Below are 144,179 nucleotides of genomic sequence, written 5' to 3' on the forward strand. Positions count from 1 at the left end.
CTCCCTGGCATCTCCCCTCACCCGCCTCCCCATTGCCCATCTCCCAGAGAGGAGGTTACACATAGATCTCCGAGATCGGTTCTCCCTTTCTATACCCAAGCCTTCCCTCCTGGTGTCGCCACTCCCACCACTGGTGTTGAGGGGTTCATCTGTCCTAGATTCCCTGTGCCTCAAGATCCCCACTGCACCGCTGTACATCCTCTGGTATAACCATGTCCGCAAGGCAAGGTAGAATTGGGGTCATGATGATTGGGAGGGGAGGAAGCGTTCAGGAACTAGAGGAAAGTTTTTAGTTTCATTGTTGCTACACTGAACCCTGAGAGGCCCAACTCCTCCACACTACCCCTCTGGAAGGGGTGTCCAGCTGTCTATAGATGGGCATTGGGTCCCCATCACGCACTCCCCCTCTTTTACGGTGATGTGATTCTCACCACCACCCCACCTTTGTTGTTGGAGACCTGGTCTCCTCTGTCCTTCATGGTCACCTATGTTGGTGTGCTGCTTCCCTGTGGGCTTGGTTGCTTCTGGGCTAGATGGCTGCTTGTTTGCTTTCAAGCCTTTAAGTCCCCAGACGCTATATCTCTCAGTAGCCGGGCACCATCAGTCTTCTTCACCACACTTGCTTATGCACACTTTCGTCTTCAGCAATTATGTGAGGAAGGTGATCACACAATGATTGTTTTTGTTCCTTGGTGTCTGCTACATGGTCCATTCAACACCTTGTATTCGCTTAGGCCGTGTGTTCTTCTCTGTGGGCTTTGTTGCTTCTGAGCTAGATGGCCGCTTATTTGCCTTCAAGCCTTTAAGACCCCAGACGCTATATCTTTTTGATAGCCGGGCACCATCAGCTTTCTTCACCACGTTTGCTTACACACACGTCTGTCTTCAGTGATCATGTCGGGAAGGTGGGTATCCTGAAATGACTGTTTAGCAGGATGAGGTGCTATTGTATTGGGGGAGTATCCATGAGGAGGCCCAATGTCCATCTTCTACCCTACTACTGAACCTATAAATATATGCATATGTCTATTGCCCCCATAACCATAAATATATTTACATATGTACATGTCTGTATTTAGGCTTCTCTGTATGCACTTTGCCTCCTACTCCTTTCCTCTATTTCCTTTCGCTTTCCTCCCGTCCCATTACCATGTTTAGCCTTCATTCTGGTTTCAGTAATTCCTCTGTTACCTTGCTCTTGGTCACTCCCTACCAGTCTTCCCCTTCCCTCCCTCCTCTGATTTTGAACCACTCGCTGTTCCCTTGTCCCTGTGTTGGGCCCTACTACTCTATATTCACTAGTCCTTCTATCTTTCCCACCGCAGTCAGTCTCAACGAGCTTAGGTTTGTGTTGGGTTACTTTTCTCTCTCTTTCTTTTTTCCCACTTTTTTTTCCTTTTTCCCTCTTTCTCCTCTTCTCTCCTACTCTCTCCTAACATACACCACTACTGACTTCCAGGTCACTACCCTCCGCTTAGGGCAAATCAGGTCAACTAGCAGGAGGAACTCCAGCCTGCCCTCCGTGGGAGTGCTGTACACCACACAAGACAGCTGGGACAAGCATTTACACCGCACTGGCTGCTGAGGAAGCCTCCGTCAGACCTCTAAGGCGATCTCATCAACTAGGGCAATTCTGGGAGCATCACTGGGTCCTTGCATTAAAAGGGCACACCAACCTTTCATTGTGGGGCAGGGTCTAAACCCCTCTGCCCCCACATACAAGCAATCTGGGATCAGCCATCTCTTCATTCTTTATTTCCTCCTTCTTTCCTCACTCTTTACCATCACAGCCAATCTTAGTGAACTCAATTGGGTTTTCTTTCTCTTTCTTCTCTTTTTCTTTGTTTCCTCCTTTCTTTGTTCTCTTTGCTTCTCTCTCTGCTTGTATGATTCTCTCTTCTCCCTCTTCTTCTGTTCACATGCCACTGCTGGTTCCCAGACCCCTAACGCTGCCTAGGGCAACCCTGTCCTCCCAGTGGGCAGCCTGATCCCTAAGACAGTGCTGCACACAGGACGAGTCAGTGCTACACACAGCACAGCATGGGGTCAGCTATTTCTTTATCTAGTTTTTAAATTCTCTCTCCTTCTCCTTTTTTCCTTCTTTTTCTGTGCGTTCTTCTTTAACCTTTTCTTCTTTTCTCCTCTTCTAGGTCTTCTCTCTTTACGACGAGATTCAGTTCTCCATTTTTGTTGTTTTCTTTCTTTTTAAAATTGTTTTCATTTTTGTTTACACTGTGCATTTTAGTTGTGTGTGTGTGAGTGGAGGGTCAGTTTCTTGGCATTGTTGCTCCAGTCTGTGTCTTCTTATTTCTTTTTCCACTCCTTTCACTCTCTTTCCTGTCACAAGCCACTAGCAGTCCCCAGGCCACAGCTCTCTGCCTAGGGCAACTCTGAAGGCCCAACTGGGGGAGCTCCCACCCTCATTTATTGGCTTGGAAAGCAGCTGGGGAATTCACACCGGTCCTCTTCCACACACCAAGCATCCCCAGTCTAAATCCTGATGCCCTACAAGTGACTAGGGGAATGGTCTGACCACCACTGGTGTGGCTCCATGCTACTGCAGGAACATCAACCCAATCTCCAAGGTGATCTCTCTGTCTACGGTAATTTCCCTGCCAGCTACAGAGCTCTACACCAAGGAGGGTATATCCACACACCCTCCTCAGCACTCCAGCTGCAGAGGAAAACACCACAGGCCAGCCGAGGTGCTCCAAGAACCGCGAAGCCTACTTAGAAATCGGCCAGGGAAACAACGCCCTTGTGGGTCCACAACCTGACCTGGGTCACATGAGAGGAACATCCAACACACATTCCAAATAATGGAATACTGGACGGCTAGGATAAGAGTGAAACCACAGGAAGATATAGTAATAGCCTGACCCCTCCGTATAGCTAACGGCGGGTAGTTCATAGAAGTACTCATACGAATCCCCCAAGAGAGCCCAGGGCTCTTTGAGTCAGGAAGATGTCTCCAGGCTCCTCTAAAAAACACATAAAGAGCAACTAGTTCTAACAGCTTCAACGAAAAAGCAGGAGAAACAGAAGACAATGCCAGAAGAAGTCATGAACCTAACGATGGACATAGAAGAAGCAGATATTGACCTGCCACAAAAAGAAATTTTCAAAATGCTGCTTGAAGTCATAAAGGATATGAGGGAAGCAATGCAGAAAAAAGATGAAATGATAGAGGAGGTAAAGGCAACGCACCAAAGGAAAATACAATAGTTAAGGGACGAAATAACGAAATCCAGTGACAAATTGACAGACCTTGCCAGTAGGCTTACGGAGGCAGATAATCGCACCAGTGACCTAGAGGCTAATCAAGCAGACTTCAACAAACTGGAAAAGCAGTCAAACACAACAATCAAATTAGCTGAAGAAAAGTTGAGAGCCATGTCTGATGCTATGAAAAGAAACAATATTAGAATAATTGGACTACTGGAACAAGACACAACAAAGAACTCAATGGCAAAAATAGCAAGGGGATTCTTAGAGGAAAACTTCCCTAGCTTGATAAATGAAAATCAGGCAACCTTTCAAGAGGCTGAAAGTACACCAGCCAGACTGAATCCCAATAAGAAGTCACCAAAACACCTATTTGTCAAATTATCCAACAATGAGGAAAAGATGATAAAAGCAGCAAGGGAAAAGCAAATAGTCACGCATAAAGGCACCCCAATAAGACTATATCCAGACCTATCAGCGTAAATGATGATGAAGAGAAGGGAATGGAGTAACATATTCCAAAAATTGAAGGAAAGCAACGCAAACCCAAGAATACTTTACCCAGCCAAATTATCTAAGATAATTTAAGATAGATGGAGAAGTAAGGGTCTTCCCAGACAAGAACAACCTCAAAGAATACTAAAAAAGAAACTCAGCCCTACAAAAGATCCTTGCCAGTCCAGTATGGGCAGAAGATCAACACTCATCAAGGGTAAATAAGAGACCATCACATAGAACAACTCCACCCATAGGGCGACAAAGAGGAAACAGGCTCCAGGATAGCATCAGCTCAATAGTGGAAAGAAGACAAACATAAACCACACACACAAGTTGATAAGATGGTAGATAGGAAAATATCCAACACAAAAGGTACAAGATAACATCACAGAGTCCACAGATGGATAAAACCCTGAATATCAATGGCCTGAACTCAGGCATTAAAAGGCAGAGGCTAATAGACTGGCTCAGGAACATAACCCATTGATCTGCTGCCTCCAAGAGACTCATCTCAAGTTTGCAGACAAAAACAAGTTGAGAATTAAAAGCTGGAGAAAAATATACTAAGCAAATGGTAATGCAAAAAAGCAGGGGAAGTGATCTTAATATCTGACCAAATTGACCTCAAGACACAGGCCATAACAAAAGAGGAGGGACACTATATATTGCTAAAGGGAACAATAGACCAAGAGCCAGTGAGCATAATAAACATATATGTACCTAATGAGAGACCTGTGAAATTCGTAAATCAAATACTCCAAAAGATGAAAAAAGAGATCACAGGCTCAACAATTATAGTAGGTGACTTTAATACACCACTCTCTGAAAATAGACAGATCATTGGGAATGAAAATCAACAAGGAGGCTACAGATCTAAATAGCACAATTGGACAACTTGACTTGGTAGACATTTTCAGAGCTTTCCACCCACATGCAAAAATATTTGCATTCTTTTCAAGCCCACATGGCACATATTGGAAAGTAGACCACATGCTGGGACACAAGTCGAAATTGAGTACATTCAAGCACATTGAGGTTATACAGATATCTCTCCGATCACTACGTCATAACGCTGGATATTAACAGAAGGGCGGTGAAGAAAACAAGGGCAAACAACTGGGGGATGAACAATTGGGTACTGAGCCAGATCAGAGATGAAATCAGCAAGTTTCTAGACGCCAATGAGAACGAAAATACGACGTACCAAAACCTGTGAGATACAGCAAAGGCATTTATCGGAGGAAGGCTGATAGCAATAAACATACACATTAAAAAAGAAGAGAGACTCATGGATGATATGCTGACACAAAATTTACATCAATTAGAGCAGTGTAAACAGAACAATCCTACTAATATCAAGAGGATAGATATAATAAAAATCAGAGGCGAGGAGAGGAAAATAAGAAAACTATGGAAAAAAATCAATGCTGCTAAAAGTTGGTTCTTTGAAAGAATTAACAGAATTGATAGACCTCTGGCAAACCTAACCAAAGAAAGGAGAGAACAAATGACATTTGCAAGGATGAGGGATGAAACAGGGGACATTACCCTAATAAAATCAAAAGGATAATTACACAGTACTATGAAGGTCTATGACAAAATAATAATAATTTACGAATGATGAAGGGTTCATGAGGTAGGGGGAGTAGGGAGAGGGGGGAAATGAACAGCCGATATTAAGGGCTAAAATAGAAGGCAAATGTTTTGAGAATGATGATGGCAACAAATGTACATAAGTGCTTGACACAATAGATGTAAGTATGGATTGTGATAAGAATTGACTAGCCCACAATAAAATGATTTTTAAAAAGAACATATAGATGCCATATGTGGTAGATATATAATCCTTTTCAGGATTAAGAGTGTCGGGGTGGAGCCTAGCTTTTCAATCAGATCACAGCCAACGAGGCCTCTGTGTGGGCATGGCCTTCTCCTGAGAAATCCAGTACTTCCTCCTTGGAAGCGGGAGACATTTTTCTCTGCTCACACCATTGGAGACATAGCAGCTGACAAGACACATGGACCCACTCTGATGCAGAGACCCCTGCCAGTGCTGAGATGTTTCCAGAGCCACTGGATCCAAAGACCTTCTACCCACTGGCCTGTGATCTTCTACATTCAGTGTCACTGCATGTGTTTCCTAAGTCTGAAGAGGACTTTATAGATTGTTATCAGACATATCGGCTAACATCAGACTTATGGACTTGATCTGGGCTGTTTTCCCAATGTTCAATTGCTCTTGTATATAAATCTCTTTCTTATACACATGTGTGTCCATGGATTTGTTTCTCTAGCCTATCCAGACTAACACACCATAAAAGAGAACACTTTACATTACAGAAGTATACTTCTTTTAAAATCAAATCCTCCTCTGTGTGCCTACTGATCTGCTTCTGGTCAGCAGGGGTGTCACCTGAACACTAGGAGATATATCAGAATGGGGGGAGGGGAGGGAAGCTGGAGATGGGCTTTTCCTCAGTCTACTGCTTCTCTTCTATTAAAGTGCATGTGAATAAACTGACATGCTTGACAAGAATAAAATTCCTTGGCCCCACCTCCAGAGATTGGGATTCAGTAGGTCTACCTAAGGTAGGGTTTAGCAGTCAACTTAGTAACGAGCATTCCCATGAACTCTCACCAATGTCTATGGGCTCAACATGAATGCTTCTCAAACCCCACCCCACCCCCCTCAAACCTTCACATACATACAGATCTACCAGGGGCCCTGTTACAAGGAGATTGTGATTTGGCAAGTCTGGAGTACTTGGCACCATCGCGTCTCTCTGGACTCACAGCAACCCTTTGCATGCGTACCCACAGAAGGAAAGGTTGCCTGGTCCACACCAGCCACTCTTAATTGTTGCCATGTTGGAGTCTGCTGTATGTTTCAGTCACTGCATCAATCCGTCTCGTTGAGCACCTTCTCCAAGGACCGGTCCCTCCTGATAACACATCCAAAGGATGGGAGATAAAGTCTCGGCATCTTCTCTTCTAATTGGTTTCCTGGCTATACTTCTCCCAACACAAACGGGTTTATTCTTCTGCTGTGCAGGGTACATTCCGTTTTCCTCACTAATACCATAAATCCAATGTGTTGTTGATTCATTATCTAGTTCACATGCATATGAGGCAATTTAACATAGTGTAATTTAGGTTAGGCACAAGCAGTCTTCAAAATGACATCTTTTCAATCACTTTAAGAAGTCTGCCAGCAGATTTGCGCAATGCAATATGTCATTTGATTTCTTGATTGCTGCTTCCAAGGGCTTGGACTGTGGGTCCAGGTGAAATGACATACTGGATAACTTCAATCTTTTCTTTAATTGTGGGGCCGGTCCTGCATCTGGATAGGTTCTAAGGGGCAGTTGTGTAATTGAGGGGCGAATTAGAGACATGAGACAAAGCAGGCAGGTAATGTATTCTCTCACGAGCTTATGTAATCTATATGATACACAAACCACAGTAAGCACATACGTAGCAGGTAGGGGTTGTATTAGAAGCATACACTTAACATGTGGGGAGGGGGAGCGAGCTAGGGGTATACACACAATAGGAAGGGAGGTGCTAAAGGCATACATGTGACAGGAAGGTACACATGTAACAAGATGGGTGGATTCTACAGTCAAGATGGGAACCTAACCTTGGTCTTCTCTGAGCTGGCTTGACCTTAGGTGTCTTTGAGCTCCTCTCCAGGGGAAAAATCTATCTTTATCAGAAGGGAGTGGGCCCTTAGGATGGGACAGACATAGGGTCTGATGGCAGACAACCTTCAGGCAAATAACCTTCAAGCAGTTGACCTTCAAGAATACAGTAAGCGACCATGTGCTTGCAAACAGCACTGCAAAATTGGCTTTATTATGGGAGGACATCAAGGGGATTAACTTGTACTTAGGAGAATGTGACTGGAACGTATCTCCAACCCATAAACGTGAAGGTCTCCCTCCACAGGAGCCCCAGACTCCCAGACTCGGGAATGGATGACTGTTGAGAGTTTGTCAGCATACACTCTCTTCCTGGTTGTTTCCACAATTTATCATGATGTTGCTTACTGACCTACTTGTAAGAGTGCTTTCATGTTACAGTGCTATCCATGCTGGAAGGCGATTGTCTTTGATCAATATTAAGTACATCAAGTCCTCTTGGCTTTCAGCAAGTTTGTGCCATCTGTGGACCTCAAATTTTAATGAACTGTCTTCTACTCCTGATCTCACACTTTTTCGCACAATCCAGCTTATTGGATTATTTGTTCAGCATACAAGTTGAGTATGTAAAAGTATACAACCCTGACTCACACCTTTCTGACTTTAAGCCACGCCATATCCCATTGTTCTGTTCAAATGACTGCCTCTTCTATGCACCAGTTCTGCATGAGCACAATCAACTGATCTGGAATTCCCCTTCTTCAAAGTGTTTGTTAACTTTTTTATGATCCACAGTTAAATGTCTTTGCAAAGCCAGTAAAACTCAGGTGATTATCTTCCTAGTATACTCTGCTTCCAGCCAACATCCACCTGGCATCAGCAATCTCCTTTGTGCCACAAGCTCTTCATCAGAAGCAACTTGAAGTCCTGGCAGTTCCTTTTTGATGTACTTCTGTCCCTCTCTCAAATGCAGTATGATTTGTTCTTCATTCTGTCGAGCCGCCTCTTTGGAACAGGAAGACGGGCAGCTGCCGTCCAGATTCCTTGGCACAGTAAGTGAGCACTTCCGGCTTGGCACCTATTTGTTGAATCTCGTTTTTCACCATGGTCGTCCGGGCAACTTGCATTTCTTCTTTCAACCTCACTGGCTGAGCACTGACCAATTCTTTGTGGTGCAGTGGCTGTGTATTCTTTTTTATCTTCTTTTGATGCTTTCTGCATTCTTCTTCATTTGCCCAGAGGATGTTGTAATATTGCAACTCAAAGCCCGCGCTTTCTCCAGTTCTTTCGGCTTTAGAAACATCGAGTGCAGACTCCCCATCTAGCTTTCTAACTCCAGGTCTGGGCCCAGGTCCATATAACACCCAGGTCTTCTCGAACCACCCCAAGAAACCTTGTGTTCAGCAATTTTACTTCCTCATGACTTAGTGGTTCTACCTTGAAGAGCAAGTTTCCCAGTCTTTAGAGTCCGAGGAGGATATACTCAAGGTTGCACACTGGCCTTATTTGGTCTGGAGTACAGCTTGCTATTCGGCCCTTCCAACACACCCTCAGGCAACACTGATGCTGCTGGTTCATGCACATTGTTCTCTTGAGTAGCACACATTTGTTCATTTGGGATCAAAGATTCTTGTGCGTGAAATGGGTAGGTAGAGAATTCACCTTCAACACACATGTACCTGTCTCTGTACAGATGAGATGGGCATTACTTTAACTGGCCAAGGCTTTTACTGACATTCCCATCCTAACCATGTCTGGTGGAACCCTGGCTGTGCTGGCTTAAACACAGAATATGAAACTTTCCAGTCAAGCCACCCAGGGGGATTAGCCAACACTGAAGCAGTGATTCATCTGGCTCCTGGCTGCAATACTAATAATGTAAGCAAAACACCCTAACCAGCATTATATGCGCCAGGGAGGCGGTGGCACCACCTTTTCATGGGAGAGAATCTGCCGACACCCATGTGTAATCTAGACAGTATGGTTCTAACAGCATGGGATGGAGGCCTTACGTAATGCAGATTAAGTTAGAAGACCAAGGCTTGAGAATCCACATCCACAGAGAACGTTTGTATTTAAGTGTACTATTTTCCAGATGTATGTAGACGTACTTTAAAAATCCTTGCATGTGAATACATTCAGATTAGCATAGGACATTGTGCATGTTCTTAAATCATGAACAAGCTGGCAATGGCGCACTTGGGTTTCACAATTTGACAGTGAGTCCTTATCTCCCAGAGCAGACGCTGGAAGTGGCTCGACACAGGGCAACTCGATGCATTTCCCTGTATTTCAGAAGGGAAATGATACCAGGAAAGCAAAAGATTATTGCTAGGAGGGACCCAGTTCATCCTTGCAGGGGTCTACTCCAAAACAGAACATATTTAAACACGTCTCCGCAGTGAGCGGATAAACGCAGACAAGTTCTATCAGGCATACACTTGTCTCTGCGTTAGGGTACCTCCAAAACAGGTGCAGTTGAGACAGTGGTTTCTTAGAAGGTCTGCTGGGCCAGTTCAATTCAAGGCAGAGCGGGCAGCTTAGGTTCTGGTGACTGTCCTGGAGATTCCAAAGGGACAATCCTGATAAGACTTTCTAAAGGACACAGGATAATCTGGTTTATGTGATGAGGTTTTAATGAAAAACTACCTGAGAAAAGGCCCAGAATAGTTATACCATGGATTCCGCTCCACACACACCCCCCGCATCAAAACAATACACACTTGCTCATGCTTTATGAAGACCCAGTTGTCCTTTGAAAATTTTAGTGGGAAATGTAACTCCATCCACCCTATAGTCCTGATCTTGTCCACCCAGATTTCTTTTTGTTTCCCAAACTCTAAAGAACATTTTTAAAAATTCATGATATTGAGTCTTTCAAGGATGCTCAGGCTGGGTTTTGATGTGGTGTCAATCAAAGAGGCAGATTCTCCAGGGGAGGGTTAAAGAGAGGGGCACGGCCATTAGATGGGCATGGGCCTGGACGGAGCGCATGCAGAGGGACAACAGCTGCTGCCCACTTTGGGATTTGGTTTTTAAATTGTTTTTATGATTTTCTAGCAATTCTTTTGACTTACCCTCATACCTGCAAATGCGCGGGAGAAAGGAGAGGGCTTCCAGAGTTAGTGGAAAGTCCCATTATTTTTACTTCAATTTCCCACAATGGACGTTCCCCCAAATTTAAAGGAAGTTATACTCAATTATTAAGAAACTGGATTTCCCAGTCAGTAAACCACGGAAGAAAATGCTGCAGCAATTCATGCGAGACATTTTAATAGGTCGTGTCCCTATGTACAAGGTTCTCTGAAGAACGGGGGTAAGCTTGAGTGGCGTCACACACCAGGGCTGCTCCGGGCTCACTACACGTTGATGGTCTTGGGCGGCTTCACGTCCTCGATTTCAGCAGACAGCCAGCGGTACGTACGGTGGCGACGCAGCACCTCAATGGCTTTGAGTTCCAGGGGTGTTGCCTGGATGCCCAGGTCTTCTAAGCCAGGCAGGTGAGGCAATCTCATGTCTGAGATGTGAATCTTCGAGGAAACAAAGAACCACAGGGGCACTGAGAAGTGGGCGGGACTCATGAGTGCTGCCCTGACAAACCTTTAAACCGCCGCGCTAACCTGTCTCCCATTCCTGGGCATCCACGGTTTTCAAGCACTAGGTGGTAGCGTTTCATCCCTGGAACTTACAGAGAACACAAAACTGGGCTTACAAAAGAAACAAGCAAAACCCAGGCAAGGTCATGGGCGATGAGATCAGAAGTGGCTGAGTCCATGAGCACAGGACATGGCCTCTAGAGGAGCCTTTCCTCAGATCGCCACAGAAATGCACCCAAGGAGGCCACCAATGACCTCTGCCCCAGGTTCTACACAGGAGAGTTCGGGTCACGAAAGCGGAACTTTGGGATGAGAGCTTGCAAACCAGAGAGCCAGCGATCACAAAGGCGCCCCCCCCACGTGATGGCTGCACCAATGGGCTCAAGCACACCAACTGTGGAGTCGGCACAATGAATGTTGGACTGGAAATAATGCTGCCCGGAGCTGGAGTCAACTCCATGGCAACTGACAGCAGCAGGCAAGCCCAACTAGCGGGTGCCCCAATTCTCCCTGAGAGCCCTCGCTCTGGGTACAGCTGTTCTGCCTCAGTCTCTAACTGTTGGATTGCGAAATTCATGTAGTACTTATTCGCTGCCTATTAAAAAAGGAATGGTTCGTTCCAGCTACTCTGAACCTGGTTGGCCTGTGTTTACCCCAGAGCTAACAAGCCCGACGCCCAGTCAGAGGTCCCATATCTAGTGCAAGCACACGAAGAAAAGGCAGCCTGCACAAAAAGCAGCACCGGTCCCTGGCCTGCTAGTGGAGAGCTGGCAGTTCTTTCGGTAGAGCGCTATAAGGCAGTCTCTGACTCAAACGCAAAGTCCACTTACTATAGCAGTACCTTCTTCATTAGAAAGGTAAGCGTCGCACCCCTCACCAACATAAAGGGCATCTTGAGAAAGGCCTCAGGTTTCCACACAGTCCCTATCAGAGGGGAGGCTGTCAATCTTCATGGGATCAGAAAGCCTCATCTTTCTCCCCGGGTACAGCTGCTGGGCTTGAACTACTGACTTCTCAATTGGCAACCTGACCCACTCTGCCACCAGGGCTCCTCAGACAACTCTAGTACAGCATACCAGAGCAGGAGAAAAGAGGCTGCTGGCACTCAGGGCTGGTGATCAGGCCAAGAAATGAAGCCGCACCTGTGAGCCTACAGAGAGCAACTGGAGCAAGCATGAGCCTGGGAGGGGCGTTCTGACACTACGTCAAGATGGAGAAGAGCTGAGGGCGGAGGGCAGCAGACTGAGAAGCCTGGGCCAGCAAGGCGGGAAGTTGGAAAATGTACCGTGGCCAGAATCCTGGTGGGAAGACAGGCTTCTAAGAAAGAGCGAGTCCCCTCTGACAGATGCTGCTCACAGATGCAGTGAGTGAGGTCGGGGAACGGACGGCTGAGTTTGGCAGGGTGGCGACCAGGGGTGGCCTTGAAATGAACAGTTCCAGTGCTGCGACGGGAATGGGTTAAGCAGGGGTCCTCAAACTTTTTAAACGGGGCCAGTTCACTGTCCCTCAGAGCCATTGGAGGGCTGGACTATGAACAAATTCCTATGCACACTGCACATATCTTATTTTGAAGTAAAAAACAAAATGGGGAAAACACCCGGCAGGCCGGATAAATGTCCTCGGCGGGCAGCATGTGGCCCACAGGCTGCAGTGTGAGGACGCCTGGGTTAGGGAGAGATTGGGGGGGAATCTGGCAGCAGTGGGCAGCCACAACTCTCTGGAGGGGTTATACTGTAAAGGTCAGAGGCAAACAGGGCGGGAGCGTGAGGGGCACATGGCGAGGGTGAGAAGGAGGCATTTGCCATTTTGGAAAATAAAGGAGGGCAATCCAGGCTCCCTAGCACCTTGCTGGGAATGGCCCAGTAGGGAAGGGCGATTGGACATGTGAGAAGGTCAGGGAGGAACAGCCCTATGGTGGGTTGCGAGTAGAGCAGACTCCGTCAGTGCACAGGAGCGAGGAACATATCAGACGTGCACATGAAGTGAAATGAACCCAGGCAAGGGAGCACGCAGACACAAGAATCCCATCCTATCTTGCCCCAGCCCCAGCGGCAGAGTGGTTAAAAGGTGGACAACGGTGAACAGTTGCAGTCTCAGGGGCTCACAGGGGCACTTCTACCCTGTCCTTGAGAGTCACAATGAGTTGGCATCAACTCCATGGCAGTGAGGTTTTGTTTGTTTAGCCTTCTTGGTGACTCTCAGCAGAGTGCTCACCTGGGCAGGCAAGTACTACCCTGCTACACTTACCCGCTCCACTTTATCCCTCGTGGTCCAGGGCTCAAACGGACTCATCTCAAAGAGTCTTGCCACCAATCTGGATAAAGAATAAAGAGATCGCACGTGAAAAGGGCCCCCCCACCGATCAAGCGCTCAGGAAGCCAGTGCGAACCAAAGGAAGAGAGGCCCCGGTGGAGGAGGGAATTGGCTGGATTTTTTCCTTCTGTTTAAATAACCGACCTTGGCGCCTGGGAGCTTAAGTCCCCTGTCAGTCCCTTTCCTCCTTTCGGACCCACCCCGTCTGACCACTGAGACATACACTGCAATTAAACCACCCACAGCTGCAAAGCACACAAAAGCCAAACCCCCAACCAAACCCAGAGCCATCCAGTCCACTCCAGCTCTCAGTGACCCCACAGAACTGCCCGCTGTGGGTTTCTGAGCCTATACATCTTTATGGGACCAGACAGCTTCAATTTGCTCTCACAGAGTAGCTGGTGGGTTTGAACCGATGATCAGATGGTTAACAGCCAACAAAGTCATCAAGACCCCATAAACAAATAGAAGAGATCCAATCAATACTCATTAAGGTCTGGGAAACTCCATTCTCACTTAAGTCTTCACATGGAAATATGCTGCTGGTAGGAAAATAGGCAACCTGAGTGGTGTGCAGTCCCAGAGGGCAGGAACCTTTAGAGAACAGATCCCCAAAGTAAGGAGAGAGCCAAGACTTGCAGCCTATGGCAGGAGGAAAACATAAAGCCTGGGACGAGGGACAACCTCTCCACATCAATGCTCACCCCTCTGCTAATAAAAACAGAGCACTTGCCTTACAAGGCACCTGAGAGACTGTCTCAGGGCTCCTCAGAGCAGTGGATTTCTAATTAGTGGCCGAGGAACCCGAGGATTTCCTGAGGCCCGACTGTGTAACCTGCATGTTCTGCAATCACTCTTGTCCTTCAGAGTGGGGGAGATGGGGGGAGAAGGGGAGACCCAATTGCAATGATCAATGTAAAAAACCCCCACCCCACTGAGGGGGACAAACAACAGAGACAGTGGATGGCATAAGGTATGAAAATAACAATAATTTATCATTTACCAAGGGTTCACGAGGGTAGAAGGGTGGGAAAGGAGGGTTGGGAAAACAAAGAGGAGCTGATAACCAAGGGCTCAAGTAGAAAGAAAATGCTTTGAAAATGATGATGGCAAGAACAAAAAATCATATCAGTGGCTGCACACCTCCATGATACGATCGCTGAAGATAAACGGGTGCATAGCAAATGTGGCGAAGAAAGCTGATGGTGCCCGGCTATCGAAAGAGATAGTGTCTGGGGTCTTAAAGGCTTGAAGGTGAACAAGGGGCCATCTAGCTCAGAAGCAATAAAGCCCACATGGAAGAAGCACACCAGCCTCTGCGATCACGAGGTGCCAAAAGGACCAGGTATAAGGCATTATGCAAAAAAATACACACACACACACACACACACCATAGTGAATGAAGGGGGAAGTGCAGAGTGGAGACCCAAGACCCATTTGTCGGCCACTGGAGATCCCTTCATAGAGGGTTTAGGAGAGGAGATGGGTCAGTCAGGGTGCGATGTAGTACCGATGAAGAACACAGCTTTCCCCCAGATCCTGGATGCTTCCTCCCCACAACTACCATGATCCGAATTCTACCTTGCAGGACTGGATAGGGCAGAGGTTGTACACTGGTGCATATGGGAGCTGGAGGCACAGGGAATCCAGGGTGGATGATACCTTCAGGACCAGGGGTGTGAGGGGCGATGCTGGGAGAATAGAGGGTGAGTGGGTTGGAAAGGGGGAACTGATTACAAGGATCCACATGCGACCTCCTCCCTGAGAGATGGACGGCAGAGAAAGGGGGGAAGGGAGACTCCGGACAGGGCAAGATATGACAAAATAACAATGTATAAATTACCAAGGGCACATGAGGGAGGGGGGAGTGGGGAGGGAAGGGAAAAAAAAAGAGGACCTGATGCAAAGGGCTTAAGTGGAGAGCAAATGCTTTGAGAATGATTGGGGCAGGGAAATGTGTGGATGTGCTTTATACAATTGATGTATGTATAGGTATGGATTGTGGTAAGAGTTGTATGAGCCCCTAATAAAATGTAAAAAAAAAAAAAAAAAGACAGAAGGTACATGAATCAAATCCCCTAGCCACTCCTCAGAAGGAAATTGAGGTTCTCTAAAACTGTAAAAATTTACAACCTTGGAAACCCTAATATATGTATAATATTATATGTATTATATGTATACATATGTGAACCTCAGCAGTCAAACACACACAATGGGAAAATACATCCTTCATGAAGGTAAACAATGTTACTACAAAAGAGAATCAACAAAAACAATATCTGAAAATACCAAACGCAATTCAGGTTTTGCCTATTTTTCAAGAAATTTTTAAAGGTTATATAAAGAAACACAAATCTGTAGCCTAAATTCAATGAATAAAAACATAACAAACTAAAAAAAATGATGGCAACATATGTACAAATGTGTTTGATACAATTGATGTATGCATTGTTAGAAGAGCTGTAGAACCCCCAATAAAAATGATTTATAAAAAAAAAAAGTTTTACCTTCAGCAGAAACATGAGCAGTATTCTGGGTTCCTCGCCCTCAACCACGGAATCAGTTGCTAAATCCTGAACCCCATCAAGAAATCCATTTCTCTGCCTCCCTGGTGCTCCTGCTACAGAAGCTGGGTTCGGCTCACTGGCACACAACAGCGCAGCCACTACTGCTACATTACCAACTGGTCTCGTGAAATCCAGTCCATTTTTCACACTCTGGTAAAAATGAAGTTTCAAAATGATTAAATCTGGGCAGGCTGTTCCATATGACTGAGTAAATCCAAAACTCTGAACCAAGCCTCAGTAAGAAGACAAGGCAAACTACAAGGTGAAGTCTGAGCCAGCCGGCTCCTTTCCTGAGCCATCATCAGACTAGTTTCACCAAAAAGGGCCCCTGCTCACCTGTGAGTGGGTGTACAAAACAAAGGCACACCTGACGGCTCCTTACACCCTTCCAAGCAAGGTATTTCCCCAAACTAAAGCCCACTAGTTTTCTCAGGGACAATTTTTAAAAGAAAACATTTTATTGGAGGTTCTTACAGCTCTTCTAACATTCCACACATCAACTGTATCAAGCATAATATTTGTACGTATGTTGCCATCATCATTTTCTAAACATTTACTTCCTATTTGAGCCCTTGGCGTCAGCTTTCACATGGAGAATTTATAGAATTTTGCGATCAACCTTCGCACGTAGGTGGTTTAAACCTTCAGTGGCTGAATCTCAAAATGCAGTGTTTTTTCATCGGCTCTCCTACAGCCTGCCCTCAGCACACCTGCAGCACCTCCCGTTTCAAGGCAGACACTGGCCCTCTGTGAAACAAGCACAGTCTCTCTCACCCTAAGGCTGTGACCCTTTCATACATTTCCTCCTGTGTTGACCCCTCCCCCAAACCTTGTTACTTCATCACTATCATTTTGCTACTGTTATGAATCGGGCGACCCCTGTGAAAGGGTCGTTCAACACCCCCCTCCCCTTTCCCCGAGAGGTCGGGACCCCCGGGTTGAGAACCGCTGCCCTAGGGGAAGGCATCAGGAGACGTGTCTGCAGCAGCTCTCTCCCAGCAGGAGCACAGAAGCAGCACTTGACTTACAGGTAGGCAAAGTGTGGCAGGGGGTACGGGAGGAAGAGTCTGTGAGCCGTAGCGAAGATGTATTGTATCAGGTCCAAGAGGAGGTACCGGTTTGGCCTACAAAAAGAAAAATCCAAACTCTTCAGAGGGCTGGCTCCTCATACAGTTCCCTATTCAATTTATCACAATAACATGTGAAACCCTGTGAGTTGTACGAAATACAGACCAGCAAAAAGAAAGTCACTCATAACCCCCCCAGGGAAATCCATCCAATGAGTTCCCGCCCCTACAAATACAGTTTGCGAAGAAATACAAGATGATGTCATGTATCCTATTCTCTACAGTTTTTTTCATTTGGCATACATCACAATCACCTTTAATGTCATTAAATATTCTACAGCATGTTTAATGATTCCACATTTCCACTGCCTATTATTCTAAATTATTTAGCCAATTTGCAGTTTAGGGATAATTAAGCTGTCTTGTTTTTCCTTTTACAAATACTGCAATGGACACTTTTGTAAGAAATAATTGCACCTATTCTTGATTTGTACTTAGGATGATTCTAGAAATGGCATTGGGTCAGTGTATTTTGAAAGATAAAGCTTTTCATGAATACTTCTAATCAAAATCATCCATTTTTCTTTTATGGTTTGGTTTTATATTATCAAATCCTTCTCTAGTCTCAATTATGTACAGTCCCATTCACATTTTTGTCTAATGCTTTTAAGTTTTTTGTTTGTTTAACCATAGAGGCTCCTGTTGAATAGAGTCAAGATGTAATTATATTTCTCCCAAATGGTTTCCAATTGCCTCAACACCTTTCACTACTAATCTACTACTCCGACCTTGCGTGTCATTTGCATTCTCTCCCTTATGATGCATTTACTAGATTCTTACATATCCATCTGTGAGAGTGCGCTTCCAGAATTTGTTCTCTACTCATCTGGATACTTTGGCATCTACTTAACACAGTATTAGTCCATTACCATCGCATTGGACAGCATTTACTATCTCTTGAGCCATTTCCCTAAGACTTTTGCCTCCAGAAGTCTGGCACAGCTGAGAGCTGAAGGAGGTAATTCTGTGAGAACTTCATTATTCGGATATAGTTAAAACTGGCAAGAAGATGTCAGCTACAGCATGTATCAGACACAGCTCCTGACTGGCTTCCGCCAGATTCCAGAATGATTTGCAGGGCTCCTGGTACGGCATATGATGCATGCTTTGCCGAAGAATCACATGTAATCTTTACAATGACAAGCAACACTGATACTGTGGGTAAGCAAACTACACCGAATACGTTGCATCTTCAGCCATTCTAAAGTATTTGTGTTGCCTTCTCTGCCTGAACCTGTAGCAAGACAAAGGGAAGAGAAAACACAACCTGACTGGCTTCACCTTCCACGTAGTTACAAACACTAACGTCGGGAGGATCACTCAGTCCTGGTTGGCAGTCCCATGTTCTAGAAAGTACTCTATTCCTGTTCACCCGGGATAGTTCTTATTTCCCCCCACCCTCAAATGTTTCAGAGATCTCTCAGGCCCACCCCACGCTACCTTTTAGCCAGTGGTCTCCTCACATTTCAATGAGAAACAAAATATTCCCTTAAGTTTCTATGATCGAGTCTTTTCCCTGTGGAGAAGGAAGTGGTTGCCTCCCATGTGGGCCAATCCCCTGGCCGCCATCCTGAAATCAACCTTTCTCAATTATTCAAGGAGTTGGCTCCTTGGTTCTTTTTCCTTATCTGTGAAATCTCCAACTGCTGGCTCTCTCCTGGATCACTCATATTAATTATAAGCCTGCTCTACCATTGCCCTAGTCCAAGACATACGGCCACTGGCTGGACACCCTTTGTCACCAACCACCTCTTCATCCTCCTCCCTTTTCTCTGCTCCTGTCTGTACCAAACCTTCTCCAAAGAGTTATCTACCCGTGGCCTCCACTCTCTCCTGTCACTGAAATTTTAGCTGCCTGTGTTCTCATTGCTCCAATGACACTGTTCATTGGGCCACAAGTCTCCAGTTGTCACTCCCTCACCTCTGCCGACTCCCTCCATGAAACACGCTGTCCACTTGCTCTCTTGAGGGCACCCATCTCCTGGTGCACTTTCCAACTCACTCCCTTCCCTGCGTCTTCCTTTCTTTTACTTTGCTTAGTACTTGCGTGTTCATCACTAGTCTATAAGCTCCATGAAGGCTGAAATGGTGTCCATCCTATCCACTCTCAAGAGCATAATTGAAATACTAAAACTTCACTCATTATAAGTGTTCCAGTTAATGTGTTTTAGTCAATTTGCTGGGCTGTACAATTATCACCACTATCCAGCTTGAGAGTATCTTTCTTACCCCAGTAAGATCCTCCCAGCCACTGACGGCTACTCCGTGTTCCCAACCTCAGTCTCAAGCAACCGCAACTCGAATCTGTCTCTACAGATAGATTCTCATATGAGTGCAGCTAAACAATACGTGGTCCTTTCAGTCTGCTTTCTCCTTCTGCCTCCAGTGTTTTCAGGGGTCACCCATGTGATCACACGTCAGTGTTGCAATGCCCTGTATGTCACATCTCCTTTATCCATTCTTGGGCAACCACCATTAGAACTGCTTCCAGTTTGGGGCTGCTATGGTCACGGTGCTTTGAACATGTATGTTCCCGACTTTATATGGACATGTGATCGCTTGGGTAAATCCCTCGGAGTGGAATTGCTGAACTGCATGGCAAACGTTAAGGAGTGCTGGTGGCGCCGTGGGCTAGCTCTTGGACTGCTAGCTGCAAGAGTGGTGGTTCAAAGTCACTAGTCACGTCATGGGCAAAAAGAAGAGGCTGTCTGCGCCCGTAAGGACTTACAATCTCGGGAGCCCTCTAGGGGGTCGCTTATAAGATGGATTTGGCTCGATGGCAATGGGTGCTGCTTTTTCTCGGTGGTAAATGTGAGAAGTCATAGCGATGCAGTGGTTAAGCCTCCGTTGCTAACCGAGAAGCTGGGAACTTGCAACCACTCAGCACTTCTATCCCATCCTGTAGGGTAGCGATGGGTTAGAATCAACTCAGTCACAATGGGGTTGGTTTTGGGTAACCTCTCAAGAAACAGCCAAGCGGTCTCTAAAGAGGGGCACACGTTCCACCCCAACAGCAGCGTGTGAGTGAGTGCCTGTGTCTCCGCACCTCTGCCAACACGCGTTACTGCGCACTGCTCTCCCTGCGATCCTGGTGCGCGCCCCCTGCAGGGCCTACGATGCAGTGGCTGTGTCGCGTCACCTCCACTTCACAATGACCCCGTAAGCCACATGTGAGGAAGACTGGCCTCCACGGGAGTAGGTTATCCAGAAGCCGATCACCAGGTCTTTCTTCCCAGCCAGCAGCTAAGCACATTAGTGGCCTGCTTTCCAGACACTAGTATGTTGTTTAGAACAAAATGTCTATTGAGATCTGTTGCCCGTCTTTTGGTTGGTCGTCCTCTCTCGTGATTGAGTTGTCAGAGTACCTCACACAAGAGTGCTGGGACACAAGTTCTTTGGCGGACCATGCCCACGTCCTCCTCCAGGCTCTGACCAGCCTTTTCACTTTCTTGACAGTCAGTGTCTTTTGAAGCGCAGTTGTTTTTCATTTTGATTAACCCCAACTTATCAGTGCTTTCTCTTATGAATTGTGCCTTTGATAGTGCATCTTTTTTTGGGTGGGGGGACTTAGCCAAAGTTTTAGAAGATTTTCTCCTATTTTCTTTCTAACAGTCTTATCATTTGTGAGTTAATGTGTATGGAGAGGGTCTACGTTCATCTTTTTTCAAGTATGTCTACTCGCACCATTTCCTTGACTGGCCTACACAGAACTAAGGAGACCAGGCAGAGAGGGGTTCTGTCAAGATTCTCAGTGTTGTTTTCATCGATCTCTGAGTCTACTCTGAAGCCACGAAGACGCTGTGATAAAAAAATGTAGCTATAGAATAAGTTTTGAAATCAAGAAATTTATATCAAATTTTATTCTTCATTTTCAAAATAGTTTTCGCTAATCTGGATCAGCAAAGCATTACCATACAAATAGAGAATCGATTTTTCACTTTAAGAAAAGGAAAAAACCCTAAGGGAAATTTAATAAAATTGTGTTGAATCTGTAGATAAATTGGGGCATGACTGTCATTTTAGCAATCATGAGTTTTCTAATCCATGGATACTTTAGATCTTTAAATTCCTTCAAAAATGCTATGTGATTTTCAGCATACAAGTTCTGTACTTTCTTAGTTAACTGTTTCTAAGTATTTTATTCTTCGGGAGACCATTGCGAGTAACGTTTCTTTGTTTCACATTCACATGGTTCATGGCTAGCATTCAGAAAGCAAGGGTTCTCTATTGATCCTAGATCACGTGCTCTTGCAGAACTTGTTCATTCATTCTAATAGTGATGCTGTAGGCCATCAAACATTTAATGAAGGGCAGGGCATGCCAATACCACATTCACTAATAACAGAAAACGAGGAGTGAAATCGAGGTCTCCTGCCTCTGCGTTGGCCAGAGGGAGCTTACGAGCTGTTGAGTCAGAGACCTTTGCCTTTCGAGGACGTCAGGCACCATCAGTCTGCTTCATGGTAACAGCCTTCTACAGCCAGTATCAGGGGAATTTGGCACTTACCAATCTGGCAGATTTTACTGCAGTTTTTGACTCACAGTTAATTCAACAACAAGATTTTAAGCATAGTTGGGATGTGACTTCATAATCTCAGATGTCACAAACCTTAGCAAGGTTCAGTCTCTCTGAGGACACATTTCAGCCAAGAGAGCATATAATAAATAATCAGTACCACACAGCAGGAGCATGAGGGGACTTCAAAAAGTTCGTGCAAAAGTGGAATTAGAAAGTAAAGCACTTTTTCTAAGAACTTTTTGAAGTCCCCTAATATTATACCCTAAGGCAGCCATTGCCAGCCTTTCGTGGTATGGCAGCACCTGTCCGCATTCGTTTGGGATTTGGGGCTTTGCAGCAGTCCTTGTCTATCATGAGGAAAAGCACTGGAGTAGACAGACCACTCATGAGATCACCGGGCTGAGAATATGTAACGATCTAGTGATTCTCAAACTCTGGTGACAAAAAAGTCATTTGTTAATCCCGAGTCTCAATTTCCTTCAACTTCTAATTGAATAAAACCAGTCAGGAGACTTTGATGTGGATGCCTTTGAATAGCCTTTTGATATACATTGGCCTCAGAGCAAGGGGGAAAATGTTTCTACAATAAATACAGTGAAAGAAAGAAAACTGGTAGCTGGCTTGGAAATTACTGCTGTCCATCACTGGGATTCTATCACTGCCATCGGTAGCAGTTTTAAAGTCAAACTCTACCTACTTACCCAGTGAAGGCAAAGTCTTTCCCTTTGGCATCTGGATCCTTAATTGCATTAATAATTCCTTTGGATACATCTGCAACCTATAAGAAATTGTAACACGTTTAGTTTAGTATTGAAAGAAAAACCAGAAGAACAAGGGGGGGAGGGAAAAGGGAAGGAGGGAAGCAAAACAAACCAAATCAAAAGACAAAAACAAACAAAATAGCATCAGTAAGATAAAACAATGGCCATGTGCTGGTTTCACAACATTTCTTAAAGAATCTGTCTTCTTAAAAGCTTAAAACTATTCACATCAGAATGTTCAATGAAATATTCTGTCTAGTCAATTTCTTTTTAAATAGCTGCCAAGTATCAGAGCGAATCGAGTCGAGGGTCTTAAAAGCTTCTCTTCAAACAAGCAGCCATCTAAGTACGGTGTCAGTTCCTAAGGAGCACACGACTCTGTGGGATCCAAGGATTGTACAAAACAAAATCCAAGACCAGAGGAAGGAATTGTAGTAGAGCTTAAATTCTAAGCCCCCAGCTTGCAGAAGGCTCTGGATAGTCCTGCCCTCAGGCAAGTGCATTGGGAGTGGATTACTGGAGACACGGTTAGGTTAAAATTTAGCACATATCATTTGTTTTGCACTTTGAGTTGTTATTTGTTCTAGTTTCTATTGTGTTTTACTTTCCTTTGAAGTTTTTCTGCGTTTTACTTTATTGTTCTCATTGGGTTTTTTGATATGATTTTATGTGAAATGCAGGATATATGATCCATAGCAATTACATTAATAGCTCCTTAGGGTTATGGCAAGTGAGGTTGAGGGGTAAGAGGGTGCTAATAATAATGGGCACAAGAATGAAGAAAATGTTCACAATTTGGTTGTGGTGATGACTACACAACCCTTTTCAATATATTTAAACAATTAAATTGCATGATATGTGAATTACATACCAATAAAACTGTGATTTAAAAAAACCAAACCTTGCCCGGCTATCAAAAGAGATAGTGTCTGGGGTCTTAAAGGCTTGAAGGTGAACAAGCGGCCATCTAGCTCAGAAGCAAATAAGCCCACATGGAAGAAGCACACCGGCCAGTGCGATCACGAGGTGCCCAAGGGACCAGGTATAAGGCATCATGCAAAAAAAAAAAAAGATATAAGTGTGTGTATGCATGTGTATATATGTGTATATGTATATATGTATGTATATATATGTATATATATATATCATATTAAATGAAGGGGGAAGTGCAGAGTGGAGACCCAAGGCCCAAGTGTCGACCAATGGAGATCCCCTCATAGAGGGGTTTAGGAGAGGAGATGGGTTAATTAGGGTGTGAGGTAGTATCGATGAAGAACACAGCTTTCCCCCGGATCCTGGATGCTTCCTCCCCCCAACTACCATGATCCGAATTCTACCTTGCAGGGCTGGATAGGACAGAGGCTGTACACTGGTGCATATGAGGGTTGGAGGTACAGGGAATCCAGAGTGGATGATACCTTCAGGACCAAGGGTGTGAGGGACGATACTGGGAGAGTGGAGGGTGAGTGGGTTGGAAAGGGGGAACTGATTACAAGGATCCACATGTGACCTCTTCCCTGGGAGAGGGACAGCAGAGAAGGGGGGAAGGGAGACTCCGGATAGGGCAAGATATGACAAAACAACGATGTATAAATTACCAAGGGCATATGAGGGAGGGGGGAATGGGGAGGGAGGGGGGGAAAAAAAAAAGAGGACCTGATGCAAGGGGCTTAAGTGGAGAGCAAATGCCTTGAGAATGATTGGGGCAGGGAATGTATGGATGTGCTTTATACAATTGATGTATGTATATGTATGGATTGTGGTAAGAGTTGTATGAGTCCCTAATAAAATGTAAAAGAAGAAAAGAGAAAAAAATGATTAGGGCAAAGACTGTACAGATGTGCTTTATACAATTGATGTATGTATATACATGAACTGTGAAAAGAATTGTATGAGCCCCAATAAATTGTTAAAATTAAAAAAAAAAAAGAAAATGATTAGGGCAAAGAATGTACAGATGTGCTTTATACAATTGATGTATGTATATGTATGGATTGTGATAAGAGTTGTATGAGCCCCTAATAAAACGTTTAAAATTTAAAAAAAAAAAAAAAAAAAACCTGTCAAGGCTTTTCTGATTTGTCCCTGCCTACCAGTCTCCAAGCTCAGCTCTTACAGCACCGCCCAACACTGCTACTAAGCCATCGCCAATTAGGATGAAACTGCTAGTACTCCTAATATATTTTTAAAAACAATTTATTAGGGGCTCATACAACTCTTGTCACAGTCCATACATATACATACATCAATTGTATAAAGCACATCTGTACATTCTTTGCCCTAATCATTTTCTTTTTTTCCCCCCTGTTCTTTTTTTACATTTTATTAGGGACTCATACAACTCTTATCACAATCCATACATCAATTGTATAAAGCACATCCATATATTCCCTGCCCCAATCATTCTCAAAGCATTTGCTCTCCACTTAAGCCCTTTGCATCAGGTCCTCTTTTTTTTTTCCCCTCCCTCCCTGCTCCCCCCTCCCTCATGGGCCCTTGGTAATTTATACATTGTTATTTTGTCATATCTTGCCCTATACAGAGTCTCCCTTCCCCCCCTTCTCCGCCGTCCCTCCCCCAGGGAGTAGGTCACATGTGGATCCTTGTAATCAGTTCCCCCTTTCCAACCCACTCACCCTCCACTCTCCCAGCATCGCCTCTCACACCCTTGGTCCTGAAGGTATCATCCACCCTGGATTCCCTGTGCCTCCAGCCCTCATATGCACCAGTGTGCAACCTCTGCCCTATCCAGTCCTGCAAGGTAGAATTCGGATCATGGTAGTTGGGGGGAGGAAGCATCCAGGATCTGGGGGAAAGCTGTGTTCTTCATCGGTAGTACTCCTAATATTAAGGAGAAGAAAAAAAAAAGATTCTATATGGTTTAGCCCAGTGACCTTCAATAAAGGATGGGTTTCCCTGTCCTGGGACATTTGGCAATATCTGGAGACATTTCCAGTCACCTGAAGTTGAACGAGGGAAATGCTTCTAGCATCCGGCGGGTCACAGGCAGAAACGTGCCCACACATCCTACAACAGTGCCCACAACCAGAAGCCCGCTGCCCTACATGCTCCATCGTGCCACTGTTGAGAGACTGGCTCAACCGAATGTGGAACTCAATCTGACCCTTCCTTGCTGGGGCCCTGGACAGACTGTTTCCAATTCCCATCATCGGACTTACTCTTGGCCCTCTTTAAAGCCTCGCCTTGGATGCCTACTTCTGGGAGACCTTTCCAGATCAATACATCTCGATTAACTGTCCCTCCAAGTGATTACATAAAGCCCTCTGCTTAGCATAAAACTTACCACATGTTATGATAATTACCTTCCCTGCCTCTCACCGAGCGACTTGAGGACAGTAATTTGTGCCTGCCTAGTTAATCGCTGTATCACACATGGCACGGACAGCATCCGGCACCTTAACGTTCAATACATTGTGCATAAACAAATGATCTCTATCTGTATCGCATCTAAACTGAGAGGCATCCAGTTGAAGCAAACTGACCAAGAAGAAAATGATAGAGACTGGACTGGGATGAAACCAGACTGCTCACCTGAATCTGAACTGGGCTAGGGCTCTTGCTAAATCTCTTGCCCTAGGGTACTTACATACACTGGTTGTTTCTCTGTCTTCAGCCCCAAGGAGATAAGAGGCACGCCACCAAACCAGCGAATATCTGGCAGAAGAGAGAACGACAGCCCACTTTAGAAGGCCTCCGCTGCGATAAAAACCCACTGACTTTAAGCTGATTCCGACTCGGAGCGTCCCTGTGGGGGCCCTCCAATCCCCCACTTTAGAGTAGGTTTGCATAAAGGAAATAATGAAATAAATCCTAGCTGTGTCTAAAGAAGGTAAAGCTCCTGTAAGAAGCTGCAAATTGTTTTGCAGACAAGAAACACGGAAAGGAAAACCACCAGCTGTTTAAGAGAGAACAGAGGTCCAGTGGCCTGGCGTCGTCTGTCTTCTCAATGATGGCAGCACCCACGACGCAACTCTAAGACCGTCCCCTTTCTAAGGAGGACACGGGAACCCACAGATCTGTGATTTTAAAGCACACGCTCACTTGCCGCTGAGTTGACTGCAACTCAGGGCAACCCCAGGTGTGTCAGTCGACCTGCGCTCCTTTGGGTTACGGCCTCCTCGAGTGGAGCCACCAGACTTTCGGTTAGCAGCTGAGCACTTAATCATCTGCACCACCAGGGATCCTTTAAGACAAGTCTACTTAAATAAAAAAAGTAGGAACCTGGTGAAAAGCATTAAAAAAAAAAAAAACCCTCAGCCTAGGATAGTAACCAGTTCGTATGGAGTCAGCCGACTCTCCCGTGAGTCAGTACAGACTTGAACCTCCAACCTTTCCCATAACAGTGAAAACATTTGTGCCCACAGGAACAGCCAAATCATTATGTATCCATCTCCAAGCCCTTTCAAAGGAGCCCCGGAGGTGTAGAGGGTTACGGGTTGGGCTGCTAACCCCAGGGTAGGAGGTTTGAGAGAAACAGCCACTCCAAAGGAGAAAGGTGAGGCTCTCTGCTCCTGTGAAGACATATAGCCGTGGACACCCACAGGAGCAATTCCACTCGGCCCTACAGGTGTAGCTATGAATTGGAACCAACTTGACCAGGGCTGTAAGCACTTACCATAAAAATGGCTCTTCATTAAGAAGACCTGTAAAACGTGCCTGAGATGTTACCCTTGGGCTAACCTTCTTAATCAGCAGCTGAGTGAAGCTGCCACGTGAAGAGAAGGGGACGCAGGGGCTGCCCGAGGAGCATCACAGGGGCCTGCAATGCAGCGCAGCCTCGGCGCCTGGCTCCCTCCACCCTGCTCTCCAAGTACGCTCTCCTGAACAGACGGGGAGCCCCCACCCCGGACGGGTCACGGTCACACAGCTAGTTACCCACAGAGCCAACATTTACACTCCGGTTCCTGACTCCAAAAAAAATTATTTTTTCCATTAGCCAAAGTTGTTTCTTCTACAAGAAGGGCCGTGTTGACTATGACAACACAGTCCCCAAGTTGGAGACACTGTTGGCTGTACAGAACCCCCATTTGGTACGTGGTGTCCCCCCTCTCCTCTGCTACTATGGAGAAGCACGCACTTGCAAAGTAGTTGAGGAATCGATCTTCTCTTCCAAAGATGTCGGACGGCTTTATGATAGTGGCTTCTGGAAAGGCATCTCTCACTTCTTTCTCTCCAACAGCCTAAAATAAACCACCAGAAATGCTATTTTGAGTTCTGAGAGGAATGAACAAAGCTCCCATTCCTTCCACTATCAGAGCCCACAGCAGTGTTTGAAATATAAGTAATTTCAAAGATCACACTACCGGTCTGATTAAGATAATCAAGTACGAGTCTGAGTAGGTATCATACAAAACACAACTTACAGCTGTTTTTCCTTTGTTTTGACTATAATTTGGGCGAAAGTTTACATAGCAGATTTACTTTTCCTTCAGCAGCTCACACCCATTTTGTCTCATGACATTGACTGCAACCCACAAGGGAAACAGCACACTTCTCTGTAACACTTCTTCCCTGTGTTGCATTTCCTCTGTCCTCTTACCCACCACGTCCTGCCTTCTGAGCTTTACCTCTGGGCAAATGCTGCCCTTTTGATCCCACATGAGTGTTGCAATGCAATGGATTCTTTAATATAAGCTCTTTGGCCTTGGCTAAATAGCCTCTGCTTTCCCAATGGGTCAGGGGGTAAAGGGAAGGGAGGGGAGGGGAGGGAGAGGGGATTGAACGGGTTACATGATTCTGCTGTGTGTGACTGTCACCAGGGTTGATAGGGATGGCCATCCTGCTGGCCATCAGGAGGGAGCGCTCACTACCAGCAAGAGAATGGTAGGAGATCCAGGAGACAGCTTCTGACACCAGGAAAGTAGGAGAGCAGCAGCAATAGCAGAACTCGGGGCCAGGGCATGAGCCAGAGCAGAGGACTTCCCAGCCCACAGAGCAGTATACCTGAGACTGGCTTGTGGAGTGAGGTGCCTCTGTGCACTTAATGGGGGGAGCTGAGTTTGCTGACCCAGGGAGCTGGAGCTGAGTGCCTTCCCATTGAGGCTAATAGTAGAGGAACATGTCGAAAAGGGCTGCATTGTAACATTGCCCAAGCAAGGCAGTGGTCAGATCAAGAAGTTAAAGGCCAGAGAGAGGCCTGTCCATGGGCCCAGCAGAGAACTAACTACCAGGAACAACTGTATCCTGACCATTTGTCACGGGTTAACTTCCCTAATAAATGCCCTAATTGGGAGCATCGCCTTCTGTGAGTCCTGTGTGGTCACAGCCATGACTTTCAGGACCCAGCGGGAAAGTAAAGACTGTGAGAGAGCAAGTGAGTACACCTCCGTGTATGGATCACCTTATAAGTCTGTCTGTCTACTGCTTGGCATGGAGCAAGAGGCGAGTTCGGTTCCGGGCTTGAAGTGTCACAGTCTCAGTTCTGCCAGTCTTGTTCCACATTTTATCTCCTACTCCATTCAAACCTTCTACAGCTATCCCTTTCAGATACCGGGCACCACCTAGTTCTTCGGATCTCAGAGGCTGCGGCTGCACTGTATCCACGTGTCTTTGGTTTTCTCCACTTCCCTTTGTGGGATGGAGAGAGACCAATGGCAGGCTTCCCGTCCCTCTCACCTCGGATGGTCGCTCACAAGTGTTTATGACTCTAGTCACTATTCACCAAAGTAAGATCTACAACAGTGTAGATGTATTACACAGAATTTTAAAAACACACAAAGATGCTCTGCACTTCATAGCTCTTGTTGAGTTTCTGCGCATTTTCAGTTGAAGGATGCTTACACTCTAAGAAAAAGTCGGAGCAGAAAGTTTGCCACCTTCCAATGTTTCCTTCTAACTATAGGTTTTCTATTGCTGTCACAAACAAAGCCAAAACCTGGAGGCCTGCCAATGACAGGGGAAAGTGGGTTACTGGAAGTGGCAGCAGCAGACACTTCCGCAAAGGCAGTCCCAGGCAGTCACCAGCCTACCTAAGCTCCAACAATGCAATCCCCTTGCTGGTTATCAATTACTCACCTTGAACCTCTCTGGTCCATGAGTTTATCAACTCCAATGACCTCCTCTCTATTCTACTTCTGCCCTTCTAAAGACACCACAGCTCATATCAACACCAGAAAGTGCCCGTCCTCAGAAAAACTAAAGCATCCTACATGCTGATGACTAGCTCCTACCTGTTCAATGTGCTTGTCCTCTGTTTCCTAGATATCTGCTCCTCAGCCTTCTAAAGAATGCTAGTTCACTCACTGTCTTCTCACTCCATCGAGCCTTCTGTTTTCTGGGTTAGGTCCCATGGGCCATCTTTTCAATCGTTCTCAGAATGCTGTGCACTACCTTCCCCTTTTGCCCCTTACTCGACCCACCAGCCACGGTCCAAATCCCGGAAGAAGCCCCTTAGACTCGGTCTTTACAATCGCCTCAGAAGCAAGTGTAAGTTGGATCACGAAAAAGGAAGAGGGAAGAATTGATGTATTCAGAGTGTGGGGTCAACAAAGAATACAGAACACAGGGTGGGCTGGCAGAAGCAAGCCAGGTGAGAACCACCAGAATTGCTCCTTTTGGAAAAGCAAGGACGGTTAAGACGTAGACTTCCTTACTTTGGACACAACATCAAGAAAGACCAACTGCTAGAAAAGGACATCATGTTGGATGAAGTTGCGGACCAGCCAAAACGAGCGCCGCCCTCAACAGGATAGAGCACCACAGCGGTCCAAGAGCAGGAACACACTGAGGGCGGCGCGGGACCAGGCACACTCCACTCTGTGACACTGCAGGTGGCCGGAATCGCCACAACTCAGACAAACAGCCACACGAGGCCCTGTTTTTCTTTACTCCATCCAGGCATCAACCCCACTAGACAAATCCTTTAAGCCAAGCACTCCCACTGCCCTCAGAAGCTGGAGGAAAATAAGGCAAAGTCATGCATTAGGTAGGACCACTACAAGTTACGGCATCACATCTAACGGACCACCAACATTTCTTAGAAATACGGCTTTGTGCTACTAACTTACTCTTCCCAAGGACAACTTCTGCCACTTTCAATTCTCTTCGGAATTGCAGGCCTCCCTTTCTTTTTTCTTCCCGTCCGATTCAAAGGAAATGCCACACAAAATATAAGCCGGCATAGACACCACCTCACACTCCTACCAGCACAGGTGCAAGCATGGGCACTCACTTCCTCTCGCCTCCTGGGCACCGGCCCACGTGACGCGCTCTCCCACGGCCTGTCTCATCTCTTTACCAGCTCCCTCCATCAACATCAAACCATGTCAAGATCTTCTATCACAAAAGAAAATAAAACCCCCAAATGTACGTTAAAAAAAGAAACTCCCAACTCCACGTCTCTCTCTGGCTATCTGCGCTCTCTATCTCTTCTCACGCCATCAAACGACTTGGAAGTGTCATCTACTCTTACTGCCGCCCTCAGAGCCTGATTCTGCCCATACTTGCCCTGAAGCTATTCCCTTTAAAACAGTTCCTCAAGTGGTAGTGACACCCCAACCATAAAATTATTTTCGTTGCTACTTCATCACTGTCATTTTGCTACTGTTATGAACTGTAATGCAAATATGATATGCAGGATGTACTAGGGGGGCCCTGTGAAAGGGTCGTTCGACCCCCCAAAGGGGTTGCGACCCACAGGTTGAGAACCACTGTGCTAAGGTCACCAACATTCAAGGTCACCAACGTTCTCCACAATAACAGACGTAAAGGTGACTTGATAAGTCTCCTCTTCTTAGTAGTATATAATATATTCCTCCTCCTTCTGACACAGTCTCCTCTCTCCTTGTACAACCACATACTCCCCTGGCTTCCCTCTCACTTCTCCACGCTCAAGCTCCCTTAGTCTTGTGTGTTGCTTCTTACAAATACTCCCTCTTTTACAAGCCCATCATTCGTTAGTACTCCTCTTGCGTACAGCCCATGCCCCCCCCCTCTTGATCTGTACTTCTTCACTAGGCTTAGTACCCTCCCTGGCAATGCTGATGATTCCCAAATTGCTCTCGCTGACTCAGACCTGCGCTCCAGGATCACTAACTCCATTCACCACTGTGGCTTGGAGATGGATGTGCATCTGAAATGCAGCCCGTGTCCCAAAGCGGAACACCATCTTTCATTCGCTGTGAAAGAGCTGATCTTTGCTGCAGACTGGTCTTGCCAAAGGAGTTTAAAAGTACTGATGCCCAAGTGCCGCTCCCAAAGGCAGGGTTTCACTTCACCTGGGGTGCAGCCGGGGCACAATAATTTCCGTAAACGCCCTCAGTGGTTCCTAAGGCCTGCTTCTTCTCCAGTGTTTCCCATCTGGTGAAAGTCTCTTGAGTCACACTGACCGCCAGCCCTTTCTTTCTCTCTGCCGACACTTAGGACAGTCAGACAATCCCGTGAGTGCGAGGGCAGAGTACGCGGACAGCACGCACTCTCTGGACAACGAGTCTTATCAAGGACCTTAGTTGTTCCTATCAAGTTGACCCAAAACAGGCTCCTTAGGGCAGAAACCAATGGTTGGTGGACGATAACCCCAGCCAATGAAACCCCTTCAGAGCCCCGATCGCAAAGGCAGGTCAGGTTAGACTGGCTCCTAACGAGTGCGGTCAATTCCCAGGTGTGGTTAATAAGGCAAAGGGGTTTCTAGGAGGACACAAGCAGTCACGCGCGTAAACAGTTCCCTGGCAAACACTTCTCATCGTCCTCAGCCGTCACGTCACCTCTTGAGGAGTAGCATAAAATCACAACACGTAGGACACAGAGGAAGGTGGGCTTTCGCCTTAATAGGTGATGCAGATATGAGTCTTTGGCAAGAATCTCATTCTCTCTATTAAGACGTCTATTGTGTCATTCTTTTATGCTCCTAAGAAACTTTGACACATTCGAGATAAGTCAACAAGAAGGTTTTCCCATCTCTGAAAGTCTTTCAGTTCTCTGCAGACAAAAAGCAATCACCCAGAATGTCCCCGTGCATGTGCACAAACACCCTCCAGCTGTGCCGACGGAGAATTGGCAGCTTTTTCACGCCTGCAGACAGATGTCAACAAGGAGCACTTCACCCTCCATCCCTGTCTCGAAGGGGCCAGCACTCCCCCGTCCACAGGTTGCTCACCTTGTTCCTCAGATATCTAGAAGAGCTTTTAATATTAGCATTCAGATGAGAAATGTGAATCAATTTCTCAACTCCGGCTTCCTTGGACACTTGAGCAATTGCTTGGGGAATCTTCACATAGACATCTTCATAATCAAAGTTTCTGGAAAAACAAAGAAAAAATAGGTTAAGAACAATGAAATGACTTAATATTTCAAAGTTTTCTAGGGTTATCTGGATTTCATAAGTACCAGAATGCCACAGAGTTACACTTTTAAGCAGCAATGATTTAACGCAATACCCAAATGAATGCGGCGGTGGCGGTGGTTTTATTTCACAGGTCATAGTTGATTGCTTGTTGTACATTGAAAAATCCATCAGGCAGAATATTTTGTGTCTTCAAGGAATCCTGAGGCTGAGGTCCTTTAAGTAGCTCAAGTAACTGGCCAGGGAGAGAAGGTGGAAAGGTAGTGGGGGGAGGGGAATCACTTCTTGTCTCTGTGCCTCAGTTTCCTCAAGGGAGTGTTAGAAACAAACAAAAACACACTCACTGATTGAACTCCGCATTAGCAAAATGCTTACTCTGCACAACACACCATACTAGTCGGTATGGGTACCTGTGACTGGACGTGGTACCGTGAGAGACTCAATACATACGGCCCTTGTAACCACAGTCTTCATAACTCCCATCTGATATTTAAGTGGGCCTATGCAACTCAAGTGCTTGCGGCTCACCAAGACAATCCAATATTAGTTTACTAATATTGAAAATACTGTGCATGCCACCCTGGAAAGTTAGAGCAAACAAGATATGCAAATAAGACATGGCTCTTCTAGCCAGAGTTTCCCTAATAATGACTTTTGCCTGAGGGGTCTGATTAAGAGGTGGAGGAAATGCTAACAGGATTAAAGAAGTAACTGTTAGCAGGGCTAACAACCGTTGTAAAAACGTGGAAGTCTTAACACGGGCTTGGTCGATTTAGCCGTCCTGCTGGGCATAAAGTGAGCCATTTCAGCAGCAGAAGTGGGGATCTCATTGACAACAAGATCAAAGAGCCAGGCGTGGAGCAAACCCTTTGGATCTCCAGACCCCTGAACACTGAGCCTCCTAATTCCAGGAGACAGAGCCGTGACACCGGAGACAGAGGAATGGCAGCAGTAGAACTGAAAGCAAGAGTAAGAGACAGAGTGCTGGAAAGGCTTCCTGGCCCATAGAGCACCTACAGAGAATGCCTTTGGGCAGGAGGCTTGCTTACAGAATGGGGTGCCAACAGGTACCTAATCGCAGGAGCAAGGTTTGCTGACCCAGGGAGCTACACTCAAGGGCCTTGGAGCTGAGGCTGGTGGCAGAGTGGAATGCCTTTAGGGCATGGACTGGCATCTGTAACATCACCCAAGCAGGGGAAAGGCCAAGGGGCTGCATGGCTGAGAGGCCAAGGACCAGACAAAAGCATGCCTGTGGGCACAGCTTGGTAAGAGGCTGTCCTCACTGAAGACCTGCCTCATGAGTGTTGTGGATCCTGAACTGTCACTTGTTAACTACTCAAGTAAAGCCCACAGTAATGAATGTGGTCTGGAGTTTTATGTGGCCACTACAGTAAATCGTGGAATCTAGCTGACAAGTAGGGAGTACTGTGGGGGCCTAGCTGACCCTTGCCTTAGGCTGATGCTGTGGAGTTGAGTTCTCTTTCCCCCTGGTAAAGTGAGAGGAGGTCACCCTATCCAGGAGCGTGGGCAGTTCGCCCATCCACTAAGCTTAAAATGAGCCACCCCAGAGGGGAGAAGGGAGGACCTAACCACCACTAAGAAGACATGGGAGCAAAGGCATCCTTGGAACCTCCTAGGCCCAGACTGGGGGTGGGGGGCAGGGAATGGTGGCAACAGAGGCAGCAGAGAGTGAGCTAAGTGCCTCTGGGCAGAAGGCTTGCTGGTGGGGTGGGTGCCTCTAGGCAGTAACTGGCCTAGAGGCTGCAACATCTGCCCAAGCAGGACAGCGGCACTGCGAGTTCTCTGTGGCCACTCCAACAATGAATCAAACCCAACAGAGGGACATGGAAAGCAAGTGGGACAGTGACCTGGTGTCAGAATAGGTGAAAAATGCCGGTGAGAAGAGGTATGTGTGACCTTCAGCCCACAGCAGTCAGCTCTGGGCTGCTGCGCTTTGTTCTCTCTTCAGCTCATTAAGCTAGAGGAGGGCGATGCCTTCACACTGGAGGACCTTCCAGTCACCAAATAACTCACCAAATCGATGGGAGCACCAAATCCACTGCCAGCCCGTCAACTCTGACTCACAGGGATCTGCACTACTTAAGACTGTACAGTTTTACAAGTGCAACCTCATCTTTCCCCAAGAAACCACCAGTGGATCTGAACCACCCCTGGAAGTGAGCAGCTCAATGCCTACCCCACAGCCCCACGGAGCCTCCCTGCGTTGTAGCAGACCTAAGTAAACGCTTTCACACCCAACTTTACTAAGTGGAACAGAAGAGGTGCAAACAGAGTTGCAGAATACTCTTTGTGGATAAACAACACACACAAAAGCTAAGAACTGCTCGACCCAGTACTCATGTCATGTTCCACGAGAGGCGTGAGGAGCTAGGGCACCGAAACCAATGCGCATCTAAGAACCGGGGAACAGGCAAATGCTCCTGCCTGACCCAGCCCAGTCAGCAGATGCAGCACAGGTCCAAAGTGCGTGCTTCTGTCACGCTGATGGCACCGCCTGCCCACACTGGCTTGTTCAGAACAGCATCTATCAAACTGAACGCCAGCCAGATAGCAACAAGATTTCTTATGGGGGTTGTCATTGGAAATGCAAATGGGTGTTCATTCAACTCTTATTGGTGGACTAACTGACAATATGGCCACAAGAGTGCCTGGCATATTGAATATGCCCAATCCATGTCCACTGGGCCCTAACAATTCTGCAGAGAGGAATGGAGAGTCAAAGACTTACTTGGTTTCCCATTCTCGCCCAACAAGATTGATGACCACGTTGCTGTGCTCCACGGCTCTTCGGATGGAATCTTTGTCTCTCCCATTCCACTCCTGCAACAAGAGCAGCCAATCAGATGAAAGCGTAAGGGGCGGACCCTGCACTTCACCCTTCTGTAGCCCTCCCGGCTAAGCTTCAATATGAGCCATCTGTTGCAGTCAAAACACAGTGCCATTTCAAACAGGATTCATCTGTTATAACAGAAATGAGCCGGAAGTCTCAAACTCCTTCCACAGTCTCTGGCTCTTCTGGAGAAAAGCATGTCAAAGAACACGCTGGATGCTAATCAAATGAGAGAATCCGAAAAGATGTCGTTTTAAGGGCCTATCCAATGCCAAAGAGGGAGGTAAAGAACCCAGGATCCTGAGACTGGAAGAGCTTGTGCTTAACTCCATGCATGATCCTGAAGAATCAGATGGAGTAAAAGAAATCAAAAGTTAACCACATTCCCAGGGCTAAGAACCAGAGGGTACATACGCCAGAGTGTCAATCAAGCGGCTGCTCAGACTAAAGAGAAGGAACAGCAGCCTACACCTGAAAGTGCCCTCCTCCCCCAAAACAAACACTGTGCCGTGCCCTGTGGGTTTGTACTTCCGCTTCCCTAATCATTACTGTCATCAGTGATGCATTTGTGTCTGTATCACCCAAGAGGTTCTCAACCCATGAGGGTCAAAGGACCCTTTCACAGGTGTCGCCCGATTCAAAAAAGTAGCAAAATTACAGTGATGAAGTAGCAATGAAAATAATTTTCACCACCACATGAGGAACTGTACGAAAGGGTCGTGGCATGAGGAAGGTGAGAACCGCTGCTGCGAGCTCTATGCCTTACTGTTCATTAGACACCTGGAGTGCTGTCAATAATTTCCCGTGGCTCTTCCAACCAGTCTCTAACTCCCACCAAATGACTTTTCCCTGCATGGATCTGGTAAGAAGGTGGGGGAAGGTACTGATAGAATTCACCTGTGCTGGACCGTCATACTGCTGTGTACATGCTGTGTACATGAGTACTCTGAGAAGCAAGAGAAGCCAATCTCATTACCGGCAAGGGCCAGGAATGGAGGCCATCCTCCAGACCCTAGATCCCTGGGCAGTGAACCTCCTGAATGCGGAAGACAACTATACCAGGGAGGATTAGCAGAAGAGCTAGGAGCTAAAGCACAGAGCAGAGCAGTGGACGGCCCACCCCCCACGGACAAGTGGGGCATTTTGTGCAGGGGCTGGCTTGGGGGCGGGGGTTGAGGTGACCCGTGGAAGTAGAGCTGAGGCTTACAGGAGTGGGGCCTCTGGGTACTTAAGTCAAGGAGCTGAGTTTGCTGATCCACGGAGCTTAATTAAACTGTCTTTGGGCAGAAGCTTATGGTGCGGCAGCATGCCCCTTGGGCATTTATTAGCAGACATCAGAGAACTTTGTGACATGTCCTGATAAACAACTCTCTTGAGCATTTCTCACTGGCATTACAACTTGAGAACTTTCTTAATAAATCCTTTAACCATGAACTTTGTGAGTTCTGTGTAGCCACTGCAACGGATGCTAGGATCCGGAGAAGGAAGAGAAAACACGAATTACGAGAACACAGCACCCCCCCCCCCCCCCCCGCTCAATACCAGGCACGCCGCAGACGTTCATAACTAGCCGAGGAAAACTGGAATCAATGCTCGATGCCTCGACTCCACAGGATTTCATGTGTGCAAGCCAGTCAAAGTTCTCACTTTTCACAGTAAAGTCCGGCTTGTGAAAGAAAGACCTTTATTCTGAGGGGTTGGCAGGTGACCAAAACATTTAAGTCACCAAAGAATTAGGAAAGAGCTAAGCCCCTCTAACTGTGATACCAAGATATTGAAGAAGAAGATTCTGGAAAGGGAAATGCATTTTGGAAACAAGAAAGTCCCGGTTTGAGGAAGAAGATATGAAAAGTCCGTTAAGAATGAATCCAAATTTTAAAGGGTTATAACACGCACAAAAGCAAATGAGAGATGTTAGGGAGCCGACCAGACAGTTTTCGGGAAGGGCAAGTGTGTAACTGGAAGAGCTCAGGTCTGTAAGAGTTGCCTTGAAAAAAGCAAACCCTAGTTGGCCAAAGCAAGCACCAGCGCCCGGAGCAGGGCTGCTCGCTGGGACCCAGGCGTGTGGTCGCAGACATCACGGGCAGCGTGATGCCGTGGTGTGTTGGTGCACTACAGGGCACTCGGCACCCCTTGCCCCAGCCTACTAAACCCGTCACAGTGGCCAACACAACGGTCCCTGCACGTTGCTACTCTTCGAAGGGCAGTGCCCACCCTGCCCCCATCATTTGCCCCGGCCTGCCCTGCCCTGTTGGGACAGCCTGGTCTAGAGAAAGCACCTAGAGATGAAGACAGACCCAGGCAATGCTCAGAAAGAGCTGTCCTAATGGAAGTCTCTGCCTCGCAAACAAGTGATAAGGTACCCTATTTGTGACTTTTCTCAATCTAGAGCATGACTGATGAAAGGAAAATGAGGGGGCGGGCTTCAAAAAGGTCATGGGGAATTTTCCTTATCTTTCATTCCATTTTCCCACAAACTTTCTGAAGTACCCATGTACAAGGTGAGGCATAAATGTAATTCCAAACTGTCCATTAGTCATATTAAAAAGTATGAAGAGTCACAGATAAAATTCATTATGTTTTACTTAAAACAATATATCCAAAGTAGCATTTCAACATATAATAAATGCAAACGATTAGTAATGATACAGCCGACATTATTTTCTTTGTATTGAGCCTTTGAAATCTAGTCTGTATTTCACACTTACAACTCACCCCAACTCAGACTGAGGCCCATTTCAAGTGCTCAATAGCAAACACATGGGACGGCTCAGGTTCATGGCCAGGGTTGGCAAGCCACAGCTCACAGGTCAAATCCAGCCTACACCCTAATGCTGGAAACCAAGTCTATTCATTTATTGTCTATGTCTGTTTCAGGATCAACTCGCAGAGCTGGAGTAATGACAACAAAGACCCTGTGACCCCCCAGAAGAGAAGATATTTACTACTGGACACTGACCACTGGTCTAACGCTGGCCTGGCAACATACAGAATGCAGGAACCTAATGGACAGAATGTCTTCTGGTTGTAGGATGCCCTTGGTCTGTTCTCGAATGAATGACAATAATTCACATTTTTACCTCAAATAACCAGTCATAAAGGCTCCTCTTACCAGGAAGATAATCTGGCCCAGATCACCCATGGGCCGAAGGTGCATTAAGTCATATGTATCACACCGATAGGGTATGATCACCTGTGACCCCATCCGTCCTAAAATGGAAGCACAAGACAAGGTTAACAGCAGCATCAAAAGCGATGACGTAGTAAACGCTTACACTCTACTGTGATAGGTGAATTGAGGCTACACGTGGCCAAAAACTCTGTGCTATGCTCAAGATGCCAGAGGAGCCCTGGTGGTGCAGTGGTCAAGCGCTCAGTTGCGGACCCAGAGGACTGGACTACAGCGGTTCCACAGGAAATGAGAAGGCGGTCTGCTTCTGTATAGACCATGGCCTTGGACACACTATGGAGCAATTGTGCTGTCCTACAGGGGCGCTACCAGTCGGAGCGGGCTCTAAAGCAATGGATGTGGACCTGGTTGGCTGTTTTATTGGCATACAATTCACATATCACACAATACATAGTTCAATCACAAGAGGTGTACAATCACCACCACAATCAGTTTTGGAACGCTTTCTCAATCTTATATCCATCATTAGCTCCCTACTTCCCCCCAACCTTCCCTGTCATACCCCCAAGTAAAACCATTGATCCAGTTACTGTCTCTGTAGATTGGCCTATCCTGGATTTCATATAGAGAAAAACATTAAATAGCAAACAACAATAACAAAGTACAACAGATAAGAAACCTTACTCAAATGATAGCGCTAAATTTTAACCCAACAGCGTCTGCAGTAATCCACTTTCCAGTGCCCTCTGCATGCGATCAAGGCTGTTCACATCCCAGGTTCACAGAGACGTCTAATGAACGTGTCTCTCCCCTTCAATTTTTTTGGGGGGGTACTACAACAACTTAGATCAAACGATACTACATTTTAACCTACGTCTGCCATAACTGACTTCGCAATGCTCTCTGTCTGATCACAAGGGCATTCACAGCCTGCAACTGTGATTGGAGAGGATGCGCCGGACGCTTAGTCCACGTGTAGACCCTGCAAATGGATTGGGGGCTTCCACTGTCGTCTATAGCGGTCAGCCACGGCCTCCTGCCAATCGGGTGTTCACAGCTTAAACTCCGATACCACTCCCTCTCTGGTTTCGTTCGGTGGGTTTGGGTTTTGAAAGATGCTGCAATATAACCTTTGAGAGTGCTCTGTTCCTGTCTTAACATCTCCCAGTCACACCTGTGCGGGCTGGAACTGGACAGGGCGGCCTTGTTTCTCAGTCTCACAAAGCTCCACCTTGACAGGGAATACTCTTCCCTTCTTCCAGCACTCGTTTTAGAGGGGCCAGTACAGGCTTTCTTCTCAGGCAGGTTTCTACCTTACTCGGATTCGGGCTCGCCCAGGTATTAGTGTACACTGCTGGGAAGCATGGGGATGCTCAGTAGAGACCCAGTAGAGACAAATCTATGGACTCGTTCATAATACTGTCAAAATGAAGAGAGACGTAACCTGGGGCCTCTGGCCAGTAGCCCTAGTCATGGCAGTGGCACAGATGTAACTCCAGGAAGAACTGGACTCACCAAGGTGGTTGACAACGTATCGGCCCAGGAACCCTGTTGCTCCAAACACAGTGGCTACAATCCCACTGACCGAGGAACGTCCACCTTTCCCATGAGGCATGAGCGCATGATGGAGCTGGCGCTGGGGCGGGCCCTGGAACACGGAGGCGGCGACTGCAGTAATGCCAGACCCTTGAACAAAACACAGAAAAATGACAAATGCTGGTCTGAGAGGGACTCTGAATAGGAATGGCTTCTTTCCCCAGAAAGCAGTAGCATTGTTTTGCTGCTAATCTTTCATTAAGCTGTTATCTGCCTGTAGCAGTAAGAAACACAGCCTGTTTCAGCAAAGAACCCACAAGACATGAGGAAATAGGTAAGCATTAGAAAGTAAAGTTCCTGCCCCATTTACCTAGGACGATCACTCACCCTGCTAATCAAAACTACAGCCGGACACACTGTGCCATCATGAGGGGTCACCGGGACCAGGTAACAGGCACCAGAAGACCCTTAACAGTCAAACCAACAAAACCTTATGGTTGAGAACTAGGGAGATCAGAGCGCAGACCCAAAGCCCATCTGTTGACAGTGGAACATCCCCCACAGAGCGGTCACAGGGAGGGATGAGTCAACCAGGGCGCAGTAAAGCACCGATGAAACACACAATATTCCTCTGGTTCCTTGAGGCTTCCTCACCCCACCACCATGACCCCAGTTTTGCCTCTCACTTTGGACGAGACTGGAGCATGTGTATGGGTGTAGATAAGTGATAAGAGCCCCTGACATACACAACCCAGGAGCAGGAATGGGAAGAGAGATACCAGATAGGAAGGGAGAAGGGGTGGGGGAAGGAAGGGGAACCGATTGATCGACACACAACCACACACACCCCTATAGGGGGAAGAACAACAGAAACCATGGGGGAAGGGAGACAGCAGTCGGTGTGAGAGATGAATAATTTACATCTATCAAGGGGTCACGAGGGTGGGGGGGAGGGGGGCGAAAGAGGAGGTGATACCAAGGGCTCAATATAACTGTCTAAAAACAATGATGGCAGCATATGTACAAATATGCCTGATACAATTGATGTATGGAATGTAATAAACATTGTAAGAGCCCTAAATGAAATGATCAATAATAATAATTTTAAAAACTACATCTAGATATTTAGGGAGTATGAATCCCAGGAGTTTGGGCTGGATTCAGAAGACGACATGGAACAAGGGATATCATCACTGATGTCAGGTATCTGGACGAAGTAGAGAATGCCAAAAAGATGTTTCTTTGTGTTTCACTGACTGTGCAGAGACGTTCGACTGTGTGGACCATACTACACTGTGGATGACCTTGAGAAGAATGGGAATCCAGAACACTTCACTGTGCTCATTCAGAACGCGAACGGGGATCAAGCAGTTGTTCAAACAGACCAGGGGAATACTGCATGCTTTAAAACCAGGAAAGATGTGCACCAGGGTGGGTGGTATCCTTTCACCACACTTGTTCAAGCTGTATACAATCACCAGAGAAGCTGAGTTCTATGAAGGATGGGAGGAGGGTTTACTAGCAAATGCGGTATGCAGATGACACAACCTTGCTTGTTGAAAGTGAGGAGGACATGAAGTACTTGCTGGTGAAGATCAAAGATGGTAGTCTTCAGGATGGATTACAACTCAATGGAAAGAAGACCAAAATCCTCACAACGGGACCAACAGGTAATACCGTGATAAATGAAGAAAAGGTTGAAGTTGTCAAGGATTTTGTCTTCCTTGAATCCACAATCAATGTTCACGGAGGAGAACTGAAGAGATCAAAAGATGCGTTGTGTTGGGTAAAACTGCTGAACAAGACCTATTCAGCGTACTGAAGAGCAAGGATGTTACCTTGAGGATTAAGGTGTGCCTGACCCAATATGGTGTTCTTCACGGCATCATGTGCCTGTGAAAGTCGGACAATGAATAACGAAGACTAGAGGAATCCAGGCATTTGAACTGTGGTGTTGGAGATTACTGAAAGTACCATGGAATGCTAAAAGGCAAAACCAATTTCTATTGGAAGAAACAAGGCCAGAGTGCTCCTTAGAAGCAAGGACTCTCCTATGCTTTGGACACAGTATCAGCCTGGTAAAGTGGAGGGGCGGTGTAAAAGAGAAATGCCCTCAACAAGATGAACCGACACAGTAGCTGCTTCAAGGGGCTCAAGCACAGGAACAATTGCCAGGATGATGCAGGACCAGGCAGCGTTTCCTTGTGCATAGGTCGCTGTAGGTCGGAGCCGAATTGATGGCACCTAACACCACCACCAATCTGAGGAGCCCCAGTGGGGTAACGGGTACGTGTTTGGAAGACAAAGAAGAGGCTTTCTGCTCCCATAAAGCGCTCCGCTCTTGGAACGCACAGGGGCAGGTCTGCCCTGTGCTATAGGGTCACCGAGGCTGACTGACTCGACGGCGGCAGTGAGGTTTCGGTATATAGCTCAGGCGGGGAGAGAGCGAAACGCGGGAGGAGCCATCCATCATCCATCATGAGGCTCGAAGCATGAGGTCAAGGCACAACGCCAGACAAAGCATTTTGAAAAGGTTTGAAAGGCATGGGTGGGGAGGGGGTATTAGGCCACTCCAACCCTGACGGGAATTTCAGGATGTGCGCCTTTCGGACACGAATGTAAAGACTAAAGGGTGTAGTATGAGTTGTTGGGTCAGCGGGACCCAGGCTATGTAAACCCTGAAAGAAATGGGGACTGGACTGATGGTGTATACCATGTCCTTCTCGCCATTCAACAGAGCTATTCTTCTGCTCTGTGCCTAGATCCCTGTTAGACTGGTAAAACTCTGGGGGGGGGGGCGGGAATTATATTTACAAGACAGGCAGGATAGGCAATCCCACGGTTCCTGGCGGGGATGGGAGGAAAGGAGGCGGGGGAGGTGAGTAGTGAGGCAGTAAGGATGGGTACAGGGGAAGAGTAAATGTTCTAAATTGATGGTGAGGAGGGTGGCGCTTTTCTGGTTGTGTTTGATCAAGTGTATTGTATCGGAGAGGAATTAATGAAAGGAGAACCATGGTTAAGCATGATAGTGGGGCAGGAGGAAGAAAAAGGGGAAAGGAAAAAAAATATGTGTATATATGTAAATATATGTGTATTTGTTTCTATATGTATACATAGGCAAATACAAGGAAGCAGTTGGCTTTGGGCCTCTACTTAAATCTTACCACAGTATAAGAACAGATTGTTCTAATAATGTGGCATTGCATGATACTCACTTTCCGTACATGATCACTGAAGTCAAATGGGTGCATAAGCAAATGTGGTGAAGAAAGTTGATGGTGTCTGACTTTTAAAAGAAGTGGGTGAAGGGAGACGCTGGACAGTGTAAGATATGACAAAATAATAATTTATAAATTATCAAGGGTTCATGAGGAAGGGGGGAATGGGGAGGGAGGGGGAAAATGAGGAGCTGATATCAAGGGCTCAGCAGAAAGCAAATGTTTTGAGAATGATGATGGCCACAAATGAACAAATGTGCTTGACACAATGGATGGATGGATGGATTATGATAAGAGTTGTAAGAGCCCCCAATAAAATGTTTTTTAAAAAAGAGAGATAGCATCTCGGGTCTTAAAGGCTTATAGTTAAACAAGAAGCCATCTAGCAGGGAAGCAACAAAGCCCACATGGAAGCAGCACACCTGCCTGTGTGATCATGACATCAGAAATTCAAAAACAAGCAACCAAATTGATGGGAAAGGGAATGGGTGTAGTGGAAATCCAAAACCCCCCTGTAAGATAAACCTGGACCCTCTCAGAAGAGTCACACGGAAGGGATGATAAATCCAGGGTGCAGTATAGCACTGATGAAGCACATAACCATCTTCCAGTTCTTCAATATTTCTTCCCCTCACTATTATGGCTTTATTGGTTTGACCTCATCAATCATCTTAGATTTGCATTGTTCATTTGTATATTTAAGATCATTTGGATAAACAGTAAGGGTCGGGATGGTTCCCTGAAGGTATGGGATGAAAGTGGGGGTGGGAAGGGGTGGGAGATAGGGAGCTGATAGCACTGGTGACTGTATGACCCCACTCAATGGGATCAAACGACAGAATTGTATGTGAATGGATATATCAGATTGTGTAAGATATGGAAAAAACTATTATAGGGGAAAAAATAATAAAGGTTCCTGGTGGGTAGGGTGGGGCAGGTAGGGGATAAAGGGGAGGATATCAAAGACTTCAAGAAGAAAGAAAAAGCTTTGAAACTGTTGTTGCAATTGTGTAATATACTTGATGTGACTGAACTACGGAATATTATGACATCTGTAAGAGCTCCCAATAAAATGATTAGATAAAAATGTTTTAAGAGACAGATGCCCAGGTGTGTCAGCATGCACAACACGACATTAGTGTGACTAGACATGGCCAGCTCGGGGAGGTGCACATCATTTACTTGGAGCAGACTCCCAACTGCGGAATAAGAAAATATAACGTTGACGGTGGAGGTTGGAGGCCCAGGTCTGTTAGTAAAGAACATTACAAAAAGCTTTTCTGGTTTTCAAATTGGCTACAGCCAGTGACTAGTCAAACCTTCAGCTACTTCTTTTCCATCGACTTGGTTACATGGCCTCAGAAGAAGCCCGTAAGGTAATAGAGGGCTACAGCACCCGCACGTCTTCTCTTCCCTAAGGTCTGTGTACAAAGAGGCCCTCTGGGCCGGACTGCCTCCAGGGTGTGGAAACCCTACTTCCTGCACTGAGCCGGTTCTGAAGAGAGCCACTGACAGAAAGCGCTGCTGTGGGGCCGCGCACCTCCCCAGCAGCTTTTATCCCTAAATTTTTCCTCCATGCTTAAATGTAGCAATTAGACTCCCACTAGGTATATCTCTTCTTGAAGCTAAAATCCCTAGCTCCAACTATTCCTTGTATGGCAGAAATGTGGATGCACTACCTACATTTCTCAAGTCCCTTCTAACTTCTTAGAGCAGAGTATTAAGAGGGTCCCTAGCTTCTATGTAGTAAGCAGAAAACAACTCAGTGTGGGACTTAGGTTTGATGCTTTACAAATATGGAAAAAGATACAAATAGACATTGCTTTGGGAAAACGGGGCATTGGTTTTCTTGGGCTGTCCCTCCAGTGGTGCTCCGCTGGCAGTGGAGAAGGTGCCTACCTCACCAAGCAATGACTGGAATCAGAGTCCAAGCAAGAATCACAGACCAGACACATTCTACAAGCAAAGCTTAAAGCACTCTTAGCAGGTGGCAAACCTCATAAATAAACCAAACTCATTGCCAAGTCAGTTCCGACTCACAGCGTTGGACAGCTACTGCAAAGTCAGGAGTTCGAAACCACCAGCTGCTCCAAGGGAGACTTTCCACTCCTGCAAAGAGTTATGGTCTTGGAAACCCACAGGGGCAGGCAGTTCTTCCCTGACCTACAGGGTCACTATGAGGTAAACCTGAGTATTGTCTTAGTGCATTCTATCTGTGTCTCTACTTTACAAACGAGGAGACTGAGTCTCGAAAGCCACTGGTCCAAAGTCACACAGCTAAGTGACAAAACCAGCTAACGCCAGCTTGCCCTCCTCATCATGTGGCAATACTGCCCCTCACTGGCATGTTTGACTAACGACACATAAATGCCGAGACGGAAACTCTTTACAGGAGTAGCTGTCCTGGCATAACCAAAGCGCCTGAAGTAAGACTGGCTAACAGGAAAAATGATGTGTACCGATGAGTACTTTATCCTAGTGGCCCTGGTCAAGTTTTTTTAAAAAAAAAAACATTTTATTAGGGACTCATACAACTCTTATCACAATCCATATATACATCAATTGTGTAAAGCACATCTGTACATTCTTTGCCCTCATCATTTTCAAAGCATTTGCTCTCCACTTAAGCCGTTTGCATCAAGTCCTCTTTTTTCCCCTCCCTCCCCGCTCCCAGCTACTGGGGACTTAAATTTGTTTTTAAAACAGATTGGTATAATACCTGTCCATAACAGATTGCTGGCCATGGTAAAATATAGAAAACAATGGAAAAGAAACAAAATGTGCCAAAAGGGACCCCGGAGCCCTGATAGCATGGGTGGTTACACAATGAACTGCTGATCTCAAGGTCAGCTGTTCAAACCCACCAATCACTCCAAAGGAAAAACTCAGAGGCTCTCTGCTTTCAAGAAGACTGACAGCTTCAGAAAAAACACAGGGCAGTTCAACTCTGTCCTAGAGTGGCTCTGAGTGGAATCGACTCGGTGGCAGTGGGCTTGGTTTGGGTAAAAAAAGACATCGATAGTCTGGTGTTGCAATGGGTTGAGCACTAGATGGCTACCACAAGATCAGAGGTTCAAACTGACCAGCCCCCCATGGGAAAAAGAGAAGGCTTTCTGCTTTCCTAAAGCTGGGAAGTCTCGGAACCCTACAGATCAGCATCTCTAGAATCCGGTGGAAGACAGTGGTTTGGGGTTTGGGTTTAAGGGGACACAGAGTGAGTACCGTGTTAGACATAGCAGTGCAGCATGTGCTGTTGGAAGCAGCTGGGGAAATTGGCCCCAGGGGCACAGAACAAGGACATCAGTGCTGGGAGGGGCCATAGAACGAGCAGGAGGAGCTGGCCCACTGGAGCAGGTGAAAAGGAAGCGCGTACCAGCGTAGGAAGTCACCTGTTCCACTTTATGGTGGGAAAAAGCTCCTGTCCTCATTGATTCCTTTCATGGCTCTGTAAATCCAAGAATGGGATAGAAACACGCATTGACGTTTTAGGAGTCGAGACCAGCAATGTTAACTAATGAAGACGGAGAACAGGGAAACCTTTCCTCGAAGAATGTAGTGCAGAAGATATACTGGAAATCTGTGTTCGGGATTTAAAATAAGGCCTAGGAGTCACGCTGGGTTCTTCCCACGCCCGTGCTGTGGTACCGGCAAGAACTAAGTGGCAAGCTGTGTTTAATCGGGGTTTCTGCTTTTTGTGAAAAAGGGAGAAGGGCTGGGAGTCCAGAACATACGAAAGGGAATGAATGCTCAGTGTGATGAATGAAAAGGAAAGACAAGACACGGAGAAGTGGCAGGGATAAGACAGCACAGTCGATGAACTGAATGGATGGATGGGGTAGACTCAATACAAGAGGACTGTTATGGGGATTAGAGTGTGTGTGCACATTATCTGGGACGCATTCGGCACTCCCTGATGAATAAAACCAAACCCAACCTACTGCCATCAGGTCGACCCTGATGTATATCGATCTACAGGACAAAGCAGAACCTCCCCATAGGGCTTCTGAGGCTACAAATTCCTGCAGGGGAAGACAGCCTCCCCTTTTTCCCTTGGAGCACCTGGGAGGTTTGAACTGCTAGCCTTGTAGTCAACAACCCACCAAGTCGTATGGGCTTCCCATGGGCTCCCAACTAATAGCTACCATTAGTTCAGAATTCCTCAACAAGTTAGCATGAACCTCGCGTGGTTTTTTTTTGTTTTCAACAATTAAGGGTCAAACACTAGTCTAGAAACGGTGACTATCACAGTAAAAAAAAGACAAAGTTCTTGGCCTCACAGAATTTGTTTAGGGTTCTTTGAGAATGAGAATGAATAATCTATGGGAAAGCAACTGCCACGGTGTCTTGCAATTGGTACCAAACCAAACACACTGCCACTGAATAACAGGACACAGCAGAAGTGCCCCATGTGGTTTAAAAAGCTGTATCTTTGCAAGAACCAGATCCCCAGGTCTTTTCTCCAATGGAATGGCTGGTAGATTCAAACCACGAATCTCTGAGTTAGCAGTGGAATGCTTAACCACTAGGCAAACAGGAATCGCTCTTGCAAATAGTAGGTACCCAATAAATAATGTTATCACCCACTTTAATTCTAGGCTCTCCAGCTTCCTTCATTTTTCCTGAATACCATTAAGCCAAACCCACCGCCAAGTCAATTCGGAGTCCTATCATATCAGTTTCTGAGGCTGTAACTCTTTAAAACAGGAGCAAAAAGTCTCATCTTTCTCTCTCGGAGTAGCTGGTGGGTTGGCACCTCAGAGCTGTGGCTAGCAGTCCAACGCTGACCTGACAGCTCCCCCAGGACGCGTATGGATGGCATTCGGGAGAGATAGGCCTTCAAGACCTCTTTCATCACTACATTCCTCTGCTCAAAGCCTACTGCTTTCATACCTACACCAATGGTTTCCCAACATGTTTCTTGCACATTGCCCTATTTTTTTCTTTTTATTGTGAATTGGATGAAAGTTTACAGATCAGTTTCCCATTCAACGATACATTTTGCTTCATCTCATGGCTGCCAACTCCACAAGTGTCCCTTCCCCTCTGTGTGTCCTGACCTAGTCCTCCTCTTGTCCTAACCCTCCTGGATGCTGTCGTTGGTTAGTCTCAGGAGTGAATAGCTCTCTAGGGTTACTGCGCCCTCTATAGACTGGTCTGTTGTTTAGCTGAAAACAGAACCATGGGGGTGAGTTCATTTCTAGCCCTGCCTTAGTTCTGTCTTTAACTATCTGCTGTTTAATTACATACATGTTCTATCTTCTATATCAATGTATTATAAAAGCCAAAACAGTTGTTCCCGAGTCCATTCCAATTCATGGAGTTCCCATGAGTAGAACCGTGTAATGATTGCTGGGAGATCTCCAGGCCTTTCTTCCGAGGGGCACCTCTGGGTACACTAGAACCACCATGCTTTTGGTTAGCAGTGTCCACTGTGAGTAGCCAGATCATACAGAGTTAGCATTCCTTCCAGATCACAGCTATCCTAAGACATCAGGAGGAGTGCCATTCTTTAGCCAGCCTTCCCTCACTGCTTTAGAACACACCAACTTGTCCCTTGTCGTAATTCCTATGGCATTTAATAATGTCTCTACATTTAACGACATACAACTATTGTATATAGCATTTTGATTATGTTACACACTACTCCTGCCTCTCTACTGTTTATTCCAAAGCTCACAGAACAGAGACAATCAGGTAGAGTGGTGAAGAGCTCTCGCTTCAGACTGACCATGAGAATTCACTATAGGACTTTAAAATCATTTAAGTGAAAGGAACCAAATAAAAATAAGAATAAAACTCAATTTTTGCAATGGGTCCCTATTTATATATTTTAAAGATTGCCTTGGGCGTGTTGTAGATTGAGTTGTGCTGTAAATCGGAAGCCTTCTGTCTGTGACTAAGGAGCCCTGGTGGCACTGTGGGTTAGGCATTGGGCTGCTAACCAAAAAGATCAACAGTTTGAATGCACCAGCAGCTCCTAAGGAGGAAGATGAGACTGTCGGCTCCTGTAAAGAGAATAGTGGTCTTGGAAACCATGCACAGGGTCACTATGAGTTAAAATAGAATCCACGGCACTGGGTTTGGTTTGGGTCTTGAATCTGCAGCTACGGCCTCACTTGGGATGGGCTATCTTTGTGAAGTTAATGAGATAGGTAGAGTGTAGGGTGTATCTTAAGTTAAACTCTTGAGTAGGGATGCAAACTCTTCCAGATGGTGCACTCATAGAACCTGTAGGTGCCGCATAGCAACCAAATCTCTTAAGCATCAGATTTTGAACTGAGTAGGAAAGAGGCTATGAAAGGTCTCCTGCAGTGGACTTGCCCAATGCAAACTTGCCTATTTCCTACCCAGATCAAAACCTGAAGTATAAGAGAATGGGCGGCTCTGCTGGGTGTAAGCTGCCCTTGTTTCCTTCAGCCATGACTGAATCGCTGGCCATGACTAAACTGCTTTGAATCCATTGGAAGCCCAACTGTTGAAATATAAAAGGGATTAAACAAGCCAGCAAAAGAAATTGAGATGGAAGAAGAGATACCAAGTCACCTGAAGATTACCCAGGAGCAGATGCTCAAGAGAAATGAGCCTTCCTTAGTTGCTGAACATCGTGTAGAGCTGGCACCCTGAAATTCAGACTCCTGCCTCCATACTGTGAGAACACCCATTTCTGTTTGTTAAAGCCCCCACGTGTGGTATTTGTGTTATAGCAGCATTAGATAACTAAGACAGGACGATTCTGACATGGAGCCAATCTTGAAAGCTAGTGACAATCTATCAAGCTTCAAATACACTATAGGAAAACATAACTTCGGTGGTGAACTGGGGTTGCTTGTGGCATTGAGGCAGAAGGCAAAAAGATGAGGTGTTCACTATAATCCCATCTTTCTAAGCTCTTGGAAAGTGGAAAAGCAATTATGTACTCTCAATGTTAAGAATCAAGAATTTCAGGTGAAATGTGAAACTCTACATTGCTGACAAATTCGAAGAGATCCTTCACCCTTTCCTTTCCATGAACGTGCTGCTTCTCACCCCAAATATGCCCTGTCCCTCAGGCCTCAGCGTTCCCACCAAATACACTCTAGAGCTCACAAGCAAGCGCCTTTAACACGGTGCGTGTTTAAAACCCGTTTCGTTTTATCTGCTCAGAAACTCATTCCCATCGAGACATGAGGAATCTAAGGTTGAAGCGAATTAAAGGTCTGCACAAGACGGTCAAACCGAATCATGCAGAACCTGTGATGGATAAGTCCTACTCGGGAGTCAATCCTTCCACTGCCTTGCTGTCCCTTACAGATCCATCCTTCCCTGCCCCTCCCCCCACAAATATTGTCATCCCAAATTCTGACAACTCTACCAAGAATCCCTCGATTCTTCCTTCACCTGCTCTCTCTCCTCTTTCCTTCTCCTCTCTCCTTCTCGCTGCTCGCAGTCTATCTGCTCGGACCCTTTCTCAAAAGCCCAATTTAAAAGGAGACTGGGGGACGGCCTAGAAAAACCAGCATGCCTAGGGAGTCATGGTGCCTGCTGCAGCCCGACACCACGACGACAAAGCCCTGTCCCCATTCCCGAAGGCTGCTCCCGAGCAGCCGTTCCCAATGACACTTACGTGACATTGGAAGGGCGCGGACAAAGCGGGGATGGACGGCAGCCGCCATCTTCTCCCACAATCCCTCACGGGAAGCGCGGCTACGGCGGCTACGCCGGGCCAAAATGGGTTACCGCGCAGGCGCAGGCGCACGCACGCGCGCACGCACACGCGCAGGCGCAGGCGCAGGCGCGACGCGGGAAAAGGCGGACCCGGGCTGAGGTTGGGCGGGAGTTTGAAAGATGAGAGGCTCCCGAGGGTGAAGCTGAGACGGGACGTGCACCGTAAGGATAAAGTATTGCCCAGGAGGACCCCAAAATGCAGTCAACGAGGGACTTACTCAGAATCATGCCAAATGGCAGCATCCGAGCGGGAGGTGCGCCCGCTCAACACCAAACTCCGCCGTCGGGCGCACTCCTCGCGCCCCTTCAGGACCAGGTGAATCGGCCCAGCGTGGGTTTCCGAGACCGCAGCTCGTGTCGGGGCCCCGTCTCTCTCGCAGAAACCTAACCTGTTTCCGCCTCGTTTCCCGGGACACGTGCACGTGTTAGGCAAACGCGGTAACCACACTTTCTGGACTTCAGAATCCCTGTCCATAAAATCAGCTGGTAGCTGCTTTTCAGGAATTTTTTTTCCCTTCTTTGCCTTTTTTCACTAGGACCTGGCTGGCTTTCTCTGTTAAAAGAATCTGTCTGATGTGGTCTGCTGTTGGCCTTTAACTGTTTTCTAAAAGGGTTTACTAATTATCATCAGCAATATCAATAACACGGTTAACCAGTTCCTTCTTATCATGATTCTTTTCAAAAACCTCTTAGGGCCCATGTTGTTTTTATTTTTATCTAAAAACAGTACAAAAACTAGGAAAACTCTAGCAGAACGCTTGGAACACAGACACAAAAAGTTTAAACAACCCGCGTACTGGCAACATCAACTAATGCCTCCCAGTGACCAAAACACGAACTGTTTTTGTTTACAAAAATCATGTGCGTCGGGTTGGAATACAGTGTTTTGTTCAAGCTTTGATGCCAACTTTTCTCAACATTTCCAGTCACAATCCGATTGTGTCGAATACTGCCGCAGTCGCGTCCTGGGGTTCTACTGCAATGGAAAACTAAATGGTTGGTCTGAGGCCCCAAAATCACACTTACAAACTCATTTTTTCCAGGACTTTAAATCACTATGGAGGTGTTTAGCCTTCTCGCCTATCACTGTCTCACCCTTGTATTGTTTCTGATTTACACAGATTAACTTTTCAAGCTCTTCCTTGGGCTAAGATCTTTGTTTCAGGTTAGCAATTTCACACCTTTCACTACGGTACCCCTTTCATCACTTTTTTTTCTTCAAAAAAATGTTGATAAGGTTGGCTTAGCCTTTGTCAGCTGCCAAATCAGACAAGCGGTGGCCTGAGTCAAATTCTGAAATCACTTGTTTTTTTTTTAATCATTTTTATTAGGGGCTCCCGTAGATCCATCAATTGTGTAAAGCACATTTGTACATTCATCACCCCCATCATTCTCAAAACATTTGCTCTCCACCTAAGCCCCTTGCTTCAGCTCCTCATTTTTCCCCTTCCCTCATGAACCCTTGATAATTTATAAATTATTATAAATTGTCATAGATAACACTTTCTTTCACACCGTCGTGGCTCTCAGTTTTCCTCTCAGCTTTACTGCTGGTGTTGCTAGCTTTCTTTGGAGCTGTGGTTACTATATTTTCATGCACATACGGCGCAGTAAAAGAGCTCATGAGGAATGTTTCCATGCACCACCACCAGCATGGTGCTCTCTGAGTGAGTGGCTTAGACTGACACATTGTCCCATTGTGTCCAAGGGGAAACCATATTTCTCTCTCTCTCTCTCTCTCTCTCTCTCTCTCTCTCTCTCTCTCTCTCTCTCTCTCTCTCTCTCTCTCTCCCCAGACAGGGTTTCTCAGGTTGGATTTTTGGTTTGACTATGCAGCCCAGTTATAAACACCTGTCAATTTTTTATTTCAAACTTTGCTCTTTGAGCAGTGAAACATTCAAGCTTGGAGCTTTGCGGCACCTGAGGTATCAGTGCAGTTTGGTTTTTATGGTTGCTTTAACGGTAGACCCCTTAGAAGCTTGCTCTGAGTTGGAATTCACCAGATGGCAATGAGTTTGGCTTTGGATGGGCTACTCTTGAGAACCTACATTGCTCTCTAGAAAGAGCCATCCGGAGCTTGAAGAGATTCCAGAAAAGATTAGATTGGACCCTGGAATGTTCAGATACCTTTTAGGAGTCAATAACCAGTGATCATTTAAGGTACTGACCTTGGGCTTATTGGAAAACAAACTAGTTTGGGGGCTCTTTCTATTCTTGGTGATTATTTCAGAGTTTCTTTTCTTACATTTTTCAGGAAGGGAAGTGTCTGTAGAGCTAGTATAGACAAAGGCCTGACTGTTTTGTTTTTGCTCTCCAGTCTGCTCCACTCACGGAGACCTTTTTTTTATAACAGGATGAAATGCTACCCACATGATTGATAACGACAAACTCTCTTCCATCCATCAGGTTGAGTCTAACTGATAATGACCCCATCCATAGAGCAGAGTAGAACTGCCCTTTTGGATTTCAGAGGATGAGGATCTTTACGGGAGGAGAAAGTCTCCTCTTTCTCTTGTCAGGCAAATGGTGGAGCATAACTGCTAGCAGCCCAAGCCCTGACCCACTCTGTCACCAAGGATCCTTGTTGATGTAGCGTGAGTCCAAACCAGACTAACCCCACTGCCACGCGGTCAATTCTGCCTCACCGTGACCCTGCAGGGTAGCGTAGAACCGTTGTATAGTTTCTAAAACTAGCCGTCTTTACAGCAGCAGACAGCCCTATCTTTCACCTGCCAGCAGCTAGTGGGGCTCGGATTGCTAACCTTGTGATTAGCAGCCCAAGGCTTAACTCATTACACGACCTAGACTGCTTATAAAATCTGTCAGCTACTCAAGTCAAACTCACTACCTTGAGGTTGATTCCAACTTAAGGTGACCCGATAGGAAAGAAAACTTCCCTTTGGGCTTCTAAGACTTTAAATCCTCACAGGATCAGACAGTTTCATCTTTCTCCCACAGAGAAGTTGGTGAGTTAGAACCACTGACCTTGCCCACTAAGCCACAATGATCCTTTTGTAAACAGGGGTTGCCTAATACTAGACTTTTAATGTGGGCTGTTGTACTCCTCCCCTACTGTTTAAACTATCAAAGTAAATTGAAAGAAAAATGTGTTAGTCCGGGTAGACTAGAGAAATTCACAGACATTCAGATGTGTATAAGAAAGAGCTTTCTATACAAGAGCAATTGAATTTTGAGAAAACATCTCAGCCCAGTCCAGATCAAGTCTGTAAGTCCGATATTAGCCCATATGTATTATACCAATCTATAAAGTCCTCTTCAGACTCATACAACACATGCATTGATGCCAAATGCTGGACGATCACAGGCCAGTGGGTACAAAGTCTTTTGGATCCAGTGACAGTGGAAGCATCTCAGCACTGTCAGGAGTCTCTACGGGGCTCCTCCAGCTCCAGGACTCTAGTGTAGGTAGTTCCATGGGTCTTCTCAACAGGAATTTCTCGCAGGGAGTGCACATGTGCCCCGACTCCAGCGAGCTATTTATCTCCTTAGCGCCTCCAAATGAAGGTTATCAAGCTGTGACCTGATTGACAGGCTACACTCCACCCCTTCACGTCTCAAATTGACAACAGATTATATAACTATCCCTCCTCTCCCCCCCAAAAAAATGAAACCCTTGAAAAAATTTGACCACAGAAACTTGGTAATGTCTTGGTTTCATCCTGTGTTTGCACAGAACTTGCTCCTTACCAATATCTCATTCTTTGGCCAATGTGGATATTGGCATGTTTTGCTAGTTCTGATAAATTGCCAGATTTGTCAGCAACCTTGTAACCCCCTTGTAACATTGCCAACTGTTCTTTGCCTTATCCAATTCCAACAGTCCCTCATCTTCTCACTTCCAGTTTTAAGATGGCATGATATATTTGAGAGCACTGACTTAAAAGTAGAATGTTTTGTTCCAGGCCCTGTTTTACCAGTTACTGTTGTGATCTTAGCAAGCATCCACACCTGTGTAGCAGAGAAAAATAATGTCTACCCAGTTACCTCAAACGGTTATTGTGAGGATTTGATGATGTAATGGACATGCAGGTGTTTTTTAGACCTCAGAGTGCTGTGTACACGCATGTGCAGTCCTACTTGGATATCACTGGAGCGTCCCAGTCATATTAAGTTAGAGATGGGAGGGATCTTAAGGAATAAACAAACTCAATTTGAAGAAATGTAGGCCCAATATACAAGATCATTGACTAACAACCTTAATGAAAGTAGCCTGTAATAAACTAGTCTACAGGCTTTTGAATTCAAGTTAGGATTTTAATCTTTACCAGAATGCTTTTGCTTCATGGAAATTAGAACTATACTCCTGTGTTTAATTATAAATTACAGGTTACCTAAAGTAACATACTCAAAGAGAATGTTTTAGTAATAAAGTCCTCAGGCCGAGAAGAAATTATCAACCAGAAGCCTCTTGGTCTAATTTCGCACAGCATTACAGAGGAGGACTAGAATTTCTGTATTTCTGACCTTCTAAGAGGAGTCAACTCATAGATGGTCAAAATGCCCTAAAAATGTATATTGTGCCAATATGTAAGATGTTTTCAAGGAGTCCCTAGGTGACACAGGTGGCCAAGCACTCAACTACTATCCAAAAGGCTGGCTGTCCAGAACCACCCAGAAGCACCTCAGAAGTCAGCACTGGAAGCCTGCATCTGAAAAGTCACAACATTGAAACTCTGCGGAACAGCTTTCATGGGGTCAGCGTGAATCAGAGTTAACTCCATGGCAACTGAAAACACCACCAACAAAAAAACTGCAGTGTGTTAGAATACTTCCATTTGGCCCTCCACAAGACTGGGTGGGACAATGCAAATAAAGTGCTTGTGACACACCAAGGGGATTGGACAGTTTGCTAATAATGCAAATAAGGTGCATAGTACCCACAGGGGCGGTGAGACCATGCACATAAGGTATAGGGAACTCTAATGAGGGGATTGATCCATTTTGCCACCCTGATAGGCTTAGAATGAGTCATCCAAGAGGAGAAAAGAGATGGGAGCAAAGTGCATCCTTTGGAACCAGGTCCTTGTGCTAAGAATCTCCTAGAGCCAGGGCATAGAGAGAGAGTTGATGAGAAGCAGTAGCAGGAAACTAGTTCCAGCAGAACCAGGAGATGATGTGATGAGCTTTCCAGCCCATGAAACGAGAGGTTTGAGCACCTGTGTACAGGAGGCTTGCTGGTGGAGTGGGGTGATTCCAGGAACTTGAGGGAGTGAGGCTTGCTGACCCAAGAAGTGAGTAAAGTGCACCTTCAGGCTGAAGCTTACTGAAATGGGTGACTGCACACTTACTGGGGGAGTTAAAGAGCTTTGTGACACTGAGCCTAGCAGAGGCCTAGGGAGGGCTGAGGGGCCAGAGGTCAAAGAGGCCGGCCTACAGGCCACGAGTAAGAGGAGGATGTCCTGATTGAAGAACTGTATCCTGAGTTATTTCTAATCATGAATTGTACTGTGACTTTCAGTGGTGGGATTCAAATACGTTAACAAGCAGTTCACCGCCCTCATGGCCGCTTTACGTATTTCAGAAAAGATATTGGAAAGTAGTTTAGTGTTTCATATAGTTAATAACAATAAAAGAGGTACACACATTGATTATGTTAGAAGAGTTTTAAAATAGTAAAAAATATCCAGTAATACCTGACAAAAACAATAAAACTGTTGTTTGAGACATTTCCATATTGCTCCTTGATTGGCATCCTCACTCCCATATTCTTCGCTTTGATCCGAGCATCACCGGCTGTGTGATGTGTCCATCATCTTTTCACTGTAGGAATAGGGTCCCATTCCTTTAGAGGTTGGCCAGTTGTGTTTGATAGATTAGAAACAGGAGACTTCTGTTCCCTGAACACATTGTGTTCATTGAACACCTCTTTCTGCTGAGCTTACAGCAATTGATCTGACATTATTTTTGCTCTTTGGCCACTGTTAGGAATTGCATGCCACTCCAAATATTCTCATGGGACTTCGGGGCATCACACAAAGCTGAGACAAATGACAATGCGTCACCCTCTGTTTGCTTAGCACTTTTTTTCTTTATGTTTGATGTTTGTTTACTGGAGGAATAAACTCAAGGGAATAAAGTTAATATTTCTTTAAAAGTATAATGAGTTTTATGAAATGGATAAATAAACATTGAAAGCATAGCTCTGTCTAATTCCCTATACCTATGGATGAAATGGACATTACCGGGGCCTTAGAGTCTGTTAAATAAAAAGGGATGTAAATTCATGATTTCTACATTGAGTGGCTACTCAGCTACCTCCCTTAGAGAGAACTCTGATTACAAGTGCCGTTTTCACAAACTTTCTCCAAGCTCAACAAAAAGTTAGGTTATTGGTTCTGCGGAACCAGTGCAAACTGGTTGAACCCCACCACTGGATACTCCCCAAATAAACCACATGATCGTATTATCAGTGGGTTCTGTGTGGCCATTACAATGAATCCTCAAACCAGCAGAGAAGCGGAGTACTGTGGCAGGGATGGCAGAGGTCAGGATTCATAATGTTGGAAAGAGGAAATAGTCTGATCTCTGCTCCATGGGACTCAGCATTGGGCCGGTGCTGGAGGTGATTCTCCTCATGAAGACAGGGCGTTTGATGCCTCCACCACATCTTTTTCACTAAGGTGCTTATAAAATAACCATCCCGTCTAGATGCCACAAAGCAGCGATTCTATGAGCTTTGTTTAAGGAATTCAGTAGCCCTCCAATGTGTTTTTTTAATTCTTATCCTCTTCTGTAGTTATCTGTATTTGTTATAATACTTACTCTGTACTTTACGTGAAATCAACTGGCAGAATCTCGCCCTCCACAATCCCCCCAACTAAATGAGACCACTGAAGATGAGCATTCTATGAAGGAAGCAGATCTTTCAAGCTAAGGGTAGAGCCTGGAGGTGAATCTTCACTACCACCCCACCCCCGGTCTCCAGAAATCACCCCTCTCCTTTGACTCAGTTTCTTGTTGCCTTACCTCTGTTGCTATGGAAACAGTGATATCACAGGTATTCTGATGTCACTCTCCAGACCCTACAAAGGGCAGGGGACCTGGTGCAGAGAGACAAAACAAGATCTTGAGCTGAGCAAGGACATCCCCGCATCTTCGTGGACTTTAAATATATAGTCTGGAGTCTTTTGTGGTTTACTATTCCAGTGCTACAGAGGTAAGGAACCCCAGTGGACCGAAAAACAGCCAGTCATGGATTTCCTGCGCTTCAAAGGCAGCGTGTGATGACAAGTAATGGGCGACTTTACACTCAGCCGCAATCTCTTTCTTCCACCCGGTCATTTTAAATTTACATCAGAGTCCCCTGAAAATGAGTGGGGCCTCTCATCTACTGTTGTTGCTGCTGATGTTTTAATTGTGTTGTGACTTCACAACTTTTAGGGCGGAATCAAACTTCTGTTTGATCAGATCTCCTTGGCCATTCTCTTGGGGACAGGAGGGCTCTTATTCCCTAACTCCCAATTTTATGAAGAGTGTGGAAATTCGACTGCCTACCAACTTTTCATTGTGTGGCTAAACGTCCTTTTCTTTCCAATCCCCTAATAGCAAAATCAGACTGTTACAGCTCAGAGTCCCCATCTTCATCCACTGGCAATCACTGTTATTTCTGAAGTGTTGACCAGGTTGTAATAGAGAATTGAGAAAGGGCAGGGTGTAATATACATATGTATGATAGAGAATCCCTGGTGGGGTAGTGGATTATACATTGTACTGCTAACTACAAGGTCAGCAGTTCAAACCCACCAGCCACTCCTCTGTAGAAAGATGGGACGTTCTAATTTCTGTAAATAGTTATCGTCTCAGGAACCTTCTACCCTGTCCTACGGGTCACTGTGAGGCGGAATCAACTCTATGCCAATGTGTTTGGGTTTGGGGCATTTGCTAAAGATGAATACAGGAGATAAATGCCATGAGGTGGCGTGATGGCCTGCGGTAGAGCAGTCACAACCCAGCCCCCTGTGGTGTTTATGACCTGTCCTGCTGGCATTCGTGCTTTGCACTCCTACTTAGCCTGAAGTAGTAATTATAATAGCATTTTTTCCGAGACATTTTCAGGAAAACGTTACAGCGCTGAGATATCAGTCTGCAGCACTGGAACCTTAAGGAGGAGGTCCTGTAGTTCTAATATTCCGTTTGGGGTCATTCCTTTCTAAGGCCTATTTGACTTTTATTTTGTATGTAATTACTTTCTTTCCTCATCAAATTTAGTAAATAGTGCAAAGCATCATTTTCCCCTTTCTTTTTCCTTCTTTTTTTTTTTCCCCCTTCCTCCTCCAGCTTCTTTTTCCTTCTTGACGCCAAGATCCATTCATTGATTCCATTCAACACTTCAGAATTTCCTTTTTGCGGATCATTTCACCATGGGGAATGTATATATCAAGTTAGAAATCTGCATATTATCATCATCGAAAAGGATTAGGTACCTCTATCGATGTTATCCAGAACAATTTAAGGAGCTCAAGGTCTAGAAACAAGCTCCACAGATGCAGATAGACACACAAAGGATATAGAAAAGAAATGAAGACATGTATGTGCAAGTATTGAGGGGATGGATGAGGCTACGATGGGCACTTTGTCCTAGCGAAGGACATGGAGCACTGTGGAGATGTCTCTCTCTACTGCGGGCCTAAGAAGGTAGAAAGTTGCTGGGCGAGTTTAGATACAAAGGAGGCCCTTCAACAAGCCTGGATATACTAAGTAAGTTACTACCAGAGCAAGCTTGAGCAAGTGATTCGTCTTTTGTTGGTGGTGGTCTCAGATTCTCCAATTTAAGAGGAAATCTTGAGGAATTGGGAAATAAGCAGTATTCATATTTTTCATCAGACATTTATTTACGAGTTTATAAGCTACTATGAAGAATACCAAAACAAGTAAGGTAATTCCTATGAACTCCTGATGCAATCTAAGGAAGGAATTGAAATACATACAAGCAGTCAAACTCCTAGATGAAATGTGAGGTTGAAGCAAAATGTGAGAAGATTAATAAGAAAGAGCAACCACGTTCCGTTAGGTATTTAGAAAGTAGTCCATCACTGGAGTAACCTTTGATCCGGTTTGGAACTTAGGGATCCATCACTGGGGGGGTTGGATGGATATTCCAAGATGGGAGTACAAGGTCCTTAGACTCTTCTACGGAAATGTCTAAGAGACAGGACAAGGAAGAGATTGACCTGGAAGACAGGTTTTTGACATTAACTGTGAACTCCAATGATAAGGGTCTACATTTCTCTCAAGTCCTCAAAGAATAAATGTTTACAAGGTGTTTTGTGATCCATGAGTTCAGAAGACTACTTTCCACTGCAATTCCTGTTACCTGGATTCCTCATCCAACCGAGTTTGTGATTCGGCTGAAGCCTTGTCAGTGTCCTTGCCTTCAATATGCCTACCGTCCACGGTGTGAAAATAGAGAAGACCCATGGTTATTTGAGAAATGATTGGTCAAAAGGTCATCTAGGGACCAACACCAACGCCAAGGACAGACTCCCTCCATGAAATCTGAATGCCATTTCCTGTTCACCATTTCTATGCTACATACAAAAGATAGTAAGTCAAAACCATTGCACCTAAAGAGTAAAGCAAACCCTCAGCCATCGAGTTGATCCAGTCATAGCAACGTTAAATTCTAGGGATCTCATGGATCACAAAGCGCTTTGTAAACATTCACCTTTTAAGGATGAGAGAAATGAGGGTTCATAGTTAATGTCAGAACCCATCTTGTAGGTCAAGTTTCTCTACCTTGTCTTAGCGCTAAGACATTCCAGTGGAAGACAAAAGGACATTGTAATTTCATTTGGGGATATCCACTCCATTCCCCCCTACCCCAATAATGCATCTCTCAATTCCAACCCAAGTGAAAGGTTACCCTCTCCATGGAGTATTTCCTAAATATCTAATTAAATGTGATAGCCCTGCACAGTATGCAGCGTGTCCGAGGCTTGTAAATCTTTATGGGAGCAGACTGGGCTGAGCGGCATGCCTGGTGGTGAGCAGGCCAGCGCTTTACCCTACTCCTCACTAGCTCATTCTCCAGCACCCATATTAGATAGTATTTAAAAATGTGTTATTGGTCTATTTTGCACATTCATGACATTTTTATATCTGGCTGTAGCACATATCAAGGAGCAAGGTAAGAGCAGTACTGGCGGTGATGGCTAAGATATGTGTCAACTTGCCTGGACCATTCATTCTTAGTGAACTTTGGTCATTAAATGTGGCAGTCATGTAATGATGTGGTCATCCATTTTCACGTCATGGCCTGGTCTTTGGAACCTAACCAGGATGATAAGAGAGACATGGGTGTGTTTTGTAGTAAGAGTAATGGGGTTCCTCGGTAAAGTTAATTAGTCCTTTTTCTTTGTGTCTTTTCTCTGCAGATTCTTTATATTACATGGCAGGAGGGGAGGGTGAACTTAGGAAGAGTGAAGACAACAGCATTAATCAAGAGCTTTCTTTATATCTCAGAAGCTAGCCTCAGTAAGAGTAAGTAGTCCCATAATTTCTATACTATTTTGCACTCAATTTTCATCCTTACTTTTTTTATTGTAATGTTTAACCTAAATGAGATCGTAGCTCCTGTGGATCTAATTTTCCTCTCTATAAGAAATTCATTTGATTGACAAGGTAAAATGGAAATGAGGAGACCCAAGTTTCTTCTGACTTTGGATTACATTGTCAACTATTTAAGACAACCTGCTTCCAGTTTTCCCCACTTCTCTGCCCATGTCATAATACCTTCTATTTCCTTTCCTGCTTCCTGGTCATAGTGCCCAAGCCTCATAATCCCGACACAAGCAGTGCTGCTGAGAGGCAATGAAAGGAAATGAGATTAAACTTCCGAGGAATTGACAACTTCCTCATTAGGGGACACGCCACCCAAATAAGCCAAAGACAGAACTACCACTTTCAGACAGTGTTTAAAACCAGTGATGAATAATTATATCTGGAACGGTCTAGCTCTTTTCAGAGACTATCTCCAAATAAAACCTGACTCTGGGATAGTCGCTGCTGAATGTACATCAGAATCACATGAGTACATTTATGAAATGAAATGCCAAATCGCCCCACGCATTCTACTCCCAAACTGAAATAATATTTTCTGGGATAGCAGTTTAGTTTCAGTATTTTTTAACAGCTCTCTTAATGACTCTAAGATATAATCGAGGTGGCGACATTGCTCTTTACTCAAGGAATCTATTTTAATGTGTTACCAGGAAGAATTAGTTTTTCATGTTAATTTCATCCATCAGGGTGAAAATAGGTACAAATCTTTGTAGTAGCAAACAATCGTTCTTGAAACATTGCATTTTCTTTTAAAGAATTGCCCATCGTATTCTGAGTACTAATAATAACATATCTACCCATATATGTTTAAATCATGTGGTTAGCCTGTCTTTAATTTGTGTTGGATTTATTTTGCGGGAGATGTCCACGTACCCCAGGCCGAGGTCACTGAAAGCAAGTACTTGCACTTCACAGATATTCACCACCACCCCCCAATAATGCTCTACTTACTTCAAGAGAGCCTCTCTAAAACACAACTTTCACTTTGAAAATGACAATGAACTTTTGGATTCCTTTTTAACAAAATTCAACAAGCATATTATCAGAATTAGAAGACACATGTCTGTTCCACACATATATTGGAGGTCATTGGAAAGGGAAAATTAGCCATCTTCTTCCATCTTGCTTATGGAGAGGTATAGATTGGAACACAATTTGTAGTGAAAGAAGAAAAACCCTCAGCGTGGAAGAGCAGTAATGAGAGTGTGGCATGGAGGGAAAGGGCACAGAGAAGCTACTTACTGAGAGATGATCAGTGGGCAACCCTGTATTAGAACCTCTAATCATCAAAGTGGTTGTCTGTGTGTTCAAAGGCTACTGAGTAAGATGCAATGCGGAAGGCCCAAAGCCAAAGGTGTCTGTAGAATCAGGGCTATTGGTTCTGAGGTCAGTTCTGAAGTAAGGCAATGAAACAGCAGCAAGTCTAGACAATCCTTTCCACAGGAAAGGAGCTGAACGTGGGACAAGAATGAAGCTAGTAGCTCAAAGTCAGAGACTCTGGGCTGAAGACAACTAACAGGAACCCTGAGAATCAGGTAGCTAGATGGTGGTGCCATTCACTGAGACTGGCAAAACGTTGAGGGCTGTGAAAGCGCTCACGCCAACCAGAGTATCACTACACCCATGGACAAAGGCCCATTGAAGAGTTCACATCATTGTGTGCTCACCTTCCCCATATAAATGGTGAAGACGAATGTGGGCATAAGTAAATGTGGTTAAGAAGGCTAATGGTGCTCAGCTACTGAGAGATACAGAGTCTGGGTCTTAAAGGTTTGAAGGTAAACAAGCGACCATCTAGCCCAGAAGCAACAAAGCCCACATGGAAGAAGCACACCAGCCTGCGTGATCACAGGGGTCAAAGGGACTAGGTATCAAGCACCAAAGAACAAAAAATCATACCATCGTGAATGAGGGGGAGTGTGGGATGGGGACCCAATGCCCATTTGTATACAACTGGACATCCTGTGCAGAGGGGAAGTGAGGAGGAGATGAGGCACTGAGGCACTCGGTGCAGGGTAGATTGATAAAACACACAACTTTCCTCTAGTTCTTAAAAGCTTCCTCCCCTGTTCCCCCCCCACACTATCATCATCCCAATTCTACCTTACAAACCTGGTTATACCAGAAGAGGCACAGTGGTGCAGATAGGAACTGGAAACACAAAGAATCCAGGAGAGATGAACCCTTCAGGACCTGTGGAGAGTGGTGATACCAGGAGAGAGGAGGAAAGGGGGATGGAAAGGGGGAACTGATTACAAGGTTCTACATATAACCTCCTCCCTGAAGAATGGACAACAGAAAAGTGGGTGAAGGGAGACGTCTGGCAGTGTAAGATATGATAAAATAATAATTTATAAATTATCAAGGAGGGAGGAAGAATGGGGAGGGAGGGGGGGAAGAAAGAAAAATGAGAAGCTGATGCTAGGAGCCCAAGCAGAAAGTGAGTGTTTTGAGAATGATGAGGGCAACAAATGTATAAGTGTGCTTTACACAATTGATGTATATATGGATTGTGATAAGAGTTGTATGAGCCCCAGTAAAATGATTTTTTTTAAGTTGACACTAGCCAGGGGCATCAAAGGCCTACTGGAGAGTCCTTTATTATGCATATTGTGTAATAGTGTGTCATTTGGATGTTTAATGGACTCAAAGGGACTGAGAAATATCTTCAGAACTGTGGATAAACTGAAAGGAGAATGAGTGATTGCTGTTAAGAGCAAGCTACTGAAATTGTTGCTAATGTGAGTGAGTTCTCACTCTAGAATTAACTCAAGAATAAAGCACATAGGTAGACGGACATTGGGCCTCTACTCAAGTCCTCTCTCAACACAAGAACATTTTGTTCTAATAACCTGGCATTCTGTGATGCTCACCTTCCTGAAACTATCACTGAAGACAAAGCGGGTGCATAAGAAAATGTGGTGAAAAAAGCTGATGGTGCCCAGCTATCAAAAGATAGCAGCTAGGGTCTTCAAGGCTTGAAGATAAACAAGTGGCCATCTAGCTGAGAAGTAATAAAGCCCATATGGAAGAAGCACACCAGCCTGTGTGATCATGAGGTGTCAATGGGATCATGTATCAGGCATCTAAGAACCAGAATGAAATCATACCAATGTGAATGGGGTTGTGGAGCAGAGTAGAGACCCAAAGCCCATCTGCAGACAATTGGACATCCCCTTACAGAAGGGTCACAAGGAAGAGATCGAGTCAATGAAATATACAACTTTCCTCTAGTTCTTTAATGCTTTCTGCCACCCCCCCACTATCATGAGCCTAATTCTACCTTACAAATCCAGCTAGGCCAGAGCATGCACCCTGGTACAGATAAAAGCTTTATAACACAGGGAATCCAGGACAGACAAACCCCTCAGGACCAATAATGAGAGTAGTGATACCAGAAGGGGAAGGTGGGGGGGGGGGGGGAAGGGGAACCAATGGCAATGATCTACATATAACCCCCTCCCAGGGGGACAGACAACAGAAAAGTGGGTGAAGGGAGACATCGGTCAGTGTAAGACTTGAAAACTAATAATTATAAATTATCAAGGGTTCATGAAGGAGGAAGGGGGAAAGTGAGGAGCTGATACCAAGGGTTCAAGTAGAAAGAAAATGTTTTGAAAATGATGGCAACATATGTACAAATGTACTTGACACAATGGATGGATGGATTGTGATAAGAGCTATATAAGCCCCCAATGAAATGATTTTTTTAATGTGCAAAAGGAAGAAGAAACTGATCTAGAAACAAAGATTAAGTCAGTGGCACACTAAGATGTAACTTAATTCTGTTTTGATCATGTTGCATATGGAAGGTAATTAAAACCCCAATGGGTGGGAAGGGGTTGGTGGGGGTGCTGTCAAAGCAAGGCACCAAGCAGCGGAGATGGTTACTTAGGTCCATTCATTTCACAGAACCATGCCAAGCATCTGCATTATATACCAGGCACTCACCATACGCCCATGTGTAAGAACTCTCCCTGCAGTCGATAGCGGAGGAGAACAAGTCCCTGAGTTAAAGTGGGGCACAAGGAGCTCTTGGGACCGGTGTATATTGAACACATTGTTTCTATGTTTCACACCAACCACCGTTCGCTTTGTTTCTTCTTCTTGTTCTATACCTTGCCCCTTTGCTGATGCCTTCTCATTTTTTTTCCCTACTGCCAGATGTCAGAGAAAGTTGACTGGTTACAAAGCCAAAATGGAGTATGCAAAGTTGATGCTTATTCACCTGAAGATGGCCAAGCCCAGGAATGGAAACCGGTAAGGGTCAGGTCGCCTTATAAAACACACATGGAAAGCAGTATTATTCTTTCTACCACCAATATCCTCTCTTGTTTCAGAAGATGAATTCTTGAAGGGGAAACGAATTCCTATAGAACCCCAAATACCCAGGAACGCAATTTTTTTTCATATTTTGGGAAAAAAAATTCTGTCATATGGACAGAATATCAACAGTTAATTGATCTTAATTATTAATAATTAATATTAAGTCATATACTAGAGGTAATTAAAAATGATGACAATGAACTCTTGTGCAAGTTTCAAACAGATGGGGATTGGAAGTAAATGTCTCTTGCCTGAAGTGTAGGAGGGCCTCGGCATCGTCAGAAAATAAACTCCTAGCTGAGTAGCATTGTTTCTGGCTCCATCATTCAAAAATCAAAAACCGAGTAAAGACCATCTTTGTATCAGCCGCTGTATCAGACCGAAGCTGGTCAGGAAATGAAAACTTGTTTACCAGCAAAAGAGAAGGAACTATTAAAAGAGGTAAAGAGGACAGTGCGAGTCCCAGAAGCATCCCACAATAAGGAAAAGCCGTCAAAGAAGGGACCAAGAATGGGCAGGAACTGCCTTTCCCCTCCAGCCACCCTGCTGAGACGAGTCCCACCAGGCCACCCTGCTGGTTTTCAGAAAACACTCACCCACACACACTCACCAGGGCCAGGCAGGCGCACTATGACCACAAGTGTCCCTCTGGGGTCCTCCACTGAGAAAGCAAATGGCCAGCTCCAGTGTCACAAAGCAAGACAAAGAAGAGTGGATTTGGGAGTGGAGACACGATGAATTGACAACTAGCAGAGACAGTGCTTCGTAGATCTCTGGGTCAGAGATGTGAAACCATAGGGAGAGCATTCTCCTCTTTGGGACCTTGTAGTTCAACAGAATCACTCTTGCAATACTCACCCTTAGTGTTAATATATACTGAAACCATTTGCAAGTAATGTTACCTAGCCTTCTGTTTGGTCAGAACCTATTTGGTATATGTATGTATGTATGTATGTATGTATGTATGTATGTATGTATGTGTGTGTGTGTGTGGAGAGAGAGAGAGAGAGAGAGAGAGAGAAACATGCCTGTTGGCAGGTAAGTGTGCCTATCTGTAAATAAGTAGGGAGTAATTCTCAAAAATGGATGAGACTAAGAGGTCAGCATACGTGGTGACAGCAAAGGAAGACACAACCCTGGGAGGCCCACAGGAGTTGAGGCAGCAGTGGAAAGTGCTATCATGTACAAACCTGCTGCAACAATTTTGTTAAAAACCAGACTGCACAGATAAGGCAGTCTGAACAGGTGTGGGGTGGCATATGAGGGTATCCCCACTAGTACATCCATAAGTTTCGTAGAGGATATTTCTGCACACATTTGTATTGCTTCAAGTGTCTCAGAGACCTGGTGGTGCATACGGGGGGTGGGGTGGGGGGTGGGGGGCGAAATGTCTTAGGCATAAGCAAACATGAGAGACTGAGTCACGGAGTTTGTGGGCATAGAACCACAGTCTCTGAACTGTGACATCTAGGTCAATGGACGTAGCATGATCCACAATGTTCTGCATTCTACCTTGGTGAGTAGTGACTTCAAAAAACTCACTGTCATTGAGACTATTCTGACTCCCAGGGAGGCCACCAGGGCTCCTGGGTAGTGGCCCCAGTCTTAACAAAGTTGGGAGATGCAAGGTGCAGCTATTGGTCTTTTCCCATCCAGAGGGCAATCAATGACTCCAGGAAGAAACAATTAGTTCACAGAACTAGTGGACCACAACCTCCAGTAGCCCAAGACCAGAAGACCAGATGGTACCCGGCTACCACTACCACTACGCTCTTAGATACCCTTCAACCCTGGAACGGAACCTGCCCATAGGGATCACCTTACCACCAAACCACAGCCACGTCTCTTAACGTGAACAATAACACCCACGAGGAACTAACTCTCAGAGCAATAAACCTTACAATTGTTGCCCAAAAACAAAGTTCAGAAGGCAGAAAGGGGAATGAAGGAAGGACAGAGGGATGTGAGAACTCAGGAGCAGGTAGGAAGGATGTGGTTACCTCAAGGAGTTGACAGCTAAAGTCACCAAAGAAAGTGTATATAAAGTGTTGAATGAGAAACTACGTGCTCTGCCAACTTTCACCCAAACCACAATAAAGTGTTCACACACACACAACCCCGTTAAAGAGTTTAAATCATCGATGAGATGTTACCAGTTCAAAGAGAAAATAAAACAACAAAAGCACGTGCATTTATAAAAAGAACAAGTAAGGAATATTGAAATGAAATGGTATGCAAATGAAAGTGAAATTAGCCTTTTCCACACTAGAAAGGAAGCCAGCAGGTCAGTTGAATTGAGTCTGAGCAGAGTTTACATGTCTGAGATCATTCTTTTGTCACGCTATGCACACTTTACAGTTCAGAACAGCATCAGGGGAACAACTGTGTCTTCTCCTTTCCCAGTCTTCCACACAGCACATCTATGCTCGATGTGCCGAGGACTGGTTTGGGAGTCATAACTGGATCTGAATAGCCCCATTCCAAAACCAAAACCCAAATTCATTGCCATAAAGTCAATTCCAACTCTTAGTGATCCTACAGGACAGGGAAGGACAGCCCCTGTGGGTTCCTGAGAGTCACACTCTCTCGGTGGGAGTAGAAAGCTTTGTCTTCCTCCCTTGGAGTGGCTAGTGATTTCCAACTGCTGACCTGTGGTTGGAAACCTGACACTACGCCTCCAGAACTCCTTGACTAGCCCCACCACACCCACTAATTAGCTGTAAGCTGCTAACCAAAACATTTAAGATTCTTTACGGGAGTAGAATGCCCTTTCTTACTCCCATGTAGCAACTGGTAGTTTTGAACTACTGACCTTGCGGATCACAGCCTTGCACATAACCACTACAACATCAGGGCTCCTATTCAACGTCTCTAAGCATCTGCTTTCTCACCTGTAAAACTGGAAAACGCTAAATCCAAACTAACTGCCTTCTGGGTAAGCACAGACTTAAAGAAAATGCTGTGTGTCCAGCTTTCAGCATTGTTGTCCTGGCTCACAGAGTACAAAACAGAAAGCCAGGGCTCTGGGTCATCGAGTGGAGCCCAACCCGAACGCTCCTCTAGGACAGAGCTCTGTCCATCGGTCCGCACCCAACAGCAGCAAGAGCAATGGGAGGCCCTGCATCATGTGAAAAGTTAACATACTCAACTGCAACCTAAAGGGTTGGTGGTTGAAGGTCACCCAGGGCTACCTTATCAAAGACCTGGCGGTCTGGTGATGGAGTGGGTTACCAGCGGAGCTGTTAACTGTAAGGTGGAAACCCCCAGTGGCTCCACTCAGAGTTAAAGTCTAGGAAGCGCAGAAGGGCAGTTCTACCCTGTCCCACAGGTTGCTGTGGTTGGAACTGCCTTGATGGCAGTGAGAGTGGCTTTGGGTTTATCTGCTTTTTAACAATCAATCTGATGGAGCCCAGTCCCACTCTGACATCACTGATCATCATGAGTTGAAAGAGACTCCACAGCAATTCAGTTTTTGTTTATTTTTTGCCCAATACCAATGACATTTGGTCATAAAACACCAAATAATTTCCCAGACACCATCCATAGTTATTATCATTTCCAGATAGACATATTTCTGTAATTATAACAATAATTTACATCTGGTAGCAAATAGGATACATTTACATGTATGATTTTTATATGACGTTCAAGGGAAGAGGGTGTTTTTTTTCCATATATAGACTACCACCTACACCCCAAACCCACCCTGTTCCACTGCCATTGAGTCAATTCCCGTTCTTTGCAACACTATGGAGGGTTCCAGAGGCTATAGATCTTTACAGGAGCAGATAGCCTCAACGTTTCCCCTCAGAGCAGCTGGTGACTTCGAACCACCAAGCTGATGGTTAGCAGTTCAAAATGCCTACCCTACAGCACTACCTGTATGTAGATGGGCTTGTCCCTGATCGTGACCCTCAGACGTTGCGTATGAACATCAATGAATAATTTTCACATACATATTAACTCCTCAATTGTAAATCGGATTGTGATGTCAAGTGGTCCATTGGGATTCATTCGCACACCAAATTGTGCTCGTCACTGTCTCTCTGAGTAATTGACTGCCCACTTCAACTGTCTAGCTTTTCGAAAGCTATACCTGTGATAAGAGGCCTAAGCAAAGGCAGGTAATCATTACAGATGTGCCACTACCAATACAGGAAAACAACCCGAAGCGGCTCAAATGCTCACTTTTCTATGTCTCGGATGACTGTTGGGTCCTAAGGCTGTAGGCTATTGGACATAATACAGTGTGATGGTCAAAAGAATGGGCTCTGGAGTGACACTGTCTGGGTTGGGATCCCACGCTCCATCAGTAATTACAGTATCAGGCAAGTTACTAATGTCCCTGTCCTTGAATTTCCTCCACTGTAAAATGAGGATGAGCCGTAGCCTTAACTCGCTTGGAACACGGCCTGACGCATGGCAAACTGTCAGTCAGTGGTTAATTTTGCACAATTATGAAGCAGCTAAGGTCTAACGGGAGTGGCAGTTTTGTAACCTATCTTTGAGGTGGTCTTGCATGTCACACAGCTGTTCCGTGTGAAAGTCAATGAATCCTTGTCTGTCTTTAAGGATGCCCCAACCGATCCCATCCGAGTGCTCAGCTGGCTCCGCAAAGACCTGGAAAAGAGCACAGCGGGGTTGCAAGATGCTGCGTTCAAGCCCGGGGAACCCCCTGTTGGTGGGGAAATGACCACGTCACCAGACCCGCACAGGGGTTTCTCCTTAGACTATTATAACACCACCAACACGGGCCAGCCAGGGAGACTGCATTTCGAGGTGACGCATAAGGAGGCTCCTCCCACGGGCCCCATGGGGAATGAGAGAGCAGTCGATGAAGTTTCCTTCTATGCGAATCGCCTTACAAACCTCGTCATAGCCATGGCCCGCAAGGAGATCAACGAGAAGATCGATGGCTTGGAAAACAAGTGCGTCCATCAGTCCTTGTACATGGGGGATGAACCCAAACCCAACCGCAGCCTCAGCAAGGTGGCCTCAGAGCTGGTCAATGACACTGTGACTGCGTGCTCCACGGCCCCGGTGTCAGACAAGGCTCCCAGCGTGGGGGGCAGGGGAGAATCGCCGCGGAGCCCCCCGACTATGAGATACAAGAGCACCCTGAAGATCAAGGAGAACACCAAGGGAGGCAAGACTCTAGACGACAAGCCTGCTTCTCGGAAGTCTTTTTTCTATAAGGAGGTGTTTGAATCTCGTAACGCGGGTGATGCCAGAGAGGGCGGGAGGGCCTTCCCTGTGGAGAAGAAGATGTTCAGAGGATCAGAAAGAACCAATGATTTTACAAATTCGGTGAGTCAAGGCATCATGACCTATGCGAACAGTGTGGTGTCCGATATGATGGTCTCCATCATGAAGACCCTGAAGATCCAGGTGAAGGACACAACCATTGCCACCATCCTGCTGAAGAAGGTACTGATCAGACATGCCAAAGAGGTGGTCTCTGATCTCATCGACTCCTTCATGAGGAACCTCCACAATGTCACAGGGACTCTCATGACTGACACAGACTTTGTCTCTGCTATGAAAAGAGGTCTCTTCTCTCACGGCAGCCAGACAGCCACCGATATCATGGACGCCATGCTGAGCCAGCTATACAACGTGATATTCCCCCAAAAAGCCCCTGATCCTATCCGGAAATCCAAGGAGTGTTACTCCTTTTTCTCCATGAAGGGAATGGGTGACCCGAGACATTTCATTTTTCCAACAATGAAATCGGAAGCTAAATTCAGGGAAAAGATGTATTCCCCTGAGCCCACACCAGAGAAGTCTTGTGCTGAAACTCTGGGAGAACACATAATCAAGGAGAGTCTGACCTTGTGGCATAAGACTCAACAGAAAGATTGTAAGTCTCCAGGCCCCCAGCGTGCAGCCTTTTCAGTCAACAAAGAGTGCGCGCCTGGCCCAGACAACCCCGTTGAATATATTCGGGAGACCTGCAACAGCCCCCCCATGGGTGGCCCAGAGAACCTGGAGAATGTTATGTATGGTTCCGAGTCCTGGGCCAAGGACCTGATCGTCTCTGCCTTACTTCTGATCCAATACCATCTGGCTCAAGGAGGCAGAATGGACGCCCAGAGCTTCCTGGAAGCTGCGGGCAGCACCAATTTGCCTCCCATGAAGTCTCCCGGGTCTCCCGATGCGTCCAGCCTTCAGCATCCTCACTTTATGGGCGATCATCAAGAAGAAAAGAAGGACTTGATGAGCGTTGTCTTCAACTTCATTCGGAATTTGCTCGGGGAGACCATATTTAAGGTGCAGGATCCCAAGGGGCCAGAGCAGCCAGCTAAGGAAGAAAGCCAACCGTGCGAAAGAGCCGCCACCCCTTCTCCCACTAAAGGATGCGATGAGGAGTCCGGAGGCGTCCTTGCTGGCCTGACCAAGATGGTTGCCAACCAGCTGGAAGGCCACATGAACGGGCAGTTTGTGCAACACTTGACAGATTCCGTGATGAAGTTGTGCCTCATCATTGCCAAGTCCTGTGACTCGCCCTTGGCAGAGCTGGGCGATGAGAAGTCTGGGGATGCCAGCCGACCAGCTTCTGCCTTCCCGGACAATTTATATGAGTGCTTACCCGTCAAGGGCACGGGGACCACAGAAACCATCCTCCAGAATGCCTACCAGACGATCCAGAATGAGCTGAGAAGCCTATCCGGGCCATCCCCGGAAGAGTGTGCAGTCCCGAAAGTGATCGTCAGCAACCAGAACCTGACGGATACGGTTCAGAACAAGCAACTCCAAGCTGTTCTTCAGTGGGTAGCAGCCTCCGAGCTCAATGTCCCTATTTTATACTTTGCTGGTGATGATGAAGGCATCCAGGAGAAGGTAAGAGGGAGCCAAGTCGGGGGCATTTGAAAGGCTTTGTTAATGTTTCATTTGGGGCTTAGGTTCCGGTTTCTTTTTGACTGTGAAGATGAGCCCAGGACGAGTAGAAGAGTGACAGTGGAAATGTAACGGTCTTGTCTCTTGACAGAGGTAATAAAGTCAAATTGGAGATTTACCCAGTAGAGGGGCCTATCAATGGGGGTGGGGGGGATAGATTATATTGTCTTCGTTTTCTGTATTTATTGATGAGAGTGGCTAAATAAGGAAGATCTGAGAGACTCGGTGAAAAGAGATTAAAACTTGGGGTTCAAACTATGTTTTGGATGGGATGCCATAATCCAACATAAGACCATCCTGCTGGAAAGTAAGTATCTAAGATGTGTCGGGAGGAGATGTGATGGGGTCTAGATTTATGACTCTTGAAAACTTGTCATTATTCTCTTAGTTAGTTGTCTCGGAAGTGTCGTAAATTTGAAGGGGATTCAAACAATGACACCACATTTCTCCCCATCAAGTTCTGATTGGCTCGAGAGAGAGAGAACACCAAAAAAAAAGGCAGATGAGAAAGTAGCCAATCACTGTTATTGCTGATCATGTTCTGTGCACTTTGGAATTCTTCTCACTGTTGACTTTGGAGCCGCTCTCTGACAGCCAGGTTTGAGTCTGGAGAGTCTGCCCCCTTCCCAAGTTGCTGCCTTTTGGTCTCTAATTGGAGACCAAATACCAGGCCTGTTGCCTTGAACTGATTCTGACCAAACCCATTGCTGTAGGTTTGATTCAGACCCATAGCCACCTTAGGAGACAGTCAACCTGCCCCGTGGTTTTTCAAGGCTGTAAGTCTATTTGAGAGCAGAAAGCCTATCATTCTGCTGTGGAGTGGCTGGTTCAAACCGCTGACCTTGTGGATTGCAGCCCAGTGCATAGCCACTGCATCACCAGGTCTCCTTCCTTAAAGAGCACAGCCTTAGAAACCGTGTGGGGACAGTTCGACTCTGTCTTACAGGATCTCTCTGAACTGGAATCCACTCCACGGCCTACTTATAAAAGCAGACTGCCAAACCACCTTGGTTTCCCAAATTGGCAAGACAGGCACACGGGTCAAAATCCAAAGGCACAAAGGAATTTCTTTATTCCCCTCCTGGAGAAAAACATTCTGATGGACCTTGGCTTATCTTTCCAGAAATGTGCATGCACACCCAGGTGGTTGTGCCATGCACACAGCTGCCCAACTATTCTTGACGGCTGGCTGTTATTTTCTTGTATGGCAATGTCATTACTGATTTAACTGCCCTCCGATCTCTGGGCATTTCCATGGTCCATAGTTCCCTGCCACGTGCAGTGAGGCAATGAAAACCCAGGAAGAGAGCTCCCTTTGCCTGGTTTCAAATGTGCCTACGAGTCTCTGGGCTAAATGCCTGGGAAAGGACTGCAAGGCCAGGGGGACCCTGGGCTTGTTTTTGAAGATATGATCTAAATTTCCTTCCACGAAGTCTAGATGGCTTTACATGCTTATTAGGCAGTGTATCATTGTTGTTGCTGTTGGGTTGGCTCTGACCCATGGCAACCCGTGCACAGCAGAAGCAACCAGGGTCTTATCCAGTGCCACCGTCAGGATGACTAGCATGTTGGCGTCCATGGCTGTGGCCTCTGTGTATTTTCAATGTCTTGCAACTAGGGATCTCTCTTCCAGCACTCTTCTGTTGCGACCCACAGGGTTTCCATGCTGGCTGATTTTCAGAAGTCGATCTTCAGACTTTTCTCCGTATTCTGGCCTAATCTGGAAGCTCTCTTGAAACACCCCCCCGCCCCCCTGTAAAATATTGATTGGAGTGCTGATGGCATGGCAGGTTATGAGGTGGGCAGCTAACCACAGTCAGCAGGTTGAATCCACCCGCCGCTCCGCGGGAGCAAGATGAGACTTTCCATTCTCATTAAAGAGTTATGGTTCTGGAAACTCCCAGGGGCAGTTCTACCCTGCCCCATAGAATCTCTGTAAGTCGGTACCAACGTGATGGCAGTGTGCGGCAGGGAGGTGGCACAGCTTCCAGCATCCTGGCAGCATGCCAGGCACCACTGCCCGGCAGCAAGCTGACATGGAGGTGGCGGAAAACGATGTGAGAGTGTCTCTTTGCCCACGCCGGCACCAGCAGTGAGGGTCAGGCTTGATTTGCCGAGGCCTGGCTGGCGTTACATTTGTGGGATTAGATGGGGGGTGCATCTCTTTTCATCCATTTATGAGCCACTGGAATTTCTTTTATCACGAGTGGTTGGATCCTTCCTCATTTTTCAGTGGAATTGTTGATGGTTTTCTTATTAGGCGAAAGTCCTGAAAAGGCATGGATGTGAACCTTTGTTATGAATCACTGGCCTTTCAGGTTGTTTTATTATTGATGGTTTACTTTTGCCTGTGGAGTCAAGCCTCAGTATCTTTTTTCTCATTGTTTCTGGCTTTGGCTCACATTAAGGAAAATTTTGTTACTCCAAGTTTTTGTCAGAATGCTTCAATGTGTGCTGCTTGTATTTTTAAGAGTTTTGCTTCCTGTTACAGTTGATGGGTGGAAGGAGGAAATTATGTGGGTAGAGGCCACCGATGGTACTAGACATCCTGCAACATACAGGACCAAAAACTAAACCAAACTCAGTGATCCCATGTCGATGCCAACCCATAGTGACATGAGCGAACAGAGGAGAGAAGGCCCTGTGGGTTTCCGAGAGGGCAATCCTTCAGGGGAGCAAAAAGACTCCTCTTTCTCCCGAGAGGCAACTGGTGGTTTTGAACTGCTGACCTTGCAGTTAGCATGCACAGGACAGTACCCCACAACAGACATCAATCCCACCTCAAATGCCAGTGGTGCTGTGGTTGAAAAACACTACATCCAAGGTCATGGAGATTCTCGCCTATGTCTTCTTCTAGGTATTTGATAGCTTATACTTGGGTCTATTGACTACTTTTAGTTCATTGTTGTGTATGTTAGGAAGTAAGAGTTCAAGTTCATTTCTTTGTATGTGCAGATTCCATATTCGCAACACCACTTGTTGAAGAGATTGGTCTTTGCTCCATGGAATCATCTGGCCCCTTTGTGGTAATCAATTGACTATCAATAAGGTTCAAGGGATTCTTTTATTTATGTTTTTCTTGGTAGTTCAAATTTCTACTTTAATTTACTCATCTTCATTTTATGTAAAGTGAGTTTCTTGTAGACAATAGAGCAGAAAGTTCAGAAAAATACTTTTTATCGAATCTGACAATTGGTGTGTTTGTAGCATTTACATTTAATGCAGTCATTGACAAGTTTGGATTTAGGTCTGCTGTAGATGCTGCCAAGTCTTTTTAACTTCACAATGTCCCCAAGGAGATCTTCTACCCCCTCGATCATGGGGTTTCCTTGGCCTGAACACTGACTGAAGTATAGTGCCAGGAATTTTTACTGCAGAATCGCTGGGTTGATTCACCATCTGTTCTTATACCTTATTATCAGTTTTCTTTTTAAAACTATCTGTTTTATATTCTATTTTCTCTTTGCTGGCTTCTTCTGGATCCTTTTAACATATTTTACAATCTTATTTCATTGCTTCAGTGTTTATTTTTTGCTATATCTCCTTGTGTGTTTTTAATTTAATTCTTAGTGGCTTTTTTTAGGGATTGCATACTTAATTTTCCAGAATCTTCTTTGAATTAACAATTTTCCATTTCAACTGGGAATGTGGAAATCCTACCACCCATATAAGTCCCTTACTCTCCCCTTTCATGTGCTAGCTGTTTTGTATATTTTATTTACAGTGTTATTGTTTTTGCTGTCAACTAGGAAACACTTTCAGGATCCAGGAGGAATGGTCGATTGTATTGAGCTTGGGGTTGGTTTCTTTTTCACTGCTTCTGTAAGTCTTCCCGTGTCCCAGATCCATTCTGGTGGGACTCCCTGCAGTTTGAGAACTTCCTTTAGCAATCCTTCTGCGATGAGATTTGGGACAGGGATTTCTCTAGTTTTCCTTAACGCTGGAACACAGTTCTTTAGCTTTCACTCTGCGCTGGATGTGGCTTTCTGGCCCGACAGGCCTTTTGTTTAGTATTTTTAATGTGTGTCACACCCTCCTCGCCTCCGTGGTTTCTGATGTAAAAACTGCTTTGACTGGTGTTGTTCCCCTGGAAACAATCAGCCATCTTTCTGCAATGGCTTCGAAGATGGCTTTTTCCCTTTGACGTACCTTCTAGCAATTGGGTTACGACAGGCCCCACAGCGGGTTTCTTTGTGTTTACCTTATTTTCAGCTTGCTGAATTCTTCTGTAGATTTTTGGATTTGGGGGCATTGGGGGATATTTTCAGTCAGTATTTCTATGAATTTTTTTCTTCTTCACCACCTCTTTCGTCTCTCCTGAATTTTAACGATGTACTTGACCTTCGGGTATTGTTCCATAGATCCTGAGCTGTTTATGGGTTTGTTTAATCTTTCTCTCATGGATCAATCTGGTGGCGCTGGGGACTAAGCATTGGGCTGGCAACCACGAGGTCCACAGTTCAAATTCACCAGCTGCTGTGAAGCAGAAAGATGAGACCACCTGACCTTGTCACGATGACAGACTCAGACACCTAAGGAACCACCGGTTCTGCTCTGCCCCACGTTGGGTCGCTCTGAATCGGAACAATTCAGGTGTCTGTCATTCCTGAAGCACCTTTATGATGGATGCTCTCAAGTCCTTGTGAGAGCATTTCAACATCATTGACATCTCCATGGTGGCCTCTGTTGATTGCCTTTCCCCACGCCAGCTTAGGTTTTTCTTGGCTTTTTGTAGGCCAATTAATTTCAGATTATATCCTAGACATTTTGAATAGTCATTAGAGCCTCCGGGTCTTAATTAAATCATGAAGAATGTTAATATTTTCATGTTCAGAGACATTCCACCAAATGAGTTAAAATCTGCACTAGCCTGAGTTTGGGTTTCAGTGACAGTTCTGCTTTCAATACCTTTGCCAGACCAGGGATCTTGTCTTAGGTTTGCACCACCACCTAGTGGCCAGTCTGGTGTCTGGGCCATGGCTGCTGCCTACGTTCAGGCCCTGGCTTTGTTTGGCTCCTTAGGATCAGATCCAAGCAGGCACAGCTCAGTGGGGAGCCCCCAAAACAAAAGCACTGCCTTCCAGTGGATTCTGACTCATTGCTCCACCCTACAGGACAGAACCACCACCCCCACCCCCCCCATCCCCCGTGGGTTTTCAAGACTGTCACCCTTCACGGAGAGAGAAAGCCCCTTCTTTCTCTCGAGGAGGTGGCTGGTGGTTTCAAACTGCTGACTTTGAGATCAACAGCCCGAAACATAACCACTTCACTGCAGGAGCTCTGGAGTTCATCGGCAACTTTGTGGAGTTGCTTTCCCAAGGGATTCCCTCCCTGAAATCTTCCCAGAGAGAGGGAGGGAAAGGGAGGGTTCGCGGTTAGGGGTAGTGTGTGTAGTGGATAATGGTGGAGTGGCAGCCAAGTAATGTAGTCGCTGTCTATAACGATGTATTTAAAACTGTGACAGAAATAAGCATGGAAAAGAGAGTAGCTGCTGAGGTGGCCTATGTCCAGTCCAGCACCGCATGGGATTTGGCTCCTTGGTCTGGAGGCTTGGTGCCATTGCTTCATGGAACATGCCAGTTTATTGGCTTAATACTGTGTTTGGTGCTTCTGTCCCTACCTCTGAACTCATCGCCTAGTGCCTGGCTGGAGTCTAGGAAGCTTACCAGTGGCCACGTAAAGAGCTGCCATTGTTCTCCATTTGCCCCGAGCTACAGAAGGAGACCCGAGTGAGGAAGAGGAGGGATTGCTCTTTGGAGCTCCCTCAAGGAGGCTGCCGTTGTAGTTGCCTGGTTCTGCCTCACATGGCCCACATGCACTGTATCTGAGGAGGTGTACTGGAACAGAGGCTCGCCCCTTCCTCTCAGATTGCCAACCAGTCCAATTCTAGAGGAAGGGTCCCCTTCCTCAGAGACTTAGACACGTGTAGGCCCTCTCCCTGATGCTGCTGTCACTAGCTAGCATCCCCACCATTTCCATGGTGACTGGACGGCTTGGGTTTCCTGGCAGAAGAAACCAGAGGAGGCGGGGAAATGAGGGAAGTCCTCCACTCTCTCTGTGAGCAGGCCCTTCCCATGATGCTCAAGCTAACACCAGAGTCTCATCTGGTGCTGCCTACATATAGTCGGTTCAGGCTGCCAGAGGAAGAGTGGAAAGTGGAGGTTCACCACTCAGCCAGTGGTGCTTCAAATTCTAGCTTTCTTTCTAACCCCGCTTGCTATGATTTACTGTTCAGATTCCTCAAAGAGATGGTCCATGCCTTCTCTCTGGGTTTCATGGCTACTCACAGTGGGAGACACGGGGTAGAGAATGCTTGCCTTTTGGTACGCCAAACCTGAACCTCCTGTTTTTAATCAGGTTGGCTGTATAATTATTGGTCATTGTCCAGCCATAGTGTATTGGAATATCTCCTCACCAAGAACACCCTTCCCCTGGAGTAGACTGCATGGAGCTTTATCTCATTTCCCCCTGGTTTTCTGTATCTCAAACAGTTTGACTACACCGTCCCTTGGGCTGTTTTGTGTTTTCTAATTACTCGTGTTTGCATCCTCCTTGGTTCACTGCCTCATTTGGTAAAGCATATTCTCCGGCAGCTTCCTGTGAACTTGTGCATCAAGTATGGTTGTGGGGTCTTCGCATCTCTGCTCTCACAGTTTGCTTGTGTGTAGTATTCTAGAATGACAGTTTTCTGATGAGATATTTGTGGCAAAGCCCCACTGTCTTCTGATTTCCTGTGGCTGCTGAGAAACGAATGGGTGCTCTGACTTCTTTTGTATGTTACCTGGTGGCCACCACTCCTCCCCACTGTGTGTAGTTCTGAAAACTGAGAACGAGTGGCTTTGATATGGGGCTCTCCGCTCCTGCACCCTGCACCCCATTCACTTTCTCTAAGAAGAAGGGTGGACCTGTTCAATCTAAACAACTTGTGGTCTCCGTTCTGCTTTTCAATTTCGTTGTCTTCTTTTTGATAATATCCCCTTCAGTGTTTTTCTTACTTCCCTTCCTGAAATGCACATTAGTCAAATGCATGTCTTTGGTTGACCTTCAATTTTATTTCAAGCTTTCTTTGTCCATTTTTCATGTCTTTCATTTTACTTTTGAGAAAACTTTCTTGATTTTTCCTTCCAACCCCACTATCAAATTTTTTTCTCCTTTTAGCCATGATAAGTTTAATTTCCACTGTTCATTTTCTCAAGGTTTATCTTTTTTTCTGATAGCTCTAGAAGTTCTGGGTTTTTAATTTTAACGTTTTCTTGTGTTGCTTGCATTACCTTTTCTTTCTTTCTTTTTAACATTCTGATAACTTTTTAAAGTGTGTTGCGACTCTTAGCTATTATTCAGATTTAGAGTAAGGTACAAAAACGATGTGGAGCACCTATCTGGAGAAGGGCTGTTACTAATTGGCAGACTATGCTGAACAGTGATTAAGATCAGCCAGCAGCTTCTGCCACTGAAAAGTTCCCAAGTGTCCTGTTCATCTGAGTCAGCAATTCTCAACCTGTGGGTCTCAACCCTTTCACCTGGGTGGCCCAATTCATAGCAGGAGCAAAATGACAGTGATGAACTAGCAGTGAGAGTAATTTTTATGGCTGGGGTCACCACCACCCGAGGAACTGTCTGAAAGGGTCGCGGCATGAGGACGGTTGAGAACCACTGGCCTGTAGGCATGCGAGCCAGCGTCCAAGCTCGTCCGAGGACACACAGCTTGGATAGGTAGGTGAGTATAAGCCCATAGTGGAGACGTGTCTGAGGCATTTAGAGAGGGTGGAGGATGATGGACATGGAGGAGTAACAGCAGGAGATTATCCCCAGGACTATTACAGGGAAATGCAGCCTCCCATCAAAAAGTTTGGGAATAGAATATGCTAATCCTATAGCTCCTGGCGATCCTCTAGGCCAGGACAGAACTGGCCCCTGTGCGTTTGGTTCTGGAACTGTAACTCTTTCTAGGAGTAGAAAGCCTCCTTTTCCTCCCCAGGAGCGGTCTGTGGTTTCCAACCGCTGACCTCGGGGCTAGCAGCCCACCTTGTAGCCCACTCCACCTCCAGTGAGCGTCAGAAGAGATCTGATGGCAGTGAGCTTGGTGTTCTAAGTCACAGAGCACTGGGGTCAAAAGTGAGGTATGCTAAATGAAGCACTTCAATAGGGGACTCTTCCCTTCGGAAAGCGAATCAACACTCACATTTCCGATTCGTATAACCGAGCTTGTCATCTCTCCTGAATTTTTGGCGGGCCATATAAGTGTCGCATTGCCAATGATAAACAAATTACACTTCATGTTTGGTTTGGTTTGGTTTTGACTGGTCATTTTGTGATGACCTGTTCTTAATGGTCTAGGGGAGGGGTTGAGTAGTGAACACATACATGGGGCCAGAGCACTAAGGAGAGGCAAGCAAAGCCTAGATCAGGTTAGGGGTGTGGCAGAGATCATTTGTGAGAGAAAACAAGAGCAAAAACAACACTCACTGCCATCTTGTGGATTCTGAGTCAGGGCGGTCTTATTGGCCATGCCTGCGTCCCACATGGGGAACTGCCCCCATGGGTTTCTGAGGGTGTAACTCTTTACGGGAGCAGAAAGCCTCCTCTTTCTCCCATGGAGCAGCTGGTTGGTTTGAACCACTGATCTTGTGGTTAGTTAGCCCAACATGGAACACACCACAGCACCAGAGCTCCTTAGACTCGGTGAGCGCCAATAAAAGTCAATGGATAAGGTCTAGGAGTCTGTGTTGTGGGCACCCATCTCCACACAGGGGGAGTAGCCCTCCCTGGCTAAACTTAAACGTTTAGAGAGGTGCTGGATTTACTATTTAAAAAGAAGCCAATCGATTTCTCTAGCTGGAGAACCACACGTTGGAAAAAGAAAGGGGAATATCTTGGTGTTTGGTTTTGCCTTGGTTTAGCTCCCTATCTGTAGCTTTGACTGTCCATGAGAGAGCTTGTCCTCTTGGCTTCTAGCCATTCCCATTTCCCCCCTAAGACCCAGGAGTACCTTTTGCGCATATCTGGACCCTTTGAAGCCCATTCCCAAGAGAGCTAGGTTTAGAGAGGCTGACACTTCGCCTACCTTCCACTGCCCATCTTCCCAATCTTGGCTGCCTCAACAGAACAGACATACCAGCATGCCATATGGTTGGCCTAGCATGTATTTAGTGTTCTGACATTACAACTTCTCAGCTGAATTCTGGGCCAAACTATGGAGATAAATGACAATTTTCAAAGGATTTAGTTACTTTAAAACATAATTAGCAATGGAAGCAAACTCAGTCAATAACCTGGCATCATAGAATATTTGGATATTACTCTAATGGCATTAGTTTTCCTTAGGCAGAAATACATTTAGGAACTAGAGGAAGTTAGTGTACATAGAAATTTCACTTGGAATGGGCACACATACACAGTGCATTGCAAGAAATGTCTTCGGATAAAGTTCCTGATAAATTACATGCTTGAATGTTCTGAGAGTCAGAATGTTTTGAGAATGATGATGGCAACATATGTATAAATGTGCTTGACACAATGTATGTATGTATGTATGTATGGATTGTGACAAGAGTTTACTAGCCCCCAATAAAATGATTTTAAAAAGAAAAAAACAGTCAGAACCAGAATAAAATAAAATCGAATTACTTGAGCCATCTTTTTGATCATAGGGTCTCAGATGTGAACAGTAATGTACTATTTGTATTAAAATGGGTGCTTTGGTTATTTTTTCATTGTTTTATGCACAGAAAGAGAAATGAACACAGGGTTCAGAGACCTGGTGTAGATTTTGACTGTGCAATTGCCAGTAAAGAGCCTTGGTGGAGTAGTGGCTACAGGTTGGGCTGTTAACTGCAAGGTCAGCAGTTCAAACCCACTAGCCACTCCCCAGGAGAAAGAGGAGGCTTTCTGCTCCCACGAATTTACAGTCTCAGAAACCCACAGCGGCAGTTAATGCTACCCTGTCCTATAGGGCTCCCGTGAGTCAGAATTGACACAATGGCATGGAATTTGCTTTAATTACCAGCAGAACACTGCTGATAAGTTGCTTTATGTCTCTAGGCAATATTTTCAAGGAGGTTGACGACTTCTGAAGTGCCTTCTAGGCCTCCCTAGTCAGTGGCAGATGGAAGGCAGTATTTTTCCCACTGGGTATTTTTTCTTTCTTTCTCTGGTTCATCATAAGACACTGGTAGAAGCTATTTTAAGAGATCATGGTGAATTTCGTACTCTAGAATTCTTAGAAAATAACAACACCCAGACTCCAAGAAGGCCACACATGACGGGGAAAAGCATGGGAAGGTTTGGATCCTACTGGGCAATCCTCTTGTCCATATCGCAGACAGGTTGGCGGTCACCTCTTCCCTTGAAACCGAGTGGCCTGGCTGGACTTTCTCGTGTGCATCGGGCCAGCAAGCGTGACCATTAAGGCAGGGTTCTCGGCACCTGAATCCACCCTCCCACTTCCCACCCCAGAGTCTACCTGGCCTCTGGTTCTAAGGATAACAGGTTCTTTGTGGTGAGCTGTGGATGTTGAGCCTCTCTCCCGCTTTGTGTCCCCCCACAGCTACTTCAGCTCTCGGCTAGGGCTGTGGACAAAGGGCGCAGCGTGGGGGAGGTTCTGCAGTCAGTGCTGCGCTACGAGAAGGAGCGGCAACTGGACGAGGCGGTGGGGAATGTGACACGGCTGCAGCTGCTGGACTGGCTGATGATGAACCTGTAACCGCCACCCACTCACCTGCCGGATCCCCCACCTCCTTCCTCCTCACCCTCACCACTTCCCCTAACAATATCCACAGACCACTCGTGTGACAGACCTGCCAGCGTAGGCTAGCACTGGATTTTACAGATTTCCCTGTCTATGTGAGCAAGGCCACACCATTAAAAGAAATTACAATTCAAGGGCTCCCAGTCTCTGGTTTTCTTGCCGCTTTTCTCTGATATCCTTAAGAGTTACCGTGTTGTCCGGTGGACAGTAAAATAAACTTAGGGAGGAAAAGATAACTCAAAGGACAGCGGGGCTAAAATACAGCTGGGCTGGACTGAGGGGCCGCCCAAGACCATCCAGATGCTGCCGTTCGATGCGTGGGCTCGGCCACCTGTGTTTTCTTTCCTGTGCCTGCTCCCCATGCCCCTCTGTGCCTGTCTGCAGCTCCCACGCCTTTCTCCTCTCAAAATAAGGAGGCACAATTTATTAAGAATTCATTTCAGCCTTCTGTAGCCGTAACACAGAACCCTGGTGGTGGAGTGGTGACCTGTTGGGCTGCAATTCGCAATGTCAGCAGTCAGAAACCACCAGCAGCTCCTTGGGAGAAAGACTAGGTTTTCTATTCCCGTTATTAGTCTTGGAAAGCCACAGAGGCTCGCTGTGAGTCAGCATTGACTCGATGGCAGTGAGCATGAACCATCAGAAAATGCTTTATGTCATCAAATCTAAATTGTTCTCAGCACGACTCAAGGACTGGGCTTCTTGTCCTGTCTACCCACCTCCAGCTTTATCCCTGGTTGAAGGTAGATGGTATGATTATGAGGCTTTGTGTCAACTTGGTTGGGTCGTAATTCTCAGTGGTTTGGCCATTAATGTGCAGTAACTTCCCACAATGAAAGATGTAATCATCTCCATAATAAAATCTGCTATGAGCAGCCAATCATTTGGAAGGGCGTTTCATTGGGGGTGGGGGATCTGCTCCCAATATAGGTGGTGCTGTGAGGATGCTTGTAGAGCATCGTTTTTGCTTGCTCTGGATCCTGCATCTGGCTCATCTTACCTCCAGTGGTTTGCTATATTGCCTGCCTGGGGGCGATCAGCACCGTGCCAAACTTGCATTCACTCATCTCTGCAGCCAAGGAACCAGCCATCTTCTCGGCTGATCTTGGTTTCATCAGCCCCTGCCAGCCCCTACCAGTACATGAGCCATTTCCATGATGTAAGCCTCTCATATGTACATATAAAAGCTTCACCATTGTGTGTTAACTAGCCGAAGATGGATGGTGTTATAGTGAAAAGATACAGAAGACTCAAGTTCTAGTGCCGGTACGATTCCTTCCTAGCTGTAGGGCTCTGGACAGGTCACCTGTTAAGTCACCCCTTCTGGTTTCCTGTTCCTATCACTTCACAAAGTTTCCGTTATTATCCTGAGCTTTCTGTAGTTTTGTTTACTTGACCTTTTAAAAAGTCCTTCCTTGGCTTCCAATTTTCCTCCTCCTCCTCCTCAGCCTTTATGTCTACCCCTTCCATCTTTATCTCTCTGCTAGTCTCATTCTGTTGTCATCTCCCTGGGGGATTTCAAACCCATGGATTTTGTTAGCTATTGTCTCCCATGATGGACTTTATTCAGCCACTTCAAATAGAAACTATGAAGACTGGTGTATTTCCCTGTTTTTTTATGATGTGATATTAAGTCCCCTGTCAAAGTCTGTACTATAATTGCGGTCGTATAAATCATATAGGAAGGAATACATGGTGATGTTGTGTAGAAAGGTTAGAATGGGAGGTAGATACAGGCAGGTGGGTAGATTGGACACGTGAAGATAGCCTGCTTATTTATCCCTTTCACTTGAAACATCATTGATTCCTCTGCTCTGTGTGGTCCACCACCACCACCACATGGGTTGACCTAGGCCGATCAATCAGATGATCCTAGTCTGTCAGACACAGGGATGGGCCGAGTGGTAGGCAGATGCTTTGGGCCTGAGCCAAGCAGTCATTTCGTGCCTGCGAGGAAGACTGATCTTTGGATGGATTGGAGGGGTCATCCATTCTAAGGAAAAACAGTAGCAAAAGGAAGTTAACCGTCAAGAGAAGCAAGATGACAACTTGGTCTGAGTTTTTAGACGTCTGTAGTGTCCTCCGGATTTCCCACGGACAGAAAGCAACAGATGTCCTGCATTACTCAGCTCTGTTTAGATCTAAACATTTTCAGATGAGGATTCTGACGGACAAAGGCCAACAGCCTTGAGCCAAAAAGGAACGTTTATTTAGAGCTCCACACGGTTGGTATAGCAAACTCAATGTTTTTAAACCATTCAACTAGCTGTAAAACCGAGTACAGACACCACTGGCTGATTTACCCGATGGGGAGCAGAGGGAGGGAATGTGGGTGCCGGGACACTGTCCCCCATCCCTCCTACGGGGAATCATTTCAATTGTCCAGGAGAGTAGTTTCGTTTTTGGGGTTTTTTTAAACAAACCTTTATGCATTTAAAAAAAACAACAAAGTATTGTACAATAGAAGGGCTGTCATACAAATCGTGGTGGACAGGAAGAGGGCACCCTCAGCTAAGGTCATACAATGGGAGGTAAGATGCTTGTGTTCCTGGGGGAGGAGCTCTTGCTTTGATCGCCTGTGGAGTTCCTGGGTTGCTCTGTTGCAGCAACTGCCTCTGGCTTTCCGGGAGCTTCTGCGAGATGAGGCAGCTGGACAACCGCAGCCTCTTGCTGGAGAGAGTCCTGCTGATCCCCGGCATTTTGAACTGGCTTCAAATTGGATCCATCTTTTATTTTGCCTTCAGACTCTTCTTTAGGGTTCTCTTCTGCCCAGGAAGAAAGAAGAAGAGAATGAGCTACGTTCAAATATGACCTGCATCGCCATTAGGCAGCTATGGGCTTTGGGAAATTCCTGGTGGTGTTGATAGCAAAACAAGCAAAGACGCCATTGTCATTGAGGTGATCCCCACTCACAGCAACGCTGTGGGACAGAGTAGAATGGCCCCATAGGGTCTCCAAGGCTGTCATCTTTAGCAGCCCTGGTGGTCTCACGGGGCACAAGTTGCTATCAACAGTCAGAAACCACCAGCCACTCTGCTGAAGAAAGATGAGGTTGGCCCGTGTCCTTTGTCCCATAGGGATACCGTGAGTCAGCATTGACTTGACGGCAGTGACTTTGAGTGTGAATCATCACAAAGGCAGACTGACATCGCTTTCTCCCTGCTGACCTTGTGGTCACCTACTGCACCACTGGCTGCTTAACCACGGCACTACCAGGGATCCATAGGGAGTTAGAAACAAGAATAAACTATCTTCAGGACACTTGGCAAAAAGAGACGAGAGCACGCTGAACCAAAAATCCTGCCGAAGGAAAATCCCAAAAGGCACAGTGGCAGCCTATAGTGATAAGAGCACAAATAATTACCCAAGATCAAGATCAGGGAAACTGACATGCAAATCCTTCAGAGAGGTCTGGTGTCCTGGCCTTGGGAATGGAATGCGCTCGGAAAGCTGTACCTTTTTTGCTCAGGTGATGATGCCCGTGGACCTTGGGCTTCTTTCCCTCTAAGGAGTGGCTGAGACTGAGCTTCCTCAGGGTCTGGGACCGGGGCCGGTGTTTGAAGCTTCGTGGCTCATGAATCCAAGCATGCTTGAGGGCTTGATCAGGGGTCATGCGAAGAGATGGATCCCATCTACACACCAACAAAACCAGCACTGGTTAATGTTTATTTTCATTTCTAGTATTTCTAGTCAAGCATTTTTAAGAACCTATTTTTCATTGAAGATATAAATCAACGATTTCATAGAACAAAGATTGTGCACAAAATATAAGGGGCCTAAGGAATAACGATTGAAATAATCTTTCATAGAAAAGCTGAATAGCAAGGCCCAAAATATATTAACACCTAGTCTTCCAGAATTCCTAGAAACTATTAAATTGATTAATATAAAAGATAATCTTTCATTCAAACTCACTGTCATCAACTCTTTATGGGAGTAGAAAGACATCTTTCTGCTAAAAATCTGACTGGTGGTTTCGAACACCTAACCATTATGCCACTAGGTCTCCTTAGGAGTCAGTAAACAGACTAAAACAAAGAGATGCTTAATCTCAATTCCTTACTAAGGAATTCAGGCCTTCAAATACTCTACCAAGAAAATCGGAAGGTAAGCTAAGATTTGTAAGGGACATGGGTGTAATCCAGCCCAACTTCTAAAATAATGCATCGGACAGACCCTGAATATGGAACCCTCCTGCTGTTTTAAGTCACGTCAGTGACAAAGCACGATCTGAGGGAATAGCCTCTTCTACTGTGGAAAACTCCAATTCCTTAAAGCTTCTTCCTGTCTATTGTGCCCAAACGCCCTCACCCTAGGAACTGACTCAGCTCCTAACTCTACCTACTGGCATTACACATAACAGGGTAACTGATCCTCACAGTCCTTCAGCTAGCTTCAGACACCCACATCGTCGCTGGCTACTGATCACGTGAGAGGCTTTGCCACCTTCCCAGAGAGCAAGTGACAGCTGTTGCCTCCCTTGTACCCATCATGCAGAGACCAACTTCTACTCTGACAGTAGGTAGACAGCATGATAGATTTCATCGAGTCATAAATAACTCAAGAACCCCATTCTTATGCAAACAAACTGCTGTGAAGAAGGTACATCTCCCCATCCCTGAACTTTTAGAATTGGCTAAAAGCCTGGGCATAGGATTTGCCACTTACTCTAATAAATGGGACCCAAAAGGTTTAACCTCTTCCAGCATTAGCTGATTAGCAATATAGAGAATGATTTGGTGATTCCCCCCCCCCCCAATCAGCTTGACAGCCTCTTGCACATTATGCACAGCTCCAGTCCTCAGCCCTCAAACAGTTAAATCATCTCTTGTACCTGCGCTGTTTCTGAAGGATGGAGAGTTTTGGACAAGCTTGCCTGGGCCTCGGTGGTGAGTTCGTTTGTTAGTGAACATTTAGTCTACAGGCTCAACGAGAGGCTGGGGCGGTATAGGGGAAAGCTGGGCACTGGGCCATGTCCACCTCCTTTACTCAGATAAATAGCATCACCTCCAGGGAGCCAAGCTTCTAGCAGTAAATGACGATCGCTCCCTGAGCTGGGAATGAAATTCCAGGGGGCACTAATGCCACAAGAGCAATTGGCTAATGCTACTCCACAAACAACGTGGCCTTCTGAAAAGAGTGAGCCACTAGAGAACTGATAGAGTGAGATGGAGCCTTAAGAGTTCCACCCCTCCCTCCATTTTTTTTGGAAAAGGGAACTGCGGTCCAGAGAGCAACAATAACCTGCCAAATATCACTTGGCTACTCTACTAGCCACTCAGTGGAGACGGGCTTGCAAAACCTCCGTAACAGTAACAACAGATAATGTTTTCTGAATGCCTTCTCAGCTGGGCACAGGCTAGGGGACGTATGTCCTAGTTCTATTATTTTATTATGAATCGACTATGGTAAATAACCTGGGTCTAAGGGTCAAAATATGCATGCAGCTCCGAAAAAGTGAAAAAGTGATCAACATGATATGGCACAGCTCGCCCTTGCCCCAGTTCCCTAACGCAGAATTGGTTGGCATTTTTTATCACGGTCCCCCAGCCCCAGTAGTGACCAGCAAGCATGGGTGAAAAGACAGTCTTAAAGAGGAAGCCCGGAGGCAGAAACAACCCAACAAACTCACACCAGACACCTTCGGAGAAAGTCAAGGAAGGTTGTGTCGTAGGTTTTCAGCACCATGGTGAGATCCTTGGAGTCCGGGTATCTTTTTTTCCCCCTGTTGTTGGTTATATTTTTAGGAAAACCTTTGGAATCTTTAGAGATACAATATTCTGTATTTAGTTCCAGGTGTAAACATGCATTGGTCACATCCTAGCTGTCTAGGGGTCCTGGGCAGCTGTCTCGCTCTGTTCTGCACCCCTCCACCTCGGCTCCCCAAGTACAAATCAGGCTCGGCAACAACATGTAGCACTAGGCAAATAATACTACTGAACTCAAAAGCCAATTTTGCCGAGAGCCAGTAAGTTGCGAACCTCTTCCCCACCATTTCCCTTCTGAACCAGATGGCTTAAATCGTTGAGCATGAGCCAACGCTAGGAGTGGCGGCGGCAGCAGCAGCAGCAATGGTGGCAGTGAAGGCAATAGAATACATCTAAAGTGACAAAAGCACTCCGTTCTGATCAGAAGGAATCCTGTCTCTCAAAAAGGATCATAAATATGTCCATACTCTTTCCCTATCAGTCCAATAAAGTGACAATAAGGGCCATTGACAAGGCAAAAGAAAAAATCCATTTCAAAATACAAGTTATTTTTAGAGCTTTGTTTTATTTTATTTTTCAATTAAATGGTCTTTATTTTTTAGATTAGCGCAGACTGCAGAGTGAACCTTTAAAAGGAGCGGTCCACCATACTGCAGTGGAAGTTGGTCTCTGGCCTCGCCTTTTATTTTATCATTATTATTATTTTTTAATAAGATCACTTTATTGGGAGCTCTTAAAACTCTTATAACAATCCATACATCTATTGTATCAAGCATATTTGTACATATGTTACCATCAAGTAAATGTTTTCAAAATATTTATTTTCTATTAAGCCCTTAGTATCAGCTCCTCTTTTCCCCCTCCTTCCCCCTGGCTGCTGACCCCTTATAACTAATAAATTATTATTACTTTCATATCTTACACCAACGGCTATCTCCCTTCCACCATGGTTTCTGTTGTTCATCTCCCTGGGTGGGGGGTGGTTATGTGTTGATCATTGCAGCTGGTTCCCTTTTCCTCCCCCCTCCTCTCCCGACCTTCCCCCACCCTCCTGGTATCCCTACTTCCATATGCAAATAACCTCATTACTTCTTTACCGTCACACCCAAATTGTGTCCATATTCACAATAAGTGAACTTGGTTAGTTCCTTAAGATGTGCCTTTGAATGTCCTTCAGCCATGTCTACAGGCTGAATGCCTCCTCACATGTATGGTTTGCCGTCCCTGAAAAGGAGCCCCGGAGACAGTTGCAAAGGCTCTTGGGAAGGTTTTCACACGATGCTTTAAAGGTGATGGCACTCTTTGGATGTCTACATTTGAACGTGCATGCCCAGAAAAGGTAGTCACCTCCTGCACAACCTAGCAAATCCTCCACATGCACAGCTGACTCACAAAGCTAATCCCACAAAAACTTGGGTGGAGGCGGTGGGCTGGGGGCCTCTTTCATGGACAGTATAGAAAGTGTACAGGGAAATACTCCTGTTTTATAATCATGCCATTTGCAGGGCCTCCCAAAAAACACAGAGTTTCATGAATGTGCATGTGAGTGTGTGTATTTATATGGATATAAATAGGTCGGGGTTCTGGTGTAGGATTAAGGAACTGTGAACTCATAAATATCATCCCTGCATCCTTTTTAAGTATGTCCCCAGTGCTCCGACTTTATCCATGTTCTTGTCACAAAGGGGCAGAGAATCAAGCAAGCAAGGCCTATGAAGGCTGTCACTTCCATAGCAATCACTAAAGGGTTTTGTTTCTTTTCCTTGGACATGTTTTTCTCTTGCCTATCTTCCTCACCGCTATGGAATTTTGTTCTCTGCCTCTTTCTTGCTGCCTGGGGGCAACAAGGTATGAGTACCTTGCACCTGGGGGCAACAGCATTCTGCTACTAATGGGCAATACCAGCTAGTGTGGCTGAGAAGTTGGCAAGAGCCCAATCCTGGGGCAGAGCTCCCGGAACAACGCAAGTGGACATGTTTACCATACCATAAGAATTACAAAGAGGTGTTATTGGAAACATAGAATCCTGGGTCCCACTTCAAATCTATCATAGTTACAAAAGAGTTATGTCATGTATTATACATTTTCCCACATTCTCCAGTGGTACAAAGATCAAGCTCTTTGCTCATCAAAAGGTTGTTGGTTTGAACCGACCCAAGGCTCTACTGGAGAAGGGTGTGGCTCTCCTTGTAAAGACGATAACCTAGCAAACGCTCAGGGCATTCCACTCTGCCACGTGGGGTTGCTATGAATTGAAATAGACTCAATGGCACCAGCAACAAAAACAACCAAGTGCCAAAATCATGAAGCTCTGACAACACTTCAAAAACACGAAAAGAGGAAGCAGCTCTCTCTACAGTCTCTTCTTACTCGGGAATTGAAGGTATGTGGATGTTCTAACAAAACCACATCCCTGGATGGGGCAGAACTTGGGTATTCCACAAAGAGGACGTGTGTCTGTCCTTGGTCCTCTCTCACTATGCTGCCTACATATTCCCTCCTTTCTAACCCTCAGCTAGATGGACCTCATGAGCTCCATGAGGTAGTCTTAAACTGTTACTTCCCACAATGCCTTTGTCTAGCAAAAGGAACACTAATAACCCCATCTTCCTTCCCTGCAGTCTTTCAAAGTCTGGAAGGCTGGACTGTAAATGGTAGAAGGGAAAATTAGGTCAAGAAATTAGCCCTGCTGTTTCATATGTATAACAGCAAGCCAACTGGGCCCTCTGTCAATCAGACTGATCTGGAAGGAAGGCAAATGTGTGGGCCCTGTTCGAAAGACAACCTGGGTCTTTCTCATGCTCACAGATCAGGTCGTGGTGTGCAAAGATGTAACCATTAATGTGGTGCAGACACCAGCCAATCAGAAGGCATGCCAGCCTTGGCAATGAAGCTGGATCATGCAAGACCTCTACTTGCTAGACTCTAGATCACGAGGAGGTTGAGGGGATTGGAAAGAGAGGTCAGAGAGCCTCTGACAGTGTTAGGGTTCAGGGTTGAGGCTATTTACCGCCTGACACAGAAAGGGTTTAACATTTCATGGTCAAACGCCCTGAATGACCATCAACTCTGTATGGCTAAATCCCCTCTGTCCAGGAGGACCCCTCAGTAGGATTTTTGACCAGTACTCTTGTTCACAAAGCAAGCTGTCAAGGAAAATCTTGTGTCTGTCTCCTTCTTCTGAAGTCACTTTGCTTGAAAATAAGAACTGGGAGGACTAGGCGTAGCTGCGATTGGGTAGCCAGCCTTAGCCGGACCACCATGGCTGCTCAGAAATGTCCTTCTCGGGGCCAGGGAGTGTACATGTGCCTTCTGCTTCCCCTCCTGTTTGACTTTGTTCTACTTGGCTGACCTTCTGCCCACTGTAGTTTTTCTTACCTGGGAATCCCTTAGCTTTTTGTGGTTCTTCAGAGGGATTTCAGAACACCAAAACTGTTCTGACAGCCCGTGCCTACTCATTGTATGCCAAAGTGGCAATGCACCCAGATGGCAATGCTTTGGGAGCTTAAGATTTTCAGTAGGCCAGAATAATGCACCATCCAGGATAGAATTTAGCAATGGCGTTATCCAATAGTCTTGAAAAGAAGCTTCAGCTCCTGGATTTCCCTGCACAGTGAGGGGAAGCTGTAATAATGTGGGAGGGAAAGTTGATTGGGAGGGGCAGAAGGAACTTGTAGGAGAAGGCATCGCTATAGTCTTTTGAGGGTTTAAGATCTGCTGTTAGCTCTTCTGAGCAGGGACGTGGTGTTTTCCAGAGTCTGTGTATTGTCCTTGCTGAGACCCCATTCTGAATGGGAATCTCCAGACCTAACCGCACCTCCTCTTTCCCCATCATGCCATCTGGCTTCACTTCTCAGCACCTTGGTACTTGGCTAAGCAGGTGCTCCTAATCACAACTTGCTCTTCCAGATGGTGTCAAGAGCATACCACCAGATGGGGTGGAGAGCAGAGGATGTCTCTTTAAGGCAGTGACACCTCATCGATTACTCAGGTAAAAAGAGAAACTGGGGGACTTACCGAAGAAGGTCTGTCTCCTGGAGGCCGTCTGGATGAAGCGGGCTGGTGGCAGGCCCAGCACCTTCAACAAGCACAATGCAGTTGGTTCGTTCTTTGAAGAGTTACAGATCCAGAGACTGTTAGAGCTGAGTGGGACTTGGGTCAAACCCTGCCTTCTCTAGATAAGGACTTAGGGGTGTGAGGTGGTAACATCGAATCACTGGCATCCTTGGCAGAATAGCCTCAGAGCCCAGGCTCTGAACTCACAACCCAGGGCCGCCTCAGTATCTGGAGAACAAACCCAGGTCATTACTATTCTAGACAGGTATCAGGGCCAACTAGAAGCAGGCTACTTTGGATGGTAGCCGGATCTGATTGTGAGAGCAGCTAAGCCTGTGTACTATACACTGGTTACACCTGGATTTAGCACATCAGAGGTAGGTATGGAGCACTGGGAAAGGAGCAGAGGAAAGGGACATGGAAATCACCTTGCCTGGGCCTCTTACGGGCAGGACTCAGAAATGCACTGTAGAATCATCCAATGCCAATCTTAGAAGCTATCTACTCTGATCCCTCATTTTACACAAGTCCAGGAGCCCTGGTGGTAGAGGGTGTTACCTATTGGACTGTTAACTGCAAGGTCAGTAATTCAAAACCACCAGCTGCTCCATGGGAGAGAGAGGAGGCTTTCCAATCCCATAAAGATCTACAGTCTCAGAAACCCAGAGAGGCAGTTCTACTCTGTCCAATAAAGTCTCTGTGAGTCAGAATCCACTTGCTGGTGGTGAGTGAGTTTGAGGAGGAGACAGAGGTAGGATTACTGGTTCCAAGCCAGTGCTTGTCTCACCATAGTTCCCATTTATAGCTACTTTAACAGAAATGATTTCAGTAGCTTATTCTTAGTTTGAACCACGAAATGCAATTATCTATACATCTTTCTCCACGCCTATTGACATGGTTAGGTCCCAAAGACTAGGTCATTATGCAAACATAGGCATTATGTGAAAATTGAGGATGACCACATCAGATCATAAAAAGAGGATGACGACATCATTATATTACAGCCAGATTACATCATCACATAACTGCCAAACCACTGAGAATCATGGCCCGCTCAAAAGACACAAACTTCAGCCCTCACAGCCAATGTGACTCTTACTCTTGGCTTTTGCTACTGCCAGCTATACATCATCAATGTGAATTTCTTTTACTATCATCAGAAATGTGAACTATGACATAATGAGATGGTAGGTGAAGAGTACATATATAATTTTCAAGGGTATGTATCTCTGAAACCTTTGAGATATCTAGAAAGGAGAACTTTGGCATGGGTCAATGATAGGTAGATAGCTAGGGATCTTTGTTCACAGTCAAATACCTTTGTTCACTGGAAAACCCTAAAACGAGAAGTTCCTAAGTGCTCACAGCTTTTCTTCCTGTATTGTCTAATTTGGCTCCAGAAGAACAATCGATATAATTAGGACTCGATGATGAGTCTTGATTAAGTTTTCTTTGGGGAGACAGGACATGCTATAATGAGTTATGATAATGAAAGACTAATGACTTAAAAATATGTTTCTTTTGTCAAATGGTTTTTAATTCTTTTTTTCACGATTAAAGGGTTTATTAAGGAAGTTAACAAGTTGTCATGCCAGTGAGAAATACTCAGGGTTGAGTTGTTGATCAGGACATGTCACACAATTTTTTGATGTTTGTTAATAAATGCCCAGAGGTCGTATCACTCCACTGTAAGCCTCGACCCAAAAGTCACTCAACTCCAGCTGGGTGGGTTAGAAAACCCATTTTTAATTCTCTACGACAAAATGGAAGTCAATTTATCAACTCATTGTTAAAAATATTTTTGACTGACAGTATTTGTTAACATATAAATTAAAGGAAGTCCCAGAAGTAGTCTTCTTCCCAGTGTGAATGCTTCTACACCCTAAATTGGCATGAAATCAATCATGAACCTTTTCTTTCTACAAATAAGTAATGATCATCTATAGGTACAGGGATTGATTGGGAAAAGAGAGAGCCCAGTTCCACACAGTTTCTTTAAGAGATAGATGACCAACAAAAATTTACATTTTATTCTTAATGATTATCAAAGCACATTCCCTAATTGTATTCTAAAGACAATGCATCAGAAACGGACCTTATGGCAACTGGGGAAAAAAATAGAACAAATCATAAAAACATCTCAACACATAGGACCATATCACATTAGCATAAAACTGTGGAGGAAATAGGATGAAAATAGGAATTCAGGGAGAAAAAATGAACCTTGTATGAGACACATAAAACCGTCGAGCTTGCTCCTGTACTTTTCAGAGGGTTTGTATGTGTGTGACATCGTTATCATTTTTAGGTTCCTGGCCCTGTTGTGAAGAGTGGCACAGCGGGTTTATTTTAAAGCGACATCAGTATGATATGGCGAAGCCTCTGCAAGCATTTCTGGTACAGTTGAGTGCAGCCGGGTGGGTTCTGACTCACAGTGACACCCCTCTGCGGCACGGAGCAAGCTCCCTAGAGTTTTCTGGGCTGTAATCTCTTGTGGGGTCAACTCCCAGGTCTTTCTCCCAAGGAGCCATTGGGCCATGAGGGTACCTTTTGAAACCATGGGAACATGTAGGCCATTATCTCAATAATGTGTAAGTGGGCACACAATCCCAAAATTATTTTTGAGGGAACATCTAAGCCACAAATACAAAAACAAACATTTATAGGCATTGCCTTACGCTACTCTGACTCAGCTCAACAGTCAAGAGCACACTATCCTCAGACCCAGCTGCCCCTCACCTCCATGATGCAGGCCAACTGCTCCACTTCGTTCTCTCCAGCAAACAGAGGGTAACCCGTGTACAACTCCGCCATGATGCATCCCAGGCTCCACATGTCGATGGCCATGTTATAGGGGTGACCCAGAATCACCTCTGGGGATCGGTAGAACCGGCTTTGGATGTAGGTATAGACTGCAGGAAGGGAAAAAGAAGAATCTGGAATATGAAAACCTCTCTCCTCCCCCAAAGATGCCCTTCTCCAGGATACCTTTTCTTAAGTGCTGGTGGACAGTGATCAAATTTCCCCAACACTTACTTTCTCACTCAGAAACTTCCCAGGGACTTGCAACTATAACAACAGCTGAGTCTCAGAATTCACTTCATCTCATCAAATTCTGACAACCATTGATTACAATGGGTGTTATTATCCCCAGTTTATTGATAGATAGCCCCATAGTAGGTATTGTTCTAGAGAAGCAAATTTAAGTCTAACAAGCTTTAGAAAGAAAAAAATCTTTAAAAGTAGAATAGAAAAAGTTTGGGGTGTAGATCATTTGAAAGTAATGTGATTTTCAATCTGGCCAGGGAGAGGGCTTATCAGACTCTGGGAGGAAGAAAGTATTATTTGAAAATGTATATTCAAAGTATTGTGTACAATGTCTCATACACTATCTAGAAAAACAACAAAATCTTAGCAGGTGGGGATGTTTAGAAGGCAGAATTATAAGGAAATTAAATTTTACAGATGAGTATGGGACAGTTAGAAAAAATGAACATCATAGTTGAGGCAGTTACATAATCTCCTGTCCACTTGCAAAGGGGTGGAGTCTAGCCTGTCAATCAGCTCGCAGCTTGATGACCTCATTTGGAAGCAAGAAGAAGATAAATAGCTCACTGGAGGCCAGACACACTCTTTCTGCTTCATCTTCCTACTGACAAGACACATGGAGCTACACTGATGGAACCAGAGCCCCAGAGCTGGAGGAGCCACGTGGAGACCCACACCAGCACTGAGATGCTTCTACTGCCACTGGGTCCACAAGACTTCCCACCCAGTGGCCTTTACAGAATGATATCAAACATATGGGCTAATATCAGACTTATGGACTTGATCTGGACTGGGCTGGGATGTTTTCTGAATATACAATTACTCCTTATGTAAAGCTCTTTCTTCTGTACACATGAGTGGCTATGAATCTGTTTCTCTAGCCAACCCGGACTAACACAATAGCTTACCAGGTAGTTAAGGAATCCCAGTGGTACAGTGGGTTAAGCATTGGGTGCCTAACCACAAGGTTGAGGGTTCAAAACCTCCAGTTGCTCTATAGTAGAAAGATGTGGTTATCTGCTTTCTTGAAGATTTAAGAGAAACCCTGAAGAGCAGTTCCACTCTGTCAGATAGGTGGTGGCAAAGAATTGAAATCAACTACGTGACTGAGATAGTTAAGGTTTATTGTGCCAACCTGGCCGATAAACACATGTGAGAATAATTGAAGGGCAGAGAGATAAATGGCTCAGTGAGCCTTGCCTTTCTGGTTCTCGGGTCTCTAACTCTCTGGTGGTCAGACCAGGGCACAGCTGCCTTAGCCAATTCCCTGCTTCAGCTGACAAGGTTCACTTCCTGCAAGACATACCTGAGAAGCCACATGGACCTACCTGTTGGGAACCGGACATAATCAGCCTGACAAGACCGACTCCATGCTGTCTGCCCGGCAGGGCTAAAGCCACTTCACCTCAACCTTATCTTATCCTGACAAACACCAGATGGCCCACCTTTGTTTACTCCAGCACCAGACATTACAACCTGTATATTTGTGTCTCCCTACCTTGTGTGCTGTACACCCCCTCCCTTCCCTTTGTTACCTTCCCTTGGAATTCTTTTGTTTGCCTCACCCTTTAAAAAGAGGCTTGTGTAGCAATAAAGAGAGACCTTGACAAGAATCTGCTTGGTCTCGCTCCTCTCTCTCGCCCGTTTCTCTTTCAGGCTGGGTGCCCCTCGGAACCTCTTGAATAACTGAGTCCCGCTGGTCCGGGGCAAGTGGCGCCCAACGTGGGGCTCGAGGTGTGGACCCTTGCCGGACGGACCCCCAGCTCCAGAAGAGCTCCCAGAAGAAGGAAGAAGACGCCCGGCCAGGCCCCGATGAAGAGATGAAGAAGAAGTCGCGGACTGTCTTCGCCGCTCACGAAGACTGATCAGCCTCGGTGAGTAGAACTTCGTCCGTCCCATAGAGATGGGCCAAAAACTAACTAAAGAGATGGTCTTTATAAAGGACCTTAAAGTTTCCCTCAGAGAGAGAGGAGTAAGAGTTAAGAAAAAGGATTTGATAAGATTCTTTCTTTTTGTAGACAAAGTCTGTCCATGGTTTATAGTGAATGGGCCTGAAATTCATCGTGGGAAATGGCAAAAGGTCGGGAGGGATTTAAATGACAAACTGCATAAAGAAGGACCCGATGCTGTTCCCGCCGCGGTTTTTTCTTATTGGGGATTGATCAGGGACATTGTTGAGGCCGCTTCTGAGGACCCGGATAAGCAACAACTTCTCTCGGTGGCAGAATATTGCCTCCGCCCACTTTCTTGCTTGGCCTCCTTTTCTTCCCTTTGTTCAGATAAAAACCCCTCCAAATCTCCCTCGGTAACCTCTCAAATAACTGAGTCCCGCTGGTTCGGGGCACCTACCCTGATGCAGCCCTGGGTGCTGGAGCAGCCGTGTGGAGACCCCTGCCAGCGCTGAGATGCTTACACTCTCACTGATTCGTCTTTCTCCTGTAGTCGGCATCATTGCATGTGTTTTGTGAGATGGAGAAGGACTTTATAGATCAGTGTCAGACATATGGCCAATGTTGGACTTATGGGGTTGGACAGCAATGAGTTGGGATGCTTTCTAAATGTACACTTACCCTTTATATAACACTCTCTCTTATACACATGAGTTTCTGTGGATTTGTTTCTCTCGTCCACCCAGACTCACACAGTGACCGTGGGTATCTGGCGGTGACCTAAATGAGGGTGGGGTCTAAATTGTGACGGGTGGTCACCTGGATCTAGGAGGAGGGGCAGGGACCTGGGAATCGGTTACTTATTGTTTGTATTGGTTACAGAGATGATATAATCATTTTATAACTTAAAATCAAGATTTAATAAAACTATTCCTGAACCCTGCCTGCTTTCAAAATGGACTTCAGGTACTTTACAGTTGATGTACATACAAATAGGGACATTTTAGGCGAATGCGCAGGCAGCAGGCAGTATTCCGGGTGCTTTATACTGATGGAGTGTCAATCCTTACAATGACCTTGCACAGCACTGCGCCCATTTGAAGATGAGAACACTCAGCCCTAAGTGGCAGGGCTGGCGAGTTTGAGCCTAGTTTCCATACTCTGTAGTGCCTCACGGTTAAATTAAAGCTCAAGGGGAAAGGCAGAAAACAGAAAGGCAATCGGGGAAATGATCGTAAGAAACCATAAGGATAAAATAACTACAAATTCAGTTGTAAGTATCCTGGCAGCCAAAGTCGACTGTAACTAATAGATTATGCAGCTTTTACTATCTCAGAGTAAAGATACAAGCTTTTTGTGGCTGTTGTGCATCTTGGCTTTTATAGGAGACATTGTTCTCTAGATGGAATGTTTTACTGGCATCAGCACCCAACAGACAGAAAGGACACAGGTCTTCAACAGTGGTTCGGCAGAATACTGTAAACCATTCATCGCGGTGTCAGCCTCTAGATCAGGCGTCCTCAAACCACGGCCCGCAGGCCACATGCAGCCGGCCGAGGACATTTATCCAGCCCGCTGGGTGTTTTTGTCCCATTTGTTTATTTACTTCAAAATAAAATATCTGCAGTGTGCATAGAAATTTGTTCACAGTTTTAAAAAAAACTATAGTCCGGCCCTCCAACGGGTCTGAGGGACAGTGAATTGGCCCCCTGTTTAACAAGTTTGAGGACCCCTGCTCTAGAGGCTTTCTCTGATACCTACTGCCACCTTAATTGCTGGTCCTAAAGTCCCTTTTCTGCAGGCTCTTAACGCAGCCTTTACATGTGTGGCAGCCACATAAATCTACTGTCAACTTGAGGAAGGGGTGGAGTCTAGCCTGTCAATCCAGGAGACAGAGAGCTGTAATCCCAGAGGAGTGGCAGTGACAGAGCCAAGAGCCAGGACACTGGAGAGAGCAGAGGGCTTCCCCAGCCCATGGGGCAAGTAAAGCTGAGCCCCTTCAATCAGGAGGCTCACTTGAAGACGGACGTGCTTCCGGGCCCTGAATTGAGGAAGCTAGGAGAAGGATGGGGTTTCCTATTCCCTTAAAGAGCGGCACTCTCGCCAACCCACAGAAGCAGTTCTCCCCTTACTACAGGCTCATTATGAGTCAGCCTCAACTCCAGGGCAAATAGGGAAAGGTTTACTGACCCACAGATCTCCAGAGGCGGGGCTGGACTTCTTCGGGTTGAGGCTTATGGGGGAGTGGCTTTCCCTTTAGCCATCTATCAGCAGCCCTAAAGGACCTTTGTAATATTCCCCAAGCAGCACCGAGGCCAAGAGGCCCTGTGGCTGAGAGGACAAGGACCAAAGAAAGCCTGCCTGAAGGCATGGCTGGAAGAGGCTGTTCCAACCAAAGAACTGTCTTGAGGGTTTCTGATGCTGAATTGTAACCTGTTCACTTCCCAATAAAGCCCATAATCCTAAGTGTGGTCTATGAGCTCAGTGTGGCCATTGAAATGAAGGAGAAGCACAGAGCGCTGTGGGAGAGATGGTTGGTAGGAGGATTGGTAGTGGAGGCATGTTTGACCTCCGTCTCGCGGGAACTGGCCTTGGGCTGATGCTATGGGGTCTGATTCTCCTTCCACCATGTGGAGGAGGTCAGATGCTCTCGCCAGGCCTTTTTTACCGCAAGGAGAGGAATTCAATCAAAAATCAGAGTGGGGCTGAATGGGTACTGACCTCTCTGGTGTTCATAACAGCTTGATCCAAAGTCGATAACCTTAACAGAGACGTGACCCTTTTGGTATAGCACTATATTCTCCTAGAGGGAAGAAGACAGGCAGAGGTTAGACTTCGATAATGTTCCAGCCATGGACTCTCTACCTGCCCCAATAATCCCCATCCTCCAAGACCTAATTCATTCAAAATGCTACCACTCCCAGGTGACCTCTTTGCACGTTTTCTCCAAATCCCATTGTCCTCCCAGATTACAAAACAATTTGGAGGTTGGGCAGAAGGTTGGTTTGCATTCCTGTGTGCTCTGTTCCTCTTGTTTGGGTCCACTGTTCATTGCTCTGCAGTGTGTCTTTTCCACATATTTTTGCCTCTTTTCCTATGCAGATTACAATTCCTACAAAAATGGGGCATATATCTTCCTTGGCACCTGGTTCTATGAAGCATTAGAAATACCACTGAATAAAAAATTTTAACATGCCCCTATTGACCTATTGCATGAGAGTATAGAGCAAAAACTGTGGCATCATCATTTGATTGGAGAGTTTGTGTCCTACAGTGACATTGGGGAAATCTGAGCGCACACAGCTGATAGAATCCGGGTAGCCGGGTGTTGCAGGAGAGCCCCACATGAGAAGGCAGAGCTCCACGTTCACAGCTCAAGCGTCTGCGTGGTGCCGCAGCTGGAACACTAAAATTCGAATTGTGTTTTCGAGTCTCAATATCAGCTGGCTTGATGGTGTGATCACTGACTGAGACCCCAACAGTCAAGAGATGACATAACAAGCCTGGGCTGAAGCCTCCGTGACCACAAACCAGGAAAGTCCCAGTTGATTATGAAATGCCTTTTGCAAAGAATACTGGAGGTAGCTGAAGGAGGGTGGTCAGTGAAAGTCTTAAAAAGGTGGTTTTCTTTTCTTTTTAAAAAAATCATTTTATTAGGGGTTCTAACAGCTCATATCACAATCCATCCATCCATTCATCCATTGTATCAAGCACATTTGTACATATGTTGCCATCATCATTTTCAAAACATTTTCTTTCTACTTGAGCCCTTGGTTTCAGCTCATTTTACACCTCCCCCGCCCTCCCTCTCTCATGAGTCCTTGATAATCTATAAATTATTACTATTTCCATGTCTTACACCGACCACTGTCTCCCTTCACCCACTTTTCTGTTGTCCGTCCCCCCTGGGAGGGGGTTATATGTAGATCATTGTGATCGGGTCTCCTTTTTTCCTCCCACCTTCCCCTTACCCTCCTGGTATTGGCTAGTCTCAGTATTTGTCCTGAGGGCGTGGGGGGCGAGGTTTCAAAGAGGAAGAATTTCTGGTGTGTGTCTAATTCTGCCTGGAGAGGCTCTTCAACTAGCTGTCGCTGGGCTGTCACTGCCACCGAGAGCGTGGAAGCATCAGGCCATCGCAGCTCATCACGACCAACCGCTAAGTCCATCACTGTGACTGCGTGACTCTTGAGTCCCTACCAAACAATATTAGGCTGTGTGACTTCCCATGCAGACCTCTTTAGATGGGCAAACACAGTCCAGTCGATTTGACCGCTGTTTCTCAAGGCTGCCCAGTGTCTTGGGAATGTGCTTGCTGCGTGAGAATCAGCACAGGGATCCAGGCTGCTGAGGTCTTTTGAGCTGACATTCGGGATTAGGAATTTGGAAGTGGAGCTTGGATCACCACACAGGCCCAAGAGAAAGCCCCCTTCTTGATGATCTTTGTTGTAAAAATATCCCAAATGCATTCCGTGAATGTTTCTGAAACTTTTCACCAAAACAATTGGGAGGTTGGGTAGAAGAGAGTGGATAAAATTTCAGAATTATTACTATCTCTTAGCGTCAGAACCTCCCTGTATTTTCTGACACGCATTTGCAATCATTAACATGCTTAATACGCGTGTATTTATTGCCCGCCTCACCATGACTAGGTATTATGTTTTAAAAACAATGAAAACAAAAATGTGCTCAAAACTCACTGGCATCGAGCCGATTCTAGCTCACAGTGACCCTACCGGACAGATCAGAACCCTTCCTGTGGGATTCTGAGACTGTACATCTTTATGGGCGTAGACAAGCTCATCTTCCTCCTTCCAAGTGGCTTCTAACTGCTGACCGTGTGGTTAGCATGCCATAGGAGGGCACCTAGACTCCTAGGTATTATGCTAGGCCCAGGAAAATATACTAGTGAGAGAATGATTGTGCCTGGCCTTGCGAGGAGCTCACATTGCGGTGGCAGTTATCTGCCTCTTCTACCCCAAGGCACGCCTCCCCCCACCCCCCGTGTGTGCCCTGTCTTCACAGCACCTTTACAAAGCAGCTGAAGATGATTCATGTTTCTCCTATCCTGAAAATCCTGCCCATGAGAGGTGCCCAAGTACCCCTGCAATGGGGCTGCAATGGGGTTAGCAGTTCCTGCGGGTGGGGACTCATCCTTGTGGCAGTGCCAAGGTCAGGCTCACCGGCTTGAGGTCACAGTGAATGATTTTCTCCACATACAGCATTTGTAAGCACTTCAAAACAGCGAGGGTGAAGCGCCGGACTATCGACAGACTGAAGCCTTGGAAACTGTTATTCTTCATCAGCTCGTACAAGTTGATTCTGACAGACAGAGAGAGGTGCATCAGTATTAAAAAAAAAAGTATAATGCTGGATGTGAACCTACAAATAACCCCATACCATCCTGGTTCCTTCTAGTACAGTGGTTCTCAACCGGCCTAGTGCCACGACCCTTTCAGACAGTTCCTCATGTTGTGGCGACCCCCCAGCCATAAAATTATTTTTGCTGCTTACTTCATCATTGTAATTTTGCTACTGTTATGAATCAGGGGACCCCTGTGAAAGGCTTGTTTGACTCCCAAAGGGGTCACGGACCACAGGGTGAGAACCGCTGCTCTAGTAGTCGTCCCGCCTGAGACCAGGAGGCAGGGCTATCGTGTCCAATGAACTCAACATTCCCTCTAATTCAGGGTGGATTCCAGGTGTCCTCTCATTTCTTATGTGATATCCTCTCATTTCTTACGTGATGTCCTCTCATTTCTTACGTGGACAGACCATGTGATTACTTTCTCAGGGATGTGGATGCTAAGAGGTTGGACCAAACTTCTAAACACTCTGTTCATAGTACGTCAGACTCTCCGGAGGAATCCAAGAAACCTACAACATACTAAAGCAAGCAGTCATTCACGCCTATACCTAAAAGGCGGGCAGGTGGGAGGGTTTGTTGGGTCAGCTCTGGGTAATGGCAGCCGTATGCACAACAGAACACAATGTTTCTCAGTCTCGCAGCGTCCTCGCCATTGTCGGCATGGCTGAGTCTGTGCCCGTGGCTGTGAGGCCGATCTCTGTCCCTGTGGGTCTCCGCACTCGCTTGGCTGGCGCTCTACTTACCAAACAGGAAGAGTTGCCTGAAAGAGCTCATGGCTCACAGCAGCTGGAGACTGGGCAGAAGGGGGCTTAGGGACAATAGAGAACTCTGGCCCTGTCTGAAGCAAACTTGACTGCCCGGTCCCAACGAATGGTCACCTTGCGGGAATCGAGGTTCGCTCTTGCCATAGAGAGCTAGGGACTGTGCTTTATTACATGAAATCCACTAATTCACAAATATTGGGAAGTCACACATAGCGTTTTGTAATGCTGCGTGAGCCGAGCAGAAGCAGGCCCTTGGGCTGCCAGCGTGCTGCCTCTGTGAGAACTGTCTGATGAGGGGAGGAAGAGCAGCAACCACGCAGAAGCAACTTTGCATCGACCTCCTCCTGGTCTCTCCTGATGTTCCATTTCTGAGCTTTCTCTCTGTCTGTGGTACCTAAAAGGCCATTCATGCTTTCAGGGTACCATGGAGATGTGAGGAACTTGGCTCTGGCCCCATTCAGAGCAGCTATGTGACCCTAGGTACTGCCCACCCCCTCTGGGTTATTGGATTCTCCCTCCATGCAATTGAGGGAGAACATCCCACTTGAAGACCTACACCTGCTCCTCTTGACCTCGCAGAGCTCTTTTCAGCACAACAGTCTCCTAATTGTACTCCATGGGCAATGGCCAAGAATGGCGGCCTGTGCTGTCTGCTCTGCTATCGAGCAGGCAGCCCCCCTGTGTGCCGTCTTTTATGATCGTCAGAGATGCTGAGAAGAGGCTACTTTCTGTTTCAAAGTTAGCCAGCTCCTAGATCTCACCGTTCACAGTGAAGTCACGGGAGCACGGAGTGACCAGCCCAGTGAATCCATTCATACTGGGCTTCTGAGAACTAGCCCCTGGTCTTTCTCTTTGGCGGAATGCATACTGGGTTTCGGGCTTTATTTAAGTCACATTGGACTGTCTCCGAGGGAAACACAATCAAATTAGCATACTTTCCCAGTCCCTTTCTGTTTTCATATCCTGCCAGCTGATGTCAATCTATTTAAGTCAGATTCTGATCTCGTACCAAATTATCTGCCCTGGTTCTCGTCTGCCTAAAATCAAAGCCTTGCGTGTGCTCGGCAGCCAGCTGCCTGCACTCTTGGGTGCCGACCTCTGCACCCTGGGGTCGAGAAGCCAGTGAATGCGGGGTAGGGGAGCAAATGCAAGTCCTTTTCAACATAGTTTAGATCTCCCTTCTATGGTTGTGTCACCCAATGTAGTGCCTAGCGCCTGTGCAGTAGATCACAGAAATGCTGGCAGGTGATAGGCATGGTTGAGGATGAGGAGAAGTGGGAGAAGCAGGCAGCTTTGAGACCCTGACCTCATGCTCTTGGGCCTCCTAGGGAACTACGTGGCTGTTGAGTTCACCCTCGTCCTTAAATGTTCACATTCAGAAAAATCTAGAGTTCTGGTTTCAAACTTTCTCCTCTGTCACTTGGGCCCCCCCCCCTTTCAAATGCAATTTTTTTTTTCAAAAAGGAAGCCGCTAACCCCAGAAGTTCAAAGGTGATACAGAGGTGATTGCGAAAGTAGAAGAAGTCCTTCATGTGCACCACGTTGTAGGTGTTGTCCTTGTCCTTCCTTCTGAGAGCTTCCAGGATCTTCAGCTCCATCAGGGCCTGGTGGTGAAATCTGAGGTGATCCGAGACGGCAGGGAGTGAGGAACAGGGAGAGAAAACACAGGTGTCGTGTCATGCTACATCAGTAAGCCTACCTCCTAAAATCCTCCCCCTGACCCCAACAAGCCTGCCTGGGGGTTACAGAGCACACTAGAAACTCTGTGCCCTTGCCTCTTTTTTTCCCATCTTGGAGTCATACAGATAGAGAAACAGGAAAAGGAAGGAGGTCAGAGAAAAAGGCAGAGAGAGGGAGTTGGCATTTTGAAGGGGAAAGAATCTCATCTAGCCCCTCCTCCTCTACGGCCAATGCCACCTGCCAAAGCCTTACCTCTTCTTGTTCCTAATGATTTTCAAGGCCACCAGCTCATTGTTTTTGTGATCCAAGCACTTGGCCACCTGTCCAAAGGACCCTTTCCCAATCATCTCCAGAACTTCGTAACGGTAGGCAATGTGGTCACGCAGGACCTACAGAAGCCAAGTCAAAGATGAGGAGCAGAGCTGTGGTGGGTACCAAGTTGCCACTTGGGGACATCCGGTTACGCCCCAGCTTCTGGCTGACTCCTGGTTGAAACTTTCTGCATTTGTGCTACCTCCACCCTCATCTCAACACTATCATTATGATTCAATTGGTACCCCGATGCCAGCCTCCTCTCTCCCATCTCAGATCGTGTACGTGGTACCAGGGAAAGTTCCATAGACTCTACCCCATCTTAAACAAGGCAAAGAACCGTGGATGGTCTTTGGGAAAGTCAGGTTCACATCCCCAGCCTGCCACCTGCTCTAGTTTCCTGCAGGCATTGGAACTTGCAAAGTGGAGGAGTGGAACAAGATGGCCCTTCTACTTTGGCCATTCCATCATTCATGAATAGAATTGGTTAACAACTGTAGTTCTGGGGAAGTTGCACTTTCCGACCATGGATGGGTCCTCATCCATCATAGAAAGCTCTCTCCTTTCTAGGCAGAGTTAGTTCACCCGTTGAATTATTCAGATTTAATCCCACTCTGGTTTGGCAGTATAGATTTTGACCTTCCTCATCTAAGAAGAAAATTATTGTCCAAGAGAAGAAACACCAAATCGCTCCTTGTGCTGGAGAAACAAGGAAGCGGCGGTTTAGACAAAACCACCAGACGTGTTAGATGAAAAGACTTACTGGGTGGTCTCAGGGAAGCTGGTTACTCATCTGTCAATGAGGGATGTGGATGAGCTCAGCCCTACGGTCTCTGAATCCTAGAGTTACACTCGCAAATTGGGGAGCGGTAAAGGACAAGCGTTGGTGCGCACGCGCTGAGGATGTGCTTGTGGCTGTACGGTAGGGGTCTGTGAGCATAGGAGGAATCGTGCGTGAATACGCACGGGTGCAGCTTTACTGATCTACAGGTTCCTCTCCGAGTACAGGTCTGTCAGGAGAGTGCAGCAGGAAAGGACGCAGGGCAGGCGCACTGTGCTTCCCCGGCGTCTGTACAGACCCTCTCAGTACTTGCTTACTCACATGCCAGCTCAGCAGTGAGGGTGCTCCACGGAGTGTAGGGGCCCTGTCTCGTTCATTTTTGATTGTTGTGGCTAGATGGCATCAAGTCCGTGCCAACTCATGGCAACCCTATGCAGAGCAAAAGATAACAGTGCCCTGCCCCGTGCCAGCCTCACAGTGGTTGTGTTTGAGCCCGTTCTTGTGTCAGTCTGTCTCGCTGAAGCTCTTCCTATTTGCTTGTTGCTAGCCTTCTACTTTACCAAGCATGATGGTCCTTCGCCAGGGACTGGTCTCTCCTGATAACATGGCCAAAGTCCATGCGACAAAGTCTCATCGTCCTCGACAACAAGGAATATTCTGACGGTACTTCTTCTAAAGACAGATTTGTTTATTCTTCCGAGAGTCTGTGGGATTCTCAATATTCTTTGCCGACAGAGAGCACACATTTTTCTCCAGCACCCACAAAAACACACTTTACGATGTTTGAGCCTGGGAGATTGAGTCCCAGGGAATTAACTTAAACATCATGTTGGCATCTTAGGGAATTTTCCAGAGCATTGAGGCCCAGATGGGGTGGGGTAGTGAGGATGCCTGACTGAACTGAAGGAAAAATTTATGTTGAGGATTCTTAACCAAGGACCTATTACAACCCACCCATCCCCACCCCCCGCCATGGAATTGTTTGCATGTTCAGGGTGCCTTTTCTGAAGCAAGGACTTTTTATCAGATTCCCCAAAGGATCCTTGATATAAAAATGGGGGAGAACCAAGTCTCTTGATGGGGACTGTGTAAACACACACACACACAATTGAAAGCCTGCATCTCAAGGTGTTGTCTGGAGACCAACAGCATTTCCATCAATGAGGAACTTGTTAAAAATGCAGTATCTCAGCCTTCACCCAGACGTGCTGGATCAGAACTCGTATGTGAGCAAGAGATTCATGTGGACAGTGAAGCTTGAGGAACACAGCCCCGACTGTTAAGACAATCTTCCTCCTCCAAGAGGCCATGACATAGCTATGCTACCTCCTGAGAAATAAATGCAATTGTAAGGAAGAAGCTCGGAGGAAAAGGCAGAGTCAGAAGGAGCGGGCAGGCAATACCAAGGAGCAAGAATCAGACAGCCCCTCCTTTGTGTCCTATGTCATCTGCCAAGCCCTACCTCTTCTTGTTCCCAAGTATTGTCAAGGCCACCAGAAACTGCTGGGGACGAAACATTACATAGTCTGGAGATCTTCAAGCTAGTGCTGGAGAAAAAGGGATTCGTAAACCAGTCCCTAGAGAAGGACGTCATGCTTGGTAGCGCGTGGGGGAAAGGCAGGCCATCAAGGAGATGGAGTTAGTCCAATAATGGCCTCAAGCAGCAACCGTTGTGAGGCTGGTGCAGGACCGGGTCGCGTTTAGTTCTGCTGTTCATACAAAGGGTTCTGATGAGCCAGGACGGACTCGGAATCACCAAACAACATATAAGGAGCATCATTGCCCAAATTTCTCTTTCTGGCTGGGCGGAGGCACGATCCTGGGAAACCCTGAGGTACAGTCAGAGGGCAAGAGGATGAACCTTTGGGGTCAGTCTGGAAAGCTGAAACTAGTCAAGAGACTAGTGAGAGAACAAGGTTTATATGTGGGAAGGTAACTGTCGGAAACAGAGAGGATTCCATACATGGATTTGCTGGGAGGAGCCACAAAAGGAGTGGGAGGGAGGCTGCATCTGAGTCCACAGTCCGAGGCTGGCGGAAGGCGAGCCGGTGAGAGTCCGTCCAGCCTGCCAGCGCTCTCAGGGAGAAACCGCGGTCTAGCCGCAGATTCGTGCACACCTTAAGCGCATGCTTTCCCACTTTGAAACACTGTGCGCCTCACGAGTCAGGATGGACTCAATGGCAGCGCGTTATTGAGAGGACTTTTAGTCCCGAGACCTCAGCACCACATGCTATAAAATGCTCCTCACTTGTTTTTCCTTTCGAGATGATCTGTGGTCCCCAAGTCCCAAGCCCTTGCTGGCCACCCTGAGCCGCTTCCCCATCACCTTCATGTAGGAGCCGTGTTCGTCATCAAAACACGTCTTGCTGAATTTCTCTGGCGGCAACTTGAGCTTCTCGGCGTCGAGGCCAAGGAACCACAGCTCGCTGTAGCCCAGGATTTCACTTTGCTCATACGGAGACAGCTGGCTCTTAAAAAACTTGAGGGCCTCTGCGAAAAACATGGCAGTTGTCAGCGGGGATTTTCCCAGTGCAAACGGTGACCCCTCTAGCTTGTGACACAGTCTGGCCCCTCTTCAACTAGACGGTTCACTAAGGACCAGGCCTGGTGGTCTCATGGGAAAAACAAATTAGCAGGATAATTATTTACATCTTGTATGTCATTTCATGAAGTAGGAAGAATACACAAAGGAATGATACGATTTTGCGCCCCCCCAACCCCAAATAATTAGGGTTCCAGCAGCAGGGGTCAAGAATTCAAGAGTAAACTAAGTATCAACAATAGGACATAGGGAAGACGTCAGCTACTGAGGAGCGGTTCTCAGCCTTCCTCACGCCGTAGCTCTTTCACACTGTTCCTCATGTCATGGTGACCCCCCAACCATAAAATTATTTCCGATGCTACTTCATCGCTGTCATTTTGCTACTGTTATGAATCAGGCAACCCCTGTAAAAGGGTCGTCCCACCCCCAAAGGGGTCGCGACCCACAGGTTGAGAACCGCTGTCCTAAAGTCAGTGCATTCTATGGCTCTGGAAACAGACAGGGCATGCTAATGTCATCAGGGAATGGCCGGTCACATCATCGTGACTTCAAAGGTCCAGGACGTATCGCCATTCAGGTATGCAGCTGAGGCAGGAAGCATCTCAGCCGCTAAAGAAGGCATGTTTGTTAGTTCTCTACTCTGGTCCTGGGGTGAGAGCGCCACACTGTCAGCGAGAGAACGAATGATACCCTTGTTATGGAGTGAAGTGTGTCCTCACCCCCCGCAGTTCTGTTGCAGTGACCCTGTTAGGAAAGAAGGGGCTCTCTTATTATGTCATACTGAAACAAGGGCCAGTCTGAAACCTGATCCCTCCGAGTGATGTCTTATTAAAGGACAGTAGCCACAGATCCATGGGGGAAGATGCCATGCGATGCCGGAGGTAGATGCACCTACACGCAGCAAAGGAGTGCCAACGGTTGCCAAGAGTGATGGAAACTAGGGGAGGGGGGCACAGAAAGAAGTGGGATGGCCCAGTCCCTGATTTGGCCTTTGGGCTCCAGAACCATGAGAAAATACACAATCCTGTTCTCGAAAGCTGCTTACTTACCTTGTGATATCTTTTGTTACGGATGTACTAGGTAACAACGACAACACCGTGTGGAGAGCTCAGAGGAAAGAACCGGGATTGAGGGAGGGCTGTTCCACGTAAATAGAGAAACTATTAAAGAGGTGAATACGAAATGTTCTTTGCCCTGAGTACAGACCCGGGGCCCACAGGGAACGTGGTTGTTATTGTTAGTATCCTGGAGTCAATTCCAAACCATATTGGGCTGATGACAGGGGAGAACTTCCCCCACACAGCTTTAATCCTCAGGAGGCGGCGGCTGAGCCATTCTCCCACAGCGCCTCTTCCAACTGCCAAGCTTCCAGGGAGCGGCGAAGTGCTTAACCACTGGGTCACGGGGGCTCCTGAGATTCACAGCCCATTGGTAGCCAACCGGATACCCCTTACTGAAGGGTTGTGGGGAGGAGATGAACCAGTCAGGGTGCAGGTAGTTCTTAAATGCTTCCTCCCCATCCCCCCACTCTCATGATCCCAATTCTAAAAATCTGGCTAGACCAGAGGATGTACATTGGTACAGATAGCAACTGGAAACACAGGGAATCCAGGACAGATGACTCTTCCAGGACCAGTGGTGAGAGTGGTGATGCTTGGAGGGTGGAGGGAATGTGGGGTAGAAAAGGGGGGACTGATTACAAGAATCTACGTATAACCTCCTCCCTGGGGGAGGGACAGCAGAGAAGAAGGCAGGGGGAGACATTGGACAGTGTAACATATGACAAAATAATAATAACATATGAATGATGAAGGGTTCGTGAGGTAGCGGGGAGTGAGGAGGGAGGTGGAAAATGAGTAGCACACATTAAGGGCTCAAGTAGAAGGCAAGTGTTTTGAGAATGATGATGGCAACAAATGTACATATGTTCTTGACACAATGGATGCATGGATTGTGATAAGAATTGTACGAGCCCCAATAAAATAATTTTTTTAAAAAAAGAAAGAAAGGTAGCAAGGAGGCAGATGGCAGCTCTGCACAAGACAGAACTTACTCCAAATTGAAACAACCACTTCATGGAATTTCTCAGGGGAGAGACAGCCAAAGTGAAAGCAGTGGTAGGAGTCCTCTGAGCACCGTACAAGGTTGACAATAGAGGCTCCTCTTTGGAAATCCAATAGACTATGAGCCTGTGAACGCCAACCATCCATACCCACGCCCCCAAAGCCAACAACCACTGCCCGCCCACCCCTCACCCTCACCATACCTGCTGCTGTCAGAGGCACTTTGTGCTTCCGGGGTGGTTTCTCCACTGGCTTGGGTTCTTGCAGTTTAACGTCGGAGTGGAAATGTTTGTCTGAAGCCTTGGGCTCAGAGGCTGATAGCTGACTGTAGCTCTGGTTCTCCTGGCAGGGGAAAGAGATCGACAGGGAAGGACCAGCTAGGATACTTCTTTGGGTTATAAACTATTTTTCTGACCGCAAACACCCACATCCAGACAGACCCTTTATTCTGTGTTCCCTTTCTATAGAGAAACAGTAATTCTAAAACAATGGATTTGATTAGTCTTTCGCCCAAAGGCAATTCAGAAGATTGCTCCGTTCCCTGGGAGGCCCACATCAATGACAGAACTGAGTTGGTAACCCAGAGACATCTCACTTCAGGCAGAGATGGGAATGGTTTCTTCCTTCAGCTCGAGCGAGCCAGTTCTCACCTAGATAAAGTGACTTGTCCAAGGACATACAAACTTGAATTGATGTGTACCCCAGGGTAAGTCCAAAAGTATGGCTGCAGAATCATAAAGGAGACCAGGTGTTCTGGTCACATAAAGATTATAGCTCCTGGTGACCTTTGAGTCTGGAACTGAACTCACCCCTGGGTAGAATAAGCAACCGTTTAAGATCAGAAGGGTGGCGTTTCCCAGTGAGAAAGTCCTGAGGATTAGGCAAGAATGGAATGGAAACAGGAAACAGAAAGTAGGATATCAAGGTGTATTGAGGGGATTGCAATGGATGAGCTGAAACACACGTGCATGAATTGCTGAATGTAAAAGCTATTGATCTGCACTGCAAAGCTTTACCCAATTCAAAATAAAAAGTTAAAGGGGAAGAAAATATTGCCCCAAACTCATAGGAACCTTATTAAATGAAAATACCAAAATAAAATGAAGAGGGAAGGAGTGAGTGGAACACATCCTAGCCCACCAGGCTCCAAGGATGATATTCCATCTCAGAGCAGCCAATGCACAGAGAGGACCATGGCGCCAGCCCCACCATGAGACACAATGTCCCTCACTAACCAATAGTGCTACGAGGGACAAAACTGGAGACAGAGTGTGGGAACTGTGCCCAATCTGACCCTGCCACACCGGAGCTAAACACTAAGGACATGTAACAAAACAGCAAGGGGAGCAGAGCAATGAAATCCCCAAGGATTACCAAAAATACTTTGGGCCCAGGGTGTGGAACCCCATCAGACTCGACCAGAAAACACACCTAAAAGTCAACAAACAGATCTGGAACTATTTATAGGCTTTTCTTTTCTTTTGTCATAGTTTGTTGTTGTTTGGGTTTTTTGTTTTGTTTTGCGTTGTCTTGTTTTTGTGCTTATTGTTGCCCCTGAATGTCTATCTAGATAAGATAGGTGGGAACAGACAATCTGGAAAACAAGGGGATCAATGGTTCCAGGGGAACATGGGGGAAGGGGAGGCAGGGGAAAGAAAAGGGGTGTCAACAAACCTAGGCACAAGGGAACAATAACTGATCTAAAATTGATGGCGAGGAGGGTGTAGGAAGCCTGGCGAGGCTTGATCAAAAGCAATGTAGCCAAGAGGAATTACTGAAACCAGAATGAAGGCCGAACATGTTAGTGGGACAAGAGGAAAATAAAAGGAAATAGAGGAAAGAACTAAGAAGCTAAGTACATTTATAGAGGTCTAAATACAGGCATGTAAATATATAACAGTAGGGGAATAGATCTATGTACATATATTTGTATGTTAAGTATTAAGGCAGCAGATGGACATTGGGTCTCTACTCAAGTACTCCCTCAATGCAAGAACACTTTGTTCTATTAAACTGGCATTCCATGATGCTCATCTTCCCTGACACAATCGATGAAGCAAATGTGGTGAAGAAAGCTGATGGTGCCCAACTATCAAAAGATCTAGCATCTGGGGTCTTAAAGGCTTGAAGATAAACAAGTGGCCATCTAGCTAAGAAGCAACAAAGCCCACATGGAAGAAGTACACCAGCCTGTGTGATCATGGTGTTGATAGGATCAGGTATCCGGCATCAAAGACCCAGGACAAAAAATCATATCTATGTGAATGAGGGGGAGGGTGGAGTGGAGACCCAAAGCCCATCTGTAGACAACTGGACATCCCCTCACAGAAGCGTCATAAGGAAGAGATGAGCCAGTCAAGATGCAGTAGAGCACTAATGAAACATACTACGTTCCTCTAGTTCTTTAATGCTTCTTCCCCACGCCCCCACTATCACGACCCCCAATTCTACCTTACAAATCAGACTAGACCAGTGCATGTACATTGCTATAGATAAGAGCTGGAAACACAGGGAATCCAGGACAGATAACCCCCTCAGGACCAATAATGAGAGTAGTGATACCAGGAGGGGGAGGGGAAGGTGGTGGGAGAATGAGGGAGCTGTTCACAGAAAAGTGGGTGTAGAGAGACAGTAATCGGTGTCACACATGGAAAAATTAGTAATTTATAGATTATCAGGGGTTCATGTGGGAGAGAGGGATGGAGAGGGGGGGGATGAGCTGATAACAAGGGCTCAAGTAGAAAAAAATGTTTGGGAAATGTTGGCAACATATGTACAAAAGTGCTTGACACAATGGATGGATGTGTGGATTGTGATAAGAGCTGTACGAGCCCCCAATAAAATGACTACCATAGATACTCGAATATAAGCCAACCCAAGTATAATACCCAAGTATTAGGTAGCAGAGGTACCTAATTATTACCTGGGAAACCAGAAAAACTGATTGACTCGAGTATAAGCCTAGGGTGGAAAATGCAGAAGCTATTGGTGAGTTTTAATAATCAAAACAAATGAAAATAAAATTACTAAAAATGGAGACATCAGTGGGGTAATGTATTTAAGTATTTATTTTAAATAAAAAACAAATAAAAGGACAAGTCATTTAACATTAGTAAGCCAGCACAGTAAGTGGAAAATAGGTTCAACAAAAACAATAAGGTATCAACAATGATACCTTAAGAGTACTATTCCCTGAGCTCAATCAGCAACCAAGCTAAAATGTAAGAGTTAAAATCCTTCAAAACTGGGTTCCTCATCATCATCCGTATCCCAATGCAGAGCGTCAGCTGGTGTGAGGTCATCATAGATGCTGTCCTCACTGAGATCGCCGTCATCACCATCACTGCTGTCATTTTCATACAAAGCGCAGTCTTCACTGCCGTCTATAGCATTACTAATACTACATTTCTGGAAGGCACGGCACACCATGTCTTCTGGAATGTCTTCCCATGCATCTCGAACCCACTTTACTATTAACTCTATGTCAGGCTTCATGAGATTTCCTCCTTTTGTTAGTCAGGCTTGACCAGATGACATCCATTCAAGCCACATCCTTCGCACGCGGTCTTTAAAAGGCTTATTCAAAGATACGCGTCATAGGCCAGCTGTGATTGGTTAGATGTGAGTAAGCAAACATTCAAAGCCCTGCAGTGTCAGCGGGGCTTTGAATGAACAGTGAAGAAACGGCAATCACCCACGAGATAACAGCAGTGAGGGCTGGGGTACCACTGACCCGTGTATAAGCCAAACCCCAGTTTTTCAGCACAAAAAATGCTTATACACGAATGTGTGTGTGTGTGTGTGAAGTTACTGTTTCTCAATCTATCCTCCATCTAAGATTGTACACCTCTGAATCTGGTATTTCCATTTTTCTAACCCTTCCCCCAAAGAGTTCTGCATGCTTTGAGCTACACCACATCCAAAACGGCAGTTCCACGTCTTCAAGGGACTAGACTTGTGTGTCTTTTCAATGTTCTTTGAGTGTGGGGAACAAAAATGAAGCCAGACGGGGTGAGATCAGAGCAACAGGGTAGATGGGGTGAGGTATCCCAGTTAAGTTTTCATGGGCCAGCCCTTGCTACCCTCAAAAAATGAGCAGGTGCCCTGTTGCGACGGAAAGCGTGTCCTTGATGCAAGTCTCCTGGCCTCCTCATCGATACGGCTTTCTGTTTCCTCACACTTCTTCCTCGTAAGCCCCCAGGATCATCGCGCGTCTCGGAGAGAGTCTATCCAGACTACGCCTTGGGAATTCTAAGAGCCAGTTTCCATAGCAGACCTCTTTCTCTTGAACTGCATTGGCCCAGCATATTCCCCGCATATGCTTCTGGTTTGCCACAACTTTTTTTTTTGAGACACTGTACTGAGAACCATGTCTAAAAACATTTTGGTTGGAATAAGCCTGTGCATGTCTGAAGTGGAAGCGGAGAGCAGGACCCCTTTACTTACCCCGGTCCAACACCCCGTGTTGGCCCTTTCCCATGTACTATCTCATGTGGTCCTCTTACCAAAAAAAAGCCAGGGCACAGGGTCTCACTCACTGCCATCGAGTCAATGCTGACTCAGACAGGATTGCAGGCATGTCCACCATTTATGCATCAGATACCTCATTCTTCCTTTTCTTAGTGAGTCCTTCCGCCAACCCGGCAGCGAGTCCACTTAGTCGATAAGGAAATCGAGGTTAAGAAAAGCCAACATCCGATTTGCTAAAGTTAGCACTCGTGCAGAGTGAGCATAGCACTAGCATCCCCGCTTCCGCTGAGGCCGTGCTTTCCCCACCATCCCGAGCTGCCTCTGTAAACGTGGCCTTGGGCGGGAGCCGGTCACGGGGCGGAGCTCACCTGGTACAGCAGGGACGACTTCAGCAGGCCTCTGTTGCTGAGGCGTGGGAAGTTGACCATGGTCTTCTTCTCCTTGGTTTCCACAAAGGGGAGTGAAGTGACGTCGGTGTTTGTGTTCTACAGAAGGAGAAAGGGGAGAAAGCGGAGGGGCCTCGGGGAAAGCTGGTATCTCCGGGGAGGGGGTGGGGTCATGTCTTCTAGCCCCTTTCCACAGCAAAGACAAGCCTGACTCAGATCCAACCGTGAGCCTATTCTAAACAGCTTTGGGAGATCAATGCAGATTCCGGGCAGCAGAGTGGTCAGGCAGATGGGTTCTGGACTGGACTTCCTGCTCTATCACTTGCTAACTGTGGACAGTGGACATGTCACCTACCCTTTCTCTATAAGCATCAAGTGGTTCGGCTCTGCCATGGAGCCCCAATGGGGCCACCTCTTAAGGCTTTTAGAGGCAATCCACATTAGGTCATATTTACAATACTTTAGCATCCTAACTCATTCACGGAAGGCCCTCCTGTCGCATACGAACCTTCCCTGCTGCAACTTGCTTTTCCTCTAAGCTGCATTATTGACCTGAAACTGCTCATCAAAGTCCCTGCCCTTTGCCTTTAGCATCTGATTTTTCATCTCTTATGTATTAATTGTGGGGTGAGGCAGAGCTGTAGTGTGACTATCAATTGCTAGCGGCATGATGGTGCCGATGGAGTATGCTATGCTAAGTTGATTAGAATTGCCTGTTAAAAGCTGCCCCCCTGTGCTCCCCCTTCCCCCCACACCTACACACACCCCAATTCTCTCCTGGGGGTGGGGGGGAGAGCACTAAGTATCACTTCCTACCTTATGCAAATATTGGGTCATTCTGAAGTTCTTGACCTTAGAAGGTAGCTTCTGGGCTTGAACCAAAGGTTTACTCTCAACCTGGATCAAGTGCAAGATAATTGAAATAAAGCTTGGCATGGCTTTCTTTACCCCAAGTCACAGAGGTATTTATGTTGTTCCAGTCTAATAAAAATACCCACGAAGTCAGTTCTTATGACTCCCAAGCAAGGAATAGCTCAGAGAACTCAAAAGCATTGAATGAATGAACACCCAAACCAACTTTCCAGCAGGGTTGGTTCTTCATTGACTTATTCTATGACTTGAACACTCTTTCTACGCTTCATTTTTTCTTCACACAAAATCTTATAATTTTATAATCCCTGGAATGGTAGAGAAGTAGCGCTTCTATTGCTGGGGAGAAGGAAATCTCTAAGAAACTTGCCCAAAAATTCTCTTCACTCTTAGAAGGAAGCCACATGATGAGGAGGATGACCATGCCTACAGTTTCCTTTTTGGTTTTGTTGGTTTTTTGGGGTTTTTTTGTGGCTGTACGTTTTCAATGCCCACTAGCCAACTTGATGTGAGGTTGTTATTCAGAATGAAATTTGATTGGAAGGATTTCCTCAGGTAGTGATATTAGCAATACAATAGCCAGCCACATCACATGTTGGCTATTCATATTAGTTTGGCTCACACTCTATGGCTTCCCGTACCCCAAGAACACCTCCCATTCTGGAGGACAAGATTGACTCAGCATGAGTCAGAATCAACTGGTTGGCATTGAACAACAGTGGCAATAGCCATCACCAATACCAACAAACTGGCCTAGAGCAGGAGCTGGGGAAATCTGGGCAATATAAATATAAAAGAGTCCAGTAACAAGGACAGCTCAGATTAAATGCCAAACCAAAGGCAGGAAAAACAAGGGTCATCACTTGTGAGTCATTGTGAATGCTGTGAGCCCAGAGGGAGTGTGGGTCTGGGCTTTAGTTGGGAGAAAGAGCAAAGCATGCTGGGTATGTGAACAAAAACATCCAGGCATCCTCCAGGTGTCTCTGTTGCTTGTGCTAGTTGAACTGAAGCAGAGAATTGCGGGCTCTGGGAAGCACTTAATGCTAAGCAACGGAACTCTATCCTAGGAACAAGAGTAAACGGCAGACAGCTTATAAGGCAGGGAATCATATGTGCAAAACAGTGCTTCAGAAAGGCCCCTTTACAACAATGTGGTCCAAAATAGTGCTTATAATTGTAGGAACTAAAAAAGAAAAAAAAAAGTATGTACTCAAGAGCCAATGCCTTGGTTTAAAGCCAAGCTCCACTATCCATTCAGAGTTGGATCGTGCTTGACTAGCCTCCCCTCACTTGTCACATGTGAGAATAGCGTTTAAAACAACCTCATAGGGTTTTTGTAACTATTAAATGCGTTAACACATGTCAAGCATCTAAATAATGCCTGCGGATGCTAGGGGGAAAGTGGTCCCTCTGATTTCCTTCACTTCCCACAGTGCCTTCTCCTCATTTGTCAGATGGGGCGAACGATCCAGGACGCCATGAACTTAGCATTGAGGGAGCTCCTAACTCGGCTAGAGGAGCTGTGGGTGTGTGATCTGCAACTAAGAATTAAGCAGAAGAACACTGCTAGGGTGTCGTGATTCTGATACTGCTATGCTGGGATCTAGCAGTTAAATAAATGGATGGTGGATTGGAGCCAGATTTCTCCCCACGGGGGTGGGATGTTCACATCAGTAAGGGGAGGAGTCTAGAATGGTTCATGTGATAATTGATGAGAGTTGGTGATGTCAGTTAGGATTCATGTTTAGCTTACTTTAGATACAGATGGCTACATACAGAAATGTGCATGTGTGTGTGTACATGTGTGTGTGATACAAAACACCAAGCCAAACTCGCTGCCATCGAGTCAGTGCTGACGGGTAGTGACCCCTTGGGATTTCCAAGGAGCTGCTGGTAGTCTGCAAGTGCCGACCGTGCAGATGGCAGCTCAACGTGTACTTTGTATCATAGGTTGGTATAAACAACATCTTTGTTCATCTGCTGGCTGAGAAGGCCTAAAAGAAACTACACCTCGCCAACACCCAGGTGTTAGTTTTTGAGGCCATCCTCCAATAGAGGGGCTCCTGGGGCAGGAAATAGATGAGTCTAGAACATTTGTAGTAACTCAAAGGAGAGACTAAATCAAAATAAAACCACAGAGGGAACGGGAGCAAACAGGAAGAGCCCCAAAAGGCAACACTGGAAGGGTTTAGGCAACAAAAGGAGTACAATACTCTTGAGTTTTGTTTATTTTATTTGCTCTCCCATCATTCTAAATCCAAGTATAAAGTATTCTTCGGTGCATACCAATATAAATAAATGATGGAATAAATTAATACATGGGGGAGAAGAGACTAATAAAATATGTAAATACCCCAGCCTCAAGGAGCACAGGTGATTCAGGGCTTAAGCACTCGGCTGCTAGCAGAAAGGTGGGCAGTTCCAGCCAACCAGCAGCTCCTCGGGGGAAAGATACACCAGCCGGCTTCCATTAAGGTTTCCAGCCTGGGAAACCCTATGGGGCAGATCTACTATGTCGGATAAGGTCAAAATGAGTCGGAAGCACTTGATGAACCTAGAGAGACAAAAACTAGAGTAACGGTTCCCGGGGGCGCTGGTGGGGGAGGCGGGCAGGGGAGATACGGGAGAGCTGGTATCAAGGAGCTCAAAAGAAAAAAAATGGATTTTGGTAGCAACTGTGCAATACTGCTTGTTGTGATTGAACAATGGGATGGGATAATGTCTGGAGAAGCTCCTAAGGAAATGGTTTTGAGGAGGGAAAGTCATTAGGAGCAAAGGAATTTCAAAGATCCACTTAAAGCATGTTGTAAATCCGTGCCTTGAGCTCTAATGGCCTTCTGGGGTTTAGGAAGGTGGGATGGATGATAGGATTCGAACTGTAATCTCTTATAAACAAAAACCCGATTGAAAATTTAAAAAAGAATAACTTGCTGGCACACAATAGCAACTCTTTCCTCCTATGGGAGGGTACCTAATTCCCCACACCTCACACGTGGACTGACTGTGAAGGCTCTCACGGTGGAGAGTCTGCACCAAAGTTCCTTCTAGACGATAAAGGGCACCATCCACACTCACAGATCCTGTTGACAGTGTGTGCTCTTGGGAGAGTGAAGAAATGGAACTTTATCTGTGGGGTCTTCATCTGAAAACCCATAGCTGCCGTGGTCTAATCATGAGAAAACGTTACATCAGTCCAAGAGAGGAGCATGCTGAACACACCTGGCCAGTCTGCCTCCAGGTCATAAACAAGAGAGGCGGTCTGGGAGACTGTCACAGCCCAGAGGAACTTCAGGAGGCATGGCCCCAGAATGTAATGTGGGAGGGCTGCAAAAGATCCTGCCATGGTAAAAGAAACTTCAGTAAAAACTAAGGAAATATGAATAAAGTATATAGTTGCTAGCTAATAATCTAAACACAAGCAAAAAAAAATCAAACCCACTGCCATCTAGTCGTTGCTGATTCACCTAATAGGACAGACTAGAACTATCCCTTTGGGTTTCTGAGACTGCAAACCTTAGGAATAGATAGCGCATCTTTCGTGTCCAGGGTGGCTGGTGGGTTCGAACAGATGGCTTTGAGGTTAGCAGCCCAGTGGACCAGCCACTACACCAGCAGGGCTCCTTTTGTACATGTTTCGATACGGATTCATTGACTCAGACCCTAGGTGGAGTAAATGATAACACGCCTGCCTTCCAGCAAAAAAAGGTTGCTGGCTCCAGTCCACCCAGAGGTGCCTCACCTGATGCTCTAATTCTGAAAAAAATCAGCCATTGAAAATTCTTAGGGAGCAGAGTTCTACTCCGACACACATGAGCATCATCACGAGTCAGAACTGATGTAACAGCAACTGATTTCTATACCAATAAAGGGGAAACTATGTGCCAGGTATGGGTAGGGGGTATGTGGAAATTAGCATCTGTTGAAAATTCTTGTAAATCTAAATCAACTTCAAAAACAAAGTCTATTAAGGAAACAAACAAAAATCCCTTTGGAAGGGAGCAACGTGAGAGGGCTATCTTTGATGGAGTTCTTTTTACATGTCCCAAGGAATAGGTCAGGCCAAACCTTCCGGGTCAATAAGAGCTTGTATCTTAGCATTATCATAAAATGGAAGGAGTCTTTGTGGGGTCATCTGCTCCACTGATGAAACCCCGACGCAGGCCTGATGAGCATCTCAGAGATATGTGCATGGAATGAGAGCCGAGTAAGCTGCGACCTCAAAGTCCTGTCTGCCTCTAAGACTCATTCATTCATGTGCCCCTGAAGGTGTGTCTTAAACACCACCTTGGTCTTAGTAAACCAAGGTCAAGAGCCCCTGCTCTGGGACAGTCCTTCCCAATCCTTGTCACATCAAGGCACGTGTAGAAAACTGTAATATCTGTACAGCGACCAAGGCAAACTAGAGGGGGCAGCTCACACCAGATGCTATCGGCTCAGGACTCCAGCTGCCTCAGGCTTCTCCAGGCCAGCCCACACGCTGGTGAAGTCTACGTCCTGCACAGCCACCTCCCATCCTCGGAGGAGTTCCTGGGTTTGCTGAAGGCTTGTTGCCTCAAGAGACACAAGACACACCCCATGACAACACTGCATTCTGCCACAGCATCCCCAGGGGGCAGGAAGAAGAGAGTGTCATCGCCTAGCCTCATAATGGCAAACTGGAATGTTCCCTTTAAGCTAGATTGCTTGTTTGTCTCAGGAGTTCCACCAGTAGGCCTCGCCTCCCTAGAGGGGTTCCAGAAATCTGGTCCTTAGCCACCTGTCAGGCCTGGAACAAACACAACTCACTCCCCACACCTCAATTTTCAGCCAACTGCCAGCCAGGGCTATCAGGCGGGAAACAGTAGCAGCAGGGAAGGGATGCCCTTCTGAGACCAATCAGCCCCAGGAGAGCAACAGGGCAGCTTTGGCCGAGAGACAGCTCAGAAGAAGGAAAGGGGTAGAAAAAGAAACAATTGGAAATGATCAACACAGGCAGGAAGTGGTAAGAGTGCTGTTGCCTGGTGTAGATGGCAGCCAATGTCACAAAGCAAACTGTGTGTACGTTGTCGAGGGGAAAGAGAATGTGCTCTCTGAACTTTCACTCGTCTCGCAAGAAGTGAGAGAGAAAAGAGAGAGAGCAAGCTGCATTCAGGACATTGTCCTGAGTTCCCTTCGCTAACCTGTGAGACAACAAAGAGGACTCTGATAGGCTTGTGTTCTACGTTCTAATGTATGATCTTCGGTGGAAAGCAGTTTCATTTTTCTTTTGCATTGGTCTATACCGAGTCTATAGTGATTCCTTTACTGCCTAAGGAGCCTTGGTGGTATAGTGTTCGAAACCACCAGCCACTCCTTGGGAGAGAGAGGAGGCTTTCTAATCCTGCAGAGTGACAGTCTTGGAAACCCACAGGGGCCATTCTACCCTGACTCAATGGCGCTGTTTCTTTTTGGTTTTACTACCTAGGTCCTGGGCACTAGACAGTGGTTGGGAATGCCCTTTGGCGCATCCAGAGAGAAAACACACTAACCAGGCCTCTAAACAGCCTAGACAAAAACAGTGCTATCATTGGGTGTGGCAACTTGTGCACACTGTGTGACAGACTAGAACCCCCACAAAGGGTTTTCTTGGCTATAATCTTTACAGAACCTAACCACCAGCTCTTTCTCCCATGGAGTGGCCTGATGGGCTCAGCCAGCCAGTCAAGAGTTTAACTGCTGTGCCCCCAGGCTCTCCTACTCAGCTGTGAAGACCTAGATTTCCCAGTCATCTAGTGAGAACACACTGCTTGAAGGACCCAGAAGACAGCAGCACTATCTTTTAAAGCTGGAAAGGGTCTGTATGTTAAAGCATATTACACAGCCACAGTAATCAATGGAACGTGGCACCGGTAGACACGTAGACCCATGGGATAGAAAGAGAGCCCAACCATGCAGTGGAGACCCAATGCCCATCTGTAGTCAATTGGACATCCTCTCACAGAGGGGTCACGGAGAAGAGATGAGCCAGTCAGGGTGCACTATTGCACCACCGAAACACACAACTTTCCTCTAGTTCTTTGGTGCTTCCTTCCTTCATGACCTCAATTCTACCTTACAAATCGGATTATTCCAGAGCCTGCACACTGCTACAGATAAGAGTCCACAGCACAGGGAATTCAGGACAGATAAACCCCTCAGGGTCAACAAGGAGAGTAGAGATACCAGGAGGATTATGGGGGGTTGAGGGGAGAAAGGGAGAATCAATCACAAGGATCAATCTATAACCCCCTCCCAGGGGGATGAATAATGGAAAAGTAGGTGAGGGACGATGGAGGACGATGTTAGATATGAAAATAATCATCTATAACTTATCAAGGGCTTGTGAGGGAGGGCGAGCAGGGGAGGGAAGGGGAAGAAATGGGGAGCAGCTATCAGGGGCTCAAGTGGGAAGGAATGCTTTGAAAATGAGGACGGCAGTATGTGTGCTAGACACAGTGGATGAATGTGTGGACTGTGATAAGAGATGTAAGAGCCCCAATAAAAGTAAGGGAAAGGAAAGAATGAACGAAAGAGAGCCCAACACTAACATAACAAAAACACAGTGAAGGACAAAATAAACAAATGGGGACTCGTAAACATAAAAAATATTTGTTCATCAAGACACTTTATCAAAGCTCCCAATAAAATGTTTTTTAATTAAAAAAAAAAAGAAGAAGAAACTATCAAAAACTGAAAAGACAAACTACTGACTGGGAACCATATACCCAAGAAGAGTCTACTAACCAAGATGTAGCGAGATGGCCTCCAAAACTTAGTGCAAAATGAAATGTACAGATCCTGGGAAGACCCAGTCCTCCCTGCCCTGAGTACACATCTGACAGAAGTCCGAGCCATGACAGGGACAGACATAGGCACACACGTTTTCATTGCGGCCAGTGGTTCGCGACAGCGAGGAGATGGAAACAACTAACTGCCCCTCAGTGGAAGAATAGATCGAGAAACATGGTTTAGACAGACACATAGAGGAATGCTAGACACCCCTGAAAAAACAACAAAGAAACCACAAAGCCCCTCATGGCCTGGACGGACTTGGAGACCGTTATGCTGAGTGAAATTAGTCGATCACAAGAGGACACATACTGTAAGAGACCAAGCACTGTTCACAGTACCCAAGGGGTAAAAACAACTTAACTGTCCATGCAAAGATGAATGGAGAAACAAGCTTTGTACATACAGACCATGGAATATGGCTCAGCTAGCAGAGGAAATGACGTCTCAATGCATCCTTTACGGTGGATGGAATTTGAAGACATCATGCTGAATGAAATAACTCCGTCGAGGAAGGACATCTATTGTACAGCCTCGATTATATAGAAAGAAAAGGCAAATATAGGGAGACTAAAGTTTATTCCTGATTGCCAGTGGGGAGAATGGAAGGGAGAAGTTCCTGGTGAGGGAAAAGATGCATTGATTAAGGGTACAGCTGCACAGCCAATTACAGCAATTGTTGCCAATAACTTGAACACTTTAACCAATCAAACTGACAACGTTGTGTGATATACATCACTTACAACAGCCAAAACCAAGAGTAGCTTCTGAGGCTACTTAGGGTACAATGGCGTGAGATTTGATTCCTTGATTTAGATATTTAGGCCCAGGGTTTCACAGAATATCCCATGTGAATTGGCTTAATATTGTAGTGTGTGTGTCTAGCCTACCTCCTAGTCCACTGAATAGTGCGTGGTCTTAGAAAGGTGTAAGTAGTCATCCAGCACACAGTGATTGGTCTCTACTTGCCTAGAGAAACCGAGGAACAAGAGGCAGGAATATAGGAGGGGTGTGAAATGGGTGCCTAATTGCCTCCGTCAGCGATTGCCATGGGGTCATGGACAGCGCCCCACTGCCACCACTGAACATTTCTACCAAAGGTTCTTTGGAAGGATTCTAATCAAAGGGGGGTGGAATGCGAAGCTGAATTTAAAATTCTCATGACCTTCAGACTTTCTGGAGCCCGTGAGGTTGCATAAACTACTGCCCTGAGGTCATCTTTGAAACTAAAGCCAAAACTATCTCCTGAAGTCCTCTCAAAACCAAGCAATCGCGTAGTTGAACCAGTACAGAATGTCTGCCTCGAGCAGCCTGCTTTTTAAAGGCTCTGTGCATATGGCAGGTGGAAGGGCAGACACAGAGGAAGACCCTCAACAAGGTGCACTGACGCCGTGGCTGCAACCACAGGCTTGGACGTAACAACGCCTGGGAGGACAGTGCAGGACGGGGGACGTGTCCTTCTGGTGCCCACAGGGTCTCCGGGAGTCTCAACTGACTTGCCAGCACCAAACACCCACCTCATCGTGACAAGACCAACTCAAAAGATGAGGTAGGCACCTTTGGGGGCACTGAGTGTATGTGCCTGGGGGAGGAACAATTCAATAGTAAGGCGAAACTAGTGGCGAAACTCAGAGAATGTCATCGGCGTCACCGGATCACACACGTAGGTGTAAAAAAATGCTCACATTGCTGTAGGTTTTGCTGGGCATATTCTCAACAACCACAAAATTGTTAGAAACTGAACGCAAATCGGGAACTGCCTGACCACCCTTCAAACAGTGTGATCAATCACAATGAATGACTAGTCGTCATGAGAAGATAAACAACAATGACAACAACAGGAAGGATTCTGTTTCCATCCACGCCCAGAGAAGAGGGAGTTACTAGACTTTAAAAGAGAGCATCCAGGGACTCGGTATGGTGACAACAGGAACGAGGCCAAGAGAAGGGACGTGAGCTCAGCAGGTGGATCAGGCCATTACGATGTGCCCACATGAACCCCCAACTTTCTGGCGCTGTTGAGACTGGATGAATCCCTAATATGATTGCCCTGAGATACCCACATGAAACATACAACTTTCCTCTAGTTCTTAAATGCTTCCCCCCCCCCACTATCATGATCCCAATTCTACCTTACAAATCTGGCTAGGCCAGAGGATGTACACTGGTACAGATAGGAACCGCAAACACATGGAATCCAGGACAGATGATCCTTTCAGGACCAGTGGTGAGAGTGGCGATACTGGGAGGGTAGAGGGAAGGTGGGGTAGAAAGGGGGAACCGATGATAAGGATCTACATATAACCTCCTCCATGGGGGATGAACAACAGAAAGAGGGTGAAGGGAGACATCAGACAGTGTAAGATATGACAAATGATAATAATTTATAAATCGTCAAGGGTTCATGAGGGAGGGGATAGGAGGGTGGGAGAGGGTAAAATGAGGAGCTGATACCAAGAGCTCAAGTAGAAAGCAAATGTTTGGGGAATGATGAGGGCAACAAATGTACAAATGTGCTTGATATACAATGGATGAATGTATGGATTGTGATAAGAGTTGTATGAGCCCCCAATAAAATGATTTAAAGAAAACAAAGCAACAGTGTAGCTTGCTTAGTAAAAAAAAAAAGGGGGGGGGGAATCTACCTTGAGCATTGTGCTCTTTTAATGAACTATCTAGATGGGATCAAACGACCTATATAGTTCTTTTAAAGAACTCTATTGGAAGCCCTCCCTATGGGATCAAACTATGAAATTAGGCAGGAAGCTGAGGGGATAATTAGCTTATATTACTGGTAGGCGAACAGTTCAGAAAAGGAGGATAAGAATGGTTTTCCAACTTGGAGAACGTAATCAAAGTCACCGATTTTACTCAAAGAGATTGTCCATTTGGTCTATGTTTTGCTGTGTATATATAAGTTGACCTCTTCAACCACAAGAATAAGCCATTACATTTTAAACCGGCTCCCTCACATTCAGATTCGCATGCGAATGCAGGGATTTCCCCCAGGGGTCCAGTTGTTTTGCCATTGCTAGTCAATACCACTTCAGCATGTCCTGGGGAAAAGCTAGCTGACCACAGCCTTGAGGCTTACGCCTTGAGTCTGGGCCCCTCCTCCGCCTCACCAGGCCCTCCCAACTTCTGAGCTGCTGGTTGGTGTGCACGGGATATGGCTCTTGGGTTCTCACACCCCTTTTGTTTTCCCAACTCCAAATGGCACATTACATATCGACTCTGCAAAAGCCAGTGCATCTTCTCACAGAGAAGCAGAGTTCAGTTTGAAGATTTGGGGGGAAAGGTGAGGAAGTTGAAACCAGCTCCCAGACGGTTATCTCCTGGACACACGGCTGGGGATTGGTGCAAGACAGCTACTAAAGTGCTCCCTGAGCCCAGTTACTGGTTCCTGAGACCAGGCTCTGATTCCTGCCTCTAAAATTCTTCCAGCAACACCTCTGTCCAGCCTCCCCATGCCAGGAGGACACACGGACCCACAGAGGTGGGATGGGCCAGGGAGAGCCACTTCAACACAGCTAGGAGCCAGGCTGCATGGTCAGTACAGAAGGATAGGTGCCCACTAATTTCCAATGTTGCCCGGAGAGCTAGGGACACACAGAATCCCACCTCTGACCCCAGACTCCCCAGTAGTGGAGGTGACAGCAAGTCCAGCAGCCTGAAACCACGGGGGAGGCTCAACAGGAAAAAAACTGTATTACTTGAAAGCTTCGACTAATTTCTGGGTACTCAGATTTAGAAGACATAATCCTAGGCATTCTCCTCCTTTAGACTAAATCCCGCCCACCTGTAGACTTTTATTTGCCATTCGGCCATTGATGTTTTTGCGTGTCCTGTCCAGTTATGTTTGAGCTCCTCCTGTCTGTCCCCATGAGATTCTACGAGCAAGCCTTTTAGTGGTTCATGGTGGGGGGGGGATGGGTCAACCACAAAAACCTGGGCAGGGCTGGGACCCCCAGTCATCAGCTTCTCCTTGGGATAAAGATGAGGCTTTCTGCACCTATAAAGGTTCATAGTTTAGGAAACCCACAGGGGCAGTTCTCCCCTGTCCTATAGGGTCACGATGAGTCAGAATCGACTCTAAGACAGTGCGTTTGGATTGGGACACTATCTACTTCCCTCACTCCAAAGCCCTGCTATTCACCTGGTGAATCCATGCACAGTCACATGGTGGACAATGTGCCACCTTCTCCATTAGCCCTTAGTGACCATTCCCTCTTGCGTTTGTCACACACACACACACACACACACACACACACCCTGGCCACCATCCCAAACTCTGTACCTACTCTGACCATAGCACTGAACCAGTTAGTGTCTTCTGCTGCTGGACTATGAGACCCTTTACTAAAAGTCTTCTCTTAGAATCTGAAAGCCGGAATGGTACCTCACACACAGTAACTACTTAAATGATCTTTGCAAAGCAAAGACAGGAGGGAGAGGGAGGAGAGAGAGGGGAATCAGAGGCCGCAGTGCTAAGACTGAAAGATTGGTTCAGCTCTAAGTCACATTGTGCAACCTCGGAGCTTGGACGTCCAAGTCCCCTCTAGTCACTGGAACACCACTCCCACTTCTAGAAGCTTCCACCTGCCCGTCAGACTGTGCTTCCAGCTCCCGGACACCGCCCCTTGGAAGGAAAGCTTCCTCATCAGTACATACACTCCAGAGACGCCTCCCTGCACACACCGCCCTCTCAAAGGTAATTGCGTTGCCAACCGAAATGACTGTCACAGGAAACACACTGTCCTAAATCCATAGACCCCTACTGGTGGAGAGCTTTCCACAGGCGGTGGCGAACTAGACAAACTGAGATCTTCAAGTTCCATCAGGCTCAATCCAATCACAAACCACGCCGACCAGACCATGTCCCCTCTCTGTCAGAGTAGAGGAGGGAAATTATATAAAAGTGGGCTCTCCAGTCCTAGCTCCTAGGATCCGTGCCCCCTCCCCTGGACGCTCTGCCTGGCTCTTCCTTTGATGGCTGTCAACTTTCCAGCCTCATCCCACCCACATTCCAACCAACAGGCACCAGCTCTTCTTTCATGTTGGATTAAAAAAAAATCAGTACTATTTTCTCAGGGGTCACGGGAGAGTCTAGTTCCTGTCAAAGCAGCATCACCCAGGTCTTCAGTGGGGGCTCGTGAGAAGTAGAGCCACGAGAGCCCTTAGCAGAGCCATGCGGGGCACCGCGCCCCTGGTTACCTTGCACTGAGCCCTGGGTGTCCTTCTCATCTGTCAGGTGCCCAGTTGAAAGCAGCTGGGCTCCCGGCAGACATCTGGGACAGCCTGGTCCTGGTCTCCCAGTCGCCCAGCCCCTCCAGAAAGGCGCACCTCCCCCAAATGGCCCCGCCTCCCTCCTACCTCACAGACTACCTTTCTATTCTCTCTGCCTGGCTCCTCCTGCTCTCTTCCTCCTCCTAGTTTAAAAGAACAGCAGCCAGACGCCTTGCTGGGATGGGCGGATGAAGATGGAGGTCTGTGATTATATCACAGCTTCCTTCTTGCAGGCTCCATCATTCCTGCCCAGCCATCAGAGAGAGCAAGTTCAAAACAAGCACATTACTGCAGGGAGGGGCTGGGGGGAGGAGAGAGAAAGGAGGATGTTTTAAGGAGGCTCCACCTCTATGGCCTGTAAGAGGTTAGACAATTAGGCCCAGGAGAGAGAGAGAGAGAGAGCAGGGAGAGAGAGGTTCTTGGGCTCCTGACATCCCTAGGGAAGGGAGCAAGCCGCTAGCATCAGCCCAGACCTTAGCCAACCTTGTCATCTCCCCCACTGCCAATCCTAGCCGAGAGTCAGCACACAACAGCCCTAGGCAGGGAGGGACTGTCTCCTGATCACTCCCACAGCCAAGGCTGGCCTCTGGAGTCCCATTAGCACAGTGCAAGTCGGCCAGCCACTAGAGAGAACCAGGTTTTCACCTCACCCAAGCGGTGCCCTCCCTCAGGTCCTGCTCAGCAGGCTCTGCCCACCAGGAAGTGGAGGAAGGAGCCCCTGGCCCTTCTTGGAGGAAAAGGGCAAGAACACAAGCCTGCGTGACCCAGCGCATTTTCCTCCATGCATTGCGTGGCCGGGCCATGGCAGACACACCTTTCCTTCTGTTCCTGTGTTAGTGGATCCTGGGACATAATCATGCTAGAAGTGACCTTCAGGAGTCTGCAGTGTGACTTCCCATTTTACAGGTGGAGAAAGGGAGGGCCCCGAGCTGCCCAAGTGACTTGTCCAAGGCAGCACATCTCACCGTCGGAAGTCCTGCGTCTGGAACCTAAGCTGCTCGTGCCTTTTCCCTAAGTCATGCTGCCACCTGATGATGTCTGGCCTCTGAGTGCTGCCAGGAAACCCCAGAGGGAGGGCTTATGAGCACCACCCTCCAGAGTGTATCCTACTTTTATTAGGCGGGTGCCTGGACCCAGTTGACAAGAGAACGAAACATAGAGACAAGTGTGTATCCCATAAGCTAGATACTAAACCCCTTGTAATTAAAAAATATATGAATCTATGTATCAGGTATTTGATCATTTATAAAGCACCCTGCCTGATGATGTAGATTTACAGCATGCCGTGATGATGGACTATACATGTCGACTTGGCTAGCTGTGTGGTTCCCTGCGGCTGTTCTTCCCGATTGGCATCTAACGCCTTGGCAGTTATTCTTCCTGGGATTGCCTCGCTAGAGCCCCCCAGGCAGGCTCCTTGCACAACTCCAGGAGTTAAAAAAGAATGTGAACGTCCTGCAGCAGACTGGTATTTCGGTGAAGCCTGAAGTAGTCCCCGGAGAGCAGTCAATGGCCGGAGACTACTGTACGTAGACACCCAGAGAACTCTGTCTCTGTCTCAAGACGTGCACTTACCATGCCTGAATGTCTAAGGACATCTTTCTGACCTCTGTGAGTCTGTGCATTCTTAACAGAAAGGAGATACAAACCGCTCGTGGTTGTATCTCCTGCCGCGAGAACAAGGAGTGGCCCAAAGGTGGCTCTCAATAATCAACTGTCGATGATTTTTCAATGAATTCATCCCTCAAGGATTTTTTTTTAATTAATAAATATTTTTATTGGGGCTCATACAACTCTTATCACAATCCATACATACATCAATAGAGCAAAGCACCCTTATACATTTGTTGCCCTCGTCATTCTTTTTTTTTCTTTTTTTACAATTTATTAGGGACTCACACAACTCTTATCACAATCCATACATATACATACATCAATTGTATAAAGCACATCCATACATTCCCTGCCCCAATCATTCTCAAAGCATTCGCTTTCCACTTAAGCCCTTTGCATCAGGTCCTCTTTTTTTTCCCCTCCCTCCCCGCTCCCCCCTCCCAATGTGCCCTTGGTAATTTATAAATCGTTATTTTGTCATATCTTGCCCTATCCGGAGTCTCCCTCCCCCCCCCCTTCTCTGCCGTCCCTCTCCCAGTGAGGAGGTCACACGTGGACCCCTATAATCAGTTCCCCCTTTCCAACCCACTCACCCTCCGCTCTCCCAGCATCACCCCTCACACCCCTGGTCCTGAAGGTATCATCCACCCTGGATTCCCTGTGCCTCCAGCCCCCATATGCACCAGTGTACAACCTCTGCCCTATCCAGCCCTGCAAGGTAGCATTCGGATCATGGTAGTTGGGGGGAGGAAGCATCCAGGACCCAGGGGAAAGCTGTGTTCTTCATCGGTACTACCTCGCACCCTCATTGACCCATCTCCTCTCCTGAACCCCTCTGTGAGGGGATCTCCATTGGCCGACACTTGGGCCTTGGGTCTCCACTCTGCACTTCCCCCTTCATTCAATATATATACATATACATATATAGACACACACATATATACATATACACACATATATCTTTTTTTTTGCATGATGCCTTTATACCTAGTCCCTTTGGCACCTTGTGATCGCACTGGCTGGTGTGCCTCTTCCATGTGGGCTTTTTTGCTTCTGAGCTAGATGGCTGCTTGTTCACCTTCAAGCCTTTAAGACCCCAGACACTATCTCTTTTGATAGCTGGGCACCATCAGCTTTCTTCACCACATTTACTTGTTCACCCACTTTGGCTCCAGCCGTTGTGTCGGGAGAGTGAGCATCATAGAGTTCCAATTTAATGAAAGAAAGTATTCATGCATTGAGGGAGTGTTTGAGTAGAGGCCCAAGGTCCCCTCAAGGATCTTTAAGGCAACAAAAATAGGAAGAAGTCCGGCAGACTTGAGAGTCAAGACAGACTTGGGTGGGAACGCCTGCTCTCCCACTAGCTAGCTGGGAGACCTAGGAAGCCATTGACCTTTTCCTCAGGCTGCTGCTTGCCTCCTCTGTAAAACCACCCTGGTCATCTCACAGCAGACAGAGTGACTGGAAAACACACAAGGAAACAGGGCCCTACGAGTGAGAACCAGCAGCATCTACAGCTAACGGAATCAGATCCAAAAAATATTTCCCATATGACTTATTCTATTACAAAATAACTATGCCTGACATGCTTAAAGAAGTAAAAGAGACTAAACGTACGAGGGAAAGGTAAGATATCACACAAATGACCAAACAGATGTGGTGAAAAGAAGCAAATTAGAATGTTCAAGAAATTTAATGTAATCATTGAAACTTAACACTTCATGAATTGGTTTAATAACAGATTAACTGCAGCCATTGAGACCATCCATGAACCGGAAAAGGCAGCTTTAAAGACATGACCAGCAGCAGCACAGAGAGCCAAAGAGATGGGCAATGTGGTCAGAGTCCGAGACACAGAAGCTACAGGAGAAAGTCCAATGTGCATCTGATTAAAATGCAGAAAAGGGGGAAAAGTCCAGTTGACACAAAGCCCAACGGCTGGGAGAATTTTCCAGAAGTGATGAAAGGCAAAGTTACAAAACTTCAAAAGACCTTTAAGATTTCAGAGTGCAAAATTACTTATTTAACAAGAAAGTATATACCATTAAGTTATTCATTTTACTTACAAACTTCAGCTCCCCTAATGGCATTATAGAGAGAGTAAAAGAACAAGCCAACCCCCAGGGGAACGTGTTTGCTCAACAAAGATTAGTAAACAGACGATGTCAGATATTCTGCAGCAATAAGAATATATCTATATAGTCATCAATTAGAGTACTAGCTACATCAATACAAACACATATGCAAAAAGACAAGACAAGGTACCGATTTCAAAGAGGAAACACAAATGGAAAATAAATGAAAAGAGGCTTGATTTTGTTAGTTATCATCAAATTACAAATGAAAATACAGTAAAACATTATTACCCACCTACACCAGCCCACTGTCACAAGTCAATTCCTACCCATAACCCTGAAGGACAGTGTCTCAGAAGGTCCCCAGGCTGCACATCTTTATGGAAGCAGACTGCCACGTTTCTCCGTCATGGAAGAGCTAGTGGGTTCAAACTGCCCACCCTTTGATTAGCAAACACCTCACCCACTGCAATACCAGGGCGCCTCCCCTCCAACGGCATTGGGAAGGAGCCACCCAATGATGAAAGGATATGGCACAACTGGAATTTGCACACGAAGCTGGCAGAAGGGGATACACACATGAACCTTCTGGAAAAGAATTAGACATTATCTAATAGAATGTCACACTCACATACCCTGTGCTCCAGCCAGCCACCCCCCTCTTAACTGCGTGCCCTACACTCTCTTGCACAGGGTGATTATGCATAGCAGGACCATTTCTAACATCAAAACACAGGAGAAAGCCAAATGGCCATTGTGGTGGTTAGCATCTATGTCATCTTGATGGTACCTGTTGGCGGTAGGGGTGGAATCCACCCTGTCAGTCATGGGGGGAGCCTGGTGGTGCCTCCTCAGGGGGTGGCCCTTTTATAAGAGACACACTGGGAGCCTCTCTCAGGTTTACTGGTGGTCCTCCCTGGTTACGTGGATTCTGAGCCTGCCTCCACGAGAGGCCCTGTGTGGGACCAGTCAGTGCTCTGCCATGTTTCCAGTGATCTTCCATACATGTGACTCTGCACCCACCCACCTACGATCTCCTGCTTGTGACTTACGTTTCTGCTTTACCAGCCTACAGCTACATAAGTTGATGAGGACTGCAGCTACCCTGGGACCCATGGACTGGAGTGGAGTGGACTGGGATGTCTGCTTGATATAAAATTACTTCTTATGCATATATGAACGCTACCGGTCTTGTTTCTCTAGACAGCCCTGCCTAACAAAGCCATTCACCGGGAAATGGATCAGTAACGTGGCATGCCCATACAATGGAGTGTGGTCATAAAATGGTTCCCCCCAAACAGAGGTGATATCCACAGTGGTACTGATCTATCAGAATGCAGGAATGAGCCCCCCAAGTTCAAATCTGCCAGATGCTGTACCACCAAGGTATGCTAGTTTAGGAACACTGAGAAAGAAAGCAAGTTGAAGAAGAGCAATTAGCTCTGTGTGTGTGTGTGTGTGTGTGTGTGTGTGTGTGTGTAACTCACTGCCATTGAGTCAATTCAGACTCATAATGATCCTATAGGACAGGATAGAACTACCCTGTGGATTTCTCAGGCTGTAAATCTTTACTAGAAGAGGGTCTCATCTTTCTCCTGGGAAGTGGCTGGTGGCTTCTAACTGCATGTTTCATTTTATGATGCATTTAACACACACAAGTATTGTATATGCATAGTCCAAACAGAGTCCATGCATAGTGTATATGCATAGTCAAAGTCCAACTGTAATCATGTCCATTCTGATTCATAGCGAACCCACAGGGCCATGTAGCACCGCACCATAGGTTTCTTTACATAACTCTGTATGGGTGTAGAGAGCTTCCTCTTTCTCCTATAGACATTGACCGGCTATATGTGAGACACACACCTATATGTAAACATAAGACAAAGAAAAAACATCAAAGGTATTCATCTGGGGGAAGAAGAGGCAAAATTATCATTGTTTGCAGATGAAATGATTCTATACATCGAAAATAGCCTAAACTCCACAAGTGGAGTGTTGGAAGCAATAGAGGAATATGGCAGAGTGGCAGGATACAAGATCAACAAGCAGAAGTCTATCGGACTGCTCAACACATCAGACAAGATCACAGAAGAGACAATTAAAAAGGTAGTACCCTTTACAATAGCCAAGCACAAATTGAAACATCTGGGGATATACCTGACTGAAAAAATGAAAGATTTGTATGAGGAAAATTATAAAAGTAATATAAGAAACCAAGAGTAACCTTAACAAATAGAAGAACATCCCATGCTCGTGGATTGGCAGATTCAATATAGTAAAGATGTCAGTTCTGCCCAAGGCACCATATAAATTCAATGCTATCCCGATACAAATACCACCACCCTTCTTCAAAGAATTTGAAAAACAGATTACCAACTTCATATGGAGAGGGAAGAAGCCCAGAATTAGCAGAGAACTCCTCAAGAAGAAGGACAAAGTGGGAGGGCTTGCTCTACCTAACTTTTGGACATATGATACGGGCACAGTAGTCAAAACAGTGTGGTACTGGTAGAAAGACAGATATTCAGACCAATGGAAAATAACTGAAGACTCAGAAATAAAAACAATAGCATGCAGGCAACTGATCGTTGATAAGGGCCAAAAAATATCAAATGGGAAGCAGATGCCCTCTACAATAAATGGCGCTGGAAAAATGGATATCTACCTGCAGAAAAATGAAGCAAGACCCTTACCTCGCTCCATGCACAATAACAAACTCAAGGTGGATCACAGACCTTGAGATCCAACCCCAAACAATCAGGGCCATTGATGAGGGAATAGGACTAACCTGAGAACCTTGGCACAGGGAATACCCAGGCGATTGGGAAATTGGGAAGGATACAAATACAGAGGAGTCACAAATAGACAAGTGGGAAATACTGAAGATAAGACACCTGTGTACATCTAATGAATTCAACAAGAGAGTAATAAGAGAGCCCACAGACTGGGAAAATATCTTTAGCAATGACACATCAGACAAAGGCCTTATTATTAAAATCTACAATACTTTGCAAGCTTATAATAAGAGAAAAACTAACTGCCCACTGAGGAGGTGGGCAAAGGACCTGAACAGAAGGTTCACAGAGTCTGAAATCTGAATGACCAATAAACTTATGAGAAAATGTTCCCGATCATTAGCCGTAAGAGAAATGCAAATTAAAACAACTATGAGGCCCCTCCCCCCAGAAGAATTTATTTCAAAGGATGGCATTGAATTTGCAGCTCCTGCAAAGGGACATATCTGATCGGAGTACACGGGAGCAGATGAAGAGGGAAGAGGAGAGAGTGGAGCACATCTTGATCCACCAGGCCGTGAGGATGATGTTCCCAATTAGAGCAGCCAGTCGACAGAGAGGACCACATGACCAGCCCCACTAGGAGACATGACGCCCCTCATTGATCCATAACCCTACAGGGGACAACACCGGAGACAGTATGGGAATTGCGCCCGATCTGATCCCACCACACCGAGGCAAAACACTAAGGGAGTGCAACAGAACATCAAGGGAATGGAGCGGCGAGGTCCCCAGGGATTGCTGAAGGTGGACTTTGGGGCCAGGCCGTGGTGCCCCAACAGATTGGACTGGAAAACACTCCTAAAGGCCAACAAACAGTCCTTAAACTAACTACAAGCTTTTCTTTCTTGTTGTGTTTTGTTCTGGTTTTTTTTTTTGTCACTGGTTTGTTGTTGTTTTGTTGTACATTGTTGCTTGGTTTTTCTCTGTATTGTTTTTGTGCATGTTATTATCTCCGCAGGTCTGTCTAAATAAGATAGGCTGTATGAACAATCTGGAGAAGAAAACAACAGGGCCGACAGTTGCGGGGGGACCACCTCCCACTCTCCCATGTCCCCCGGATCTGTCGGCCCTGTTGTTTTCTCAACAGGGGGGGAGGTAGTGGTGTTAACAAACCTAGGGACAAGGGAACAACAAGTGATCCAAATCGGTGGTGAGGAGGGTGGAGGCCTGGTAGGTCATCATCAAGGGTAATGTAACCAAGAGGAATTGCTGAAACCCAAATGAAAGCTGAAAATGATAGTGGGACAAAAGAAAAGTCAAAGGAAATAGAGGAAAGAGCTAGGAGGCAAAGGGCATTCTTAGAGGTCTAAATAAAGGCATGCAAATATATTTATATATGAGGATGGGTAACTAGAGTGCATATATTTATAGGTTTCATATTAAGGTAGCAGAAGGACATTGGGCCTCCACTCAAGTACTCCCTCAATGCAAGAATACTTTCTTCTATTAAATTGGCATTCTATGATGCTCACCTTCCCAACACAAGTGCTGAAGACAAAGTGAGTGAACCAGCAAATGTGGTGAAGAAAGCTGATGATGTCTGGCTATCAAAAGGTATAGCATCTGGGGTCTTAAAGACTTGAAGGTAAACAAGCAGCCATCTAGCTCAGAAGCAACAAAGCCCACATAGAAGCACACCAGCCTGTGTGATCACGAGGTGTCGAAGGGATCAGGTATCAGGCATCATCAGAACAAAAAATCATATCATAGTGAATGGGGAGTGAGTGCGGGGTGGAGACCCAAAACCCATTTATAGGCCACTGGACATCCCCTTACAGAAGGGTCTTGAGGAGGAGACGAGTCAGTCAGGATGCAGTGTAGCAACGATGATAAATACAACGTATTACTTCTCGGCCTTTTGGCTAAGACCAAGTGCAGAAAAATACAACTTTCCTCTAGTTCCTAGATGCTTCTTCCCCTCCACCCCCACCATCAGGACCCCAATTCTACCTTACAAGTCTGGCTAGATTAGAGGATGTACACTGACTGGTACAGACAGGAACTGGAAACACAGGGAATCCAGGGCGGATGATCCCTTCAGGACCAGTGGTGTGAGTGGCGATACTGGGAGAGTAGAGGAAGGGTGAGTTGGAAAGGGGGAACCGACTACAAGGATCTACATGTGACCTCCTCCCTGGGGGATGGACAACAGAAAAGTGGGTGAAGGGAGACGTTGGACAGGACAAGATAGAACAAAATAATAATTTATAAATTATCAAGGGTTCATGAGGGAGCGGGGAGCAGGGACGGAGGGGAAAATGAGGAGCTGATGCCAGGGGCTTAAGTGGAGAACAAATGTTTTGAGGATGAGGGCAATGAATGTACAAATGTCCTTTGCACAATTGATGTATGTGTGGATTGTGATAAGAGTTGTATGAGCCCCTAACAAAGCAATTAAAAAAGTAAAAAACAAAACAACTATGAGATACCACCTAACACCCTCAAAGATAGCCCAATTCAACAAACCAGAAAGGAACAAGTGTTGGAGGGGCTGTGGTGAGATAGTAACTCTCATCCACTGCTGGTGGACCTATATTTATATACAGCCACTATGGAAATCTATTTGGCGATTTCTAAAACAGATGGAAATTGAGTTACCATATGACCCAGCAATTCCCCTATTGGGCATATACCCAGAAGAGGCAAGAACCAAACCATGGCCATACATCTGTGCTCCAATGTTCATCGTGACACAGTTCACAATTGCAAGGAGTTGGAAACAACCCAAATTTCCACCAACAGATGAATGGATTTAAAAACTGTGGTACATACATACAACGGAGTACTATGCATCGCTAAAAAGCAGTGATGAACGCATAAAGTATATCACCGCATGGGAAGAACTGGAGGGAATTTTGCTTAGTGAAGTAAACCAAGCACAAAAGGACAAGTATAACATGAGTCCACTGAGGTAAATTTATAAAAAAAGAAAAGAAAAATGCAAAAGGGGCACAGGGAAAAAGCTACTGGATACAAACACTCCAGGGGTGAGATCCAGGTAGTATGGCAGGGGCCAGACCAAATCCAGGGGTACAAATGGTAGCCAACTAAAAAGGAGGTGGGGGGGTGAAGAAAGGGAAAAAAAAAAGAGATGTGTGGCAGGGGAATAGGGCACTGACCCACCCAAGGGGACGGTATTGTTTGTGTCTCAATAGGGAAAGAGGGCCTAGACTTAAATGCAGTGTTCCGGGATGCCAATGCAGCATGGTTGCATGGAGAGGGGAGCCAGTGGAGGGTCCTGAGGGCTCGGCCCCAATACCAGCTAGGTAGACAACTGCGCCTCTCCCCAGAAGAATTTATTTCAGAGGACAGCACTGAAGCTGCAGCTCAGGGAGAGGGACATGTCTGATCAGAGCACATAGGAGCAAATGAATGGGGAGGAAGAGAGAGTGGAGCACATCCTGGACCACCAGGCCTGGAGGATGATATCCCCGCTCCGAACAGCCAATGCAGAGTGAACCATATGGTTGATCCCACTATGAGACACAACATCCCTCACTGACCCATGGCCCTATGGGGACAACACTGGGGACTCAGTGTCAGGATTGTAGATCCTTGGAATCGGTTCCCTCTTTCTACCCCACCTCCATCCTCCCGGTATCCCCACTCTCATCACTGGTCCTGAAGGGATCATCTGTCCTAGATTCCCTGTTTCCAGTTCCTCTCTGTATCAGCGTACATCCTCTAGTCTCGCCAGATTTGCAAGGTAGAATTGGGGTCATGATAGTTGGGGCGGGGGAGGGGAGGAGGAAGCATTAAAGAACTAGAGCAAAGTTGTGTGTTTCATCGGTGCTACACTGCACCCTGCCTGGCTCATCTCCTCCACAAGACCATTCTGTAAGGGGATGTCCAGTTGCCAACAGATGGGCTTCGGGTCTCTACTCCACACTCCCCCTCATTCACATTGATATGATTTCTTGTTCTTTGATGACTCCAGATCTATTTAAGCCATGCGGTGCTTCCTGGTTTCATCCTTGTCTCTGGGGATGCAGAATATTGCTTTGTGTGTCTATACCAGTTTCTTTAGCCAGTCTTCTACTTATGGGCAGGTCATTTCCATCTTCTTGCTATTGCGAACATCACTTCGATGGAGCATGGTTGTGTAGATGTCTAGTCATAGGATGACGCTTACTTCTTTGGAGTACAGCACAGGGACTGCCAGATGGTATGGGATTTCCATTCCTGGTTGTTTAAAGTAGCACCTGACCGCTTTCCACAAATGATTATATATATATATTTAGACTCACCAGCAGTGTATGCGAGTTCTAATCCCTCTGTACCTTCTCAAGTGTGTGTGTGTGTGTGTGTGTGTGTGTGTGTGTAACTTGGTAGTCACTGATGGTGTAAGGTGGTATCCCATCCCCTGGATGGCTAGTGATTGTGAGCCTTTCTTGACCAGTTGGGCGTCATCTTTGATAAGCGTGATCCTCCGTTTATAAAGGCTTCCCAACTCTGCACCAAATCCACCCCTAAGCATAACTGTTATACACAGTCTATTCTTCTTTCATTGAGCTACCAATTCTAACTTAGCTGCTCCTGATCACATTTAAAATGGGTTAAAATTTTAATTTTGTGATCTTGGCAAATCCTTCTAGTTAGAATTTCCCAGTTTCATTTCAAAGGTGAATCCATCACCATATATAATGCTACCCTCAAAGCCTAGGTAAAATTGGCCATAAGAATCTCTGCTGCGGGCCCCTCCTTGGTAATCCTGCCTGTGGATCTGATGGTGGCGCAACATGCAATGGAGAGATTAGTTTGTGTGTGTCGGGAATAGAGCAGGGGTGGGTGTGGGAAATGAGGAATGGGAAGAGAGTGTATGCGGAAGAATTCTTTATTCTCATATCTTAAGAAGCCTGGCAGGCCAGGATTCTGGGGTGGAGGGAGGCCTTCACACTTGTGAGTTAGAGGTGAGTCCCAATCACATTCTCATAATTAATATTGATTCCCCACAATATCCTCCCAAAGTAGTGCTGCCTTAAAGTTACTTCCTACAAGCACATGGCTCAGTGCTATCTGGTCGGCAGCTTTAACTATAGGAGCAGAGATGTTACTATTGTTCTGCCCACTCAGGCGGCAGCCACTCGCCCTTACCTGCCCCCAGCACTAATGTTACAGTACTCCTTCATTGAAATCAGGGACCTCTAGGGTTAATGGTATAGCCCACTTTGTTACCTTTGTAGTTACCTGTAATTAGGGGGGGCTTGCATGCCCCAAGAGTATACAAGCCGATGTTGGGAATACATTATCTCTCTCTGCTCTAGACCCAGTTCCTGAAGCCATGGCAGAGCTGAGCACCCCAAAGCTTGGGTCTGTTTCTTAATTTCTTCGCTTGGGACCTTTCCAGATGCAAGACTGGATTTCAACAGTTGAGGGTGAGGAAGAACTCATGACATACAGAAACAAGACGGGCTAAAGAACCCTCTTCGTCTGTGTGAGGCTCCACTACAAGACGATCTCCTATTGAAGATCCATTTCCTTTCAAGGGAGAGAAGGTGGACAGATCAAAGTAACCAATTGATGGGGTCTCCGGCATCTGCCAGCCAGAGAGCTCGTGTTCTCCTGGTCTGTTGAATCCCCCCACAGTCAACGGCGGTGGGCATAATTATTCCCGCTCCACCGCCAGCAAGCAGAGAGACTGAATAACTCAATCAAGATCTCGCAGCTGGTATTCAAATGGGTGTCTTTTAAAAGTAACCCTGAATCCCAGAGTCCCCCATTCCCGTTTCAGTGGTCTGCAGCAAACCTGGGCATCAAGAATTTCACAATCTCCCCCCAGTGGCCGCCATGCCCAAGTGCAGCTGAGATCCACTTTTATGTCAGCTTTTCACAGATGCGAGAAATGAGGGCTGGCCGTTGCCACTCTTATCATTTCACTGTAACGTCTAGTCTTCATATGAAGCAAAACGAACTCACTGCTATCAGATTGCTGCCCACTCACCCAAGCTGATCCTGATGCATAGAGACCGTATTTAGGGATGCCAAGGCTGTAGTCTGTATGAGAGTAGATAGCTTCAACTTTCTCCTGTGGAGTGGCTGGTGGATTTGAACTGCCAACCTCACAGTTCACAGACCAATGCTTCTCCAACAGTACCACCAGGGTACCTTGTCTTTCTAAAAGAATCCCAAGATTGCCTGGCATGAGTTCGAGCACCAAGAGCAATGGCTTGAGGTAGTAGATACTCAGTAAGTACTCACAGACAGAATAAATGAACAAATACTCCGCTGTCTTTCTATTCCACAACTACACCGGAAACAAAAAACCCAAACCTTGCAGTCAGTGCTGACTCATAGTGGGTACCCTGCAGGTTTCTAAGACCGCTGAGTTTCTGAGACTGTCTCTGTTTACGGGAGGAGAAAGCCCAGTCTTCCTCCTGCGGAGCAGTTGTTGGTTTTGAAGTGTGGCTCGCAGCTTGCAACCCTGCACCACTAGCTTACAGCAAACGTTCTCTGTGCCGGGCACTGTCCTAGGTGCTGAAGGCCCAGCGCTGAGTCAGGCCAAGACTATCTGTCCACTGGAAAGAGGACTATAATGCAGACCCTTTGAGTCATTTTCAATTTTCTGGTCACTGCATTGAAAAAGTAAAAGGGAAACAATGTAATTCATTTTAATACTATATTGTATTTAGCACCACGGATCTATTCAGATCCCTCATTGAACATGCAATCAGTGTAAAAGTAGCTGACCAACTTTGTGGTGAGCTGCCATTGGGTTGGCCCTGGACACAAGGCAAGCCCACACACAAAGAAGCAAACAGCTCAGGTCAGACGTGTGATGAGGCGCAGGGTTTTCATTGGCTGATCTTTCAGAAGCAGATCGCCAGTCCTTTCTGGCTAGTCCATCTTAGTCTGGAAGCCTGTTCTGCATCGCAGCCACAGCCAAGCCTCCAAGACCAAATGGGAGCTGCACGGCCCTGGAGTAGAATCTGGTTCTCCGGCCTGGACGGTGAACAGTCTACTGAGGCATTCGTTATTAAAAAAATCGGAGTAGGATTTTTTTTTTTTTACATTCACCTTTAAACGTGGACTCTTTGCAATCTGGGGCACAGTGTGACGTTGACAAGACAATCTTAGCCTGGATGAGCCTCATTGCAAGTGCTCCTTAGCCTCATGGGGCCAGTGCTGCCATACTGGACAGCACAGTCCCAGAGGGCGAGGCAGACAGGTAAACAGCATCCCAATAACGTCATCTGAAGTGAGCTATTTTAGCAAGGGTGAAGGACAGCATGCAAACAGAAAACCAAACTCTCTGCTCTTGAGTCGACTTTGCATCCAAATGATGGCAAGGCCGGAAGAAAATCCGTGTCTGCGCTTCCAGAAATGAGACTCAAAAAACGTGTCTTTAGTACGCTGTAAAATAACACCCTAGATTAATTAAAGAGCTCTCTGCTTGGGCCCTCTGCCAGGCTCTTCTCCTGGGACAGCCCAAGCTGAAACCCTGGCTAGAAATCCGCTGGCTCCCCAGGTCCTAACAATCAGCCACGAGGCCTCACTGCTGCCTTTGAGTGTCGTTGACAGATACTGCTAAATGGATTCTGATGCACAGCGACCCCACGTGACAGAGTAGACTAGGCTGTCGTCTTTACAGCACCGACTGCTGGATCCTTTCTCTCCTGGGGCAGATAGTGGGTACAAACTGCCAGCCTTTCGGTTAGCAACCAAACCTTTACGAATGCACCATTAGCTGGCAGAGGTGCTACTGTTCCCTCTGCTGGGGAGTATTTTCCTGCAGAGCAGACAGATCCTACGTCATTGAGGACCACTGCAGGAGCCCTGGTAGAGAAGTGCATATGTGTTGGGCTGCTAACCACAAGGTCAAACGTTCGCCACCACCTGTGGCTCCTTGAGAAGACAAGGAGACTTGCTACTCTTTCCTCTCCATAAAGAATTACAGTCTCCAAAACCCACAGGGGCAGTTCTGCCCTGCCCTGTAGGGTCCCCATGAGTCTGCACTGACCTGACGGGATGGCAGTGAGGATGGTTTAGGTTTGGTGTGAGCAATGGTATCGTTGTCACCTAAATGAAGAGCATGGTGACTCTCCCTCCGGCATCCAAAATAAAGGATTCTCTCTGCAGTGCATGGCTTTATAACACTTGCTATACAAGGCAGTAACCCCCACCCCGCCAAAATGGATTCCCCACCCCC

General features: G+C 46.2%; 3 protein-coding genes across 3 annotated transcripts; 1 reads left to right on the plus strand and 2 right to left on the minus strand.

The window, feature by feature from the left end:
* Nucleotides 1-10,620: 10,620 nt before the first annotated feature.
* Nucleotides 10,621-50,973, minus strand: NDUFA9 (NADH:ubiquinone oxidoreductase subunit A9). The gene is made up of 11 exons (XM_075552189.1): nucleotides 50,886-50,973; nucleotides 40,044-40,214; nucleotides 38,511-38,608; nucleotides 35,297-35,388; nucleotides 32,362-32,503; nucleotides 27,346-27,448; nucleotides 25,855-25,922; nucleotides 22,188-22,264; nucleotides 16,869-16,964; nucleotides 13,208-13,274; nucleotides 10,621-10,894 (listed from the first exon to the last, which is right to left on the minus strand). The coding sequence occupies exons 1-11, from the start codon at nucleotides 50,932-50,934 to the stop codon at nucleotides 10,724-10,726; spliced, it is 1,134 nt and encodes a 377-aa protein (XP_075408304.1). The 5' UTR covers nucleotides 50,935-50,973; the 3' UTR covers nucleotides 10,621-10,723.
* A 10,254-nt stretch (nucleotides 50,974-61,227) lies between these two features.
* Nucleotides 61,228-83,596, plus strand: AKAP3 (A-kinase anchoring protein 3). The gene is made up of 4 exons (XM_075553141.1): nucleotides 61,228-61,486; nucleotides 65,732-65,827; nucleotides 70,466-72,733; nucleotides 83,337-83,596. The coding sequence occupies exons 2-4, from the start codon at nucleotides 65,732-65,734 to the stop codon at nucleotides 83,490-83,492; spliced, it is 2,520 nt and encodes an 839-aa protein (XP_075409256.1). The 5' UTR covers nucleotides 61,228-61,486; the 3' UTR covers nucleotides 83,493-83,596.
* A 2,458-nt stretch (nucleotides 83,597-86,054) lies between these two features.
* Nucleotides 86,055-116,643, minus strand: DYRK4 (dual specificity tyrosine phosphorylation regulated kinase 4). Its single transcript, XM_075553142.1, has 12 exons — nucleotides 116,584-116,643; nucleotides 111,949-112,087; nucleotides 109,467-109,630; nucleotides 106,300-106,436; nucleotides 105,844-105,984; nucleotides 103,419-103,557; nucleotides 100,960-101,041; nucleotides 96,041-96,213; nucleotides 93,263-93,323; nucleotides 89,170-89,299; nucleotides 86,994-87,169; nucleotides 86,055-86,302 (listed from the first exon to the last, which is right to left on the minus strand). The coding sequence occupies exons 1-12, from the start codon at nucleotides 116,641-116,643 to the stop codon at nucleotides 86,055-86,057; spliced, it is 1,650 nt and encodes a 549-aa protein (XP_075409257.1).
* Nucleotides 116,644-144,179: the final 27,536 nt, after the last annotated feature.

Source organism: Tenrec ecaudatus, chromosome 6, assembly GCF_050624435.1.
Source record: "Tenrec ecaudatus isolate mTenEca1 chromosome 6, mTenEca1.hap1, whole genome shotgun sequence".
In the NCBI taxonomy this organism is placed as follows: Eukaryota; Metazoa; Chordata; class Mammalia; order Afrosoricida; family Tenrecidae; genus Tenrec; species Tenrec ecaudatus.

What these genes read in the sequence shown, in the direction of transcription:
- NDUFA9 (XM_075552189.1), bottom strand. Translation starts at nt 50,934, where the DNA reads ATGGCGGCTGCCGTCCATCCCCGCTTTGTCCGCGCCCTTCCAATGTCA. An exon ending in ATACGTTGTCAACCACCTTG is followed by an intron (nt 38,609 to 40,043) that starts GTGAGTCCAGTT and finishes CTTCCATTTTAG; the next exon opens with GACGGATGGGGTCACAGGTG. An exon ending in AAAGACTTTGCCTTCACTGG is followed by an intron (nt 16,965 to 22,187) that starts GTAAGTAGGTAG and finishes TTCTTTTTGTAG; the next exon opens with GCCAAACCGGTACCTCCTCT.
- DYRK4 (XM_075553142.1), bottom strand. Translation starts at nt 116,643, where the DNA reads ATGGTCAACTTCCCACGCCTCAGCAACAGAGGCCTGCTGAAGTCGTCC. An exon ending in AGTTGGCCTGCATCATGGAG is followed by an intron (nt 93,324 to 96,040) that starts GTGAGGGGCAGC and finishes TGCTTGTTGAAG; the next exon opens with GTGCTGGGCCTGCCACCAGC. An exon ending in TTTCTCCGAAGGTGTCTGGT is followed by an intron (nt 87,170 to 89,169) that starts GTGAGTTTGTTG and finishes GTTGGTGTGTAG; the next exon opens with ATGGGATCCATCTCTTCGCA.
- AKAP3 (XM_075553141.1), top strand. Translation starts at nt 65,732, where the DNA reads ATGTCAGAGAAAGTTGACTGGTTACAAAGCCAAAATGGAGTATGCAAA. An exon ending in AAGCCCAGGAATGGAAACCG is followed by an intron (nt 65,828 to 70,465) that starts GTAAGGGTCAGG and finishes TCTGTCTTTAAG; the next exon opens with GATGCCCCAACCGATCCCAT. An exon ending in ATGAAGGCATCCAGGAGAAG is followed by an intron (nt 72,734 to 83,336) that starts GTAAGAGGGAGC and finishes GTCCCCCCACAG; the next exon opens with CTACTTCAGCTCTCGGCTAG.